The 144,179-nt window shown below is 42.8% G+C and overlaps 1 protein-coding gene across 1 annotated transcript; it reads left to right on the forward strand.

Moving 5' to 3' along the window:
* The first annotated feature begins 18,036 nt into the window (after positions 1-18,036).
* LOC106597204 (pinopsin) lies at positions 18,037-80,441 on the forward strand. The gene is made up of 4 exons (XM_014188425.2): positions 18,037-18,693; positions 32,211-32,539; positions 62,773-63,006; positions 77,718-80,441. The coding sequence occupies exons 1-4, from the start codon at positions 18,321-18,323 to the stop codon at positions 78,069-78,071; spliced, it is 1,290 nt and encodes a 429-aa protein (XP_014043900.1). The 5' UTR covers positions 18,037-18,320; the 3' UTR covers positions 78,072-80,441.
* The last annotated feature ends 63,738 nt before the right edge of the window (positions 80,442-144,179 follow it).

Consider the following 144,179-nt stretch of genomic DNA (forward strand, 5'->3'; position numbering starts at 1 on the left):
CCCCCTTTGTTTAGGCAAGCCTAAATTATTTCAGAAGTAAAATGTGGCTTAACAAATAACATAAGTTCTATGGACTAAGTCTGTGTGAAATAATAGGGGTTGGCATGTTTTTGAATGACTAAACATTCCTCTGTCCCCCATGCATACAACATCTGTAAGGTACCTCAGTCAAGTGTTGAATTTCAAACACAGCTTTTTCAAAACCTCATAAAGTCGGGCAGTGATTGGTAGATGGGTAACAATAACAAATTATACATGGAATATCTCTTTAAGCATGGTCAAGTTAATAATAATTATGCTGTGGATGATGTATTAAACCACCAAGACACATCAAAGATACAGTCGTCCTTCTGAACTGAGCTGTAGGACAGGAAGGAAACTGCTTAGTGATGTCACCATGAGGCCATTGCTGACTTTAAAACAGTTACAGAGTTCAATGGCTGTGATAGGAGAAAACTGAGGATGGATCAACAATACTGTAATGACTCAAATCAAATCAAATGTATTTTTATATAGCCCTTCGTACATCAGCTGATATCTCAAAGTGCTGTACAGAAACCCAGCCTAAAACCCCAAACAGCAAGCAAAGCATGTGAAAGAAGCACGGTGGCTAGGAAAAACTCCCTAGGAAAAACTCCCTAGAAAGGCCAAAAACCTAGGAAGAAACCTAGAGAGGAACCAGGCTATGAGGGGTGGCCAGTCCTCTTCTGGCTGTGCAGGGTGGATATTATAACAGAACATGGTCAAGATGTTAAAATGTTAAAATGTTCATAAATGACCAGCATGGTCAAATAATAATAATCATAGTAGTTGTCGAGGGTGCAACAAGCACGTCCGGTGAACAGGTCAGGGTTCCATAGCCGCAGGCAGAACAGTTGAAACTGGAGCAGCAGCACGGCCAGGTGGACTGGGGACAGCAAGGAGTCATCATACCAGGTAGTCCTGAGGCATGGTCCTAGGGCTCAGGTCCTCCGAGAGAAAGACAGAAAGAGAGAAAGAGAGAATTAGAGAGAGCATATTTAAATTCACACAGGACACCGGATAAGACAAGAGAAATGCTCCAGATGTAACAGACTGACCCTAGCCCCCCGACACATAAACTACTGCAGCATAAATACTGGAGGCTGAGACAGGAGGGATCAGAAGACACTGTGGCCCCATCCGATGATACCCCCGGACAGGGCCAAACAGGCAGGATATAACCCCACCCACTTTGCCAAAGCACAGCCCCCACACCACTAGAGGGATGTCTCCAACCACCAACTTACCGTCCTAAGACAAGGCCGAGTATAGCCCACAACGATCTCCGCCATGGCGCAACCCAAGGGGGGGCGCCACTCCAGACAGGAAGACCACGTCAGTGACTCAACCCACTCAAGTGAAGCACCCCTCCCATGGACGGCATGGAAGAACACCAGTAAGCCAGTGACTCAGCCCCTGTAAAAGGGTTAGAGGCAGAGAATCCCAGTGGAAAGAGGGGAACCGGCAAGGCAGAGACAGCAAGGGCGGTTCGTTGCTCCAGCCTTTCCGTTCACCTTCACACTCCTGGGCCAGACTATACTTAATCATAGGACCTACTGAAGAGATAAGTCTTCAGTAAAGACTTAAAGGTTGAGACTGAGTCTGCGTCTCTCACATTGGTAGGCAGACCATTCCATAAAAATGGAGCTCTATAGGAGAAAGCCCTACCTCCAGCCGTTTGCTTAGAAATTCTAGGGACAATTAGGAGGCCTGCGTCTTGTGACCGTAGCGTACGTGTAGGTATGTACGGCAGGACCAAATCGGAAAGATAGGTAGGAGCAAGCCCATGTAATGCTTTGTAGGTTAGCAGTAAAACCTTGAAATCAGCCCTTGCCTTAACAGGAAGCCAGTGTAGGTAGGCTAGCACTGGAGTAATATGATCAAATTTTTGGGTTCTAGTCAGGATTCTAGCAGCCGTATTTAGCACTAACCGAAGTTTATTTAGTGCTTTATCCGGGTAACCGGAAAGTAGAGCATTGCAGTAGTCCAGCCTAGAAGTAACAAAAGCATGGATTAATTTTTCTGTGTCATTTTTGGACAGAAAGTTTCTGATTTTTGCAATGTTACGTAGATGGAAAAAAGCTGTCCTTGAAACAGTCTTGATATGTTCTTCAAAAGAGAGATCAGGGTCCAGAGTAACGCCGAGGTCCTTCACAGTTTTATTTGAGACGACTGTACAACCATCCAGATTAATTGTCAGATTCAACAGAAGATCTCTTTGTTTCTTGGGACCTAGAACAAACATCTCTGTTTTGTCCGAGTTTAAAAGTAGAAAGTTTGCAGCCATCCACTTCTTTATGTCTGAAACACAGGCTTCTAGCGAGGGCAATTTTGGGGCTTCACCATGTTTCATTGAAATGTACAGCTGTGTGTCGTCCGCATAGCAGTGAAATTTAACATTATGTTTTCGAATGACATCCCCAAGAGGTAAAATATATAGTGAAAACAATAGTGGTCCTAAAACGGAACCTTGAGGAACACCGAAATTTACAATTGATTTGTCAGAGGACAAACCATTCACAGAGACAAACTGATATCTTTCCGACAGATAAGATCTAAACCAGGCCAGAACTTGTCCATGTAGACCAATTTGGGTTTCCAATCTCTCCAAAAGAATGTGGTGATCGATGGTATCAGAAGCGGCACTAAGATCTAGGAGCACGAGGACAGATGCAGAGCCTCGGTCTGACGTCATTAAAAGGTCATTTACCACCTTCACAAGTGCAGTCTCAGTGCTATGATGGGGTCTAAAACCAGACTGAAGCGTTTCGTATACATTGTTTGTCTTCAGGAAGGCAGTGAGTTGCTGTGCAACAGCTTTTTCTAAAATTTTTGAGAGGAATGGAAGATTCGATATAGGCCGATAGTTTTTTTATAATTTCTGGATCAAGATTCGGCTTTTTCAAGAGAGGCTTTATTACTGCCACTTTTAGTGAGCTTGGTACACATCCGGTGGATAGAGAGCCGTTTATTATGTTCAACATAGGAGGGCCAAGCACAGGAAGCAGCTCTTTCAGTAGTTTAGTTGGAATAGGGTCCAGTATGCAGCTTGAGGGTTTGGAGGCCATGATTATTTTCATCATTGTGTCAAGAGATATAGTACTAAAACACTTTAGTATCTCCCTTGATCCTAGGTCCTGGCAGAGTTCTGTAGACTCAGGACAATGGAGCTTTGGAGGAATACCCAGATTTAAAGAGGAGTCTGTAATCTGCTTTCTAATGATCATGATCTTTTCCTCAAAGAAGTTCATAAATGTATTACTGCTGAAGTGAAAGCCATCCTCCATTTGCGAAGGCTGCTTTTTAGTTAGCTTTGCGACAGTATAAAAAATAAATTTCGGATTGTTCTTATTTTCCTCAATTAAGTTGGAAAAATAGGATGATCGAGCAGCAGTGAGGGCTCTTTGATACTGCACGGTACTGTCTTTCCAAGCTAGTCGGAAGACTTCCAGTTTGGTGTGGCGCCATTTCCGTTCCAATTTTCTGGAAGCTTGCTTCAGAGCTCGTGTATTTTCTGTATACCAGGGAGCTAGTTTCTTATGGCAGATGTTTTTAGTTTTTAGGGGTGCACACTCCACAATAATTACCTAAATGACAGAGGAATAAAAATATACAGAATATTCCAAAACATGCAACTTGTATGCAACAAGGCACTAAAGTAATACTGCAAAAAAAAACAGCCAAAAAAAACACAGCAAAGGAATACACTGTTTTGGCCTAAATGCAAAGCCTTACGTTTGGTGCAAACCAAACACAACACATCACTGAGTAACTAACTGCCTCCTTATTTTCAATCATGGTAGTGGCTGCATCATGGTATGAGTATGCTTGACATCGGCAAAGACTGGGGAGTTTTTCAGGATGAAAAGAAATGGGATGGAGCTAAGCACTGGCAAAATCCTAGAGGAAAATGTGCTTTCCACCAGACACTGGGAGATTAATTCACCTTTCAGCAGGACAATAACCTAAAACAGAAGGCCAAATCTACAATGGAGTTGCTTACCAAGAAGACAGTGAATGTTCATGAGTTCCCAAGTTACAGTTTTTACTTAAATCAACTTGAAAATCTATGGCAAAACCTGAGAATGGTTGTCTAGCAATGATCAACAACCAATTTGACAGAGCTTGAAGAATAAATAAAAAAATAAAAATAAAAAAAAGGTAAATATTGAACAATCAAGATGGGGAAAGCTCTTAGAGACTTACCCAGAAAGACACAGCTGTAATGGCTGCCAAAGGTCCTTCTACAAAGTATTGACTTAGGGGTGTGAATACTTATGTAAATTAGATATTTTTTTGTATTTAATTTGCAATACATTTGCAAACATTTCTAAAAACATGTTTTCACTTTGTCATTATGAGGTATTGTGTGTAGATGGATGAGAAAAATAAGAAATGTAATCCATTTTAAATTCAGGCTATAACACAACAAAATGTGGAATAAGTCAAGGGGTATGAATACTTTCTGAAGGCACTGTAGATAAAAAATAGGGATCAATCCATGTTCCTTTCCCAAAATGACATTCAATCATCTGTTGGGTTATCAATCATCAACTCTATCAAAGTTGTAATATTGTCAGACAGCTTCTACACTTCTAGACATCCACAAGAACAGACATGAAGCCACTAGCACTTTTTAAACATTTCATTTCAAATGTCTTACACATGATTGCTTCCAGCGAAAATACTTCTAATACTCTATGTGTTTCCCTTTGTTACTTTATATCCCAGAAATCAGCTGATGTGTAGTCCTCTCAAGTGTTACAAGCCTTTAATACATGAGCTCAGAAAAACATGAGTGTCCAGATAAACTGGGTGCTGTGTTGATCCCATTTATTAGGGGTGTTGACGTTAAATCTATATGCTCCGTGGCACTTTATTTTTGCGTTCTGGCCCCTGACCCCTAGCCCCTGAGGCAAATTAAGTTGCAGCTACTCGCTTGAGTGGTGATGATTTTTAAACAGAGGGAAAGAGGTGAGGAGGTCAGGCAAACTTATTGGAAATGGACTCTCTTGTCTATCGGTCTATCTCCCCATCTAATGTTCATACACAGGATATGCTCTCTTATACATGTTAGTCATTTAGCAGACGCTCTTATCCAGAGAAACCCACAGCAGCAATTAGGGTTAAGTGCCTTGCGCAAAGGCACATTGACAGTGCAAGGGCACATTGACAGGCTCAGGGATTCAAACCTTTCAGTTACTTGCCCAACGCTCTGAACCCCTAGGCTACCATACTAGGCTACCATACACGCATTCTTCTGTTAGTCCATGCTGTTGGAGTGGTAATTGATAACGCACAATTATCTGCATATACTTGCTCATATTGGGTAATGTGTAATGTATGTATTGCGTTGAGTGTATAATGTAATGTGTCTATTTTATATACAGCAGTACTGTGTGTCTAAGACAATTCTCTCCTTGGGACATTAAAGTTCATCCTATCCTACCATTATCACTGAGTTAATCCTACACTGCTGCTATTCACTGTCTGTAATCTATGCATAGTCACTTCACCCCCACCTACATGTACAAATGACCTCTAACCTGTACCCCCGCACATTGACTCAGTACCGGTACCCCCTGTATATAGCCTCATTATTGTTATTTTATTGTGTTACTTTCTATTATTTTTTTACTTTTGTTTATTTGCTAAGTATTTTCTTAACTCTTCTTGAACTGCACTGTTGGTTAAGGGCTTGTAAAAGTAAGCATTTCACGGTAAGGTCTACACTTGTATTCGGCGCATGTTGCAAATAATGTTTGATTTCATTTCATTTGATTACACAACATTCCATCATCCTCCCCGAGCTGATACACACAGAGCCATGTGAAGGCCTGGTTGATGTGAAGGCCCGAGCTGATACACACAGAGCCATGTGAAGGCCTGGTTGCTGTGTTGTTAATGACTAACCTCTATGTGTACTCCTCTCTGTCACTCACAGACTCAATATCTCTGCCTGTTGTACTCTTTACGTGTTCTCTCTCTTCTCTCCTGCTATTTGTTTCCGCTGACCCTCTCTCCTTGCCTCTGTTGTGACATGTTTTTGTCTCTGACAATATGGCAACGGAATGCCCACATGCATACAGAGATCCAGAGATTCTACATGAGAGTAATTTAAATGAAGTGCAACATCAACGGGTAACACTTTACCTTGAGTCTTAAAAGCCTCTACTTCACAATGCAAGTACAAACATGCCACGGCTGCCACAATATTTTCCAGCCATGGCTAAAACAGAATTTTCATTATAATTAAGTAAATAAATGCTAAAGTAAGGTAAGTAAACCAGAAATATATATTTTTTCTTCAAACAACATGAGCTGCCCTGAATGATTGTAAGAGGAATCATATCAAGCACTTATTACGGTATCATGGCACCTAAATATAGCCTAACAGTGTATTTTGTGGTGTATTGGGGTTGTGCCGCAAAGCATCATAGGGGTTCTATGTGTTAAGACTGAGCATAAATGGTTGAGCTGATTCCTATCTGATTCCTGTCTCATGTGTTATCATTATTGAATTGATATAAAGACGTGGTTATGAAACCCACGAGACATAACAAAAGATTGGCGATCAGTAAGTCTGCACCTACAGGAACTATTTTTACAAGTTTAAAACTGTTATTTTCCATGCTACAGTCTAGGCTAATGTTAGCACAGTGTATTGCTAGCTAAGAGAGAAAGAGTTAGCATCGTCATGGACGGCAGAAAAGGATTTGAGAAGGACGTTGGAGCGGGAAAACAACGTGATTAGAAAGGAAAGGACAATTATTCAACTTTGAACTTTGGAATTTAAAACTTCTAAATGAGCGAACTTAAGGATGAAACATCAGTGACTGAAGTGAATGAAGATCACGTGACTGAGGAAAATATTGCCGTGGTTGAGGACAATAGAATCAGTGACAATGTTTGCTGCTGCGTTCAACAAGCTATCAGAGTACTGTGAGTTTAATGACGTTCTAAATGACACAAATTTTGATACAGACTATTACGTGGGCTACGGAGTGAAGCTACAAGAGACTATTGACTGAAAGTAATATGACTTTGGCGAAAGGCCATTGAAGTCAGTGTGTCCACGGAACGAGCTGCTAAAGAGGCTCAGCAGTTGAGTTCATCAGGAAAAGTGTTGCAACTGAAAATCAGAGACAGGCAAATCAAGGCACAAGCTTCCACTGTGGCAAAGAGGGATATCAGGTATCTACATGCTGGTGTAAGGACATGGATGGCCCAGCCTGTGGTAAAGGACATGGATGGCCCAGCCAGTGGTAAAGGACATGGATGGTCCAGCCTGTGATAAAGGACATGGATGGCCCTGCCTGTGATAAAGGACATGGATGGCCCAGCCTGTGATAAAGGACATGGATGGCCCTGTCTGTGATAAAGGACATGGATGGCCCAGCCTGTGGTAAAGGACATGGATGGCCCAGCCTGAGGTTAAGGACACGGATGGCCCAGCCTGTGATAAAGGACACGGATGGCCCAGTCTGTGATAAAGGACATGGATGGCCCTGCCTGTGATAAAGGACATGGATGGCCCAGCCTGTGATAAAGGACATGGATGGCCCAGCCTGTGATAAAGGACATGGATGGCCCTGCCTGTGGTAAAGGACATGGATGGCCCAGCCTGTGGTAAAGGACCTGGACAGTCCAGCCTGTGATAAAGGACATGGATGGCCCAGCCTGTGGTAAAGGAAATGGATGGCCCAGCCTGAGGTTAAGGACATGGATGGCCCAGCCTGTGATAAAGGACATGGATGGTCCAGCCTGTGATAAAGGACATGGATGGCCCAGCCTGTGGTAAAGGACATGGATGGCCCAGCCTGAGGTTAAGGACACGGATGGCCCAGCCTGTGATAAAAAGGGCCACATCGAACGAGCCTGCAGATGAAAAAAATCCTCAGAGAAAACATCAAAGACTGAAAACAAGAAAAGAGTAATTCCAATGAAAGAAAAAGCGACACGTTCACGTTGTTGATCAGAACAGAAGTGAGTGGCTCATCAGATGAGGAAGTCACACTGAATATACTGACTGCTGCTGGGAGGCCACACGGCGACTATGTCTCTCCTTTACTAGAGGGGCAGCCGGTGCCTATGGAGATTGACACAGGGACAGCTGTATCTCTTGTGTCAGACACAGTCTACAAAAAGGCACTGAAACACCTTTTCACTTCAGCCAGCACACATCATGTTAAAGACTTACACAGGTGAATCTGTTGCCGTGAGAGGCATCACTGAGATCAGAGTTCAGTTCAACGGAAACAAATTAAAAAGCTGCCACTTTACATTGTGAAAGAAGACTATCCATCACTACTGGGACGTTCATGGTTGGAGAAAGTCACCTCTGGACTGGCCATCGGTGCGTACAATGATACATGGAGACACAGGTCTAACCTCCATCTTAAAGAAACATGGAGGAGTCTTTCATGAAGAGCAGGGTATCATGAAATACATTACAGTGAAGATTAGCATTAAACCTGCCTGCGGGGCGGCAGGTAGCCTAGTGGTTAGAGTGTTGGACTAGTAACTGAAAGGTTGCAAGATTGAATCCCTGAGCTGACAAGGTAAAAATCTGTTGTTCTGCCCCTGAACAAGACAGTTAACCCACTGTTCCTAGGCTGTAATTGAAAATAAGAATTTGTTCTTAACTGACTTGCCTAGTTAAATAAAGGTACAAAAAAAAGCCTGTCAGCAAACCAACATTTTTGAAAAGCACAACCAGTACCTTATGCTATCAGAATGAAAGTTGAGAATGACTTGTACGCTTTACTCAAGAACAAAGTACCGGAGCCGGTCAGTGTGAGTGAAGGGAAAACACCCAACATACCAGTCCTTATGAAGGATGGTGGAATCAGGATATGTGGACCCTGTGTTGTCCGCTGAGCAGCATCCGCAACCACGCATCAACAACCTTTTTGCAGGCTTAGCTGGGGGTCAAAAGTTCAGCAAAATTGACCTCTGCCACGCCTACTTGCAGATGCACGTGGATGAAAAGTCAAAGGAGCTGCTGATCTTCGTCGTGACACACACGATGCTCTTCAAGTACTGTCGTCTACCATTTGGAATCACAAGTGCGCCAGCGCTGTTCCAGAGGACGATGGAGCAGATCTTGAGTGAATCGCTAGGAGAACAATGTTATCTGGATGACATCCTCGTAACTGGAAAAGACAAAGAAAACCATCTTCGAAACTTGGATGCGACCTTACAGATGTGGAAGGACTACGAACTGTGAGGTCGTAAGGACAAATGTGCGCTAGTGGTTAGAGTGTTGGGCCAGTAACCGAAAGCTCGAATCCCCGAGCTTACAAGGTAATCTGTTGTTCTGCCCCCGAACATTGCAGCTAACCCACTGTTCCCCGGTAGACCGTCATTATAAATAAGAATTTGTTCTTAACTGACATGCCTAGTTAAATAAAACATTAATTTAATCAACGGTTGAATACCTCGGACACGTCATTGACGCCACAGGCCTTCACAAGGCTATCTTGGATACCCCAAGTATCGCAAGTCAGAGTTGCTTCTGCAACAATGATGGACTTTCCAGGTTAACATTACCTGTGGTCAAGCCAGAGTCACGTCAAGTTGACATCTTCTACTTCAGACAAGTGGAAAACCCATCAGTCACTTCAACCCAAGTTCAGAGAAACACCATAAACAACCTGATTGTTATCTGAAGTGATGGACATTATCATTAAAGGTAAAGTCGAAGGAGATGCTCCGGAACTGAAACCTTACCTTTCCAGGAGAACTAAGCTGTCAGTACATTTGTCTGCTGTGGGCGAGGAGAGTTATCATTCCGCCTTCGCTGAGGAAACCAGTGTTGCAACAGCTACACTCAGGTCATTGTGGAATGGTTTGCATAACGGAAATCGCATGAAGCTATTTCTGGTGGCCTGGATTGGATGGAAGCATTGAGGAGAAAGCGAAAACATGTTCCTCATGTCAGAAGGTTTACAACGTACCTCAACTTGCACCTCTTCATCCGTTCGATTGGCTTGAAGAGGCGTGTCAATGCATACACATTGACTTCACAGGCCCATTTAAAGACAATGTTTCTCGAGCTCATAGCAAGTGGCCAGACTTTGTACAGACCATGAAACATGCCTTAAAAGTGTCTCAGGGTCAAGGGTCACTGCAACAAGGCTTGAACAGCTTCCTGCTATCCTACAGCAACACGCCTTACACAACCACCAAGCCTTCACCTGTATCGCTGTTCAGGAAGAGAGAGCTACGCACAAGCTTTGACCTACTCAAACCTCCAACCGCAAAGGAGACAGTGCGACGTCAACAGAGTCAAGTCAAACGTTGTGAACTGAAAAGCACAAGACAGAGCTTTCAATTCTTGACAAACTGTCTTAGCTAGGAACTACACCTCAAAGGACCAAAGTGGGTTCTTGCTATAGCCATTGATCAGACTGGTCCTGTATCCTACATGGTCCAGACTGCAGAGGACGTCATCTGGAGAAGGCACACAAATCAGTTACTGTTGAAAATAGCCAACCGACAGACCCACCAGTCGTGAGTGGTCCAGAACTTTTCCTGGGTGACACCCTGACCCAGCAGTCGACACCTAGGGCCTCACCGTCACCGTCTCAAGACTGTTGTTCATAATGGGGACAATTTAACTTCTTCGGGAGCGGTGTCTCATCCACGCAACGGTTGAGGTAACGTAGGCTAATGCGATTAGCATGAGGTTGTAAGTAACAAGAAAATTTCCCAGTACATAGACATATCTGATATTGTCAGAAAGCTTAAATTCTTGTTAATCTAACTGCACTGTCCAATTTACAGTAGCTATTACAGTGAACGTTTACCATGTTATTGTTTGAGGCGAGTGCACAATTCTGAACATGAAAAGTTATTAATAAACAAATTACGCACATTTGGGCAGTCTTGATACAATTGTTTTTACAGATGTGCAATGGTTCATTGGATCAGCCTAAAACTTTGCACATAAATTGCTGCTATCTAGTGGCCAAAATCTAAATTGCACCTGGGCTGGAATAATACATTATGGCCTTTTTCTTGCATTTCAAAGATGATGGTACAAAAAAAATACAAAAGAACCATTGGTTTTGTCTTTGTATTATCTTTTACCAGAACTAATGTGTTATATTCTCCTACATTCCTTTCACATTTCCACAACCTTCAAAGTGTTTCCTTTCAAATGGTACTAAGAATATGCATATTCTTGCTTCAGGTCCTGAGCTATAGGCAGCTAGATTTGGGTGTGTCATTTTACTCGAAAATTGAAAAAAAGGGGCGGATCCTTAAGAGGTTTTTTAAGTAGGGGGAGGAGATGTGATGTATTGGAGTTGTGCCGCAGAGCATCATGAGGGTTCTATGTACTAAGACTGAGCACGTTCTATATAAATGGTGGAGCAGATTCCTGTTTCCGGTCCCATCGTTATTGAATTGTTTGAAAGACGAGGTTATGAACCCAACGAGACATAACAGTATTCAACAACTTACATCATGGGACTATACATGTTCTTTATGGTCCGTTTCTATATGTGGATACAGTGTACTTTCCATTTCTCATAACCTTCAACACAGCTTTTCTGGATAGACGGCTTTCATCCTTTCACTAGACAGGCACAGAACCTAGGAGAGAAAAGATATCCTCAAGCAGAGTAAAGACAGCCTTGTGTTTTTTTATGCGACCCACACAACTAGACTCAGAGAAATGTTCTTGAATAAACATTTACAATTATGAGACCATGTTCCAAGATTCCAGGAAATTGCCACGTAATCAAAAAACTGAAGATTGGGGACTCAAGTGTTTCTTCTATAATAACAGCTGGTTTTCAGATTACATATCCCCCCCATTTGGCCTCGCCACCGCTTTGGTGTCCTTCCCCTCCCCACTCAGACCATTCCCAGGCAGCCCTAGCAAAATTCTGTCTTGAGGAATAGTTTTTTTGTCTAAAAAGCAAAATGTATTATTTTTTTATATATTTTTTTTACCATTTTAATGGGAAACTATTACAGAAAGGTACTTAATTGTTACCCAGAAATGATTTGATACTGAGATAAAAATGGCTACATTGGGGCCTTTAAAGATCTCACAACTTCATATAGGTAGTGATATAAGAGGCATACAATACTATTTCTAGCCACAAGAATGTAATCTGAACAATTTGAATAGTTGGACTATTGTAGTTTTTTTGTGTGATTAATTATTTTCAATAAGGAACATATGGGAAAAACGTAGTAGTTGGTTTACTGGTCTGCAGTGAGTGTACATGAACATACTGACAATGGTCACACTGATTAGACTAATAATAGGCTAAGGTTTTGTTATTTGGGTTCTCAGTGGACTCACAGACATGACACTGATTAATGGAGCCATCCAACATCCAGTTGAGAATGTCCTGGATAAAGGTTAAAGGTTAAGCCCAACAACCTTGTGACTTTAGTAAGGCCTTCTTGTACAATGATAGCTCTCTAAATTCTATCTACACTATTGACCTGAAAACCTTGTTGAAATACCATGGAAGGCCCACTGAGATTATTCAACGGAAATGATATTCAGCAGAGGACCTATAATGTCTTAATCCAACCCAATTAGGGCTGCATATTTGTCATATTAAATGTCGCCATGCTATTTTCAAGGGTAATTAAGCTTTTTTTATATATATATATATATTTTAAATACAACGGAAGTGTGGATCCAAGGGAAAGCACTTTCCTTAGTGCCAGGGGTAAGAATAGGAAAGAATATGACCATGCATGTGACGATAGAATAGTGTTACATTACATAACTCACAAACCACTCACAAACCACTACATGTGCAACACCAATGCACGAAATCTACTGAAATACATTACGTACATATATGCACGAAGGAGGAGAGGTCTGCCCGCAATGAATTTGTCTTATGCTGGCGACATCTGGAAAACGTCCATGCCATATGATTCGGGAGTACTTATGTCACCATCAGCAGTTTCCAAGTTTATCAAGGAATATAATAGGTTCCTTTGAGTTTATGCAAAGGGTCACGGAAATATCAGAATGTTGGCAAGTAGAAATGGCACGACTCACAGTTCTATTATATAAATATAGTGATACATTCTAATTATATGTGTTCTGCGTATTAGAAAGTGCTTTAGGTGCCATTCTAAATGTTGCATTTCTAAATGCTGTGTTCTAAGCGTTCTGTCATAGGCCCCTTGATGCTAAGTGTTGCTTAATTAACACACCATTACATGCATATTCTTTATATATTGTAGAATATAGTTATTTTTTTTATGAGTGAGTTGTAAATTATGAAAATCATACATTAGTCATCAAGTTGTCATTTCTGCAGTTTTTCATTATGTCATCAAATCAATAGGCTACTAGAGGCTATATTTAATCCGCATCGCGGAAGGTCAGTTTTACAGCATGATTGAATGGTGAGGGATTTAGTGGAGACTGCATTCACAGTAAACGCTGCATATGTCGGCTCAATCGGAAATGACCTTACATTTCTATCGCGGAATCCGCTTCCGCTTTACAGACTGAATAGAGCCCTAAGGCTGTTTTTGTGTGTGTGATATTTTTTATTATTATTGTAATGACCTGACTAGATCATAGAGGAACAATTGTCCAGACAGAGGATTGAGGTGACGAATTGACGGTTTATTAACCCAACTTCACACAGGCTACTGTTTGGCCGTAGCCCACGCCAAATAAATGAAGGATACCCTATAAAACAACCGTGACCTTCTCTTGACCTTCTCTATCCTAACACATAACACACAGCTGTCTGTGAGGGGTCGCTACATTATTAAACATATCAATACAAAATAGGATTTAGACAGACAATAGGCAACATGCTTTTCAAATCTATATACTGACAGAGATAATTCAAACAATTGCAAATAAAGTAGCAAGGAATTCACAGTTCTCTCAGAACAGGTCAATTATAACTGTCCACGACATGAGAGTCGTGCTTCGTGCTCCATGCAGGCTAGCGGGTAATCTTTCAAGAGAGGCCGTTTGTTTTTACATTTCACAAGTCAGTCAGGGAGTCATGCTGTAACGGCCGTCGAAGGGAGTAGACCAAGGCGCAGCGTGTTGAGTGCTGATCATGTATTTATTTTACTGAGAACACAATAAACAAAGAAACAAAACCCGACAGCCAAACAGTTCTGTCAGGTTAGCAACACTAAACAGAAATTAACCACCCACAAAACCCAAAGGAAAACAGGCTGCCTAAGTATGGCTCCCAATCAGAGACAACGATATACAGCTGTCCCTGATTGAAAACCATACCCGGCCAAAACAAAGAAATACAAAACATAGAAAAAAGGACATAGAATGCCCACCCTAGTCACACCCTGGCCTAACCAAAATAGAGAATAAAAACCTCCCTATGGCCAGGGCGTGACACATGCGATTCCATTCAGAAATGCATTATGCCCATTATAGCATCAGTGGCTTTGAGGGAAACAACAAGGAATCCAAAGGAACTGTTTAAATCAAGCCTGAACCACCAAGTGTGCTCTGCCACTGTACTACAGTATATCTCAATAGCATCCTTAGAACTCTACCTGTATGTCAAGTCAGAATGTACACAGAAACAATGGGATGCGACTGTAGAGAAATACAGCTCAAAAGGGAAAACAAAAAGTTCACAAATAATGTAATTGTGCACCACTGTGTGTCCATGAGCTGGAAAAACAGTACGTTGTTAAGACCTGGTTGCCAGACCTGTGCATTCGGAAAGTATTCAGACCCCTTGACTTTGTCAACATTTTGTTACATTACAGTCTTATTCTAAAGTGTATTAATACATTTTTTCCCCTCCTCAATCTACATACAATACCCCATAATGACAAAGCAAAAACATGTTTTTTTTATGTTTTGCAAATTTATTACAAATAAAAAACAGAAATACCTAATTTACATAAGTATTCAGACCCTTTGCTATGGAGACTCGAAATTGAGCTCAGGTTCATCCTGTTTCCACTGATCATCCTTGAGATGTTTCTACAACTTGATTGGAGTCCACGCTGTGGTAAATTCAATTGATTGGACATTATTTGGAAAGGCACACACCTGTCTATATAAGGTCCCACAGTTGACAATGCATGTCAGAGCAAAAACCAAGCCATGGGGTCGAAGGAATTGTCCGTAGAGCTCCGAGACAGCTCTGAACCACCAAGACTCTTCCTAGAGCTGTACGCCCGGCCAAACTGAGCAATCGGGGGAGAAGGGCCTTGGTCAGGGATGTGACCAAGAAGACGATGGTCAAGGACAACCATCTCTGCAGCACTGCAGCACTGCAGCAGGCCTTTATGGTAGAGTGGCCAGACGGAATCCACTCCTCAGTAAAAGGCACATGACAGCGAACTTGGAGTTTGCCAAAAGGCACCTAAAGGACTCTCAGACCATGAGAAACAAGATTTTCTGGTCTGATGAAACCAAAATTGAACACTTTGGCCTGAATGCCAAGTGTCACGTCTGGAGGAAACCAGGCACCACTCATCACCTGGCCAATACCATCCATACGATGAAGCGTGGTGGTGGCAGAATCATGCTGTGGGGATGTTTTTCAGTGGCAGGGACTGGGAGATTAGTGAGGATCGAGGGAAAGATTAACGGAGCAAAGTACAGAGAGATCCTTGATGAAAACCTGCTCCTGAGCCCTCAGGACCTCAGACTGGGGTGAAGGTTCACCTTCCAACAGGACAATGACCCTAAGCACAAAGCCAAGACAATGCAGGAGTGGCTTCTGGACAAGTCTCTGAATGTCCATGAGTGGCCCAGGCAGAGCCCGGACTTGAACCCAATCGAACATCTCTAGAGAGATCTGAAAATAGCTGTGCAGCAACACTCCCCATCCAACCTAACAGAGCATGAGAGGATCTGCAGAGAAGAATGGGAGAAACTCCTCAAATACAGGTGTATTAAATCCAGGTTATTTAACCTTTATTTAACTAGGCAAGTCAGTTAAGAACAAATTCTTAGTTACAATGACGGCCTATCAAAAGGCAAAAGGCCTCCTGCGTGGACGGGGGTTGAGATAAAAATAAAAATAAATTCAATAAAAATGTAGGACAAAACACACGTCACGAAAAGAGAGAACACAACACTGCATAAAGAGAGACCTAAGACAACAACATAGCATGGCAGCAACACATGACAACACAACATCGTAGCAACACAACATAACAACAACATTGTAGCAACACAACATGGTAGCAGCACAAAACATGGTACAAACATTATTGGGCACAGACAACAGCACAAAGGTCAAGAAGGTAGAGACAACAATACATCACGCAAAGCAGCCATCACTGTCAGTAAGAGTGTCCATGATTGAGTCTTTGAATGAAGAGATTGAGATAAAACTGTCCAGTTTGAGTGTTTGTTGCAGTTCGTTCCAGTCGCTAGCTGCAGCGAACTGAAAAGACGAGCGACCCAGGGATGTGTGTGCTTTGGGAACCTTTAACAGAATGCGACTGGCAGGACAGGTGTTGTATGTGGAGGATGAGGCCTGCAGTAGGTATCTCAGACAGGGGGGAGTGAGGCCTAAGAGGGTTTTATAAATAAGCATCAACCAGTGGGTCTTGCGACGGGTATACACAGATTACCAGTTTACAGAAGAGTATAGAGTGCAGGGATGTGGCCTATAAGGAGCATTGGTGGCAAATCTGATGGTCGAATGGTAAAGAACATCTAGCCACTTGAGAGCACCCTTACCTGCCGATCTATAAATTTCATCTCCGTAATCTAGCATGGGTAGGATGGTCATCTGAATCAGGGTTAGTTTGGCAGCTGGGGTGAAAGAGGAGCGATTATGATAGAGGAAACCAAGTCTAGATTTAACGTTAGCCTGCAGCTTTGATATGTGCTGAGAGAAGGACAGTGTAACGTCTATCCATACTCCCAAGTACTTGTATGAGGTGACCACCTCAAGCTCTAAATCCTCAGAGGTAGTAATCACACCTGTGGGGAGAGAGGCATTCTTCTTACCAAAATTCTAAATACCTGCTTTTGCTTTGTCATTATGGGGTATTGCATGTAGATTGATGAGGAAAAAACTATTTAATCAATTTTAGAATAAGGCTGTAACATAACAAAATGTGGAAAAAGTCAAGGGCTCTGAATACTTTCCAAATGCACTGTATATAAAATACTTGCAAATACTTGAGGTTAGTTTGGAGCTTTTCCAGTATACAATGGAACGATTGAAATAGTCTCAAAAAGTATGTGCTAGTGTTTGTGGCAATGTTTTACTTTCACCCATCTATATCCTAAACCACACAGGCTCTGTTAAGATCAAAGCTCTGAACAGGAGCTCTAATCCTAACAAAAAATGGTATGAAATGTCCTATCTTCTCAGTCTGAGATCCTCCATCACCTACTATGACAATAAAACACACCTTACTGATAATGAACCGACTATAGTGGATCTGCAACTTTAACTTTGTTTTACTGATAAATGATTAATGGCCCCTAACAACAAATACAGACTGAATAGTAAGCACAAAACAGGCACAGGCTGTATGTAGCCTATAAGTGATTTACATTTGATTTAACCTTTTAAGAAGTGATTAAGTGCTACCACTGAAAAGGCAAGTAAAACAATAGGAACAGTCTTGGCCTGATACAGAAGACTCTTCTCTCAGGGGATTCTGTAATTGTCCGCACTGTTGTTGATTGTTGGCGATTTCATGAACTTTGACGTCAAATTGGCAGTGACTTCAGGACACACAGGCTGCAGGACCATGGACAGCGCACGCATCCAACAGGAACGTGTGTCGCTTACTACCGCACAGAATAACATGAGCCTATCACTGCACTTAGCCTAAAAGTTGTTTTAGTCAAAATAAATTGAGAGTCGGCAACATATGGAAGGTGTAGCCTATTGTAGCCCACTTGTCCTGTAATGTCCCAAGGATCCCGGATAGCATAGCACAGACCCTGTGAGAACGTGATGTTCACCGGCGCAGACGTCAGCTGTGAAAGTGGTACAGCAATATAAACACTGACTGAGGGAGTCTAGTCCAGCCGTGTGTGTGGATTTTAAATAGACTACCACACGGTGGAGCACAGCTCCGTCAAACTTTGTGCTGGTTTAAACCCTGAACTGGAAAACAAAGTTATATATTCCCAAAGAGCGCGTAGCCTATTTTGATCCACTTTTGGAAAACAAATTCCTCAAAGAAACAAGTGACTCTGCCATCAACTTTAATATATTGTTTGCCAACTCAGAACCCCACATTTTTCAACTTTCCTAAAAATGCCAAGCACAAATTAGCTCTTGTTCAATCCACTGCGCGCACTTGTGTAGCGAAAACGGATTGCGATGATCGTGTCCAACGTGAGCTTCAGCGGCTGCACGAGGGCCAATAGCGCGCTTTGTACGGGTGCTGCAGACAGGCACCTGGAACACAATTTATCCCGCACCACTCTCAGCCCGACCGGGAACCTGATAGTCTCTGTGTGTTTGGGCTTTATTGGTACCTTCGGATTCCTCAACAACCTCCTGGTTCTCGTCCTCTTCTGCCGTTACAAGGTGCTCCGCTCGCCTATCAACTTGCTACTGATTAACATTTCATTCAGCGACCTGCTGGTGTGTGTGGTGGGAACTCCGTTCAGTTTCGCCGCAAGTACACAGGGAAGATGGCTCATAGGAGAAAGTGGGTGTGTATGGTACGGCTTTGCCAATTCATTATTAGGTAAGTCTACTGTAACCTTGCTTCATTAATGTTTGGTTATGTTTAAAAATGTGGTTTTAAAAGAGCTAGTCTACCCTAGATGTGGTGTGCACTTTTGGAATCTGGCCAGCACAATGCGTAAAGAGGGGATAGATAGCCTATGCTTGGTAGTATTATTTTATAATTTCATTTGAATATTACAATTGCACGTCGATAGGCTTCTTACTGTGGTTTGCAGGTCGAGGTTAATGATGGGTCAGAAATCTTGTCGCAAAATCCCTTCTGAAGTCTGTCAATCATTTATTTGTGATAGCTAAAATATTCAAAATAAATGAAATATCATAACTTGTCATACACATTTTTAAAACAGGCTAGTAAAAAAATATCTCTGGTCGATCAATCTGCATTATGTTGTTCATCATTGTAAGTATAGGCTACAGTACATGCAAATGGATCTTCCGTCCACTGGCGTCCATATACATTTAAAGGACTCGTCATATTTGCAAAACGCGTTTAGACATTTTGTTTAGTCATTATAACTGTTTAAAGCGCCCCTCCGAACGTATCGTGAGTCCTATACTGTATGTTATAGTGTGTTCTAGTAGTTTTCAGGGACTGTCAGGAAGGCTACTATCAAAGTTGCCATGAAATATGTTGACTTCAAAGGATAACGAAAAGGTATTTGAGGGCACAGGCAGGTCGCTGTCATGTACTCTCACCGACCTTGTATTTTTGTTGGGTGACTGTGCAAGACATGTTGTAAAGTCGACAATAGACTCACTCACCATAGGCCTCCTCGCCAAGAATCATATATAACATTATAATGCTCAGAAGATACCTAAAGCTTCAGTCACAATCAGCTGTAAGCAATACGACCAGAGGGTGTGTGGGATATGGCCAATGCCTGGACACAGCCCTTAGCCGTGGTATATTGGCCATGGATCACAAACCCCCGAGGTGCCTTATTGCTATTATAAACTGGTAACCAATGTAATTAGAGCATTAAAAATACATGTTTTGTCATACCTGTGGTACAGTATACGGTCTGATATACCACATCTGTCAGCCAAATCAGCATTCAGGGCTCCAACCAGCCAGTTTATAATTACTGATAAACCATGCTGTGTAATATGTTCGCTTTTTACCAGATATTCAGGATACCCTTGACTTAATGTCATGTGATTTCAAGCAAGCTGAATTGTGCAATGTTATCAGTTCTGTGATGCTGTTTCACTCCCTCACAAATGTCTGGAGTTTCCCTTGATTATTTGATTTAGATCTGTGCCATGCTGGCTTAGTCTCATGAGATAAATTGTCTGCTGATGTAAATACTCCATTCTGGCTTATTCAGAGATATCAGTCGACCTCTTTGTGTTGTTGGTTTTTAAAGTTGTGTTTGGAGTTGAGCATCCTCATAACTCTCCCCAAAGCCCAACTCTCTTGCTGCCTTGCACATTAAACTGTCCAAAGTGCATTAGTCCATCCAACCATGCCTCGATAGGCTGTACAGGAAGAATCATCTTTATTCCTGCAATCTGTTTGCCGATATAAACACAAGTTTAATTCAACTGGCCGTATTTGGGGCTACTCAGGTTGTTCTAGATCAGAGCCTGTTCACCTTCTCTTTTAATAACATCTCAGGTTCTCTGTTATCTTAATACAACAGTATTGAGCAGTTATAGCTCTCGTTAATAGTCTCCGTTAAAAAACCCACCAGCATACAAGTTTTCATTTGTCCAGACCTGCATTCATACCAATTGGCACCATTTTGAAAATACATGTCATGTTTCAATCCAGTATGGCACATCTAAACCAGTTTTTAGCTGCCCCAAATCACAGCCAATCCCAGTCCCTTTCGTGATGACCAACGATAAAGGCTGTACTGTCAGTCCGACATGCTGTCACAAAGAGATACACGTGTTGGTTTTCCATCTGTCCCTTGTGCTGAAGCGATGCAGGGCAGGCAGAGACATTCAGGGGGGAAAATGCTCAAAGTCTCAAAATTGCACATTCAACTTTGTATCATGAATCCAGTTTTTGCCATCCAATTTAGATGAAATGTTCCATTAAAAAGTCTTCCCACACTGGTTTGCCTAGAAATGCTTCCCAGGTAGTGGCAGTGAGCCACGGTGAACAACAGAATACAACCATCACTATTGGCCTGTTGAATATACAGATGTGTTTTTCATGAAAATGATTTTGAGTGATACTCCAGCAGGCAGTAATTCATTTGTTATTGGGAAATGAGAAAGAAAGTTGATATAGTTCGAAAAATGATGTTCTCCTGTCTTCAACAGCTTTCTTCTGAAACTCGAAAAAAAAGTGTTTTTCTGTGGCGTTGTGGGCAGTATCAGAACACATTTATAACTTTCTTTGATATAGGAACATTGTTAGTACATCCCTTCAGGCTACATTGGTGGTTTCTTTGTGACATTGTTAAAACGTTTTATACTCGCAGAACAATCTTGACTTTTTCTCTTCTCAAAGAGTTTTATGTCTCCAAATTGAAAGGAAGCCCACACACCATCATACCAGCTCCTCAGAGATGCATTAGTAATTTTGGATGGGATTTGGTATTTCATTGTGATCATTTCAGACACACTGAAGCACGTCTCTTAGTCTCGCTTTATTGCTTTCTAGATTATCAACTATATCTCAGAGATATTCGTGGTTTCGCATCACTTAAATTAGCCTCTGAAATGGTATCTCAGGCAGCGTTTACACAGGCAGCCCAATTCGGATATATTTTGTACAAATTTAGTTTTTGAGCAATCAGATCCGATCTTTTCACATAAGATATTTTTCAGATCTGATTGTTCCAATTAAAAAATACCAATTAGTGAAACAAATATAAATACAGCCACAGTGCGATCCGCAAGGAGCCAATTTACTAAAACTCTTTGACAAGTATTTGGCATCTGAATCTATCACGTCCTGACCAGTAAAGGGGTCTTTTGCCATTGTAGTATGGTCAGGGCGTGGCAGGGGGTGTTTGTTTTGTGTGTTTTGGGGTTTTTGGTCTAGGGGATTTTGGTTCTAGTTTTCATTTTCTATGTTCCGTTTTCCAGGTTTGGCCGAGTGTGGTTTCCAATCAGAGGCAGGTGTCTTTCGTTGTCTCTGATTGGAAGCCATACTTAGGCAGCCTGTTTTCCATTGGGTTTTGTGGGTGGTTGTTTTTCGTATAGTCCTTGTGTCCTTACGGAACTGTTGTTTGGCGTTGGTTTATTTTGTTTAAGTGTTCACTCGTAATAAAAAAGAAGATGAGCACACTAAAGAAGACCAAGCAGCGAGGTAAGGAGCAGGAGAAGCGTGGAGACAAATGGACTTGGGAGGCGGAACGGTGATTCTGGGAGGAGAAGTTAAGGGAGCTACAGGAGCCTGAGAGGCAGCCCCAAACATTTTTTGGGGGGGTCACACGGGGAGTTGGGCAGTGTCAGGGTGGAGTCCTGAGCCAACTCCCCGTGCTTACCATGGGGAGCGGGTGACGAGGAGAGCACCGAGCTACGCAGAAATGCGCACGGTGTCGCCCATACGCCCGCACAGTCCGGTGCGGTCAGTACGGGCTCCGCAGTGTTGCCGGGCGAGAGTTGGCCGGCAGCCAGGGAGAGGTGCGCCGGCGCAGCGCATCTGGCCACCAGTGCATCTCCTCGGTCCAGCTTACCCTGCGCCTGCTCTACGCACGGCAGCCCTCACTCTCCAGCACAGCCCAGTTCGCCCTGTGCCAGCGCTCCGCCCGTGCCGGGCTACAGTGACCACTCAGCCAGGACGGGGTGTGGCAGCCCTGAGTTCTAGACCGCCGATACGCCTCCACGGCCCAGTGTGCCCCGTGCCCGCTCTGCGCACCCAGTCTCCTGCGTGGAACTGGGGAGACCGGTCCCAGCTCCACGCAGGAGGCCTCCAGTGACGCTCCTCAGCCTGGAGCCTCCAGCGACGTTCCTCAGCCAGGAGCCACCAGTGACGCTTCTCAGCCCGGAGTCTCCGGCGACGCCTCTCAGGCCGGGGCCTCCGGCGACGCCTCTCAGGCCGGGGCCTCCGGCGACGCCTCTCAGCCCGGGGCCTCCGGGCGACGCCTCTCAGCCCGGGGCCTCCGGGCGACGCCTCTCAGCCCGGGGCCTCCGGCGACGCCTCTCAGCCCGGGGCCTCCCGGCGACGCCCGCTCAGCCCGGGGCCTCCGGCGACGCCCGCTCAGCCCGGGGCCTCCGGCGACGCCCGCTCAACCCGGGGCCTCCTGCGACGCCTCTCAGCCGGGGGCCTCCTGCGACGCCTCTCAGGCCGGGGCCTCCGGCGACGCCTCTCAGGCCGGGGCCTCCGGCGACGCCTCTCAGCCCGGGGCCTCCGGCGACGCCTCTCAGCCCGGGGCCTCCGGCGACGCCTCTCAGCCCGGGGCCTCCGGCGACGCCTCTCAGCCCGGGGCCTCCGGGCGACGCCGCTCAGCCCGGGGCCTCCGGCGACGCCCGCTCAGCCCGGGGCCTCCGGCGACGCCCGCTCAGCCCGGGGCCTCCGGGCGACGCCTCTCAGCCCGGGGCCTCCGGCGACGCCTCTCAGCCCGGGGCCTCCGGCGACGCCCGCTCAGCCCGGGGCCTCCGGCGACGCCCGCTCAGCCCGGGGCCTCCGGCGACGCCGCTCAACCCGGGGCCTCCTGCGACGCCTCTCAGCCGGGGGCCTCCTGCGACGCCTCTCAGGCCGGGGCCTCCGGCGACGCCTCTCAGCCCGGGGCCTCCGGCGACGCCTCTCAGCCCGGGGCCTCCGGCGACGCCTCTCAGCCCGGGGCCTCCGGCGACGCCTCTCAGCCCGGGGCCTCCGGCGACGCCGCTCAGCCCGGGGCCTCCGGCGACGCCGCTCAGCCCGGGGCCTCCGGCGACGCCGCTCAGCCCGGGGCCTCCGGCGACGCCGCTCAACCCGGGGCCTCCTGCGACGCCTCTCAGCCGGGGGCCTCCTGCGACGCCTCTCAGGCGGGGGCCTCCTGCGACGCCTCTCAGCCGGGGGCCTCCAGCGACGCCTCTCAGCTGGGGGCCTCCAGCGATGCCGCGCAGCCTAGAGTCTTCTGAACGGGAGCTACGCCCAGAGCCAGAGCCACAGCCACCTCCGTAGTGGGAGGATTGGGAAGGGGGGTGTAGCACAGGGACCGTCATTGACGGTGGCCACCCTCCCTTCCCTCCCTTTAGGTTTGGGGTTGTTTTGTGTTTTTTTTTGTTTTGAGGTGCAGTCGGGGTCTGCACCTTTGGGGGGGGGGTACTGTCACGTCCTGACCAGTAAAGGGGTCTTTTGTCATTGTAGTATGGTCAGGGCGTGGCAGGGGGTGTTTGTTTTGTGTGTTTTGGGGTTTTTGGTCTAGGGGATTTTGGTTCTAGTTTTCATTTTCTATGTTCTGTTTTCCAGGTTTGGCCGAGTGTGGTTTCCAATCAGAGGCAGGTGTCTTTCGTTGTCTCTGATTGGAAGCCATACTGGAAGCCCGTTTTCCTTTGGGTTTTGTGGGTGGTTGTTTTTCGTATAGTCCTTGTGTCCTTACAGAACTGTTGTTTGGTGCTGGTTTATTTTGTTTAAGTGTTCACTCGTAATAAAAAAGAAGATGAGCACGATACCCGCTGCGCCTTGGTCTGTCCTTAACGACACTTGTGACAGAATCTGAGGCACGGAGTGTGGCTGCTAAGCACTGTTGCTACCAGACATCAACAAGGCTCCTTATTCCATTAGCTGTGGCTAAGGAATTACTGTACAAGTCACAGAGTCACTGCTGAAGTGATTATTTCTCTGTTTCAGTGTTATGGACTCAGACTGGTCTTATGCAGGCTTGTCAGGAAAATACTCAGAGGAGGAACAATGTGTCATACATTATCAGTATGTGTCATACATCATCTGTATGTGTCATACATCATCAATATGTGTCATACATCATCAATATGTGTCATACATCATCAGTATGTGTCATACATCATCAATATGTGTCATACATCATCAATATGTGTCATACATCATCAGTATGTGTCATACATCATCAATATGTGTCATACATCATCAATATGTGTCATACATCACCAGTATGTGTCATACATCATCAGTATATGTCATATATCATCAGTATGGGTCATACATCATCATTATGTGTCATACATCATCGGTATGTCATACATCATCAGTGTGTGTCATACATCATCAATATGTGTCATACATCATCAGTATGTGTCATACATCATCACTATGTGTCATACATCATCAGTATGTGTCATACATCATCAGTATGTGTCACACATCATCAGTATGTGTCACACATCATCAGTATGTGTCCTACACCATCACTATGTGTCATACATCATCATTATGTGTCCTACATCATCACTATGTGTCATACATCATCAGTATGTGTCATACATCATCACTATGTGTCCTACATCATCACTATGTGTCCTACATCATCAGTATGTGTCATACATCATCACTATGTGTCCTACATCATCACTATGTGTCATACATCATCACTATGTGTCATACATCATCACTATGTGTCATACATCATCAGTATGTGTCATACATCATCACTATGTGTCATACATCATCACTATGTGTCCTACATCATCACTATGTGTCCTACATCATCATTATGTGTCCTACATCATCACTATGTGTCCTACATCATCACTATGTGTCATACATCATCACTATGTGTCCTACATCATCACTATGTGTCCTACATCATCACTATGTGTCCTACATCATCACTATGTGTCATACATCATCACTATGTGTCATACATCATCACTATGTGTCATACATCATCATTATGTGTCCTACATCATCAGTATGTGTCATACATCATCATTATGTGTCCTACATCATCACTATGTGTCATACATCATCACTATGTGTCATACATCATCACTATGTGTCATACATCATCACTATGTGTCATACATCATCACTATGTGTCCTACATCATCACTATGTGTCATACATCATCACTATGTGTCATACATCATCATTATGTGTCCTACATCATCACTATGTGTCCTACATCATCAGTATGTGTCATACATCATCACTATGTGTCCTACATCATCACTATGTGTCATACATCATCACTATGTGTCATACATCATCACTATGTGTCATACATCATCAGTATGTGTCATACATCATCACTATGTGTCATACATCATCACTATGTGTCCTACATCATCACTATGTGTCCTACATCATCATTATGTGTCCTACATCATCACTATGTGTCATACATCATCACTATGTGTCATACATCATCACTATGTGTCCTACATCATCACTATGTGTCCTACATCATCACTATGTGTCATACATCATCACTATGTGTCATACATCATCACTATGTGTCATACATCATCATTATGTGTCCTACATCATCAGTATGTGTCATACATCATCATTATGTGTCCTACATCATCACTATGTGTCATACATCATCACTATGTGTCATACATCATCACAATGTGTCCTACATCATCACTATGTGTCATACATCATCACTATGTGTCATACATCATCATTATGTGTCATACATCATCACTATGTGTCATACATCATCATTATGTGTCATACATCATCACTATGTGTCATACATCATCACTATGTGTCATACATCATTATGTGTCATACATCATCACTATGTGTCATACATCATCATTATGTGTCCTACATCATCACTATGTGTCCTACATCATCACTATGTGTGATACATTGGCTGATAAGAGATAATCACTTTTGGGGACCAAAACATAAAGTATACACATAATGTACAACATTTTTTATATGTTAGGTATCAGAGATAAATATCTTGATATGCGTGATAAAGTGTGAAGCAAAAGTCTGCACTCGTCAGCACCCACACTGTTAGCTGTGTGACAGCAAATACTGACCAGGGATAACCTCTCACATCAGAGCCAATTCAGAGTTGAGGTAAGCGTGCAACACTCAGAATGTTGCATAAATCATTAATTCATGTCAATGGGAGACTTCCGCAGAAATGTGTGTTGAGGCTAGAATCCTTAGTTGCTACATCAATTTTTGGACTTCTAAATTAATTATAATATAACCATTGATTCTTCAAAAATATAACTTCTAAATGACTCATGAGCTTAGTTCAACTGTCACACCCCATCAAAACCTAAAATATAAGCTTGTTTAACTCCAATGTTTGTAAACAATGTAAATGTAAACAAACACCATAGTAGCACCAAAAGATGGTTAAAGCTGCAATATGTCACTTTTTTGGGCGACCCGACCAAATTCACAGAGACATGTGAGTTATAGATCGGTCCCACGGGGGACCAGTACGTAAAAAAAATAATAATGAAATGTATGAAATGTATGCATTCACTACTGTAAGTCGCTCTGGATAAGAGCGTCTGCTAAATGACTAAAATGTAAATGTAAAATGGTCATTCTCATTGAAAGCAAGTCTAAGAAGCGGCAGATCTGTTCTATGTGCTCTATTTCTATGTTTCCCATGCTTTAGTTAATTTTTTTAGTTTACTTTCGGGTTTTGTACACCAGCTTCAAGCAGCTGAAAATGCTATATTTTTGTTAATGGAAAATATATTTCACAGCATGTCTAGAGGGTACAATGATTCTCTATGTCATACTTGCTTGTTTTGTCACATAAACTGAAATTAGGCGAACTACGGAATTAGAATTTTAGCAACCAGGAAATGGCGGAGTGATTTCTGCATAGTGCATCTTTAAAACTATCATTTTTATATCATGGATGGTCAGTCCTCGCATCCATAGCTCTGTCTATGAATTTGAGAGTGGTTACATTTCTCCCGGCCTATCCCTCAGCTTTTTTAGCAAAACTAGCACGACTCAGGAAATTACCCAGATGCAGTCACAGGAGACGGATAGTGCGGTTCTCAGAATATTTATTATAATAAAGGGGCAGTCAAAGTGAAGGTTGAGGGCAGGGAGAGGTTCGTAATCCAAGGCAGAGTCAATAAGGGACAGAACGTCAGCCAGGCTCAAGGTCAGGACAGGCAGAAGGGTCGGAACCGGGAAGACTAGAAAACAACAACTTGAGAAATGGGAAACACGCTGGTAAGACCTGACAAAACAAGTCGAACTGGCAACAGACAAACAGAAAACGCAGGTTTAAATACACAGGGGATAATGGGGAAAAATAGGAGACACCTGGTGGAGGGTGGAGACCAGCACAAGACAGGTGAAACAGATCAGGGACAAAAACATAGGCGGGGTGACGGCTTTATTATAGTTTCAAGTAGAGACTCTAGCTTTAAGCGTGCAGATCTCAAGTCTGAATACCGTCCTTTAGTTGATGTTGTGAGTTGCCCAGCTTTAAGGGTTGGGGTCAATTCCATTTCATTTCCAGACAATTCAGGAAGTACACTGACATTTCAATTCCAATTCTCTTTAATCCTTTTCAATTAGGAAAATGTTGAATTTGGTTTACTTTCTGAATTAGTTGGAATTGAAATGGAATTGACTAACCCTGCTAGCCATAGTAAGATTATTAAAAATATTTTTTGAATCTGTTAAACAGTTGAATGTTGCATACATCAGTCTTGCCCCTGGACCTAAGCTGCCATTATTCTAGATAAGTGACGTCTGTAATGACTTTAGAATCTGCTGCCTCGACGTAATGACTTTAGAACCTGCTGCCTCGACTTAATGGCCTGAGACCACAGCAGGTTAAAGACTGGAAAACATTATTATAGTCACATCTTTCCTGTGTCTTGCTTAGTTAGCAGCCACAAACTCCTATTTAGCCAGTCCAACTCTTCTCCCCCTCCTTAGTTAGCAGCCACGAACTCCCATTTAGCCAGTCCAACTCTTCTCCTCTTGCTTAGTTAGCAGCCACGAACTCCCATTTAGCCAGTCCAACTCTTCTCCCCCTCCTTAGTTAGCAGCCACGAACTCCCATTTAGCCAGTCCAACTCTTCTCCCCCTCCTTAGTTAGCAGCCACGAACTCCCATTTAGCCAGTCCAACTCTTCTCCCCCTCCTTAGTTAGCAGGCTGGCCTCCCATTTAGCCCGTCCAACTCTTCTCCTCTTGCTTAGTTAGCAGGCTGGCCTTTCTTCCTCTTTTTAAACGTTCTTACCTTCATCGGATATCACGTTTGCATGATCACGAAGCATTGCTGAAGGTAGGAACGTCTAAAAAACATGTATTGACTCAGCGTGTTGAATACTTATTGAATCAAGATATATTAGTGTTCAATTTTTCATAAATTGTTTACAAATGTTAGAGTTTTTCTTCCACTTTGACATTACAGAGTACTTTGTGTAGATCGTTACCAAAAAAATTACAATTAAATCAGTTGAAACACAAAATTTGGCAAAAGTCAAGAGGTGTGAATACTTTCTGAAGGCACTGTGCATTTCAGTTCTATGTCCAAAACTTTAACAATGGGCCTCTATTCATTTTCTTCCTGATTATATTTTCCTTATGGTACAATAGATTCTGACGCTAGGTTATGTATTTTGTACAGCCTTAATCTTCAAATATGAACCCATACAGACTTGGGTTAAACTATAGATTTGTATGCATGAAAACCTTTTGCAAAACAGTTGTGGTGAAATGTGGTGAGCTCTCAAGTATCTATTTGATAGGGAAACTTGTCTGAAAACATTGCACTGATTAAAGATCTCCAGATGTTTAGTTATTGGCCAAAATGGATATCAGAAATGACGGCAACAAATATTTGACAAATGTAGGTATCATTCCATCTTGTGTGGGACAAACCGTATAATACCAGAACATTTACTTTATTCAATTTTTTGGGTGAAAAACAAACACAATGCATGAGGAATTACCCCAAGACGGGGGAACTGCTCAAATGAATTTAATCTTATTAAGTTCATTTAAAAACATTTCAGATCACATTTATTTTGAGTTTATTAGATTAAGCTGGCCTCTCTGATTACACCGGGGTCCTAGTTTAAGAAGAAAAGATGTGAAGTCCTACGAGTTGGTGTCCCACTCCATAAGGCCCTATTTTGAATAATCAGTCCCATGTCAATTACATGCTAGCGAGCTGGCCCAATCTTGGGCAGAGGCATCTGCTTTGCCAACCAACATAACCTATTTACAAAAAGTCCAAATTAACCTTAAATAGGATTTGCGTTATGCCCTGAGGGCCAAGGACAGACGCCGGGTTGGTTCCTCCACATAATGACCGGAATATTAGATTTAATATTCACTATTCACTCTGTGTGAGTCATGGATAAAACACAAATTATTTTAGAGTAATTCTATTTGATTTGAGTAATTTGATTGGCTGTATACAGCTCTCCATCAGCAGAGCATCAGCTTGATTAGATGGTTTGTTGTTTGATTAGGTGGTTTGTTGTTTGATTAGATGGGTTGTAGTTTGATTAGATGGGTTGTAGTTTGATTAGATGGGTTGTAGTTTGATTAGATGGTTTGTTGTTTGATTAGAAGGTTTGTTATTTTATTAGATGGGTTGTAGTTTTATTAGATGGTTTGTTGTTTTATTAGATGGTTTGTTGTTTGATTAGAAGGTTTGTTATTTTATTAGATGGGTTGTAGTTTTATTAGATGGTTTGTTGTTTTATTAGATGGTTTGTTGTTTTATTAGATGGTTTGTTGTTTGATGATATGGTTTGTTGTTTGATTAGAAGGTTTGTTGTTTGATTAAAAGGTTTGTTGTTTTATTAGATGGTTTGTTGTTTGATTAGATGGTTTGTTGTTTGATTAGATGTTAGATATCACTGGGGTCCTGGGGTCAGTGCACGGAGAAGATACTGGGCACTTTATTTTTAATGGAGTCTATGTATAGAAACCATGAGATACTGTAAGTATAAATTGGTTTCATATATATATATATATATATTGCAATTTCAGAACTCATCAATCCACAAATCTCACCAGCCCAGATGGATCAAGAGTATCAATGAAAACATACCAAGTTTTAATTGATAGCCTCATTGTAGCAAGCAAACCCACAATGTAGCAAGACAACCCACAATGTAGCAAGCAAACCCACAATGTAGCAAGCAAACCCACAATGTAGCAAGCAAACCCACAATGTAGCAAGAAAACCCACAATGTAACAAGCAAACCCACAATGTAGCAAGCAATCCCACAATGTAGCAAGCAAACCCACAATGTAGCAAGCAAACCCACAATGTAGCAAGCAAACCCACAATGTAGCAAGAAAACCCACAATGTAGCAAGAAAACCCACAATGTAGCAAGCAAACCCACAATGTAGCAAGCAAACCCACAATGTAGCAGCCGTGATCGTACAGTATGAGGTAAACATGTGACTAAAATCTCAGAGCTTTGCCTGCGACTCAGATAGTCAACAGCTGTATATTACACATGTACTCAGGCATGAATGTAATTTATTAATACTGTGAACCAACCTGCGCTGCCACAGCCCAAGTACATTATCCCCCATTGCCTTTATAAGCTGAGGAGAACTATACAGCAAAAATGGTCTAGTCCATATTTTTTAATTAGAGGACTGGTTGTGTCTGCTTCACTGCTATTGGAAATCAATTTCCGTGAAGGACATCCTCATGGATCATTTTCACTTCAAAGTAAATGACAAACAAGATAAAGAAGATGACGGGGGTCAGGTTTCGGGGTGCAGTTGCAGAAAGTATGTGCATTGACAGGTTTTGTGTCATCAATTTGGTGGCTGGTAGCCTAGTGGTTGGAGCGTTGGACCAATAACTGAAAAGTTTCTGGATCGAATCCCCGAGTTGGCAAGGTAAAAATCTGTCGTTCTGCCCCTGAACAAGGCAGTTAACCCACTGTTCCCCGGTAGGCCATCATTATAAATAAGAATTTGTTCTTAATTGACTTGCCGAGTTAAATAAAATAAAATATAAATCATCACGGGTATAATGGGCCCTCATTTTCTATAGTACATTGAAATCTCTCTTTGCAAAGTAATAGCAACCTAAATGAATGCATTACAGTTGGAAGCCAGCATACACTCAAGCGTTATATTGTCTATTACAAACTACAGTAGGTGGTTCGAACCCTGAATGCTGATTGGCTGACAGACCGTATACCACGGTCTGTACAAAACATGTACTTTTTACTGCTCTAATTACATTGGTAACCAGTTTATAATAGCAATAATTTACCTTGGGGGTTTGTGGTGAGATAAGAACAGGCCTTAGCTGTGGGGTGGCAGGTAGCCTAGTGCTTTGAGAGTTGGGCCTGTAACCAAAAGGTTGCTGGATTGAATCCCTGAGCTGACAAGGTAAAAATCTGTCGTTCTGCCCCTGAACAAGGCAGTTAACCCACTGTTCCTAGGCTGTCATTGTAAGTAAGAATTTGTTCTTAACTGACTTGCCTAGTTAAATAAATAAAATATACCACACCACCTTCTGCTTTATTACTTAACTGTATAAGTACTCCCACTGTTTAGTCTGCCTTTTGTTCAAACACCTCAAAGGTAAACCATATGTTTGAAGTCAGGAGTGTTGTCTGTGATGTTGTCTTGACCCCCCTGTATGAACTCCTGTATTGGCCCTGTTCAACATATTCTGAGCACGTGTCTGTGTTTTGGTTCCAAGGAATCGTGTCCCTCATCTCCCTTGCCGTGCTCTCCTACGAGCGTTACACTACCATGATGGGTCCAACCGAGGCCGACTCCACCAACTACCGGAAGGTAGCCTTGGGCATCGCTTTCTCCTGGGTCTACTCACTGATGTGGACCCTGCCACCGCTCTTCGGCTGGAGCCGCTACGGCCCCGAGGGGCCCGGCACCACCTGTTCCGTGGACTGGATGGCCAAGAGCGCCAACAATGTCTCGTACATCATCTCGCTCTTTGTTTTCTGCCTCATCGTCCCCTTCCTGGTCATAGTCTACTGCTATGCTAAACTGATGCATGCAATCAAACAGGTGAGTAGGACAACAACACTTGTTTTCTTAAATTCATGAATTAACTCATAAAACAGTGGCTATTGCACACATAACTGTGTTACAGTGCACACTATTAAATGCATGGACTATTTCTCAGCAGTGCTGAGTTGCAGATACAGAGACATACTGTATGTTATCACCATTGTGGCCCTTTCTAGACCTCCCCCTCCTTACTTAGAACGATACACACTGTGGGGTATTTTTGCAGTGACTTTATTGTTGCAGGAACTTTACCATCTGTCTTAAAATGTCTTAAAAAAAAATTCAACCAAGTTCAGCAGTTAAATACAGTATATGGAATAAACCACAATTGTGTCTAGCCTGCAACCATTACGTATGTTACGATACTTCCAACACGCTAAATCATGATGAACTACAGCAAGTCCTGTTTTCACTTCCACACTCATCTCTGACCGGGGAAATATGAGCAGACAAGCTGTAAAGGCAGCGTTGTCGCTCCCGGGAGGTCTCTCTCACTCAGTGTATCTCGCCCCGCTCTGATTTTTTCCCAGGAGTACATCTTGCTCAACTGTCAGTGCATCATGTCTTAAAATGATAAACACTCAGCGGCTCTTCAACAACCATGAGGAGTGACATGCAGCCATGAATAATAACCACGTTCCATTCTTTTAATAAGCAGATCCCTCCCTCCCTCCTTTCTTTTTTAAATGTTATTTCTTCTCAAAGTATTCCCTGTCAGGCAGGTACTTGACCAATAAAGCAGAGTATCTGACAGCGTTGAATTCCCCAATCTAATAAAGTGCTTGTCTTTGGTCCGAGCCACACGAGGATAGCGAAATCGATTCATCTATTTTAAGCTGTGACAGGCTCCACCATCTCTACCTTATCAATGATAAATAGCCACTCACCGTAGGGGAGGTGAGGGAGGGACATTTGGAATGATGCAGCTTACCCATTGTCGGTGTTATTGTATTTTTTTCCCCGCAACATTGTACATGGAACCTTTGGGTTCCATGTCGAGCCCTTTCCACAGAGGGTTCTACATAGAACCCAAAATAGTTCTACCTGGAACCAAAAAGGGTTCTACTTGAACCAAAAAAGATTATCCTATGGGGACAGCCGAAGAATCCTTTTGGAACCCTTTTTTTCTAAGAGTGTAGTACCCTGAAACCTACACCAAGTCACTCCGTATCATCGATTTAAATCAAATCAAATGTTATTCAAATCAAATCTAATCAAATTTTATATGTCACATACGCCGAATTCAACAGGTGTAGACCTTACAGTGAAATGCTTACGGGCCCTTCCCAACAATGCAGAGAGAATGTGGTATTTGATTGATCAATGCCTATGGATACCATGTAATATCCAGTAGTACCCTTGCTTTTCCTTTTCCAAAGACAGGCTTGTCTGTAGATACTCATGTAGCTAACACTTCGAATGGAGAGCATACCTTGACAATAATCTGTTAAAACACAACACTTTCCGAAAAACGAGTTCCAAAAGGGTTCTTCGGCTGTTCCGTGGGAGAACACCTTGAAGAACCCTATTTGGTTCCAGGTAGAACTATTTTGGGTTCCATGTAGAACCCTCTGTGGAAAGGGCTCGACATGGAACCCAAAGGTTTCTCCAAAGGCAGGGGTTGGAACTAGGGCTGTGGCGGTCACAAAATGTAGTCAGGGTGATTGTCAAGCAATTAACTGTCGGTCTCACAGTAATTGACTGTTAATTAACTTAAACACATTTAGCATCTCCTGGCTTCCACACATTGCCTACAAGCCACTGATGCAGACTTTTGGAACATCTACATTTTAAAAAGTCTAGTAAATCCATGTAATATAGCCTACACCTTCACAATAAATACATAATTTATTTTAGACAGGTCTAAAGAAGCATAATATGAAGAAAATGTTGTTCAGAAGAACAGAATAGCATACTCTGAGTTGCACTTATTTTAGGTCCTGATGGATGTGGGCCACACTAGTTCATTTAGCAGGCAAGATTTGTTTAGAATTCTGTGGCATTATTTTATATATTTTTTTATAGTATGAAGAATACAATTGAGCAAAGCTGAATAAAATAGAAAGGATATTTTCTCCAAACGATTTGAGGGAGTGTGGACATGCGGCTATTCTGTGTTGAGTGATTAACAAAGAAATAGGATTTCCTATATATTTAATTTAGAGTTTAGAGTAATGAATGTAACTTTAGTTGTTCTACAAACGTTGGGCTATATGTTTTGATGTTTAATACATTGTAAGGCTGCATGATGAGACTTTAATGATAATTTGAAATAAGTCACTTGAAAGGCATGAGCTCTGCTTTGTTTTTTTGCGCAGACTGTACACACTTCATCAGTCTCTCAATCACAATTTGACAAGCACTTGATAATGCCTCGAATTTCATGGCGGCATCCCCTTTGTGTGGCCGAAAGGTGCCTTTGGCACGGAGTGCTGTGTTGTTCCCTTCTCCCTGAGGGCTGAGCACTCCAAAGCATCTCTCACTCACATGGCTCTCCATCACGTGATCTGGTCTTTCTCACAGGCTACAAGTGAAGACAGACACATCGAGGACGAAACTGCGAGTTTCCTCATCCAATTCCGAGGTGCATTTTGAAGATATTGGAAGAACTGTCCACATTTACTTTTCGTCAGCCAACAAGATGAGTAGGTCTAACAACAGCAAAGGCATCTAACATATGTCAATTTACTATCCCCCATAGTACAAAAGTTGACCTATTATATTTTGTGCGAGAAATAAATATTACAAACATAGTCTGGGACAGTTCTGGGATGCGATAGATCCCAAATTAATACAACCACTAGCATAAAAAAAAAAACGTTTTCACGCAATGTGGCTGACGCAACAGATCTGAACGTTTAGCTTTAAATGTTGATAAACTATTAGGCTTTTTCTTTACATTTTAAGTGGAGCAGTGCGCACATGCCAGTAGGCTATCAGTGTGAATGTTCCATTAGCGGGAAAACACCATTATCAGAAGTGACCGCAATGTGATTATGCATGTAGTGCTTTTATTATAAAGGTGCATTTTTATGATGAAAATGATCTTCACGTGCTGCTTATGTATACTAGTAAGGCTCAAACCCATTGTAAAGCGGATTAATGTGCTTCATTTCACAAAGTTATTTGGCCGCTTTAGTACAAACCTTATCAAACATATAGGCCTATGGGCAAGGCTACATGAGGTGTGCGACTATGATTAGAAAAAGTCAACAACAAAAAAATGCCATTGTTTCTTGCCTTATGCTGGGCATCGTCCACAAGTGATAATATATCATTTATAAGTGATAGGCTACTATTGTCACCCATCAGACTATTCTTGATTTAATATTGTCTTTACATATACTAAATAATATATGTGTGAAATGTACATGTCATCTATGCACTTAAATAGTGAATGGAGGACGCTTTTCCCATGGTTGTGGTTAATATTAGGAAAGTTGAGAAATAAATATAGCAGCTGATGGGAGCCTCCTCTTTTTAATAGAGGCCATCACTCGCGCAATTGCATAGCCTATAGAAATACATTTACATTTTAGTCATTTAGCAGACGCTCTTATCCAGAGCGACTTACAGTAGTGAATGCATACATTTCATGCATTCTTTTTTGTACTGGCCCCCCGTGGGAATCGAACCCACAACCCTGGCGTTGCACACACCATGCTGGCATTGCAAACACCATGCTCTACCAACTAAGCCACAGGGAAGACATACAATTCATCAAGTACTGAATGAAATCAATTAACCTGTTAGGGCTAGGGGACAGTATTTACACCGCCGGATAAAAAACGTACCCGATTTCATCTGGTTACCACTCCTACCCAGTAACTAGAATATGCATATACTTATTACATATGGATAGAAAACACCCTAAAGTTTCTAAAACTGTTTGAATGGTGTCTGTGAGTATAACAGAACTCATTTGGCAGGCAAAAAACTGAGAAGGTTTCATGCAGGAAGTGGCCTGTCTGACAAGGTGTCGTTCTTCTTGTCTCTGTTTATTGAAGAGTGAGGATCTTAGCTGTCCCGTGACACTTCCTACGGCTGCCATAGGGTCTCAGAAGGCGGTAAAAAGCGGAATCGTGGCTTTGCAGGCTGAAAAAAAGTAGCGCGTTTGGGTAGTGGCTGGTTACAGTACTGTGAGACTCAGGCTCGTGCCTGCGTCGACCGAAAGCTTTGTTTACTTTCCTCTGTTTAGCTAAATGGACATTCCCGGTCGGAATATTATCGCTTTTTTACGAGAAAAATGGCATAAAAATTGATTTTAAACAGCGGATGACATGCTTCGAAGTACGGTAATGGAATATTTAGATTTTTTTTTGTCACGAATTGCGCCATGCGCACGACCCTTCTTTACCATTTCGGATAGTGTCTGGAACGCACAAACAAAACGCCGCTATTCGGATATAACGATGGATTATTTTGGACCAAACCAACATTTGTTATTGAAGTAGCAGTCCTGGGAGTGCATTCTGACGAAGACAACAAAGGTAATGAAACTTTTGTAATAGTAAATCGGAGTTTGATCAGGGCTAAACTTGGTTGGTGTCTAAATGGCTAGCCGTGATGGCTGGGCTATCTACTGAGAATATTGCAAAATGTGCTTTCACCGAAAAGCTATTTTAAAATCGGACATATCGAGTGCATAGAGGAGTTCTGTATCTATAATTCTTAAAATAATTGTTATGCTTTTTGTGAACGTTTATCGTGAGTAATTTAGTAAATTGTTAGCGAATTCCCCGGAAGTTTGCGGGGAATTTGCTAGTTCTGAACGTCACATGCTAATGTAAAAAGCTGGTTTTTGATATAAATATGAACTTGATTGAACAAAACATGCATGTATTGTATAACATAATGTCCTAGGGTTGTCATCTGATGAAGATCATCAAAGGTTAGTGCTGCATTTAGCTGTCTTCTGGGTTTTTGTGACATTATATGCTAGCTTGAAAAATGGGTGTCTGATTATTTCTGGCTTGGTACTCTGCTGACATAATCTAATGTTTTGCTTTCGTTGTAAAGCCTTTTTGAAATCGGACAGTGTGGTTAGATTAACGAGAATCTTGTCTTTAAATAGCGGGAAAATAGTCATATGTTTGAGAAATTGAAGTAATAGCATTTCAAAGGTTTTGAAAATCGCGCCACAGGATTCAACTGGCTGTTACGTAGGTGGGACGAATTCGTCCCGCCGGTCCCATAGAGGTTAAGGGTAAATCTCTGAAATCTTGCCATAGATGAGCAAAATCGCCCATGTTCCTAGGGAAAACTAAGAACATTTGTCTCCCCCTGGTGGACTGTCCCTACATTAACAGTCATGGTGTACATCGCGCTCTAATACCACTTCATACTGTCATTTGTCAATGTAAAAAAATTATGTACTATTCTGTGATCAAACAACAAACTCACACTCATCTTTGATCTGATGATAGAGCTGGGACTCTGGCTCCTTGTGGAAAGAACCAGTAAGGAACAGAGGTTCACTTTGGTCCCAGTTGCTCTTAGCGACAAGGTTCAACACTATGTCATCGTTGTCATCCAGGACAGAGAGCTTCTTGGCCAGGCGATTTACTGAGGCCATCCTCGGCTTACTGCTCCTGGAACACACCAATCAAAAATGTTGCCTATAGAAGTGTTGCACAACATGAGCTCATGGGCTCTCATGAAGTGTTTAATTAGATTTTTGATTACATTTGCATTGATGTCAGAGTGATTAGAGGGACAATAGAGTGCTGAATACAAGGCAGTTAGCAAGTTTGATAGGCTGCTAATGACCATCAGCAGCATCAGAGCTTGGAGAAGCCTAATTACCGTGACTAAACGGTCACGTGTAATTTGACTGCCTTCATGACTTGTGACCGCTGGTGTTGCGGTAATACAGTCACCGCAACAGCCCTAGTTGGAACCAAAATTATTTTATTAGCTAATAAAAAATCTCTCTCCCTATCTTCTTATTAATCAAGCTTTTAACGTCAGTACCGTAGCCTATGCTTTGGAGGGCGGAGCGGCAGGTAGCCTAAACATTTTGTTGTGAGACCTGAAAAAAATGCCTGGAATGTAAAATAACATTATCAACCGGTTCCCATGCTTTTAAAAATAACGGTTCTGTTCCAGAACAGTATGGAACATTTTCGTTCCAGGTTCCGTTTCTGTTCCTTGAAAAATGTTCTTTCTCGGTTTTTGGTTCTGTTCCTTGAACCGGTTTCAACCCCTGCTCAAAGGGTTTTCCCACAGGGACAGCCGGAGTAATCCAAAATGAACCTATATAACACACTGTCGTTGTTAGAACCTTAATATCACAAACAGAATTTGTTTTGTAAGTAGTTTTAAGAGGACATGTTATTTTTTTCGCCCACGTCATTCACTTCCATATCCTTCACTGGCAATTAGCCTGCACAGCTGATGATGGTCCATCGAAACTACAACTAAACTATATCGAAAAAACATTTTCACACATATAATAATAGAGTTTAGCCTAAAGACAAGATTAAATTGACCATAGACTGATGGGTGAGAATATTATCAATTGTTAAATCGTATATGAAGACTCTGATGAACAGAAGAGCTTGGAATTGACGCAGGGAAAAGAAATAGACATTTTTATAGTATCAGAAAGAGCATATTCTGCAATATTCAAATCACCTTGCCAAACACCTCTTACAAATGACCCCTTGAGCTCTATTTCAAAATATAATTACTGCGATTACATAAGCTCACAACACTCAAAGAACAGCAATGTTTCTTAAGACATGCATGTAACAAATTAATAATAAATTATCTTTGTAATGATGTCTATTTAATGGATTTGAATACTTGAATTGTGGTGTTTTAGAGATTTTTTGTTGCAGCTGTGTAGCATGTGAGAGAGATAGAAGGGAGCCAAGTCATGCAGGGATTTGTTGTTTGAGTAGAAGGATTTTAAAGTTGATCTGAATTTTGATTGGAAGCCAGTGGTGGAGGAGTGTGGGTGTAATGTGCTCTCAGGATTTAGGGCAGGTGAGGAGTCTCGCAGCTGAGTTCTTGATATATTTCAGCAATAGTCCATGCATGAGGTAATGAAGGCATATATAAGGGTTTCAGCAGCTGAGTCTGTAAGGGAGGGGTGGAGTCTGGCGATGTTCTTGAGAAAGAAGGCAGATTTAGTGATGGTTTTAGTGTGGGCATAAAAGGAAAGATCCTTCACCTGAGAGGCAGGGCAGCAGTCGATGTTGAGGTCAAATTCCTCAACTCCTCTCCTTCTTCAGGAGAGATCTGGGTGCCAACAACATGGCCTCTGTCTTATTGCCGTTGAACTTCAGAAGGTTTGAGCTCATCCATGATTTTATTTATTTTAGGAGGTTGATGAGTGATGATGGGCGGAGGTCAGTGGTGGGTTTGGAGTGAAAATAGATTTCTGTGTCATCAGCGTAACAGTGCAATTGGAGACCGTGTTGGCGGATGATTTGGCCGAGGGGCAGGATGTAGATAATGAAAAGGAGAGGCCCTAGGACTGAGCCTCGAGGGGACAGGAGCAGACATGAGCATGGGTGGATTTGAAATGCCCCAGGGTCACAAACTGCTGCCGGTCTGACAGGTAGGACATGAACCAGGTCTGTTCCGGTGATTTCCAGAGTCTTTTCCATTATTCAAAGGAGGATAGAATGGTAAACAGTGTCAAAGGAAGCTTATAAGTCCAGTATGATGAGAAAGCTAAGATTGCCAGATTCAGTCGCTAGTAATAGATTGTTGGCCACTTTGACCAGAGTTTCCGTGCTGTGATTGTGACTCTAAAGCCTGATTGAAGACGCTCAAAGAGGTGATGAGAAGTCTCCATTTGCTTTAGAGGGTGAGTTGTGTGTTCAATTTCAAATCTATCCTTTGCACCTACCACCGGACACTTCTTGTAGATCTGAAAGGTATGAGCAATTATTAGGCTGGGTCCAAATGTCCCATCCAGACCTTTTTATATCTATACAAACTGTTACTGACATAAACAAGTTGATTTAAATTTGTTGTCATGATGAAACCAATTTAGTACTACATAGCCAATAGAGAACGTTGAGATACTGCCCTATGTATCTGTCCTATAATACAATTCAAATCTGAAGCTTTGTGACAGCCAGTTGTGCAGACTGACGTCGATGGCCAAATGTGACCAATTGTCAGACAGAGGTAGACCAGAAATGCCACATGTGCCAGTTTTGTCTCTGACAGGTGCACACGACGACTGACATGCACAGCCGTTATCAGTGCTACACCAGAACCAACCAAGCTCTCCACAACGGCTGCTAGAGAGCACCAACCAAGCTCTCCACAACGGCCGCTAGAGAGCACCAACCAAGCTCTCCACAACGGCTGCTAGAGAGCACCAACCAAGCTCTCCACAAAGGCTGCTAGAGAGCACCAACCAAGCTCTCCACAACGGCTGCTAGAGAGCACCAACCAAGCTCTCCACAACGGCTGCTAGAGAGCACCAACCAAGCTCTCCACAACGGCTGCTAGAGAGCACCAACCAAGCTCTCCACAAAGGCTGCTCGAGAGCACCAACCAAGCTCTCCACAACGGCTGCTAGAGAGCACCAACCAAGCTCTCCACAACGGCTGCTAGAGAGCACCAACCAAGCTCTCCACAACGGCTGCTAGAGAGCACCAACCAAGCTCTCCACAACGGCTGCTAGAGAGCACCAACCAAGCTCTCCACAACGGCTGCTAGAGAGCACCAACCAAGCTCTCCACAACGGCTGCTAGAGAGCACCAACCAAGCTCTCCACAACGGCTGCTAGAGAGCACCAACCAAGCTCTCCACAAAGGCTGCTAGAGAGCACCAACCAAGCTCTCCACAAAGGCTGCTAGAGAGCACCAACCAAGCTCTCCACAACGGCTGCTAGAGAGCACCAACCAAGCTCTCCACAACGGCTGCTAGAGAGCACCAACCAAGCTCTCCACAACGGCTGCTAGAGAGCACCAACCAAGCTCTCCACAACGGCTGCTAGAGAAAAAAAAGGGAAATTATCAGGAAGATTGTGGCTGTCTTGTTTTTTTTTTTGTTCTTTGTAATTGGTTTATATCGCAGTTGTGTGGTTTGAGAAAGGGAGTGACAAAAGGCTGCAAGCTTTTTAGATTTTATTAGAGTTAATGTGATTTAGATTTACAGCTGTTATTAAAGTATTCTGCTGTTTCGTAACAGTGACATGGAATGGCGTTCCCAGTGGCCCCCTGCAATTGGGCCCCTTTCCACCCTCCATATTTTTTTGACAGCATCACACTCACTTTGATTGTCTGAAATGCTGTAATTGGTCCCCCACTCACTTTGTGATATGTTGCTGAAGGGTTCGACCCCCTCCTCCACTTCCTCCTCCCTATTGGGTGCAGAGCTTCCAGTTGCTTGATAATATGGCTGTTATAACCAGAACGGGTCCCAGGACACGTGTGTGTGTGTGTGTGTGTGTGTGTGTGTGTGTGTGTGTGTGTGTGTGTGTGTGTGTGTGTGTGGTTTGTGTGAGTGTGTGTGTGTGTGTGTGTGTGTGTGTGTGTTTGTGTGAGTGTGTGTGTGTGTGTGTGTGTGTGTGTGTGTGTGTGTGTGTGTGTCTCAGGAGACTAAACGAAAAGCAGTGAAGCAAAGAGTGTGTCTGTTTTGAAGGTGTGCAAGTGTATGAAATTGTACCTGGTTTGGGGGATTGGGCGAGGTGAACCCTTTGGAGAGCTGTGTGTGTCTTATTGGAAAATCAAACCTACTTTTGGACTATTTTGTATTAGATGAGGCATTAGTAGTGAGGAGATTCTTGATGCCTGATGCCATTTGCAAGCTATGAGAAGAGCTGTCCTAGTGAATGTAATTTATTACTGATGTGAAATGACACACACACACACACACACACACAGTACTCATAAAAACAAATGACTACTTTTCCATGGCAAGGTGCCAGGCCATAATCATAGATGTCATTCCTTTCCATTCAGCCGTGGCCACTTATGACTGACATCAACCACTGAAGATGAATCACTCAGCTATTAGGGATGTCTTTAATAATGTTCCTGAGTGTGGAACCACATAATATTTAATTGTCTGCATCGCCGACCTGACATCTTACATTTCAATTTGGCTGCCCCCGCAACTTGAATTATCCTTTATCTTGGCTCTATATTTTCTCTGACGAAATTGCTAGAATTAAAATTGACAGAGGCCATCGGTTCAGTCATTTTGTCAGAGGTATCTGATTGTTTTTGTGAGGACATAAAAAGAGAGTTGAGGTTGTATCATCTGAAACCTTATACTGTATGTGTAATTCTGTGTTATAATTAATGATTTCATTAGGTGATGTATTTGTCTGGAGGTACTTTCATGGTCACCATGAAACATTCCATTTCCCTTATAATCATGTAATATATAATCCATTTGTGTTTTGATCAATGGAACGTTCTATCTCCGTGACTTCCACTAGAATAAAGTCAGAACTACTCTAAAGCTTATAGTGCCACAAGTTTGACAACAAATAAGCTCGGATTCAATGAATAGTCCACATATTTGGATTGATATTTGCAATGTCCTGTTAGTTTATGAAATTTGATTTATTTGAAGCTGACCTAATAGATTGGGAGAAACTTCAGCGGCCAATTAGAGTTAGGGAATGTGCTAATGATCTACCTTGGAGAAACCTTTAGTAGGTGAAATGATCGACATGAAACTGCAGGTAAAGAACCAGGAACAATTTGATTATCAGACAGTCCATGGCTAGGTTCAAACAGTTAGAAAGCATGCTCAATACATCTACTCATTCTCACTGCTAGAGTGAGCGTTGGAACAGAGCCCATATTCCTGACCCGTAGATTCTTTCTCTGCAATTCCCTTTTGCTATTTTTCTCTTCTATGTTTGGTCATCGCTCTCTGTCTGACTCTTTCTCTGTCTGACTCTTTCTCTGTCTGACTCTTTCTCTGTCTGACTCTTTCTCTGTCTGACTCTCTGTCTGACTCTCTGTCTGACTCTTTCTCTGTCTGACTCTTTCTCTGTCTGACTCTTTCTCTGTCTGACTCTTTCTCTGTCTGACTCTCTGTCTGACTCTTTCTCTGTCTGACTCTTTCTCTGTCTGACTCTTTCTCTGTCTGACTCTCTGTCTGACTCTTTCTCTGTCTGACTCTTTCTCTGTCTGACTCTTTCTCTGTCTGACTTTCTCTGTCTGACTCTTTCTCTGTCTGACTCTTTCTCTGTCTGACTCTTTCTCTGTCTGACTCTCTGTCTGACTCTCTGTCTGACTCTTTCTCTGTCTGACTCTCTGTCTGACTTTCTCTGTCTGACTCTTTCTCTGTCTGACTCTCTGTCTGACTCTTTCTCTGTCTGACTCTTTCACTGTCTGACTCTCTGTCTGACTCTCTGTCTGACTCTTTCTCTGTCTGACTCTCTGTCTGACTCTCTGTCTGACTTTCTCTGTCTGACTCTCTGTCTGACTCTTTCTCTGTCTGACTCTTTCTCTGTCTGACTCTTTCTCTGTCTGACTCTCTGTCTGACTCTCTGTCTGACTCTTTCTCTGTCTGACTCTCTGTCTAATTCTTTCTCTGTCTGACTCTTTCTCTGTCTGACTCTTTCTCTGTCTGACTCTTTCTCTGTCTGACTCTTTCTCTGTCTGACTCTTTCTCTGTCTGACTTTCACTGTCTGACTCTCTCTCTGTCTGACTCTCTGTCTGACTCTTTCTCTGTCTGACTCTTTCACTGTCTGACCCTCTGTCTGACTCTCTGTCTGACTCTTTCTCTGTCTGACTCTCTGTCTGACTCTCTGTCTGACTCTTTCTCTGTCTGACTCTTTCACTGTCTGACTCTCTGTCTGACTCTCTGTCTGACTCTTTCTCTGTCTGACTCTCTGTCTGACTCTTTCTCTGTCTGACTCTTTCTCTGTCTGACTCTTTCACTGTCTGACTCTTTCTCTGTCTGACTCTTTCTCTGTCTGACTCTTTCTCTGTCTGACTCTTTCTCTGTCTGACTCTTTCAATGTCTGACTCTTTCTCTGTCTGACTCTTTCTCTGTCTGACTCTTTCTCTGTCTGACTCTTTCTCTGTCTGACTTTCTCTGTCTGACTCTCTGTCTGACTTTCTCTGTCTGACTCTCTGTCTGACTCTTTCAATGTCTGACTCTTTCTCTGTCTGACTCTTTCTCTGTCTGACTTTCTCTGTCTGACTCTCTGTCTGACTCTTTCAATGTCTGACTCTTTCTCTGTCTGACTCTTTCTCTGTCTGACTCTTTCTCTGTCTGACTTTCTCTGTCTGACTCTCTGTCTGACTCTTTCTCTGTCTGACTCTCTGTCTGACTCTTTCAATGTCTGACTCTTTCAATGTCTGACTCTTTCTCTGTCTGACTCTTTCTCTGTCTGACTCTTTCTCTGTCTGACTCTTTCAATGTCTGACTCTCTGTCTGACTCTTTCTCTGTCTGACTCTTTCTCTGTCTGACTCTTTCTCTGTCTGACTCTTTCTCTGTCTGACTCTCTGTCTGACTCTTTCTCTGTCTGTTTAATTCTCTGTCTGACTCTTTCAATATCCTTCATTCCCAATGAAAGCTTTTCTCCTCTCTGTAATTGCCATTCCACCATGTCTCTTCTCCGGTCCAATTTTTTATGATTTGGGCAACCATTTTCTGTCGATAGGAAGGTGTGAGAGGGATTCACAGCTGTCAAGATGATACCACACACCTATTGCATTAAAATAGAGGAACATTTGGCATGGACACCAGACTGTAGTCTTTCATTAGTTCAGACAAAAATTGCTATTTACCGGGCATGGCTTTGTCATGAAAGTGCTTAGAAGTCTTTATTACAATGACTCCTCTTAATTATACTCTTAAGGTGTCAATGTGCTGTCTGTGTATTTGGTGTATGTCAGTTTGAGTGTCTGTTTGTTTGTTACATGTCCACTGTGTACTGTCATTTGTCAAAGACTTTGGAAAATTACAGGTGTGGTAAGGAGTGGAATGTTAGGTAAGGACACTGGTGCCCAGGCTACTACATTTGGTCATGGTAAAAGCTTTTTTATTAATACAATTAGCTGTAAAATGGGTAAGAGCACCGATTTAGGAATAGAGCGACAGACATTTATCCCTTAACAGTGAATATCCGTTCAGATTTAGTCATTTTTCCTCAATCCCTCAGCTTGAGGTGATTATCATCTCTGCTTTGACACATCTGTGATTTTCACTTAGCGAGGTCTGCCACATCTGTGATTTTCACTTAGCGAGGTCTGCCACATCTGTGATTTTCACTTAGCGAGGTCTGCCAGATCTGTTATTTTCACTTAGTGAGGTCTGCCACATCTGTGATTTTCACTTAGCGAGGTCTGCCACATCTGTGATTTTCACTTAGCGAGGTCCGCCACATCTGTGATTTTGCATAGCAAGGTCTGCCACATCTGTGATTTTGCATAGCGAGGTCTGCCACATCTGTGATTTTCACTTAGCGAGGTCCGCCACATCTGTGATTTTGCATAGCGAAGTCTGCCACATCTGTGATTTTGCATAGCGAGGTCCGCCACATCTGGCCGACCCATAGGGAATACTTCACACTTATTACCACCTGTTGCTTAGTTACCAAAGTGTTTTTGCTTTCATGCTCAGTAACAGAAGTCCCCCTCCCAAAACAAATTATGTTTTATTTTTATTTTCTTCCTGTTTGACCAAGGTTGCAACACAGGACCATTCACTGCATCATGGGTTGATATAATGTAATGGAGAAAAAAAATGAACAAGCTACAGAACGTAAAGTATTGCTGTAGATTTTGTGGGTGTGCTCGTCAGTGCAACATCAAAACGAGTTCTCCCCAAATTCAAAGGATTTTTTTACAGCACAGAAAAAGCTAGGACCACATTGAAGCATCTCAATTAGCTACCTACCCGTCACTATAGAAATCGACAGAGAGCTAAGTTAGCTCTTCATAGTTGGGAGTCGGGAAGCAAGTTCAGGGAGTGACTTTTAATAATAAATAACACAAGGAACAAAACAAGAAACACGGGTAGTGTACAGACATGAAACAACAGAACAGAAACAATAACGCTTAGGGAAGGAACCAAAGGGAGTGACAGATATAGGGATGGTAATCAGGCAGGTGATTGAGTCCAGGTGAGTCTGATGATGCCGCAATGCATGTAACGATGGTGACAGGTGTGCGTAATAATGAGCAGCCTGATGTTCTCGAGCGCCGGAGAGGGACAATAGTTTAGCATCAGGTCCAAACAAAAAGGGGAAAAAGAGGAAGTTCAAAGAAGCTAAAAAAAGCTCTTCATCATTTTGCAAACATTTATGGTCTGCCAAATTAGCTCTTCACCATTTCACACACCTTTGGTGGCAAAAGTCAAATCAACTCTTTGAGAGTGTACAACACAGCGTTGAGGAATGTTAGCTTTGTTGCTAATATCTCCCTCCACTTCATACAAGCTGTCACCGTCCATCTGAGAGGGTTTCCACTTACAGCACATTCAGTGGGGGTAGGTGTTATTTTAAATGTTTTTATTAATCTATGCATCAGATCCTCCTCTGCAATAAACAGTTCCTAGAATGGGCGAGTTGATTCATGTTAATTCACTTCATTTCTTAGTGCAGCGACTACAGCCTCTGACTCAATGACAAGATTGAGCATTGCCAAAACAAACTCATTTTACTTTCTGTCTTTAGCTACAAAAATATAAAATTTGGTGCCTCACACCGAAGCTCCTTCACCATCTGTCCATACAAAGTGTAGCAGCTCATCGAGTGTTGAGGCCCTGACATTCATTCAACTATTGCGAGTGATGAACGGTTTGCCCCCCTCGTAAAATATCACTGTCATACTTTGGCATATTCAGGAAAGCCACTGCGAATCTTACTCCTGTCTCCACGTCTGTCTTGTGAGAGTAGACATCTTTATTCCCCAGAGAATTCTACATCGGAATTGAAGCACTGGCCTGGCTGATTATCAGATTTTTCTTGCCAACCTATTTCCATCTGTACACTAATTTTGAGTTTTAACCATGTTTAGAGGCTATGCAGCGTTTGTTTACAATTACTTTGTTTACAAACAAAGGAGAAAACAAGGGGTTCGACAGGGATGCTGGCCCTTGTTGACTCAGATGCTTCCCACAGTTGTGTCAAGTTGGCTAGATGTCCTTTGGGTGGTGAACCATTCTTGATACACCCAGCAGAGTTGCCCATTCACCCTCTGAATGGCACATATACACGATCCATGTTCCTTCTTTATTTAACCTGTCTCCTCCCCTTCATCTGCACTGATGGAAGTGGATTTAACAAGTGACATCGATAAGGGATCATAGTTTTCACCTGGATTCACCTGGTCAGCCTATGTCAGGGAAAGAGCAGGTGTTCTTACTGTTTTGTATACTCAGTGTATAAGTTGTATTCTTCATGAATCAATGGGTAAATAGCATGAATTAAAAGTTAAAAAAAAGCGGATGTAGCAATTTCAGATTGCCCCTTAAAATGTTCCGTTTAACAGTGAAGCCATGTCACTTGCTTGTTTCTGGTTTGGAAAACTGAGGGTCTTTGCTAAATCAAAGAAGGATTCTAGAAGAAAATAACTTTACAGATTTTAGGATGGCTTAGCCTCCGGGAGATTGTATTATTTTACAGTCTTCCCTGTCCTGAGTCCACAGTGAATAAATAAAGTGTCATTAATAAAAATAACGATAGCATGAAACATTCCATGAAAACTAAATAAACATTTCTATGGACACAATCCTAAAGATGTGCATATCTCCCATTGACATCAGGCGATATACACCAATATGGAAACGATGCGCAACTCGAACGTGGTTTAGTACACTCACTGGCTCTTTGGATGGGATTCATTCGTACTGCACTACTGTAACGCTAGGGCGTAGTGGGTGCAGAGTCAGGAGCAGGAGGCAGAGAATGCAGGGTAGTGTTATTTATTCAACACACAACGGCAAAACACAAGCCGCCCCAACAGCGAACTAGAGCGCACACAAAAAACCAAAGTGCCCAAACACATGGGACAAAACAGGTCGGCGCAACATACGCACTCGCACCTCAAAATACAAATGAGCGTGCATACACAAGCAATACAGCAAAACAAATAATCCCGCACACAGAGCAGGCGGGCCGACTGGGTAAAATAGCCCAGCTAATCAGCCCAAACCAAAAACAGGTGCACACAATAAACTAAAAGGGGGAAAAGGAAATCAGTGGCAGCTAGTAGGCCGGCGACGACGACCGCCGAGCGCCACCCGAACAGGAGGGGGAGCCACCTACGGTAGGAGTCGTGACAACTACCAACAAAGCGCCTTTTATTAAAGGCAATTTCCAATGTTTGCAAAGATCGCTTTCATGGTAAACACTGTGGTAAACTCTGTGGGATGCGTGAATGACATTTAAAAGGCACATGATAAAGCAGTACACATAATGTGGTAATTGTTCAATAGTTAAATACACTGTAGCTGCAAAGTGTGAAAGCCTCAATAACAACCTGAGATATTTAGATAGCTACAGATATTTTGTGTTCTGCAGCAATCCAATGTCTATGATAAATACTTCCAAAAACAACTGACATCGCCAATCTGTTATTTTGTTCTAAAAAAACACACCTCTAATGGTTTGCTCTCTGTGTTATTTGAAATAAAATATTCATGAATACAATTAATTTGCTGTTAGAATGTAGCATCCCTACAATGCATTAAAACTGGAGCCATACTGGGACAATGAATAAGAATGATGGCATACTGAATGGGTTTAAAGCCGAAAGGAGGAGATTCTCTCTCTGTTCTGAGGTTGGGAGCTGTGTGTGTGTGTGTGTGCATGTGCATGTGCACATGTGTAAATTAATCTCTGTCTGGTAATGGGTGTCCTGGTGTTTGCTAAACCTGCCTATATTTAGTTTTTACACCATGTTTGTCAAGAGTAAAATTATTATATTATACTATATATTATATGATATATGATATATTATACTATATATTATATGATATATTATATGATATATGATATATTATATTATGTATTATATATTACATATCATATTACATATTATACTATATATTATATTATATTACATATTATATTATATTACATATTATATTATATAGTTGACCAATCTAGATCTAGTGAAGATTTTTTTCATATCCACTTCTAAATCCATTGTCAGAACATGCTCTACCAGCCAGTTGAGAATAGGTTTAAAGGGTTAAGAAAGACCAGAAAGCCTTGGCTTTTGTCACGCTCGTGTTCACTGCAGCTCAAAACAACCACATGAGTAATATTGGTTAATTGAATACTAAGGGGTGTGACAGGCTTTTTGTCCTTGAGTACAACAGCTGAAGCATGTAGACTCTGATGCTCCTCAGGACCATTGTACTCGTGCATTATCTCAGTACATTTATCTAAATAGCTCATCTCCTTAACAACACAAGTAGTACCTAATTGGCCTTTGACCACGAGTTCTTGTTCTTCAAACATATTACTCTGTTCCTGGTTGGAATGAAGGCATGCAGACAGGCAGACACTTTGGCTCTCTGGAAGCTCTCCAGACGGTTGGGTTTGGTGGCAGCAGTGTAGCTGATTCAATATGAACTCATCAACCAGGACAACACTCACGTATAGTTAAACAAGACCCTTTAAGTTTTCAAGGCAGTTCATGAAAGAGTTGGTGGAATCTAAAGATTTTCCTTTCCTTTTTTGTTTTTCCACGGGTGTTTGCTGGAGCGATCTCGGATGCTCCATGTGTCCAATATTTTATTTATTTAACTAGGTAAGTCAGTTAAGAAAAAATCTGTATTTACAATGACGCCCTACCCTGGTCAAACCCTCCCCAAACCCAGACGATGCTGGGCCAATTGTGCGCCGCCATATGGGACTCCCAACCACGGCTGGTTGTGATACAGTCTGGAATCAAACCAGGGTCTGTAGTGACGCCTCAAGCACTGAGATGCAGTGCCTTAGACTACTGTGCCACTCGGGAGCTCCAATATGTCACTTCGGCTTTTTCATTGTCTATATTTTTATTTGCATAGAGCTGGCGCTCATGGTGCCGGAATGTATCTAAGCACTCCTCCAAGCTGGAATATATCTCAGCACTCCTCCAAGCCGGAATATATCTCAGCACTCCTCCAAGCCGGAGCAGGATATCATCCAGTTCTACAGAGACTTCAAAATCCATCATCAAGTGATAAAACCATCTCACATTTGACCTGTTTGCCTCAGCATAGAGCCTCTTTGAGATTCTGAAAGGTGAAACTAACCGTTGCCTTCTGATTTCAAATCACTGCACCCTCCTGAACTTCCAACACCTCCAATTGACTCTAAACTTCTAACCTCAACCTGCTTTAATAACACCTGGTGTTGCTTTGCCTCAACATAATGCTTTAATAACACCTGACGTTGCTTTGCCTCAACATAATGCTTTAATAACACCTGACGTTGCTTTGCCTCAACATAATGCTTTAATAGTTCCTGGCTGTACTTTGCCTCAACATAATGCTTTAATTATAAGGAATGACGCTGGAGAATAGAAGCAGGTACGGGGAGTTGACATTTAATTAGGAATGGACAGGCAACAGGACAGGAACAGCGTCAGAACTGTGAAACACAAAGACAGATGACAAACAATGCAGCAGCGGGGAACAGAGCTGGGGAACTGACAAATATAGGGGAGGTAATAAACAGGTGATTGAGTCCAGGTGAGTCCAATATCGCTGAAGTGCGTGACAAGGGAAGCCAGGTGTGCATAAATGATGGTGGCAGGAGTGCGTAATGCAGGGCAGCCTGGCGCCCTCGAGCGCCAGGGGGGAAGAGCAGGAGCTCGGCGGCCCACCTGGGCGAGCCGGCCGAGACATGGGTGGTGGGCAAGCCGGCTGGGGGTAAACTCCCCACGAACCGACAGGGGTGTGGGAGCCTGGCACGCCGGCTGAGGCATAGGAGCCTGACAATCCGACTGAGGTATGAACGCCTGTCGATCCCGCTGCGGCGTGGAAGCCCGATGATCCAGCGGAGCATGACGTGGGATGGGAACCTGCTGAGCCAACCGAGGCAAGGAAACCTCTCGAGCCAGCTAGGACGTGGAAGCCCGACGAGCTGGCTTAGGCACCCCCGGTTCCATCGGTGGCGGAATCCAAGCCCGACATCACTAACAAAACAAGAACTCATGGGCCGGCTGGGCGAACAAGACCTGACGATCCGGCTGAGGCCCGATGTGGGATGGCGCCTTCCGAGCCAACCGGGGCAAGGGAACCTCTCGAGCCAGCTAGGGCGTGGAAGCTCGACGAGCTAGCTAGACACCCCCGGTTCCATCAGTGGTGACCCAGAGCCGATGCCACCACCAACTGGAACGCCAGTACTCCCTGATGCTTCGTGTGATGGCTGCTGAATTCTGTAAGGAATGACGCTGGAGAATAGAAGCAGGTACAGGGAGTTGACATTTAATTAGGAATGGACAAGGCAACAGGACAGGAACAGCGTCAGAACTGGGAAACACAAAGACAGATGACAAACAATGCAGCAGTGGGGAACAGAGCTGGGGACCTGACAAATATAGGGGAGGTAATAAACAGGTGATTGAGTGAGTCCAGGTGAGTCCAAAATTGCTGAAGCACGTGACGAGGGAAGGCAGGTGTGCGTAAATGATGGTGGCAGGAGTGCGTAATGCAGGGCACCCTGGCGCCCTCGACCGCCAGGGGGGAAGAGCGGGAGCAGGTGTGATATTAATAACACCTGGCGGTGCTTTACCTCAACATAATGCTTTAATAACACCTGACGTTGCTTTGCCTCAACATAATGCTTTAATAACACCTGACGTTGCTTTGCCTCAACGTAATGCTTTAATAACACCTGGCTGTGCTTTGCCTCAACGTAATGCTTTAATAACACCTGACGTTGCTTTGCCTCAACATAATGCTTTAATAACCTCTGGCGGTGCTTTGCCTCAACATAATGCTTTAATAACCTCTGGCGGTGCTTTGCCTCAACATAAGGCTTTAATAACACCTGGCGGTGCTTTGCCTCAATGTAATGCTTTAATAACACAGTTTTTTATTTTTCCTTCAGTTAAAGCAATGATCATTCCCTGTGTCTGACCTCTCGCACAGAAGGGAAACACCTTGATGGTGTGACACAAAGGGTAGGAGGGTTTGGTGGGGTCCCGTGCGGCTCTGTTGGTAGAGCATGGCGCTTGCAATGACAGGGTTTTGGGTTAGATTCATCACGGGGGAACCATTACGGGGGTGGGGGGATATGAAAATGTATGGCATCACTACTGTACGTCTCTCTGGATAAGAGTGTCACCTAAAATGTCAAACGATTGTGAGCGTTTGTTGCTGAGCGCAGTTGAGTGTTTAGTCTTCTTACTGAGAGAGCACTTTACAAGGGAGTCTCAGCAGGCCACTATAGCCTCGTGTAGACTAATGTGGGAGACCCAAAGTGTACGATCTATCACATTTAACAGGCTACAGCAGGACTGGCAGGGACTCCATGTGGACTCAGGAATTGGAATGCTGAAGCGAAACAGACAGTCAAAAGTGCTGCGTGTGTGTCTTTCTGGGGTTGGTGTGTGTCTGATGTGTGTTTGGGAACATGTCATTGTGTGGCTGTTTGAGTCTGATTTGAAATACCAATGAATGTGCCTGTGTGTCTTTATTTGTTTTGTTGGGAGGTGTATGACCCTTCACCCCCTCTAATACTGGACAACATAGAAAGACCCTTAGATAAATATATTTTCAGGTGTGAAGAAGGAAACACAAAGCGTATTTAACTTCTTAGGAAAACAGACCTAAAGTTGTAAACCAACATCATTACTTGGTCATCCAAAGTCAAACATTTTTATTTTCCAATAGCACACAATATTTTACATACAGCAGGTTTTTAAAGGACTATAATGAATGAACAGATAATGTTGTGTGTCAATCATTAGAACTTCAAGATGGCCTGATTGATTCCCATCCACATATTCTTCCTCATTATACAGAATTCTGGGAAAGGAAACCTATCCAGAGGTCAGAATAAGCATCGCTATAACGCTTGATTGCGGCCTTGCCTTGGTTTCAGGCCTTGCCTTGGTTTCAGGCCTTGCCATGGTTTCAGGCCTTGCCATGGTTTCAGGCCTTGCCTTGGTTTCAGGCCTTGCCTTGGTTTCAGGCCTTGCCTTGGTTTCAGGCCTTGCCTTGGTTTCAGGCCTTGCCTTGGTTTCAGGCCTTGCCTTGGTTTCAGGCCTTGCCATGGTTTCAGGCCTTGCCATGGTTTCAGGCCTTGCCTTGGTTTCAGGCCTTGCCTTGGTTTCAGGCCTTGCCTTGGTTTCAGGCCTTGCCTTGGTTTCAGGCCTTGCCTTGGATTCAGGCCTTGCCTTGGTTTCAGGCCTTGCCTTGGTTTCAGGCCTTGGTTTTAAAAGCCCCTGAGAGGAACTGGTGTAGTTCTGGTCACAGGATTATGAAATCCAGTCTTCACTCAGAAAGTTTTAATCTTTTGTTAACCATTCCGTTCCTGCTCATCTCTCCCGAGATTGTGAGGCGTAGACGATACATAATGGCAGACCTCTTTTGTTTGGCAGATGCTAACCCACATTGATCTGCCCTCTGCTTTATAAGAGTCTTCCGAGGGAAGCCATGCGGTGGTGCGGGTGGCAGGTTTGTGGGTTGTTGCTTGAGGCATGCAGCCCTAAAGGTGGAATAGGCCTGTTTGTTTTTCTGGGGTTGGTGAGTGAGGCATGCAGCCCTAAAGGTGGAATAAGCCTGTTTGTTTTTCTGGGGTTGGTGAGTGAGGCATGCAGCACTAAAGGTGAAAGAGGCCTGTTTGTCTTTCCTCAGCTAACAGTACATGGTCATTTTGCTTTCGCTTCACTGCCCAGTCGACATAGAGGCTCACCTATTCCAAGGCTGGCGTGCCACCGATGCTAATCACCTCCATCTAAAATATAGAGAAGGTGGGGAGGGGGCATATGAACATGTCATTTATCACCAAACTCCTCGGTGATACGACACACGCTGGAAATAGATTGGACATTACATGGGCATGAGAGGCCACAGGTTTCTTGCTCTCCCAGCACTTCCCGCACCTTAAGGGTAATTCATTACAGTAACCTGAGCATTACACTCAAATCAGAGGCCCCAGTTTTCACCTTCCACAAGGACATTCAGGCAACCTTCCACTAATCCAGTATAATTACCTGCAGGTCCATGTTGTCCCTGGCGCTGAAGGAAGCAGACAGCACGGGGGACGCGAGGTATCGACTCACTCCAGCATTAGGGGATTTTCACCGACCGGTGCAAAGTCGGTTGCACACGTTTAATCCATTTAGGTTGTCTACTGCTTTAAATTGACTGATTATGTGGATTAATTAAGCCCATTAAGGCACTCTAATTTGTGGGCTGGTGCCGGCGCTGTGTCTGCAAAGAAAGTGTCTTCTCGCAGTTGTTGGCTTGCTTTAAGGAGACACTGGTGTGGGGCAGTATAGACTTCCAGATTGATTGCTGGCAGGAGTTGTAAGGATGTCGCATTAAATGTACTGTAAACATTGCTAATGTTCAAATACATTTCAGGCAAAAAAAAAGTTGACCATATGGTATTCTCCCCTGCCTTTCACTGACATTACATTGTTTGACAGCGCATGTAATTCCACTTTAACACCCGGAACAACCTGCCATGTTCTGTTCACAGCGCTATATGTAGTCTAGCTGGTCAGTCAGACTACGGAGACATGGCATGGAGACAGGGCTCTGGAATGACCCGTGGCTCTTAATACGTTTATGCAGGCCACAGTTTAAGTTGATTTTACATACAATTAAGCACATATAGAAGTGCATTTGTGAGGTGGTGTCCACCAGTGTTTCCCCTCGCCTATGTTTATACCACAAGTCCTCATAAACATAGTGTTTTTTGTTTGTTTTGTGTGTAGCTTGTGAGGGCAACGGAGGTAAAAGGCAATCACATTCAGACCTTCTGAGGGTCCGTCATAGTCTTAACACGGGCCATGCTGTTATTAAAATGAAACTTCCAATGTGACCAGATTTCAGACTGTTTTGTCCCCAGGGAGGGACACTCATTTGACACTTGCTAATTATTCTAGTTTATTGCCATTACAGTGTCAGCCAGAGTAAAACTGGCACACACTGACACAGCACCTTGATTATATTTAATACCACAAAACTATTTTTCTAAATCTAAAATCGAAACAATTTTTTTGCAACTACATAAAATAAATGGACTGCAGTAGCTGCCGAGGAAATTCAAAAGACAATGGGTTCTTTGTTCACACTACAGAGAGGTGGAATACTCATTGAAGGTTAGGGTTATGCTGTGAAGTTACCAACTCAGTGGTCTTGTGGTACTTGTACATCTAGCTGTCTCAGCTACAGAAACAGGAGATGCTACTACTACTACGACTGCTGCTGCTGCTACTACTGCTGCTACTGCTACTGCTACTACTGCTACTACTGCTACTACTACTACTACTACTACTACTGCTACTACTGCTGCTACTACTACTACTACTACTACTACTGCTACTACTACTACTGCTGCTGCTACTACTGCTACTGCTGCTGCTGCTGCTACTGCTACAGTTGCTGCTCCTACTGCTGCTACTGTTGCTGCTGCTGCTGCTGTTGCTACTACTACTGCTGCTGCTGCTGCTGCTGCTGCTACTGCTGCTGCTACTGCTACTGCTACTGCTGCTACTGCCGCTGCTATTGCTGCTGCTACTGCTACTACTACTGCCACTACTGCTGCTGCTGCTGCCGCTGCTGCTGCTACTGCTGCTACTGCTACTGCTGCTGCTGCTGCTACTGCTGCTGCAACAACAACTGCTACTGCTGCTACTGCTGCTGCTGCTGCTACTACGCTGCTGCTGCTGCTGCTACTACTGCTACTACTGCTACTACTGCTGCTGCTGCTGCTGCTGCTACTACTGCTACTGCTGCTGCTGCTGCTACTACTGCTGCTACTGCTGCTACTGCTACTGCTGCTACTGCTGCTGCTGCTACTGCTGCTGCTGCTGCTACTGCTACTGCTACTGCTGCTACTGCTACTGCTACTGCTGCTACTGCTACTGCTGCTACTGCTGCTGCTGCCACTGCTGCTGCTGCACTGCTGCTGCTGCCTGCTGCTGCCACTGCTGCTGTTGCTGCTGCTGCACTACTACTGCTGCTGCTGCTGCTGCTACCGCTGCTGCTGCTACTGCTGCAGCTGCTACTACTACTAAAATTACTGCTGCTGCTACTACTACCGCTGCTACTATTACTGCTACTGCTATTTCTGCTGCTGCTGCTGCTACTACTGCTGCTACTGCTGCTGCTGCTGCCAACACCACTGCTGCTGCTGCTACAACCACTACCGCTGCTGCTGCTGCTACTGCTGCTGCTACCGCTGCTGCTGCTGCTGCTGCTGCTGCCACCAACACCACTGCTGCTGCTGCTACTGCTGCTGGTGCTGCTGCTGGTGCTGCTGCTACTACCACCGCTGCTGCTACTACTGCTACTGGTGCTGCTACTAGCACACGCTACTGGTGCTGCTACCAGCACCACCGCTGCTGCTGCTACTACTACTACTACTACTGCTACTACTACTGTTACTACTACTACTACTACTACTACTACTGCTGCTGCTACTACTATTACTACTACTGCTGCTGCTCCTAACTCAGTTGTCGGAGAGGAAGGAAACTGCTCAGGGATTTCAACATGAGGTCAATGTTGACTTTAAAACAGTTAAAGAGTGTAATGGCTGTGATCATGTTGTGGGTATGCTTATAATCGTTAAGGACTGGAGAATTTTTCAGGAAAAACAAAAAACTGAATGGAGCTACACACTAGCTACACAAAATACCCCATAATGACAAAGTGAAAACATGTTTTTAGAAATGTTAGCAACTTATTGAAAATTTAATTTACATAAGTATTCACACACCCGAGTCAATACTTGGAGAAGCTCATTTGGCAGTGATTACAGCTGTGAGTCTTTCTGGGTAAGTCTCTAAGAGCTTTCCACACCTGGATTGTGCAACATTTGCCCATTTTTATTTAGCAAAATTCTTCAAATTCTGCCAAATTGGTTGTTGATCATTGCTAGACACCCATTTTCAGGTCTTTCCATACATTTTTAAGTAGATTTAAGTCAAAATTGTAATTTCGCCGCTCAGGAACATTCACTGTATTATTGGTAAGAAATTCCAGTGTAGATTTGGCCTTGTGTTTTAGGTTATTGTCCTGCTAAAAGGGGAATTCATCTCCCAGTGTCTGGTGAAAAGCAGAGTGAACCAGGTTTTCCTCTAGGATTTTGCCTGTGTTTAGCTCCATTCTGTTTCTTTTTTATCCTGAAAAACTCCCCAGTCCTTAACAATTACAAGCATACTCTCAACATGATGCAGCCACCACTATGCTTGAAAATATGGAGAGTGGCAGTCAGTAATGTGTTGTATTGGATTTGCCACAAACATAATCCTTTGTATTCATGGTAAAAAAGTGAATTGCTTTGACACATTTTTTGCAGTGTTACTTTAGCGCCTTGTTGTAAACAGGATGCATGTTTTGGAATATTTTTATTCTGTACAGGCTTCCTTAATTTCTCTCTGTCAATTAGGTTAGTATTGGGAAATATCTACAATGTTGTTGATCCATCCTCAGTTTTCTCCTATCACAGTCATTAAACTCTGTAACTGTTTTAAAGTCACCAAATCCCTGAGTGGTTACCTTCCTCTCCGGTAACTGAGTTAGGAAGGACGCCTGTATCTTTGTAGTGACTGGGTGTATTGATACACCATCCAAAGTGTAATTAATAACTTTACCATGCTCAAAGGGATATTCAATGTCTGCTTTTTTTTTACCCTTCTATCAATAGGTGCCCTTGCGAGGCATTGGAAAACCTCCCTGGTCTTTGTGTTTGAATATGTGTTTGAAATTCACTGCTCAACTTAGGGATCTTACAGATAATTGTATGTGTGGGGTACAGAGATGAAGTAGTCATTAAAAAATCATGTTAAACACTATTATTCCACACAGAGTGAGTCCATGCAACTTATTATGTGACTTATTAAGCACATTTTTACACCTGAATTTATTTAGGCTTGCCATAACAAAGGGGTTGAATACTTAATGACTCAAGACATTTCAGCTTTTCATTTTTTATTCATTAGTACAAAATTTGAAAAACATCATTATACTTTGTGTGTAGGCCAAATTAATCTTTTTAAAATTTTGTCTGTAACACAAAATGTGGAAAATGTCAAGGGGTGTGAATACCTTTTGAAGGCACTGTGTAAGCACAGGCAAAATCCTAGAGGAAAAGAGGTTCAGTCTGCTTCGAGGTTCAGTCTGCTTCGAGGTTCAGTCTGCTTCGAGGTTCAGTCTGCTTTCCACCAGACACTGGGAGATGAATTCACCTTTCAGCAGGACAATAACCTAAAACACGAGGCCAAATCTACACTGGAATTTCTTACCAATAAGACAGTGAATGTTCCTGAGCGGCCGAGTTACAGTTTTGACTTAAATCTTCTTGGAAATGTATTGCAAGACCTGAAAATGGGTGTCTAGCAATGATTTTAACAACCAATTTCACAGAGCTTAAAGAATTTTTTATTTAATAATGGGCAAATATTGTACAATCCAGGTGTGCAAAGCTCTCAAAGACTTACCCAGAAAGACTCACAGCTGTAATTAGGTAAATGAGCTATTTATGTTTCAATGTTCAATATATGTACAAAAATGTCTAAAAACATGTTTTCACTTTGTCATTATGATTTATGGTGTGTAAATGGTGACTTTTTTTTTAAATTTAATCCATTTTGAATTCATGCTGTAACACCACAAAATGTGGACTAAGTCAAGGGGTATGAATACTTTTCTGAAGGCACTATACAGGGTAAATAATTCAATTACTGAGCTATACTGTATGCAATTAAATTTTTTATATTTTTAAACTTTTGAGTCATTTAGCACAGTGGTTCCAAAATAGTTGGGCGAGGGGTCGGCAAATAAACTCAGTCCGGCTTTCAACTTTGCACAAGGTGCATTTTCTAAATTGGGTTGTGCATCATCAGTTCCTCTTGTCATGCCAGTCATTGCATACCTTAGAGAGCTATTTATAATTTGTCAGAAATGTCCAGATCAACATGTCAGCTGTTTTTTAGTTAGGTTTTTTTAGTCCATAGATTGTATTGTAATGAATGAGTCACTCAAATATTACATGAATACACATTAGACATGGCAAAGTGTATAGAATTGCAAGAAATAAGCTTTAAAACCTGTTCTCTCCACAAATAAGCGGGGCGTAAACAGTAAACAGTGCTTTTGCCCATATAAATAGACATGGCGGGGTGCGGGTGGGTGATGTTCCCCAATGCTGGAAGAGGGGCCTGTGGGAAAAAAATTGGGAACCCCTGACACTCTTATCCAGATCGACTTACAGTTAGTGCATTCATCTTAAGATAGATAGGTGGGTCATCCACATATTACAGTCATAGTAAGTACAATTTCTCCAAATAAAGTAACTATCAGCAAAGTCAGAGCTAGTGAGGTGGTGGTGGTGGTGGTGGTGGGGGGGGTCCCCTGTTATTGGTAATGGTGAGAGGTTAGCATGTCTTGGGATTATGATCTTTGACCCTCTGTAACTTTCTCACTCATGCATTATTTACCATTAATTTCTCTTGGGCACAAAATAATCTGAAACACAACCAAAACTAACTGCAAATGCATCCAGCAAGTTTGTAGTCACCAGCTTGATGTAGTCATTGTGTGGTATGAATATGGGACCAAATACAAAACTTTACGTTACTTTATTTCTAAGAACCTTTAGGGATGTCAATAATGTTGTCCTCTTCTTGGCTACAACACAATGCTCCTCGAAGGACATTTTGTTTTCTGTGTTTGTATCTACTCTTTCCAAGGCTTTTAAAGTCACTGAGCAGAGTCATGATTTACCCAATGGGTCTTTTAGTCGAATGTTTTGGGGGAAATCAAAGGATGCTAATGGATTCAATCTAAAGCTCTTTGAACCCATTTAGTGCCCTTTCTTTCCCCAGATGAACAGTTATTTTATGGACCAAAGCATTGTTTAGAGCCAAAATGGAGAGTGGATGAAAAGCCTTGCATCCATTGAAGATTTGACATTTCCTCTCCAATTCTGACCTTTTCCTGCTTAAAATGCTTTTGGTTAAATTGGTCTCTGCCTCTAGGCCAAACTGAAAAAAGTTGCTTATGACGCAGAGACCTGAACAGCAGCATGAATACAGAGTCCCAAGCAGTCCAAACTTTAACCAATTTACTGGTAATTCCCACTGTAAACATAATAATTAGGGTAATGTTTGGGAATAATTTATATCAATATACTTTGAAATGTGATAATACTCCCTTGTTCGCTAGTGCCTAGTTAACCCTAACCCACAATACATAGGGGAGTGGGAAGAGACCTCCAACATTTATCAAATCATTACAGGGTTGTCTTTGGAGAGACAAAGGCAGAGATGGATTGAGTGAATCTTGCTGTCATGATTAGCTGCCATGAGATTAGTGATTGATGGCTGAAACCTGGAAGTTGTTTTAGGCTTCAGTAATGTTTTTTTTCTGATGTTGTTTGCGTGCGTCACACTGTCATAAATGATTCAGGAGACAGGCGCAGGAATGCGTAATAGGGTTTTTTATTAAGCCCAAATTACGGCGTGCCGTGTAAAGTCACGGGGACGAAGACCAAACAAACACATAACAAAACACAGGGTAGAAACCCAAACAAAAGAGCGAGGAGTACCTTGAATAAATAACACACGCGCACGATGATTAACACATGGGACGAGACCCCGTAATCATCTGGCAATCCACAATGGCACGAAAGCCAAAACACACAGCACAGGTACTCACATGCACCAATGGACATTGTAACAATAATGGACAGCCCAATGGAAACCAAAGGGCACACTTATACAAGTACTAATCAGTGGGAATAGGGGACAGGTGTGCGTAATGAATGTTCCGGAGGGATCCGTGACAGAGTGGCTGAAAACACTCCGATCCCCTAAATCATGTCAGCACTGAGGCCTTTTGAACCCGTGTTTCTGTCGAAGTGGAAACTTGTTTGTTTGGTCCACGTGTTATTCTTTAAAAATATATATATTTTACTATTATTTATCTTTTTTTTCCTCTGAATTGTTGGGAAGGGCCGTAAGTATGCATTTCACTGTTAGTCTACACCTGTTTACGAAGCATGTGACAAATAACATTTGATTTGATATGACGGGTGGCCATTGGGAAACAACGCAGACAGTGAAATAAAAACAGCTCATGTTTGTGCAGAGCAAGAAGCCCAGCGGGTACTGTGTGTGTGTGTGTGTGTGTGTTTCTATGGTGTGTGTGTTTCTATAGTGTGTGTGTTTCTATGGTGTGTGTGTGTTTATATAGTGTGTGTGTGTTTATATAGTGTGTGTTGTGTTTCTATTGTGTGTGTGTGTGTGTGTGTGTGTGTGTGTGTGTGTGTGTGTGTCTGTCAATGCATGAGTGTGTTCCTTAGAATCCAGCCATGTCAGGACATGTTACATGTATCCCTGATGTCGCATTGTGCCTAACAGAGGAGGCTGGTGGCAGGAGCTATAGGAGTACAGCTCATTGTAATGTCTGAAATGGAATTCATAATGGAATGAGTCAAACGTGGTTTCCAGGGTTTCCATATATGATGTGTTTGATGGAACGGGGCTCCTGAGTGGTGCAGCGGTCTAAGGCACTGCATCTCAGTGGTAGAGGCGTCACTACAGACCCTGGTTCATTTCCAGGCTGTATCACAGCCGGCCGTGATTGGGAGTCCCATAAGGCGGCGCACAATTGGCCCAATGTCGTCCGGGTTTGGCCGGGGTAGGGTGTCACTATAAATAAGAATTTGTTCTTAACTGATTTGCCTAGTTAAATAAAGGTAAATATATATATATATATTACATTCAAGCCATTATAATGAGCACGTCCTCCTATAGCTCCTCCCACCATCCTCCTCTGGTGCCGACCAACTGTTTACAATTGGGGAAAAATCTATAAAATGAGGACTCCTAAACAGTAGCTAAGCACTTTCTGTGTGTTTGTCAGAACATGCCTGTCTGGGAAAAGCCACTCCATCTCATTCCCTTCATTGTCTTTCTCTGATTCCACTCTAATGCCAGTGTGTTCCCCGTGTCTGAGGTGCAAGAATGACATTCTTAAGGTTGTTCTCTCTCGCTTCCTGTCTTTCTATGCCCCCCCTTTGTTACCTCTTTGTCCTCTGGTATCTTTCTCTTTCATCGACTGCACACGTCGTCTCTCCTTCCCTGCTTATTGCCTCGGCAGGTTACCGCCATCAACACAGCTATGAGCAGGAAGAGGGAGCAGCGAGTTCTCGTCATGGTGGTCGTCATGGTGATGGTGTATCTGATGTGCTGGTTGCCGTATGGGGTCATGGCCTTGCTGGCCACCTTTGGACGCCCGGGCCTGGTCACCCCCGAGGCCAGCATCGTCCCCGCGATCATGGCCAAGACCAGCACGGTCTTCAACCCTGTTATCTATATCTTCATGAACAAGCAGGTGAGATAGATAATCATGCTCATCACTGTTAGAACGGAATGGTCATACTTGCAAAATTCTCAGGTTTTCCAGAAACCAAGGTTGGAGGATTCTGGGAATTTTTGGAAAACCTGCGAATTAGGGGAAAGGTTACATCCTTTTGCAACCTCTAGCAATACTGTGGTTTACATCCTGACATAATTGTAACACAACACCATGGGTTCACCTACATGACTGTCATAACATAACATTACACCATGGGGTCACCTACATCTTCATAACATAACATTACACCATGGGTTCACCTACATCTTCATAACATTATACCATGGGGTCACCTACATCTTCATAACATCACATTACACCATGGGGTCACCTACATCTTCATAACATAACATAACACCATGGGTTCACCTACATCTTCATAACACAACACCATGGGGTCACCTACATCTTCATAACATAACACAACACCATGGGGTCACCTACATCTTCATAACATAACATTATACCATGGGGTCATCTACATCTTCATAACATAACATTATACCATGGGGTCACCTACATCTTCATAACATAACATTATACCATGGGGTCACCTACATCTTCATAACATAACATTATACCATGGGTTCACCTACATCTTCATAACATAACATTATACCATCTTCATAACTAGTTGAGACGCTCGTAATCATCCACATGAATACAAAGTGAAAGAAATAGGGTTATTAGTACACCTTCAGTAGACCTTCAGTACACTTTCAGTACACCTTCAGTACATCTTCAGTAGACCTTCAGTAGACCTTCAGTAGACTTTCAGTACACCTTCAGTACACCTTCAGTAGACCTTCAGTACACCTTCAGTAGACCTTCAGTAGACCTTCAGTAGACCTTCAGTACACCTTCAGTACACCTTCAGTGGACCTTCAGTGGACCTTCAGTACACCTTAAGTACACCTTCAGTACACCTTCAGTAGACCTTCAGTACACCTTCAGTATTCCTTTAGTACACCTTCAGTACACCTTCAGTCGACCGTCATTACACCTTCAGTATTCCTTTAGTACACCTCAGTACACCTTCACCAGTAAACAGCTGTGAGACACGGTCGCAGAACAGTCCCCGTAATATCAAAGATCCACCACCATATTTTACAGTAGGTACTCTTTTCTGCTGATGCATTCTCAGTTCGATGCCAAACCCAGCACTGGTGTGCGTGCCCAAAAAATACCAATATTTTCATGTCATCTGACCAAAGCACCGGTTCCAATCCAAGTGCCAATGCCGTTTAGCAAACTCTGTGTTTACATTTCTTTGGCCACCCACACCAGTGGTGGGTTTGGTGTCCAAATGAAGGCAAGGAAAGGAGCGCATGCTTCCTGTGACTTGTTCAATCGCATGCAGCTCAGATAATTTCTTATAGACAAAGATATAGTAGAGTTTTTTTCAGACAGGTTTAAAAAGGCAGCTGTGTGTGTGTGTGCGCGGACAAAGGATTTCGCTCGATCTGCAGCATCTGCTGTATAATATAATGCTTTGCTCTAGTGCTTCTATTGAAAACGGGTGTGAATAATTTTTACCCTTACCTTTTTGAGAAAAACGACATTAAACAAAATCTCTCTAAGTATTTGTTATAGTATAAAATAATATAACTTCCTTTTTTTATATAAAATATAGCGCAGTATTTCAATTTAATTTATCAAGGGTGTCAATCATTTTGGACCTCATTGTATATTCCCTGCGGATCCATTTTGTCTACGATGTTCAACCCTTCATCAGAGCGTAACAGTCAGTTTCTGTATTTCCTCATAAGCAAAAAAACAATCAATCGGAGACAATTAACATAATTAAAGGTAATCAGTTGTTGTTTTGCCATTGAGGCAGGATTTTTCTCTCTCAATACGACCAACTGTCGAAACAAATTGGCTGATCTTGTATGTATAACAACTTGTGAAGCATCCTTGTCACCCACTTCACTTTAGTTTATTTCTGATAAGATCGTTCTAATCAAATTGATTGTTATCACTTAGGCTATACATTCATGTGATGCTATCCTAGTGTTGTTCCCTTATCAGTCAGTAAAACGGACTGATGTTAACCTGGTGTTGTTCCCTTATCAATCAGTAAAACGGACTGATGTTATCCTAGTGTTGTTCCCTTATCAATCAGTAAAACGGACTGATGTTATCCGAGTGTTGTTCCCTTATCAATCAGTAAAACGGACTGATGTTATTCACTGGTCGTGTTGTTCCCTTATCAATCAGTAAAACGGACTGATGTTATCCTGGTGTTGTTCCCTTATCAATCAGTAAAACGGACTGATGTTATCCTAGTGTTGTTCCCTTATCAATCAGTAAAACGGACTGATGTTATCCTGGTGTTGTTCCCTTATCAATCAGTAAAACGGACTGATGTTATCCTGGTGTTGTTCCCTTATCAATCAGTAAAACGGACTGATGTTATCCGAGTGTTGTTCCCTTATCAATCAGTAAAACGGACTGATGTTATCCGAGTGTTGTTCCCTTATCAATCAGTAAAACGGACTGATGTTATCCGAGTGTTGTTCCCTTATCAATCAGTAAAACGGACTGATGTTATCCGAGTGTTGTTCCCTTATCAATCAGTAAAACGGACTGATGTTATCCGAGTGTTGTTCCCTTATCAATCAGTAAAACGGACTGATGTTATCCGAGTGTTGTTCCCTTATCAATCAGTAAAACGGACTGATGTTATCCTAGTGTTGTTCCCTTATCAATCAGTAAAACGGACTGATGTTATCCGAGTGTTGTTCCCTTATCAATCAGTAAAATGGACTGATGTTATCCGAGTGTTGTTCCCTTATCAATCAGTAAAACGGACTGATGTTATCCGAGTGTTGTTCCCTTATCAATCAGTAAAACGGACTGATGTTATCCTGGTGTTGTTCCCTTATCAATCAGTAAAACGGACTGATGTTATCCTGGTGTTGTTCCCTTATCAATCAGTAAAACGGACTGATGTTATCCGAGTGTTGTTCCCTTATCAATCAGTAAAACGGACTGATGTTATCCGAGTGTTGTTCCCTTATCAATCAGTAAAACGGACTGATGTTATCCGAGTGTTGTTCCCTTATCAATCAGTAAAACGGACTGATGTTATCCGAGTGTTGTTCCCTTATCAATCAGTAAAACGGACTGATGTTATCCTGGTGTTGTTCCCTTATCAATCAGTAAAACGGACTGATGTTATCCTAGTGTTGTTCCCTTATCAATCAGTAAAACGGACTGATGTTATCCGAGTGTTGTTCCCTTATCAATCAGTAAAACGGACTGATGTTATCCTGGTGTTGTTCCCTTATCAATCAGTAAAACGGACTGATGTTATCCGAGTGTTGTTCCCTTATCAATCAGTAAAACTGACTGATGTTATCCTGGTGTTGTTCCCTTATCAATCAGTAAAACGGACTGATGTTATCCTGGTGTTGTTCCCTTATCAATCAGTAAAATGGACTGATGTTATCCTAGTGTTGTTCCCTTATCAATCAGTAAAACGGACTGATGTTATCCGAGTGTTGTTCCCTTATCAATCAGTAAAACGGACTGATGTTATCCTAGTGTTGTTCCCTTATCAATCAGTAAAACGGACTGATGTTATCCTAGTGTTGTTCCCTTATCAATCAGTAAAACGGACTGATGTTATCCTGGTGTTGTTCCCTTATCAATCAGTAAAACGGACTGATGTTAACCTGGTGTTGTTCCCTTATCAATCAGTAAAACGGACTGATGTTATCCGAGTGTTGTTCCCTTATCAATCAGTAAAACGGACTGATGTTATCCGAGTGTTGTTCCCTTATCAATCAGTAAAACGGACTGATGTTATCCGGGTGTTGTTCCCTTATCAATCAGTAAAACGGACTGATGTTATCCTGGTGTTGTTCCCTTATCAATCAGTAAAACGGACTGATGTTATCCTAGTGTTGTTCCCTTATCAATCAGTAAAACGGACTGATGTTATCCGAGTGTTGTTCCCTTATCAATCAGTAAAACGGACTGATGTTATCCGAGTGTTGTTCCCTTATCAATCAGTAAAACGGACTGATGTTATCCTGGTGTTGTTCCCTTATCAATCAGTAAAACGGACTGATGTTATCCTGGTGTTGTTCCCTTATCAATCAGTAAAACGGACTGATGTTATCCTGGTGTTGTTCCCTTATCAATCAGTAAAACGGACTGATGTTATCCTAGTGTTGTTCCCTTATCAATCAGTAAAACGGACTGATGTTATCCTGGTGTTGTTCCCTTATCAATCAGTAAAACGGACTGATGTTATCCTAGTGTTGTTCCCTTATCAATCAGTAAAACGGACTGATGTTATCCGAGTGTTGTTCCCTTATCAATCAGTAAAACTGACTGATGTTATCCTGGTGTTGTTCCCTTGTCATGTGGGCAGAGTGGATGACTATTGCTCTGTATGCAGTTGTTGTTAGGGACATTTAATTTATTCCCAGAAACATCAAGGCCGTGCCAACTAAGAGGCGGGAAATGTCTGTAACTCAATCGAAAGTACTGCCACATTGCAAAGGGTTGGAACCCAAATTATTTTCCAATCATTTGGTTGTGAACAGAACCGTTATTTGTTTTGTTCCATTCCACTGTTCCGACCAGCAAAATGAAGTCCTAAACCGGTTTGAACCCCAACAAAAAGTTACAGTTCATATCAAATCATATCGTTCCTTTCTGTTCCTTTTTAAACCTCTGAAATCAAATATATATATTTTAAACATTTAGATTGACATTAAATGACTTCACCAATGGATTGAGCAGCTTGCTATGGAGCGTGCAAGCTATGTACATGCATTAGACAGACAAGTGTAGTGTAGGGTGTGGCGTAGGACTGACATTTTCCGGGTAAGGAGAGCGCTGGGCTTGAAGCGCTAGGCATCTTTTTGTTATGACGTGCATTATCTGAATTAGGCCCACAGAATTATACCTACGGAGGAGCGGCTTCTATGAAGGAACTTTGAATGTCTTTGAACTTCAGAGAGTTGACTTAACTAGCGTTGGACCAGAGCTAGCCCCTGATCATGACTCTCAGTTCCATTACATTACACAGCCCATCTGTAAATAGCCCATCCAACTACCTACCTCATCCCCATATTGTTTTATTTACTTTTTTGCACACCTGTATTTCCAGTATTTCTACTTGCACATCATCATCTGCACATCTATCACTCCAGTGTTAATTTGCTAAATTGTAATTACTTTGCTACTGTCACGGTTGTCGTTGGAAATTGAGGACCAAAACGCAGCAGGTATGTGTATCTTGTTTATTAACTTCCAAAAAACGAACGTACAAAAATAACAAAAAAAAACACGAACGATTGACAAACTGGTAAGGCACTCGGCTAAACACAGAACAATCACCCACAAATAACAAACAAACACACCCTCATATATGGGACTCTCAATCAAAGGCAGATAGACAACACCTGCCTTCAACTGAGAGTCCCAACCCCAATTAACCAAACATAGAAACAGACATACTAGACTAAACAGAAATACCTAAACATAAACCAAAACCCGGAAATACTAAATCAAACACCCTTTTAACAAACACACCACCCCGAACCACATAAAACGAATACCCTCTGCCACGTCCTGACCAAACTACAATACTAATTAACCCTTATACTGGACAGGACGTGACAGTACCCCCCCCCCTTAAAGGTGCTAACCCCGGAAGCACCTTAAAAAACCAAAAACAACAAAAAAAAACAACCCCCAAACAACAAAACCAAAATTCCCCCCCTACTAAAGGGAGGGAAGGGAGGGTGGCTGCCGTCAACGACGGCACTGTGCTACACCCCCCCTCCCCAACCCACCTATATCTGGAGGTGGCTCTGGTTCCGGCCGTTCCAGGCTGTCGGGCCACTCTGGCATCGCCGAGGGGCAGTCGGGCCAGTCTGGCATCGCCGGGGGGCAGTCGGGGCAGTCTGGCCACTCGGGACAGTCTGGGCAGTCTGGCCACTCGGGACAGTCTGGGCAGTCTGGCCACTCGGGACAGTCTGGGCAGTCTGGCCACTCGGGACAGTCTGGGCAGTCTGGCCACTCGGGACTGTCTGGGCAGTCGGGACAGTCTGGCCACTCGGGACAGTCAGGGCAGTCTGGCCACTCCGGCAGTTCAGCGCAGTCTGGCCACTCCGGCAGTTCAGCGCAGTCTGGCCACTCCGGCAGTTCAGCGCAGTCTGGCCACTCCGGCAGTTCAGCGCAGTCTGTTGACGACTGTTGACTGGCGGGCAGCTCTGACGACTGTTGACTGGCGGGCAGCGATGACGACTGTTGACTGGCGGGCAGCGATGACGACTGTTGACTGGCGGGCAGCTCTGATGACGACTGTTGACTGGCGGGCAGCTCTGATGACGACTGTTGACTGGCGGGCAGCTCTGATGACGACTGTTGACTGGCGGGCAGCTCTGATGACGACTGTTGACTGGCGGGCAGCTCTGATGACGACTGTTGACTGGCGGGCAGCTCTGATGACGACTGTTGACTGGCGGGCAGCTCTGATGACGACTGTTGACTGGCCTGATGACGACTGTTGACTGGCCTGATGACGACTGTTGACTGGCCTGATGACGACTGTTGACTGGCCTGATGACGACTGTTGACTGGCCTGATGACGACTGTTGACTGGCGGGCAGCTCTGATGACGACTGTTGACTGGCGGGCAGCTCTGATGACGACTGTTGACTGGCCTGATGACGACTGTTGACTGGCGGGCAGCTCTGATGACGACTGTTGACTGGCGGGCAGCTCTGATGACGACTGTTGACTGGCGGGCAGCTCTGATGACGACTGTTGACTGGCCTGATGACGACTGTTGACTGGCGGGCAGCTCTGATGACGACTGTTGACTGGCGGGCAGCTCTGATGACGACTGTTGACTGGCGGGCAGCTCTGATGACGACTGTTGACTGGCGGGCAGCTCTGATTACTGTTGACTGGCGGGCAGCTCTGATGACTGTTGACTGGCGGGCAGCTCTGATGACTGTTGACTGGCGTGGCTGGGTTTACGCACTTGTAGCCTGGTGCGTGGTGCTGGTACTGGGCTTACCAGATTATGAACACGCACCTCCAGGCTAGTGCGGGGAGCGGGAACAGGACGAGTCGGACTGGGTTGACGCACTTCCGGGTCCGCACGAGAGACAGGAGCTGGAAACCCAGGGCTATGGAGGCGCACAGTCGGTCTAGATCTTACTGCACAACCCGCCTTGGCTGGATGGAACTAGTAGCCCTGTACGAGCAGGGTGCTCGTACAGGGCAGACTGGGCTGTGCAGGGGCCTGATGGTAGCCGTGCGTAGAGCGGGAGTTGGGTAGCCTGGTCCTCGGAGGCGTACCGGCGACCAGATGCGCTGCGCAGGCATCCTCCTACCAGGCTGGATGCCCGCTCTAGCACGGCACCTGCGAGGGGCTGGAATAACGCGCACCGGACTGTGCGTGCGTATGGGTGAGATAGTGCGCTCCTCAGCGCAACATAGCGCTCTCCACCCCATACACTCCTCCATATAACCACGGGTAGCTGGCTTCCGGCTCTTCTTACGCCTAGCCAAACTACCCGTGTGCCCCCCCAAAAAATGTATTGGGGGTGCCTCTCGTGCTTCTCCCTCAGCGCGTCCATGGCCTCGTACCTACGCCTCTCTGCCTTGGCTGCCTCAATTTCCCACTGCGGGCGGCGATACTCCCCAGCCTGGTGCCAAGGTCCGGCCCCGTCCAGAACTTCGTCCCAGGTCCACTTCTCCCGCCAGTCCAACTCGAATTCCCTCTGCTCCTTCTTCTGCTGCTTGGTCCATAGTTGGTGGGTGATTCTGTCACGGTTGTCGTTGGAAATTGAGGACCAAAACGCAGCAGGTATGTGAATGCTCATCTTGTTTATTAACTTCCAAAAAACGAACGTACAAAAATAACAACAAAAAAACACGAACGATTGACAAACTGACAGTCTGGTAAGGCACTCGGCTAAACACAGAACAATCACCCACAAATAACAAACAAACACACCCTCATATATGGGACTCTCAATCAAAGGCAGATAGACAACACCTGCCTTCAACTGAGAGTCCCAACCCCAATTAACCAAACATAGAAACAGACATACTAGACTAAACATAGAAATACCTAAACATAAACCAACACCCGGAAATACTAAATCAAACACCCTTTTAACAAACACACCACCCCGAACCACATAAAACGAATACCCTCTGCCACGTCCTGACCAAACTACAATACTAATTAACCCTTATACTGGCCAGGACGTGACAGCTACTGTGACCTATTTATTGCCTTACCTCCTTACGCCATGTGCACACACTGTATATAGACTTTTTTTATTGTGTTATTGACTGTACGTTTGTATATTCCATGTGTAACTCTGTGTTGTTGTTTGTGTCACACTGCTTTGCTTTATCTTGACCAGGTTGCAGTTGTAAATGAGAACCTGTTCTCAACTGGCCTACCTGGTTAAATAAAGGTGAAATAAATATAAAATAATTTTATTTTACACATAGTGCCGCTTTGAGTTTTCAAGAGCTCGACCAGAGCTAGCTAACAAGCTGGCTAGCTAACACACTGGAAAAGGCAGGCAGACACTGGAATACGTTTCTGAGTGACACAGGGATTTGTGTAGAGGCTTTGTTATGTTTTTTTTTTGTGGAACTGAAGAAATAAAGTCCCAGAACATAAAAGATCGTCATTAACTGATTCCCGTGCTTTTAAAGGAATGCTTCCCGGAAACAGTGTAGATCACTATCGTTCTCAGTTATGGTTCTATTCCATGGAAAATGTGGTTATTCTCTGGTTTTTGGTTCTGTTCCCTGAACCGGTTCCAACCCTTGTATTGTGTGTGTCGATTTTTGTTATTATGCTCTTTGGACCAGTGAGTCAAATAAAGGGGGTTTGAACAGTGGTCAGGGCAAGGAAGTGAACTGTCATACAGAGAGTTGTTTCAGTATAGCTAAACTCCTGGAGTTGCCTCGAGGGGAGATCCCATTGTTGCATACCTATCAAAAAGGTGATTAATAAAATATCCAGAAACACCCAAATAATTGATCAGTACAAATTGTGATATACTGTATTTTCCCCCCCTGTATTGTTATCAAATGTATTCCACTCACGGACAAATAAAGCAGAGTGTATTTCTGTTGAGTTATTCTGTTAGGAGGTTTTATTTTTGAGGAATACGAGGAATAAATACACAGTGAATAATGAATAACAATGATGAGTAAAAATAATATGGCTACTGTATATACAGGGAGTACCAGGTAATAACATGGCTACTGTATATACAGGGAGTACCAGGTAATAACATGGCTATATACAGGGAGTACCAGGTAATAACATGGCTATATACAGGGAGTACCAGGTAATAACATGGCTATATACAGGGAGTACCAGGTAATAACATGGCTACTGTAAATACAGGGAGTACCAGGTAATAACATGGCTATATACAGGGAGTACCAGGTAATAACATGGCTATATACAGGGAGTACCAGGTAATAACATGGCTACTGTATATACAGGGAGTACCAGGTAATAACATGGCTATATACAGGGAGTACCAGGTAATAACATGGCTACTGTAAATACAGGGAGTCCCAGTACCGAGTCGATGTGCCGGGGTATGAGGTAATTGAAGTAGTTATGTACATACAGCTCCATGAACTTTTTCCTATGAGTCCAGTGCTGTGTGTATCAAGTGCAACTTTTACTCAACAGTAAAACACTGGTGTTCAGAGTCTAAAGCCCTCTATGTCTTAAATGTAGGTTTATTGCTCACAAGCTCGCTATTAATGATATAATGCTATGTAATGACAGTATGAATGCTCCAATGTCTCATCGTGCCTCTTTCAAATCATACATCCCAACAATGGCTGACCTTACAGAATGTTTTGAGCCATCGGAGACCGGAATGTCCTGTATGTCATTTTCAGTCTTCAATTCCTCCCAGCCCGTAACAATGGAAACTGTGAGTTGAGGCGAGTTGAAGACTAAAAATGCTGTACAGATACAAGTAGCGGTATGTGTTTGTCTCACTGAAGACCGTCGAAGACAACAGTATGGCACTGTGTATATGGTGAGTACAATTAGCTACTTCTCTCCCTCTTATTACAGTGAAGGTGGCCATGGATGTTGCAGATGGAGGATTGTTAAAATTGCTATAAAAACGAGCATACAGATGCAGGATCTTCATTTGATCACCCTGTTTTTGCAGGAAATGTCCTGCACAGCAGAAAATGCAAACATGTAGTATATTTGAGGTTTCTAAAGTTTGAAATTTCCACTTTAAAATGTCAGACTTCAATTGTCCTGACTAAACAATTATCAACCCCTACAAAAATACCCATTAATTATAATCCAAACAATAATTCACATTTCCTGTTGCTTATGAGGTAAGGAAACAAATATCCAAATTATTTTGCAGAACTAGAGCATTTTGTTTATAAAGGCCCAGTAAAGGTGCTGCCAAACAAAGTGAAAATTATCTGCGGGTAAAAGAATGAAGCGTTTTAAAGTTTATACATCTGACATTTCTACTGGCAAATCAAACATGTAACATTTCTACCTCAATCACATATCAGTAGTAATGGAGGAGAACAACTGTTGTCCAGCTGTGTAGGTTACGTCTCCCTGCTTTATGATCAGTTCATGTCAGCCAGATTCACATTACAACTCTTGAGGGGTTTAGGTTAAATGCGGAAGACACATTTCAGTTGAAGGCATTCAGTTGTACAACTGACTAGTATCCCCATTCCCTTTTCCATTCCCTTTCTTCCTCAAGTCCTTTCAACAGTTGTTTCACAACAGTTTTTGTGAATAAAATCATCTATATACACTGGCTATACCAAACATTAGGATCACCGTTTTGCCTTAAGAACAGCCTCAAATTTGTCTGGGCATGGACTCTACATGTCCTTTGGGTGGTGGACCATTCTTGATACACATGGGAAACTGTTGAGTGTGAAAAACCCAGCAGCGTTGCAGTTCTTGATACAAACCGGTGTGCCTGGCACCTACTACCATACCCCGTTCAAAGGCACTTAAATATTTTGTCTTGCCTATTCACCCTCTGAATGGCACACACACAATCCATGTCTCAATTGTCTCAAGGCTTAAAAATCCTTCTTTAACCTGTTTCCTCCCCTTAATCTACACTGATTGAAGTGGATTTAGCAAGTGACATCAATAAGGGATCATAGCTTTCACCTGGATTCACCTGGTCAGTCTATGTCATGGAAAGAGCAGGTGTTCTTAATGTTTTGTATACTTCGTGTATTTCCTTTAAAATTAGTGTGCAAAGCTGTCATCAAGGCAAAGTGTGACTACTTTGAAGAATATCAAATATAAATATAGATTTTGATTTGTTTAACACTTTTTTGGTTACTATATGATTCCATATGTGTTATTTCATAGTTTTGATGTCTTCACTATTATTCTACAATGTAGAAAATAGTAATAATGAAGAATGAGTAGGTGTGGCCACAATTCTGACTGGTACTGTATATGTACCCATTGATGTAACTTATAAATGGCTCATGAGCTTAGTTCAACGTCGTATGCCATCAAAACCCATAATATAAGCTGTTTTACTCCAATGTTTGTAAACAATGTAAGTATAAAGAAACACTGTATAGCCTCAAAACATTACAAATATAACTTTGACATCATGGATGGTCAGTCATTTTGGGGCAGTAAGTAGTGGTTAAAGTGTTGGGCCTGTAACTGAAAGGTTGCTGGATCGAATCCCTGAGCTGACAAGGTAAAAATATGTAGTTCAGCCCCTGAACAAGGCAGTTAACCCACTGTTCCCCAGTAGTCCATCATTGTAAAATAAAAATGTGTTCTTAACTGACTTGCCTGGTTAAATTAAAAAGTGGGAGTACGCTTTGTTATTGTTTCAATTACTGATTGCCGCTTTAAAGGTAGTTTTCAATTGAGCCGACATCTGCAGCGTTTACCTTCAATTTACCTTGAATCTCCGTTGTTAACTAGAAGGTTCGGATTGACTCCCGGCCTTATAGAAACTGCTGTGTTTGCGGAGCTAGCCTTGGAGCTAACCAACTCCTCCACCCCTATTCGTTACATACCCCTCGGGTGTTTTTCATCCAGTGCCAATGAGACATCTAGATCTATAGCTTCAATGCACTGAACCAGACCAGAACAAAGTTCATTACAAACTGTCTCACAACTTCTCTCATTCCACCTACATATCTCAGTTCTTTCCATCCTGGTCTTAGACCCGCTATTTGATGTTTCCCTCCTATATCACCCATACAGTATATGGCTTTTTGCTGTCTCTTGCTCTGCTTTCCACCTCTCACTCATCTATCCTATCCTCTCCCCAGTAGGGTTTGTGTTTTGACAGCTGACAAAAACCAGGGGATGCTCAACAACAAGATCATAGAGGTTCTGTCCACCTCATGCCAGTCTCTAGCCTCTCCAATATGACATCATGAGATGGGGATTGTCTACTTTTGCCAACATACTGTGGATCTGTGTTACTGTATCTTGGTTTTGTCTGGATTATATTTTGTGTGTGTGTGTGTGTGTGTGTGTGTGTGTGTGTGTGTGTCTCTGTTTTTGTGTATTCCGTCTGAAGAGGCAACAGTGCCGTAGGGCTCTCTACTTTTTGACTTCTTTTGAGGAAATGTAGTAGACTATAAGTATACATGAAATATGCTGAGTATACTAAGTACACTACGTTTTCTCAAGGGAGGTGACGTCAGTGCCCTTAAGATGGCGGTACAGGACGGGAGGTTTGTGAAAGTTCGGCCTGGGCCATAGGCTTTTTCTACTAAGGGTCTCTGTCTCCATCTGTATGTGTGCATGCCTGGAATAAAAACAATCCAATGGCCTAATTGTTATGCTTTCAAAACGGGATCTGGAGTTTTTTTTAATAATTCAGTCTATCTGCTTTCAATAAATTAAATATCTGAGCTTTGAGTTTTTGACTTTGGAGTAAAACGTGAGATAGATCATCTGTAGTTTCCTGATCACTTTGTGGGTTTTAAATATAGATGGCGTGTTCATGCAGAATCCAATCTATTTCTGTTGATAGGCAGAAGCATATGCAGAAAAGTACCTTATACCTACGGTAGAACATGGTGGTGGATCTTTGATGTTATGGGTCTATATTGCTTCCACTGGTCCAGGGGCTCTTATTAAGGTCAACAGCATGAACTTTACCCAGTACCAGGACATTTTTGCCCAAAAACTTGGTTGTCTTTGTCAGGAGGCTGAAACTTGGCCGGAGGTGGATCTTCCAGCAAGATAATAACCCCAAGCACACATTCAAATCCACAAAGATATGATTAATTGACTACAAAATCAACATTTTGCAATGGCCAACTCAGTCTCCGGACTTGAACCCTATTGAAAACCTGTGGTTTGAATTAAAGAGGGAAGTTCATAAGAACAGACAAAGGATATCAAGGATCTGGAAAGATTCTGTATGGAGGAATGGTCTAAGATCCCTCCCCAACATGTTTTCCAATGTCATAAAACATTTTAGAATAAGGCTCAGTGTTGTTACCCTCACAAGGGGAGGGTGCTGCAAACAGGGGTGCCAATCATTTTTACCCTTATTTAAAAAATACAATTAAAAAATGATTACTTGTTAAACAAAATCTCTTTCTCTGAGCAACATTTCCACATTTTTTGAGAATACAATATTTGTATTTGTATTATTTATTGTATACAATCTTTTTTGCTAATCTTTATCAAGAGTGCCAATAATTATAGACCTGACTCCATCTAGTCCCTTATTGTAATCATTGCTCATCTCTCTGGGACGGGACTATGATGTAGTGGTTAGGGTACGGTTGAGAAAATAAGTCTCTGTTGTCCTCTTACCTCAGCAGGCTTTTTCCATTTAAGGTTACCAGCACCTCACATTAGAAAACACTTATCCAATTGAAAAAGCTGAAATTGTTCCATTCTTGATTGAGAATGTAATTAATTCAGCATTTAATTCCATTTGGGAAATGCACATATAATTAGTGTCTCTCAGCTTTGTTCCACATGAAAAGGAAAAGGAGGTCTCCAATCAGACGGCTCCGAATTGCTCGTAATTATCGACCATTGCACTTCTCAAGAGAAAGAGAGCGGGAGTCATGTGTCACGGAGCGAATTAATTTCCCTGGTGAGAAAGGCTCAACTTGTATGGACCCCTTGTTTGTCAGTAGGAAGTTGGAGAGTTTATGTGATTGTGCCTGCGGAGATGGGATTTTGTAGCTCACTTTGTTGGGCATGGCGCTTGTAACCACAGGGTAGTGGGTTCGATTGCCGGGACCACCCATACGTAAAATGTATGCACGCATGACTGTATGCTAAATGGCATATATTAACCTCAAGCAGGTACACAAGTATCTCTAAGTAGTCTTTGTGGAGTTGGGTTGGGTAACAACTTGAAGTAGGTACATTAGTAAATGGTCCTTAAACCTTAACACTGCTGTTTGCAACGAATAAAGACTAATGACAGTACATACTCACATAATTTGTTTTCCCCATTTTAAGAAAGGCCATGACTGGATGTGTTTTCTAGCCTGACCATTCCTTCGTGGATCAATCTGATAATATACAGCCAACAGATGATCTACTGTCTCCGTATCTTCCCTTCTGTTTGTCCGTCTGCATGTTGGGTGTGTGTTTGAACGTGGGCATGTGTGTGTGTGTGTGTACACTGGTATGCCAGTTCCACAGGTGCTTCCGAGCGCTGCTGAGGTGCCAAGAGCCTCAGAGGGGTTCCAGCCTCAGGAACTCCTCCAAGGCACCGCCCAAAGCCGTCCGAGGCAGTGCCCGCAAAACCAACCACCACAACTTAACTTTCATGGTTGCCTCCCTTGGGCAGCCCACCAGCGTCGTCCCCCAGCTGGGGAATGAAACCCTGGACTCAGCCGCCCCTGCTTACTCTGACATGTTCAGGCCCACCATTGTGTCGCTAGTGGCCCATTACAACGGCGGCCTGGGGCCGTCAGGGGTTACAACCCCTAGGAACCAATTACAGGGAGGGGAGGAGGATCCAGAGGGGCCGTCAAAGTGGATTTAGTGATGCCAGTATGATGGACAGCAGGCTATAAAATCTGAATGCCTCCGGACTCGTTGGAAGTGGAGCCGCAGGAGCTGCTAGTGCATCTTGAGGAAGGACATCAATCTGTCTGGGTCTGCACAAGCTTATACATTCTGTCGCCGTTAACGAGCTCAAATACGCCTATGGACCGAGAGTGGGGAGAGAATGGTGCGAAGAACCCCTATTTATTTTGTGCAATTTCTAATGTTTTGTAAAATATATTAGTTCCATGACATGTCGATGTGATTTCACCCTCTGTCAGTGTACCTTTATAGTGCAAAAAACAGAGAGAGATGAAGAGTGTATTTTTGTATTGAGCGGAGATTGGAGTCACAGATTGAGGGAACTCAAGTATTGTATTTCAAGTATTTTCAGGAGACACATTTCAAAGGTGTGAAGATGACAAAGCGCTCAGAAAAAAATAAAAACACTAAAGGTAACGAGGAAATTGAACTGTTAATGAATTTTGAGCATTGATCTATTGCTGAATTCCATTTTCTATCAAATATTTTTAATTGGTTTCATCACTCGACACTTAAAACGTATTCAAGTGTAGCTAGTCACACGTTACTTGTTGTATATCATTTGTCATAAACATAGGTAGCATGTCTGGCATGTATATTTCTTCATTTTATGTAAATATGCAAAAAAGTACAAAAAACTACTTAAAACGTATCACCAGGTGATAAAATGTGGAGACTGGAGGTCCAGGGTACTCTTAGAAAAAAGGGTTCCAAAAAGGTTCTTTGGTTGTCCCCATAGCAGAACCCTTTTTGGTTCCAGGTAGAACCCTTTTGATTTCCATGTAGAACCCTCTGTCTGAAATTTCAGGCTGTCTTTTCAAACAGCTCTTACACCAAACTTGGCATTATCATCAATTTCACAGTATTATTCCAACCTCATAGTGTGAAAATCATGTTTTTGATTGCACTGGGCCTTTAAACATCTTTACAGCATTATGATACAATAGTTTGTTGCTTTTCATGTGAAATATGATTGCAGCTTTTATGATTTAGGCCTAGGATTAGCTAGGTGTCGAGACAGAATGTGTCTTACTGTAGACATGGTTAGATATCAACCCACTAAATTAGAATTGCTAACGTTAACATGGGTGTTATTCGCCACCCATCATCTTGATTGGCGATCAGAAATTACCCTTTTTATCACTACCACTGCATCCCTGGTTACATTTTTTTTGCCAGTTTGTGTTACCCACATTTGGTCAAAACAAGGGACCTACAATGACGTGAAATGATTGTATTACACTTCTGTCGCATTGTATAATGCTTCAAACAGCGCAGGCCTCATCTATTTAAAAAGGACTTTGAAGTTATCAATAAAAAGGTCAGAGTAATTACCTGGAAATTATACAGTTATAATCTATGAATTACTGCTAGCTACTTCTACTGCTAGCTAGTTTGTTTACTTTGACTAATTGGTCTAATTTGAATGTCAGTTAAGTTCTTTGGCACATCAAACTATGAAAATAATCACGTTTACATCATACCCAATTGGGTCTGAAGAATGTCAAAGTGCATGGCTTGTTATGACATGATGGTACAAAGAGAAAGTAGAGGAGTCGTAAGTGCATGTGATCATATGAGTTTGTATTACTAGCCTTGAGTCTTACATCATTTACTGTAGGTGTTGGACCCCAACTTTTGAGGTTATACCCAGTGCTTCTGGTGGAAATTAAAATGTGGATTGGTGCAGCAGTAAGCAGTAAGGAAGCCCAATGGCCCACTTCATGTATAGTGAGTGCTGTATGAACAAAGCACACTTTCTGAATTATTTTCATTTTAACTGGAGCACATTCTTGTTCAAATCTGAAAAACCACCCGGTAAACATATATATATATATATATATATATATATATATATATATTTATATTTTTTTTCATTTTTTTTTCAATTGAATCTTTATTTAACTAGGCAAGTCATTTAAGAACAAATTCTTATTTACAATGAGCTGACAGGAGTCACACTTTTGCATATTGTTTGAAATGTGTTTGTTTGCTTTGTGTTGAGGTTTATATTAAAATCAGAGAAGTTGATGTTACATGATTTTTTTTATTAACAATAGAATGGTTATGTAGGAGTTATTAAATGCTGGAATTGACCACGGTGAATATGTGTAACCATTTGTAGTGGAATGTTATCTCACTGGGAAAAAAATACATTCAACACTGTACATATATATATGTGTCTTTAACTAACTGACCACAGAGACTGTTAACTATGGACAGACCAATTACAGTACCGTAAATTCCGGACTATAAGCCGCAACTTTTTTCCCCACGCTTTGAACCCCTCGGCTTAAACAATGACGCGGCTAATATATGGATTTTTCCCGCTTTCCATTTTTTTTTTCTAAAAAAAAAAACACATTCTGTGACGTGCTCAGTTTTTTGGCGGCATGAAGCTTTCATTAGACCAATGAAATTGCCGAACAGGTTAAGGTCAAACAAACTTTTTTGTTTACTGTTTAGATTAAATCGAGCGCTCTCAAACTTCCCATCATTCTGATTACGGTAGTCATTTTGACTCAGTGCAAAAATGACAACTAAAGCTTACTGCTCATTTTTTATTTTTTGTTACAAGCCGTGTTTCGTTAAAGCCTATTTATTTTTGTTACAAGCCGTGTTTCGTTAAAGCCTATTTATTTTTGTTACAAGCTGTGTTTCGTTAAAGCCTGTGTAAAGTTCATTTGTTTCAATGTACCGGTAGGCACCTGCGGCTTATAGACATGTGTGGCTTATTTATGTTCAAAATATATATATTTTTTAAATTCAATGGGTGCGGCTTATATTCAGGTGCGCTTAATAGTCCGGAAATTACCGTACGTAAATAATGTTACACCAAAGTGAGAGGAATTTCATACTGTTTTGACGGTTGTGGTTTAATAAAGACTTTTTTTTTAAACAATGTCTTCTGTTATTGATGTATTCTGTAGAGAGCTGCTGTACACACTGGGCCCTTTGAAAGTACAAACAAGTATCTGGTAACTGTAAAATAAAGTGATATAGAGGTGTTACACAATATGCAGACTAATGATAATAAGGTAGCCTTATCTGAGCTGGAACGACCCATAGGGCAGAAGCTTATCTCTGTAGTGTGAGGTATCTTGATGAAAAGTGACACCCCCCTGGACAGATCTAGTCTATCACAAGGCCTGACCCCCCACAATCTATCTCCTTAGTGCCAAGTAGAGAGGCATCAGGTCCTTTAGAGTCTTCGGAATGACTTGACCAGGGATCAAACCCCCAACCTTCCAATCTCAGGGCAGACACTCTAACCACAAGGTCGCTGAGTAGTGTCAACTTACATTTAAATTACACTGTTACGGTAGTAGAGGATAGATATGAAATTCAGACACCTTTTTTCACTTATCCTCCCTTCCATGTATGACCACCTGGTCAAGAAGGCCATATGAATAGCTTTATGTAAAGGCTAGGTTACAGGCAATGAACGGTCTGGCTCTACGTAGTTGCTGACCCTAGATCCACTTAACAGCCCGGCTCTACGTAGTTGCTGACCTTGGGCCCACTGACACCGCCCGGCTCTACGTAGTTGCTGACCTTGGGCCCACTGACACTGCCCGGCTCTACGTAGTTGCTGACCTTGGGCCCACTGACACCGCCCGGCTCTACGTAGTTGCTGACCTTGGGCCCACTGACACCGCCCGGCTCTACGTAGTTGCTGACCTTGGGCCCACTGACACCGCCCCCAGTTAGAGGGGGCTAAGGCAGCTCAAGAGTTAACACACACAGTAAACTTTATTTAAACACACTGAGGAAGACGAACATAGGGATGAAAAGTGGGAATGGTAGTGGTATTGTAACAGAAGTAATGAATAAACACATACCCAATGAATACACCCGGGCACAAATGCACAGATACAGAATCTTACAGAATAAATGGCTGGGGAATGTATAGAATGCATATGTCACCTGCAGCGTATTACATCCCACAGTAAACTCAGAGGGACAACAGTAGTAACTAACTACGAAGAACAATATACTAATGTCACACAACTCCCTTTGGGCATGCACACCATTCCGCCATATTGAGTTGCACCCTCTTTCGCCCTCAGAACAGCCTGAATTCATCGGGGCATGAACTCCACAAGGTGTCGAAAGCCTTCCACAGGGATGCTAGTCCATGTGGACTCCTATGCTTCCCACAGTTGTGTCAAGTTGGCTGGATGTCCTTTGGGTGATGGACCATTCTTGATACACATGGGAAACTGTCGAGTGTGGGAAAAAACAGCAGCATTGCAGTTCATGACACATTCAAACCGGTGCGCCTGGCATCTACTGTGTTCAAAGGCACTTCAATCTTTTGTCTTGCCCATTCACCCTCTGAATGGCACACATTCACAATCCATGTCTCAATTGTCTCAAGGATTAAAAATCCTTCTTTAACCTGTCTCCTGCCCTTCACCTTCACTGATTGAAGTGTATTTAACAAGTGACATCAATAAGGGATCATCGCTTTCACCTGGATTCACCTGGTATTTCTATATCATGGAAAGAGCAGGTGTCCTTAATATTTTGTCCACTTAATGTACATTAGTTTCGTTGTTGATGGGCAGAGATAGAGATGTTGCTCTCTGCAACTGCTTGAGGGAGACATCAACACCTCACAACCCTGAGCTGTGGAGTCAAGAGTAAGGGCAGATGTCCGGCCCCCTAGTAACCCTAGCAACCTATCAGGGCACAGGTCACGCAGGTCAGAGAGAGTTTGAGAGGCAGGTTTATGGTTCCCCCTTGACTCTCAGGTTCCGGTTGTGGGGGATGGGGAGTGGATCGAAAGCTCAGGGTTGTGTGGTGCTGATAACAGTAGGGAATCCGTAAACAGACAATATAATGTACCCTATACTGTATGTGGCCTTCAAAGCTTAAACCACGAGTTTAAACCACATGCTTAAACCACAAGTTTAAACCACATGCTTAAACCACACGCTTAAACCACGCGCTTAAACCACGCGCTTAAACCACGCGCTTAAACCACGAGTTTAAACCACGAGCTTAACCACACGCTTAACCACGAGCTTAAACCACACGCTTAAACCACAAGCTTAAACAACATGCTTAAACCACGAGTTTAAACCACGAGTTTAAACCACGAGTTTAAACCACGAGTTTAAACCACGAGCTTAAACCACAAGCTTCAACCACACGCTTCAACCACACGCTTCAACCACACGTTTAAACCACAACCTTAACCACAAGCTTAAACCACATGCTTAAACCACAAGCTTAAACCACAAGCTTAAACCACAAGCTTAAACCACAAGCTTAACCACAAGTTTAAATCACAAGCTCAAATCACAAGCTCAAATCACAAGCTCAAACCACAAGTTTAAACCACAAGCTTAACCACAAGCTTTTCTGGCAAAATGTTACATATTGATGTAACCCTCAAGCTATCAACATACAGGTAACTGCCAAAATAAAGGAAACACCAACATAAAGTGTCTTAATAGGGCGTTGGGCCACCACAAGCCACCAGAACAGCTTCAATGCACCCTGGCATAGATTCTACAACTGTCTGGAACTCTATTGGACGGATGCAACACCATACTTGGTGTTTTGTTGATGGTGGATTGGTGTCGCTCCAGAATGTGTTCAATTGGGTTAAGATATGATGACTGAGACGGCATATGGTTTATATCGTTTTCATGCTCATCAAACCGTTCATTGACCACTTATACCCTGTGGATGGGGGCATTGTCATCCTGGAAGAGACCACTCCCAACAGGATAGAAATTATTCTCCATAGGTTGAAGGCGATCACTCAGAATGGCTGTGTATTTACTGGTATGTTTGTGTTTTGTTTCGGCTTGCATCTTCTATTTGTTTTGTTCTGTGTGTATTTCTGTAATTTCTGTAATTCAGGTATCATCTGTAAAAGAGACTTTGGTCTCAGCATGACTCCCTACAAAAAAAATGAATAAAAAAATTATATAATCTAGCCCCCAGTAGATCTAATATAATCTAGCTCCCAGTAGATCTAATATAATATATTCCCCAGTAGATCTAATATAATCTAGCCCCCAGTAGATCTAATATAATCTAGCCCCCAGTAGATCTAATATAATCTAGCTCCCAGTAGATCTAATATAATATATTCCCCAGTAGATCTAATATCATCTAGCCCCCAGTAGATCTGATAGAATCTAGTCCCCAGTAGGTCTGATAGAATCTAGCCCCCAGTAGATCTGATATAATCTAGCCCCCAGTAGATCTGATAGAATTGAACCCCCAGTAGATCTAATAGAATCTAGCCCCCAGTAGATCTGATATAATCTAGCCCCCAGTAGATCTGATAGATTTGAACCCCCAGTAGATCTAATAGAATCTAGCCCCCAGTAGATCTGATATAATCTAGCCCCAGTAGATCTAATAGAATCTAGCCCCCAGTAGGACTGATATAATCTAGCCCCCAGTAGATCTAATAGAATCTAACCCCCTGTAAATTGGATAGAATCTAGCCCCCAGTAGATCTGATACAATCTAGCATGACTCCCTGATAAAATAAATGTTAAATAAAAATGTATAAAAAAAATGGCACATTAACAAAGGGAGGCAGAAGAGTATGCCAGCCAGACTCTTGAGAAGAGGGATTTATCCTCCTTGGGGCACTGTGGCCAGGGCCTCTGTAGATTGTACTCCTTGTAATATACCTTGGGGTTGATGGAATCAGGACCCAAACTGATGCTATCAGCCTGGAGTGAAATACACATTTGGAGTTTGCAGCGTGGGGCTATAATTTGGACACTAGTGTTCAGAGAGGCCTTAGCGGAGTAGCGATAAGAGCCACTTTAATAATCCACATGGCTGGCCCGCATTGTCTTAGGTCTTGTGATTTCCCCCAGAAGGCTGCAGGTACTTGCTTATTAACCTTGTGGACAGCCTGATGGTGTCCTCACATCCTGAATGGGCAAAGAAAATTATGAATTCAGTTGTTTTGATAAATAACTGCTCTGTAATGACACAGGTCCTGCGTCATATCTTTACCTTCCCGCAGTTGTAGAACATCAAGGACTCCTCGATGTGGTTAAAGAGGAAAACAAATACAGAAGGAGGAAATTAAAAGGTGATTTTGCCTTTCATTTTGGGGCAATTATGTCCAAAATGCATGTTCTTATCCTTAAACACAGGTTAGACCACTGATAAATATTCTGTGAGATTTGAAATTGCATTTAAATCACAGCACATGGCTAGGAGGCTGTTGATGTTTTCTGTATTCTGCTCCTGTAAATGAATAGGGTCTGACACCAGTAGTGCTCCAAATCTGTCTTGAAGCACTCCAAACAGGTGGAATTTGTCTTCTGCTCATGCCAAATAACTCACTGCCATGGCGATTGGCTGTGTGCCCAGCTATCAGTGGATGGCCAGCAGCAAAATGATGAACCACTGAGTAAATAGAGATGGGGCAGGAAGTTCAATAGCTAATTGATTCATTGTATGTACCACTACAAGAAGTTGCTTCGTTTGGATTTTTTGAAGACAATTATTCCATCTGACCGCTCAGGATATTGCAGCAGCTCTCATGTCCCCCCTTAGATTACTCTTGAAATCAGTTCCAGAACACCTTATTTGTTGGCAATTCAAAGGAGTCCACCAATGTGGCAATCATTATTGCATTGCAGAAATGACATGGGTAAGGGTTTGTCAAACGGGTTAAATTAACATACTGCTTACTTGACCTTTCTCTTTATCAGTTCTGTAGTGATACAGAATACATATGACGACATGGGTGCACAAATCCAATTTCACCTCTAAGGGGGTAGTCTGAACACAAGCAAATAGCCATGGTTATTGGTATCATTGTTGTAGTCATTTAATTAATAAGCTCATCGTTTGGGCATTGTAAAGATACACAATTGTATTCTCTCATGACACAAGGCGAGACCCAGATGCAGATGGTTGGAGTCTTAATGTTAATTAATCGAAAGGGTTAGGCAACAGAATGTCGTGGACAGGCAAAAGGGTCAAAACCAGTTCAGAGTCCAAACGGTACTGAAGGACAGGCAAAAATCAAGGCCAGGGCAGGCAGGATGATCAGCCAGACAGGAAAGTAGTCCAGAGTCAGGCAGGGGTCAAGACTACCAAAAAGAGAATGGCAAAAGGAGTACAGAAAATAACGATGGTTGACTTGACTAAACATACAAGACGAACTGGCACAGAGAGACAGGATACATAGGGATAAATACACTGGGGAAAATAAGTGACACCTGGAGGGGGTGTAGCCAATCACAGGAACAGGTGAAACAGATCAGGGTGTTACGCATGCCTCTAGTAAGAGGGAACGCAACACCCTGCTACAACTCAACTCTCCGTGGTGTGAAAGAGGTATGGACTGTAGGTGCGAGTAAGGATGACAAGAGGCAGATTTACTGTTTACAGGGAATTTATTCCATCGCACGGTAATTTTGGGTAAAAGGGGCTGGATGGAACCAAAGCCAAGAAAGTAAATATCAAAGCCCCCTCCTACCCTCTACTTACCTAACTAGCACCATCTGGTGCACTAACCAAAATACAGGGGATGGTCCACCCAGGTCTTTCCTAGTGTGCATAGACAAACTATTACGGGTAATGTATGCCCACAGGCCTCTTGCCTAAGCACTCCCTAGGTGCCTTCCCCTTCCCCCCTGGGAACAAAGGAAACAGAATAAACAATTTCACAACAAAATTAAGAAAAGAAAAAAACTCAGGACATTAAAGCTCTGAGCAACAAACAGAACATTACAATCAGCTCTCTTAGCATGCTATAACCCTCAGCAAATATCTCTCTCTTCTGAGGAACAGAACACTGTCTTATAAAGCTTCAGAAGGAGTTGTTAATGGGAGACAGCTGCATCCTGACGAGGGGGCGGGGTCAGCTCTCCAATCAGCAATGGGGCCGACCAATCAGCTGCTTAGGGAATTTCAGGGAACGCCATTTCCTGAAATACACACATGAAAATACACAAACCACAACACAGAAACTGGGGAACGTAACACAGGGCGTGACATATTACAAGAAATATATGTGATTATTTATTGACAAATTGAGTACAAAAAAACTATTGTATTTGTGAAATTGTATTATGTTTATAATAAAGAGTGTGTAGTGAGCAGCAAGAAATGGAAGCTAAATGTCACAGCAAAATGGCCCGATGTGTTTCCAGGGCTGATTTCTGGTCCCAGTCCATCCATTTTGAAACCCCACACACTATCCCGGGCCTAAATTCAATACATTCAAGCTTTAACAAGTGATACCCAACACCCGCAGAACTGTTTTTTTGGCAGTGTCGGAGATGTAACTGCGTTAAAGCTGTCAAATTGGTGAGCGGCAGCTCGTGTGGTCATTGCCACAAAGCCCCACCCGTCCCACTCGCATTAAAACTTCAGAACAAGAAAGTGAAGGCTATATAGAAATAATGACACCCAAATGGAAAATCATTCAACAAAATAATTAGTATTTCTATCAGCCTAATCGAGGTGTTGATAATCTCACATTCCAGTGTTCGAACTTGTTAACAAGGCTGCATGGGATTCCTACTAATGCGACTCCATGCAGCCAATGGCTATGTCCGCTTAGCAATGTCCTCTTAAGAGCGTTTGCTAAATGACTAAAATGTAAATGTACAGTGCTGAGAGCCACTGGTGGATCTGACAGCTCTAACACAGTTCCAGCTCCAACACTGCCAAAACAACCGCTATGTGAGTGTCGGCTAGTAGATCTGATAGAATTGAACCCCCAGTAGAATTGAACCCCCATCTAGCCCCCTGTAGATCTAATAGAATCTAGCCCCCTGTAGATCTAATAGAATCTAGCCCCCAGTAGATCTGATAGAATCTAGCCCCCTGTAGATCTAATAGAATCTAGCCCCCAGTAGATCTGATAGAATCTAGCCCCCTGTAGATCTAATAGAATCTAGCCGCCAGTGGATCTGATAGAATCTAGCCCCCTGTAGATCTAATAGAATCTAGCCCCCAGTAGATCTGATAGAATCTAGCCCCCAGTAGATCTGATAGAATCTAGCCCCCTGTAGATCTAATAGAATCTAGCCCCCAGTAGATCTGATAGAATCTAGCCCCCAGTAGATCTGATAGAATCTAGCCCCCAGTAGATCTAATAGAATCTAGCCCCCAGTAGATCTAATATAATCTAGCCCCCAGTAGATCTGATAGAACCTAGCCCCCAGTAGATCTAATATAATCTAGCCCCCAGTAGATATAATATAATCTAGCCCCCAGTAGATCTAATATAATCTAGCCCCCAGTAGATCTGATAGAATATAGCTCCCAGTAGGCTATACAGCCTTTTTGTTAAGCAACATTGCAGACTTGGGATCAGAACAAAAATGTATAAACAGCCCTGCTAGAAAACCTTCCAGAACCTTGGAGCCAATTACCACTGGAGTCTGGAACAGATGTAAGCTTCCTCTCCCCCTTTCACGACTTCCTAAATTGGTACTGGAGATGAGGGCTCCCCACTGAGGATGATAATGAGAAATTTAAAAATAGATAAGCCTAGTTGCCCAATATCCTTGCTTTCAATCAATTAATTTTGGCTGGTTTTCATATATATCTTCTTTTTTTTCAAATGCACTGGGAAGTATCCTATACAAACAGACAGACAAACTATTTCTTCTAGTTTTGTTATCAGTCCAGGATTTTTTTTTAACCTTTATTTAATATTTAACTAGGCAAGTCAGTTAATTAAGAACAAATTCTCATTTACAATGACGGCCTAGTTGTTGTCGAGAGGGACTCAAACACTTGGGATCTTGTTTGACCCACTCATATAACTACTGTTGTTGTGTTGACAACACTGCAGACTACAGCCATACCTCCAATTTTGTATTGGCAGTTGAATGTTTTCCATCTTTCTTTAGCATAGCGTTAGCTAGCTACCTCAGATTGCATGAAGAGTACCAGAGTTTAGGCTTTTGATGGCGATAGGTGATAGATAATGGTAACATAGCCATCTAAAGTAAACCTGATGATGTCATAATAATGACAAACGGATGATTTACTTTAGAAACGCCATTGTAGTTCCAAGACCCGTTCTGGCATCAGTCGGTTATCTTAACAAGCATAAAACTGGAGTGACAGGCTGTGAAATCCATGACTAGAAAGCTCTACAGGGGGAGTGACAAACATGGTCAGGATTAGAATTCCAGGTGAATTAACTCTGAAGTGCTGATCTAGGATCAGTTTGGCCATTTAGATCATAGTAAATATAATTATATGGACACGGGGAGACCTGATCCTAGATCAGCACTCCTCCTCTGAGACGCTTTGTGAAAACAGACTAAACATAACCCAAAACACAGTCAAAACAAACCGCAAATGCATCTAACACGTTTGTAGAGTCACAAACTGTATGTAGTCATTGCTTGCAAGGAATATCGGACCAATTATAAAACTTTTGACTATTTTAATATACTAAAATAAACCTAGTGAAAATGTCTTGACTACTTATGACTTCTTCAAATGAGGGGACTAGATGCCTAAAGTGCTTTTATTTCGAAACAGTAATGATATGTATGAAAATACACAAAAAATGTAAGGTGACATTCTATACTCAAATCTAAGAGGGGAGTGTACAGTATTTTACATTTTACATTTAAGTCATTTAGCAGACGCTCTTATCCAGAGCGACTTACAAATTGGTGCATTCACCTTATGATATCCAGTGGAACAACCACTTTACAATAGTGCATCTAAATCTTTTAGGGGGGGGGGGATTACTTTATCCTATCCGAGGTATTCCTTAAAGAGGTGGGGTTTCAGGTGTCTCCGGAAGGTGGTGATTGACTCTGCTGTCCTGGCGTCGTGAGGGAGCTTGTTCCACCATAGGGGTGCCAGAGCAGCGAACAGTTTTCACTGGGCTGAGCGGGAACTGTGCTTCCTCAGAGGTAGGGGGGCCAGCAGGCCAGAGGTGGATGAGCGCAATGCCCTCGTTTGGGTGTAGGAACTGATCAGAGCCTGAAGGTACGGAGGTGCCGTTCCCCTCACGGCTCCGTAGGCAAGCACCATGGTCTTGTAGCGGATGCGAGCTTCAACTGGAAGCCAGTGGAGAGAGCGGAGGAGCGGGGTGACGTGAGAGAACTTGGGAAGGTTGAACACCAGACGGGCTGCGGCGTTCTGGATGAGTTGTAGGGGTTTAATGGCACAGGCAGGGAGCCCAGCCAACAGCGAGTTTCAGTAATCCAGACGGGAGATGACAAGTGCCTGGATTAGGACCTGCGCCGCTTCCTGTGTGAGGCAGGGTCGTACTCTGCGAATGTTGTAGAGCATGAACCTACAGGATCGGGTCACCGCCTTGATGTTAGTGGAGAACGACAGGGTGTTGTCCAGGGTCACGCCAAGGTTCTTAGCACTCTGGGAGGAGGACACAATGGAGTTGTCAACCGTGATGGCGAGATCATGGAACGGGCAGTCCTTCCCCGGGAGGAAAAGCAGCTCCGTCTTGCCGAGGTTCAGCTTGAGGTGGTGATCCGTCATCCACACTGATATGTCTGCCAGACATGCAGAGATGCGATTCGCCACCTGGTTATCAGAAGGGGGAAAGGAGAAGATTAATTGTGTGTCGTCTGCATAGCAATGATAGGAGAGACCATGTGAGGATATGACAGAGCCAAGTGACTTGGTGTATAGCGAGAATAGGAGAGGGCCTAGAACAGAGCCCTGGGGGACACCAGTGGTGAGAGCACGTGGTGCGGAGACAGATTCTCGCCACGCCACCTGGTAGAAGCGACCTGTCAGGTAGGACGCAATCCAAGCGTGGGCCGTGCCGGAGATGCCCAACTCGGAGAGAGAAAAAAAGTGACAAGTTTCTCAAAGATCTCAAAATAGTGGACACGAAAGAACTTATTAGCTAATAATGATCCATTAAGGAAAGCGTCATCCAATTCAACAACACAGATGAAGCGCCTTATGACTGACATGATCACATAGCCTATTCCTATACTTTAACATTTCTACACACTGTGGATATGCCTTATCACCACAGAAGACAAAAGTCTGTGTCGCAAATGGCACTCTATTATCTTCTGGTCAAAAGTAGTGCATTATAAAGGACGCACACTAGGTCACGGTTGGAAGACGGAAGCCATGGTGACACAAAAGCTCGTAAAATCATACAATGTGGCCCGTCATTGTGACAGAGTGATTTATATTAAGGTCACACTTTGTCTCTGTAATGTTCCACAGTGCAGAGTGGGTTGATTATAGAATTGAATTACATAGACAGTGGTTGATAGGAATTAGCCGAATAATAGACAGAAAAGGGAGATGATTATGCACGGACATGTTAATTGCCACATCTAATATTATGAGACCCTCTCTCTAAACCAGGCCTGGGCATTTTCCAGTCCTCGGATTGGTGTTACACTTTCCCCCCATCCCTAGCAAAAACACCTGATTTAAACTAATTGCATTCTAAACTGAAGATCATGATTAGTTGATTACTGGAGTCAGGTGTGTTATCTGGTGCTGGGGCAAAAGTCTAAATCTGATGGAGGGACAAATTAAATTGTCAGAGAATCATATATATGTATATATATATATATATATTTAGTTTGTTTATTGTTGTAGCATGAGAGCTTTTTCAGATAGCAATGAGCTTTTCAGTGGTATCATACCTTCAGGTAATGATTGATACAGAGGGAAGAGAGGGATGAAATAGCTCTGTTTTTAAACTTCTTTGGGTTGGAGTCTGTCTGGTGGTGAAATGAGCTGAGTGTCTCGGTCAAGAGAATCAGAGTAGGAGGAGACTTGCACTAGAGGGTGGACAGAGGTTAGAAAGATGGGACGTTACAGAAGATATTTGGCAACACTTGAAGGTAAGTTCAATAAAAGGTATATTTTGTATTATTTAAAACTATATATTTTATTAAACTTCCAATTTCCTTAGAGTGGCAAACCACCCTCTGTAGATCCAGGTTGTTACTCATGTCATGCACCTTGGTTGAACTGAGAGCTAGCAAACAGGGTTAGGCTTTGCCTGAAGAGGTCATGCCCCAAGCATGTCAATCTTTACTGTTGGATTTATTATGGCTATTTGAAAATATTAAAAAGTTATTTTTAGAATGAGTTTTATATGTATGTATATTCTATGTACATTTGTCTTAGATGCATGTAAATGTTAGATATGAGCATTTCTAAGGCTGCTGAATTTCAGAAAATGAGTGTGATTGATTGGTTGTGAGATCAAGTTGTTTTTGAAGGTTAGAAATGGTTACATAATCTAAGTTCTAGTAGGCCATTAGTAAGCGTGCTGACATTCGCTTCTTGATCACAACAATCCTCACTAATTTGACTTGTAAAAGCACAGGCAGGTAGATGGTATATGGACATCTGCATTGCAAAACCACTTTAGCTGAAACAAGGGAGCGCATTGATGATTTTAGCAGCATTTGGTTTTAAACATCTATTCACTCAGTGTTCAAGGTACATAATTTTAATTCTAATTATTCATAAGTGTACTTTCCTCGAACTATCACTGGTTGGATATTGACAATGCACCACTTTTATGGCATTGCATAGGTTTATTATTAAATGCACTTTCCTATTCACCTCCTAGACAGAAACCTCGACTCAAATCATTCCAGTTGTCATACTATTAAATTCACTTCACACAACATTGTCAATCTTCACAAAAGCAAACAATTAGAAACAAAACAATTTAATGCATCATGAAATTCAATTTTTAAGTTTATGGGAGTTCAACAAAGTAATGTATGTTTTGTAAGTATTTTTTCAAATTTTATTTTATTTAACCTTTATTTAACTAGGCAAGTCAGTTAAGGACAAATTCTTATTTACAATGACGGCCTACTCCGGCCAAACCCCGACGACACTGGGCCAATTGTGCGCCGCCCTATGGGACTCCCAAACAAGGCCGGATGTGATACAGCCTGGATGCAATGGTGTTAAGAAACAACGTGGGGACAATGTGGATATTTCCTCTTTCATAACTCAAAACACCTCTTCACAGTTCAATGCCAGTGTGAAAGAACTGGCTTTACGTTTTGCTACCACAAAAAGTACCACATAAAGAATGCTGAAATGTTAAAGGGTCGGTAAACCATGGCAGATGTAGTTCTGTAATTAGGTTTTAAGCGCAACATGCTTCAACATTATCTACCTCTGTCCTAACTCTGCTCATTTATTTTATTTCTGTGATTGAACCTAACGTCATTACAAACACACTCTTCCTTTCTCTTCTACTCGGGAGAGGAAAAGGTTGAGAGCCGTGCGTCCTCCGAAACACAACCCAACCAACTGCTTCTTGACACAATGCCCACTTAACCCAGAAGCCAGCCGCATCAATGTGTTGGAGGAAACACCGTACACCTGTGTCAGGTGACCGTGTCAGCGTGCGCTGGGCCAATTGTGCATGGGTCTCCCTGTCACGGCCAGCTGCAACAGAGCCTGGACCAAGAATCTCTAGTGGCACAGCTTTAGACCACTGCACTATTTGGGAGGCAGCACATATCACATTTAACTGATGATTGTCTTCATCGAGCCAATTTAGTTTCTATCCCATTCACGGAGGTTAGGAGCTCTGCTGCTGATTCAGGCTTCGCTGTCTGGACGGGACAGATGCCTGCAGACACTGCAGCTCTCCAAGGGCTGGGACTACAAAACTTCCGGGGTGAACCTGTTTTATCCATGTCAATAGTAAAATTATCGTAGTGAAATACTGGCACTTTTTAGCCGCCCACAGAAAGTATCGTTCCGGTCAAAAGGTCAACAAAGAGGTCTTTAATCGCTCACTTGATTTTCATTGTTTAGCCTGCCAACATGGACATGCTTTCCAAAATCCTTGTTTATTCCATTTCCCCTTTTCTTCTGTAATGTGGTCCCATGTGGCTCAATTGGTAGAGCATGGTGTTTGCAACGCCAGGGTTGTGGGTTCGATTCCCACGGGGGACCAGTACGGAGAAAAGCATTTATGAAATGTATGAATTCACTACTGTAAGTCGCTCAGGATAAGAGTGTCTGCTAAATGACTAAAATGTAAATGTAATAGCAACTGACCATATTGTCAATCAGTACAGTAGGATAATCTTCTTGGGCTCTACACTCCACAGCTCCTTGGCACAATTGCTCAATTATTGTCTCCTTTGTCTAAAATTAACAGTGCAATTTGTGTCAGCTTTTCCACTCAAGTGTTATAAGGGCTCCATCAATTATTTTAAACAAAAGTTATATAAAAGCAACAACAAAAAAATGTCTACTCATACCAACCAAAATGACGGAAAATTATCCAAATGATTAATTTTATCTACGTTGTTTGTATGTTTCTGTACAATGCATTCAGAAAGTATTCAGACCCCTGGACTTTTTCCACATTTTGTTACGTTACAGCCTTATTCTAAAATGGATTAAATAGTTAAATCTATACACAATACCCCATAATGACAAAGAAGAAAACGTTTTTTATAAATGTTTGCAGATGTGATATCAGTTTTTAATTTGTAATACATTTACATAAGTATTCAGAACCTTTATTCAGTACTTTGTTGAAGAAACTTTGGCAGCGATTACAGCTTCGAGTCTTCTTTGGTGTGACACTACAAGCTTGGCACACCTGTATTTGGGTTGTTGCTCTCATTCTTCTCTGCAGATGCTTTCAAGCTCTGTCAGGTTGGATGGGGAGTGTTGCTGCACAGCTATTTTCAGTCTTTCCAGAGATGTTCGATCTGGTTCAAGTCAGAATCTGTCTGGGCCACTCAAGGACATTCAGAGACTTGTCCCGAGGCCACTCCTGCATTGTCTTGGATGTGTGCTTAGGGTTGTTGTCCTGTTGGAAGGTGAACCTTCACCCCAGTCAGGTCCTGAGCGCTCTGGAGCAGGTTTTCATCAAGGATCTCTCTGTAATTTGCTCCGTTCATCTTTGCCTCGATCCTGACTAGTCTCCCTGTCCTTGCCACTGAAAAACATCCCCACAGCATGATGCTGCCCCCACCATGCTTCACCTTAGGGATGGTGCCAGGTTTCCTCCAGATGTGACACTTGGCATTCAGGTCAAAGAGTTCAATCTTGGTTTCATCAGACCAGAGAATCTTGTTTCTCATGGTCTGAGAGTCTTTAGGCGCCTTTTGGCAAATTCCAAGCAGGCTGTCTTGTGCCTTTTACTGAGAAGTCACTTCCGTCTGGCCACTCTACCATAAAGGTCTGATTGGTGGAGTGCTGCAATGATGGTTGTCCATCTTGAAGGTTTTCCCATCTCCACAGAGGAACTCTGGATCTCTGTCAGTGACCATCGGGTTCTTTTTCACATCCATGACCAAGGCCCTTCTCCCCCCTGTTCGCTCAGGTTGGCCAGGTGGTCAGCTCTAGGAAGAGTTTTGGTGGTTACAAACTTATTTCATTTAAGAATGGAGGCCACTGTGTTCTTGGGAAACTTCAATGCTGCAGAAATGTTTTAGTACCCTTCTCCAGATCTGTCTCTCGACTCAGACTTGTCTCGCAGCTCTACGGACAATTGCTTCAACCTCATGGCTTAGTTTTTGCTCTGACATGCACTGTCAACTGTGGGACCTTATATAGACAGGTGTGTGCCTTTCCAAATCATGTCCAATCAAGTTAATTTACAACAGGTGGACTCCAATCCAATTGTAGAAACATCTCAAGGATGATCAATGGAAACAGAATGCAATTTCTCAATTTCGAGTCTCATAGCAAAGGGTCTGAATAGTTATGCAAATAAGGTATTTCTGTTTAGAATATAATACATTTGCAAACATTTTCGCTTTGTCATTATGGGGTATTGTGTGTAGATTTGATGAGGACTTTTTTAAAATCCATTTTAGAATAAGGCTGTAACGTAAAAAATGTGGAGGAAGTCAAGGGGTCTGAATACTTTCTAAATGCACTGTAACTAACGCATGTGTCTACGTATATAATTTGTTTATGGAGCGAATATGTCTAAGTTGTTACGCCTGGAAAAATAAATCAATAAAAATCACCTCTGGTGCTGTCTTGGTTGGACCAGGGCTCTCTTGAAAAATAGATTTGATCTCAATAAGACTAACCTGGATAAATAAAGAATACATTAACAATATAAAAGTATATACTTTGAGTTTTTCAAATAGTCTCTTGTTCATTTTGTTACCACAATCTTTTCTAACTACCCTTCATGGGTTTCCCCAACTGAAATTGGATTCCTATTGCAGAGATAAATGAAACCCCCTTTTGCCCCAGTTTGCTCATTTTAGTCACAGATATCTCTCCTTCAAAAAGTCCCTTTGGATTTTGCCAGTGACATTTACGATAACTAATTTCAGCGTATTCTCCCTTGTGCCCCTTGACCCTGACACTAAGGTTTCATCAAGACTCGCTCTCTCCTCTATGGTCGTCATCCCCCCTCTCTTCCTTTCCTCTTTCCCCCCACATTTGTCACTAAGCACCACTGCCGGGCTCCTGCCCAGCAAGTGGAATGGAACGATGGAACAATCTTAAATCATTCCAGGGCCTCGTAGGAGTGGGGAAAAACTGGAACGAGTGAGAATATCAGGAGTTGGAGAGGGATACAGTGGGGATATCAGCAGTTGGATACAGTGGAGATATCAGCAGTTGGATACAGTGGAGATATCAGCAGTTGGATAGAGTGAGGATATTAGAAGTTGGATCACTTTCCACTGGGCAAAAACTGGTTGAATCAACGTTTCAATTAGGTCTGTGACATGGTGAAAGTAGACGACGAGGAGGCACAACGGTAAGTTTAGGCTATTTACTCCATGGTGCAGGCAATGAACATGAATGACGTGTCTGCAGGTTGACTGAACTTTAACACCAATGGGTGCCCACTACCACTATATCCAAACCTCCCCCCCCCCCCTCCCCCAGTCACATAGTGGGTTCCCCATAACGTTGTGAAGGTGGCACCCTAATTGCGTCCGGAAAGGACTCAGCTGCAAGTTGGTGCTGAGTATCAGGGTTTAACTTTGGAGTTGGCACTCCGCTTGGTATCCAGGCCAGGGAGGAAGGAGGTGGCAGCAAAGGGGTGCTGCTGCTTCGTAGCACCGCAGCTGATCCACTTGGTAGAGGTGTAACTGACCATCAGGAGTCCTGTAAGAGACAGGTCCAGAGGCTTCTTCCTCGACTGCAGGGACCCACTTAAGGCCTCCAAAGGAGTTTTGAGGAGTACATCACATCAGTCACTGGCTTCATAAATAACTTAGGGCCTCCAGTGTAGCTCCTCCAAGTGCATAAACTTGTTGTATACATCGTCCTCCTGCCTAAGACTCATGTCACTTGTGAAGTCTGGCTGCAGCCGGTCTTGACAGTTGTCAATCGCCTGTTCATTAACAGCTTGGCTGGACTCTTCTCAGTAGAGATCGTGGGCGTAACATGCATGAACCTTGACAGTTGGGTCTGCCAGTCACCCACTGAGATACTAGACAGAGCCTCCTTGGTTGTCTGAACCATACGTTCAGCTTGGCCATTGGAGGAATGATGTTATGGGGATGTGGTGACGAGTCTGATTCCGTTCCGCCCAGTGAGCTCCTTAAACTCAGCAGACGTGAAGGCAGCTTGGCATGACTCCTGACAGATGACGCAGCTGTGCACCACCGCCTCAACTTCCATGTCCATCCCAGACCACCACGCATAGCTTTGTGCCAGTGCCTTCATCCTCACTATTCCAGGATGCATATCATGCAGCATGGAAACGACCCCCACTCTCGCCAGGAACCACCACCCGGTTGCCCCTCAACACAAAGTTCTTCCAACGAGACCAGTATGGCCCAAACTGTCTGCTAGGAACCTCCCAGAGGCCCATCCATACAGGATCCTTCAAGGTCAGTGCGGCTATCCTAGAAGCATGGAGAGGGGCATCAGGCACCACCCCTCCAACAGCATTACTTCCCAGGGAGGTGGTGGCTCAGACATAGGTGTGGCGAGTGGCAGTAGACTAGCCAGCTGCTTTTGTTGGATGATAGCAGAGCTCATAACTATGGGGTCCCAGTATCAAGCTCTATCTGACTTCATAGGATGGAACAGGCCCAATAAGGGCTTGTGGTTGGTGTAGACCACAAAATGGCGACCTGACAAATACTGATGGAACTTCTTGACCGAAAAAATTGTCACCAGGGCCTCTTTTATCCAGCTGCTCATAGATCCTTTCAGTGGCAGTTAGAGTCCTAGATGCGTAGCACAGAGGTGCCTCCCGACCATTATATTCCACATGACTCAACAAGGCACAGAGACCATATGGAAACGCATCACAGACCAGTAACATCGGTTTTCTATCATCATAGTGGGCTAGCAGCCCATCTGCTAGCAGCATCCTCTTAGCCCCTTTATAGGCTTCCTGTTCCAATAGGCCAGGGTTTCCAAAACTCGCCCCCCCCAGGCACAATGGATGTAACCCACTTAGAGTGCTTCACTGGCTTGAAAACCCCCTGAGTCAGCAGTTTATCCAGAGCCTCATCTACCTTCAGCCGGAGAGTGAAGGGTACTGGGTGACCTTTAAGGACTTAGGGGGCTACTTAGGCTTGATGGCTATGGACAAAAGGGGCCCCTCTGCAAAGCCCAAGCCTCTGGAAAGCTTCTTCATGCTGCTTGATAATCCAATCCGGAGAGTTTTGAATGTGATTAAACCCCCGTGACCTCGATGGCCAAAGGCACAAACGTAGCCCAGTTATCTGGCTCCAGTGGCCTGAATGAGGATCAGGGGTAACCTGCTGTGGTCGCATCTATAGCTTACGTCCACAACATCTTACCCGGAACTCTAACTGGACCTGGGACCATTGCCTTAAAACACCATTGCCTTGCAAGAGCTCTGTGTACACAACACATGGAAAGTTTCCTCGCTAATCAGTGAGCATCCAGAGCCAGAGTCCAGTTCCGGTTCTGTATGGCCCAGTTGATAGAGCATGGCGCTTGCAATGCCAGGGTTGTGGGTTTGGTTCCCAGGCCACCCATAAGTGAAATTGTATTGACTGCATGTCACTTTGGATAAAATCGTCTGCTAAATGGCATTTACTGTATATATTTCCATGACATGCTTTTGGCCATTTTGTAGCACTGTGGCCATACAGGCCTTCTTCCTCTCGGGCTGTGGCCCTCCGTGGGTACTATAGACAACATATTCCTCAGGGTCTGGTTCACAGTTTATCAAATGTGTCTGCTGTGTGGCCCTAGTGGGCATGGGTCAGCTGCCAGAGACTGGGACTTTTTCAAACATACTCGAGCTATATGTCCCCTGAGTTTATGATAGTGACAGGTTGCAGCACTAAACCTACAGCTGTTGGAATTATGGGCACTCCCCCCCACTTCTGAAATAGGCCCCCTCCGCGCGCACAAGCCGACTACGTACAGTGAGATGAATGTCAGACAGTCGGAGAATCTGGTCTCACAGTGTAAAGCAGTCAGCATTATTTGCATCAGTCTAAGTCACCAAGGATTTTTCCCTCAGCCACTCTAAATGTCAGATTGGGTTTAGCCAATAGGTGCCGTTGGAGAGACTCATCTGATACCCTACAAACAATTCTGTCACGCAACATCGGCTCCTGCTGATCTCCAAAATCCAGTGCACCGAAAATCTACGCAGACCAGCAATGAAACTGGAGAGTTTGATTTGCCTTGTGTTTACAGTTATGCAAATAAAATCTCTGCACTATGTCTGACGGAGATGGTCTGAAATGCCACTTCACATGCCACTGTATCATCATAACCCTTTGCAGAAAGCAGGGCCGGAGACGAGCACAAACTCAGCCACACAGCGCATTTCTTTTTCGGCATTATCAATGTCATTAGCAACTAAATAATATTAGAGCTCTTCAACGTACTCCTCCCAGGAGCCATCCTTTTTCATCACGAACCCAATGAACATGAACTGAAAATCCTGAAGTATCCCTTGAACCACTATACTTAATACACAACAGTTTCATTTCAACAGAACAAATCTATGTGATGTTGAATCAACATGGAAAACTGATTGGATTTGCAAAAAGTCATCACCCACTGCACACAGACTGGTTGAATAAACGTTGTAACCACGTCATTTCAATTCAATTACATTGAACAAACGTGGAATAGACGTTTAATTGATGTCTGTGCCCAATGGGCAACGTAAGGGCATTTCCTATTTCAACTTTTAATCTAAATCCAATGATATGGTAAAATGTTTTGTTGAATTCACGTTATTGCAAACTCAACCAAATGTAAATCAAAACGAGACATTAAACTAACGTCTGTGCCCAGTGGGTTGGGCCGGAGGGGAAAAACTGGAGATAGAGTGAGGATATCAGGAGTTGAATCACTCAAGCCAGAGGAGAACATTTCCAGGGAAAACCGATAGTGTTCCACTCTCCATTAATCTCTCACTGGCTGACGGCTGGTCTAAATTGTTGAAGCAGAGGCAGTGATTTACCTTCCTCCTACTCCTCTCCTCCACTGCTCCCTGATCTTCATCAGTCTCATCCTACCCCCATCTCCCTGTATAGACACACCCATCAACATGTGATTACACCCCTCTCGTGATGGATTAAGTAAGAGTTGCCATGAGTTTTGGGGGACCCCCTGAAACCCAAGCCCCTTAATCATCCATCAGTGGAATAATCCATTCCCTGGGCAGGAATCAAGTCCGGACTATAGTGATGTGGTTTCATCTATCATGGGGAACAAGATATTGTCATATGATATCAATCCAGACATGTTTCTTTTATACACCGAGCGTACAAAACATTATGAACACCTGCTCTTTCCATGACCTGGACTGACCTGATGAATCCAGGCGAAAGCGATGATCCTTTATTGATGTCACTTGTTAAATCCACTTCAATCAGTGTAGATTAAGGGGAGGAGACGGGTTAATTAAAGAAGGATTTTTAAGCCTTAAAACAATTGAGATCATGGATTGTGTATGTGTGCCATTCAGAGGGTGAATGGGCAAGACAAAATATTGAGGTGCCTTTGAACAGTATTGGAAAAAGAACGTAATTGTTATACTTCAATAAAAGTAAAGATATCTTCATAGTCACTTTTAATTGAGTCATTTTCTATCTTTTTTTTCTTCTTTTTTTCGTATTGCCAGGGGAACACTCCACATAATTTATATGCAAAGCATTTGTGTTTAGTGAGTACCAGATCAGAGGCAGTAGGATCACCAGGGATGTTCTCTTGATAAGTGTGTGAATTGGACCATTTTAATGTCCTGTCAAGCATTTTTAAATATAACCAGTACTTTTGGGTGTCAGGGAAAATGTATGGAGTAGAAAGTACATTATTTTCATCAGGAATGTAGTAAAGTAAAAGTTGTAAAAAATATAAATAGTAAAGCAATGTACAAATACTCCAAAAACAACTTAAGTATTTTTACTTAAATATTTTACATCACCACCTTTGAAAGGGTTATGGTAGTAGGTGCCAGGTATGGTGGTGGTAGTTGCCAATTAATATATCTGTACCCCACACATGCAATCATCTGTAAGGACCCTCAATCGAGCAGTGAATTTCAAACACAGATTCAACCACAAATACCAGGGAGGTTTTTTCAATACCTTGCAAAGAAGGGCACCTATTCGTAGATGGTTAAAAATGTAAAAAGCAGACACTGAATATCCCTTTGAGCATGGTGAAGTTATTAATTACACTTTGGATGGTGTATCATTACAAAGATACAGGTGTCATTCCTAACTCAGTTGCCACAGAGGAAGGAAACTGCTCAGGGATTTCACCATTAGGCCAATTGCGACTTTATAACAGTTAGAGTTTAATGGCTGTTATAGGAGAAAACTGAGGATGAATCAACATTGTAGTTACTCCACAATACTAACCTAATTGACATAGTGAAAAGATGGAAGTTTGTAAAGAACACAAATATTTAAATGCATGCATCCTGTTTGCAACAAGGCACTAAAGTAATACTGCAAAAGATATGGCAAAGCCGTTAACTATTTGTCCTGCATACGAAACGTTACATTTGGGGCAAAACAAATATTACATATTACTGAGTACCACTCTCCATATTTTCAAGCATTCTGATGACTGTATCATGTTATGGGTATGCTTGTAATCATTAAGGACTGGGGAGTTTTTCAGGATAAAAAAAGAAACGGAATGGAGCTATGCACAGGCAAAATCCTAGAGGAAAACCTGGTTCAGTCTGCTTTCTAAGAGACACTGGGAGATTAATTCACCTTTCAGCAGGACAATAACCTGAAACACAAGGCCAAATATACACTGGAGTTACTTACCAAGAACACAGAGAATGTTCTTGAGTGGCCGAGTTAGTTTTCACTTAAATCTACTTGAAAATCTATGGCAAGACCTGAAAATAGTTGTCTAGCAATGATCACGAACCACTGACAGAGCTTTAAACATTTTGAAAAGGATAAGAGGCCAGTGTTGCAAAATCCAGGATTGTGGAAAGCTCTTAGACTTGCCCAGGAAGATTCACAGCTGTAAACGCTGCCAAAGATGCTTCTACAAAGTATTGACTCAGGAAAGTGTGAATACTTACAGTACCAGCCAAAAGTTTGGACACACCTGCTCATTCAAGGGTTTTTCTTTATTTTTACTATTTTCCACATTATAGAATAATAGTGAAGACATCAACACTATGAAATAACACCTACGGAATCATGTAGTAACCAAAAAAGTGTTAAACAAATCAAAATATATTTTACACAGCCTGGAGGTGTTGGGTCATTGTCCTGTTGAAAAGGCGAGGCGAAGGTCAAGAGCTGTACGTCCTCCAAAACACGACCCCTCCAAGCCGCACTGATTCTTGACACACTGCTTGCTTTACCTGAAAGCCAGCTGCACCAATGTGTCGTAGGAAACACCGTACAGCTGGCGACAGAAGTCAGCGTACATGCACCCAGCCGGCACAAGGAGTCGCTAGAGTGCGATGGGACAAGGACATCCCGGCCCGGGACAAACTCTCCCCTAACCCAGACGACACTGGGTCAATTGTGCACCGCCCCATGGGTCTCCTGGTCACGGCCGTCTGTGACACAGCCCGGGATCTAACCTGGATCTGTCGTGACGCCTCTAGCACTGCAATGCAGTGCCTTAGACTGTTGCAACACTTGGGAGGCCCCGACCTGAACTTCTTGACACACCTGTCAATGCCATGAATCCCAAGGCATCATCTGTCATACTGGAACAATGGTATTTGTCACAGACATTGTTATTCATGTCGGTTTAGGGTTAGACATTAGGATTAGCAGTGTGGTTAAGGTTCCCGAGTGGCACAGCGGTCTAAGGCACTGCATCTCAGTGCAAGAGGTGTGATTACAGTCCCTGGTTTGAATCCAGGCTGTATCACATCTAGCTGTCCCATAGGGCGGCGCACAATTGGCGCACAATTGGCCCAGCATCGGCCGGTTTTAGCTGGGGTAGACTGTCATTGTAAATAAGAATTTGTTCTTAACTGACTTGCCTAGTTAAATGAAAAAACGTTAAGGGTAGGTTTAAAATCAGATTGTATGACTGTGGCTGTGCCAGCTAGTGACCACTCTGCAGAGCTGCCTCCAGAATGGGATTCCTGACGGAAAAACGCTAACCTACTTTTAATCAGTACTTTTGCAATTCTGGCTTGAAGGGCAGCACACCTAAGGTTTGAAAAAAAGAATAACTATTATCCTCTCTATCATTGGCTGACAAAGCCTTGACGTATTTAATGGTGGCTTGCTCCCTCAAACAGACTAGTCACTGATGTATTTGTATATTTATGTATTTATGTAAGTACAGCTAGAAGAACAGCTGGCAAGGCAAGATGGATGTTTTTTTATTTAAAAAAAATAAATATATATATATATATATATATATATATATATATATATATATATATTGTTTGAGCTCTGAGTCGAGAAATTGAAATATTCCCAGTATAAATATCTGTAAGGACTCTTTACCGTAAATTAAAAACACAGTACCATTATATTTATTTCACAACAATTATTAACAGTTAATCACTATTCTGATCAACTGAATATATTTGTGGTTTGCGCATCAGACAAACCCACATGAAGTCCCTCCTATACTGCAGCCTATTACAAGTAAGCTACGCAGCAAGACAGCATCTTAATTGCGGCCACTACAGGAGTCCTTCCTTTGTTGGGTGACCTTCCTCCATGAGCCAGGGAAAAAAAAGATGTAAAAAAAAGGGAGGGTACGCCTAGGGAACGGCGCTGTGGGTTATTGAAGGGCCTTCACTGACAGTGACTGTTTGTGTGTTCCCTCCTATCCGCCCCCTCACTCTTCCCTCTCTCTCTATCCAACCCCCTCAAGCTAAAAAAACTTCCCCTGGAAGACATGGCTTGAGAAAATTAGACAGCGGGGAAATCAATGTGTCGTCCCTGGGGCCTGAGGGAAAAGGACAGTTGCTGGGGCGAGTTTGGAGAAAGAGAGCCTGTCATTTTCCGTTGTTTAATTAATTTCCTGGGTCCCTGAGGCTGAAGGCTAGAGGGAGGGAGGGAGGGAGGGGAAAGACTGATAACAGAATGAGAGTTAAAGTACGAAGGTGAAGTGAGTTATAGTGGTTTATATGGTTTGTTGCAATTAAAAAAATCCCAAATACATTTTCACAGCTGAGAAACTATTTGCATAACTGTCTGTATTTCCAACTGAAAGCTAACTTAAGTCAAATTATTAAAGTTTTGTAAGTGTACCTTATAGAAATTCACGGATTCTAAATGTTATGCTTCCACCCGTCCTTCCGAGTGTTAAACTTCTGAATCAGTTAGGAAACTCTCCTCCTGAACTAGGGAGGGACCTGCCATTGGTTTACTTTAACCAATCAGTTAGGGATCTCTCCTCCTGAACTAGGGCGGGACCTGTCATTGGTTTACTTTAACCAATTACATTCTACGTTCTGTGTCTATCACCATAAAATGAAAGGACATTCTGGAAATTCTGGTTTTGGAAGGAAGCAGGCTAGCTGATGTTGTACAGATCAACTGAAAGTACTATAACATGCTATACCAATCGAGAAATAGTGCAATAAAGATGTCCATCACAGTATCCATACCATCAAATCATCACCCCTCTTAGGCTGTTGTGCATTGCTTTAGACAAGCCGGTCCTTGTCTAAAGGGTTGTGTTGTGTTCATTAGGCATGAAAATGAAGGAAACAGTCAAACAGAGTGAAACGGGATGTCGTTATCTGAACATGTCCACTAAAAAACAGTAATTTCTATTTTCCATTGTGTTGTGCCCTAATGAACACGACATTACCCTCTTTGCTTTAGACCTGAGAGAGCAGATAGGTGGAATTCAACTAATCATTGAGATAGATAAATGTGTTAAGTTGGTGCGATAGGTCAATTAGTTAAATTGGTGTGGTGATTAGCAGTCAGGAATGGTCGCCTGGTTGGAACTGAACTCTGCACTATATCACTGAAACTCCAGGACCACAATATGTTACTTTAGAATCGAGGTAAGACTGCCCACAACTCTCAATTCAATTCAGTGGGCTTTATTGGCATGGGAAATATATGTTAACATTGTCAAAGAAAATGGAATAGACAATAAACAAAATATTCCCTCTGTGAACGTCTCAAGAGCTTCTGCAATTACTTTGTGTGAGATCCTTTTGCTATGATTATTGGAGGTCTCTCTTATCGACAGAAATGTTCTGAAAGTTTTCTTTGTGAAATGTATTGGACATCCAACTTAATTTCTCTCAGTGAGATAATAGACTGAGTATTTTTTTTTCTAAGGGAGACAATTCTGATCTTCAGTGCACTACTGGAAAGTGCTATGAATGCTGGAACCCTTCTCTACTTACCCAGTTCCCTCCTCTTCATGATAGCTCTAAAGAGGATCGTATATGCTACAATGGGCTACTTATAACAGACATCATCAAAGGGATGCATAATTTCATTTATTGGCCCAAGATACTCTAACTCGTGTGCATAACCCAACTCTAGAACCAAATGACTGCAGTGTAAACTTGATTTAGTCAGGGGCGAAAATCTGATATCAACTTTGGAGGGGACAATTACATGAAATTTTCTCAAGAGCAATTCCTGAGGGGGACACCAAAAGTAGTGCTGTAACACATAGCCTACATTGTAATATGGTAAATGTATATTGAGGAACCAAAGAAATAAGGTGTTTGCCGTACTCCTAACTACCGGTACCCAAAACTACACAACTAATCACAACAGCAATACCATTGCCTTTAACAAATCTTAGTTCAGTCACCAGTTTAAGTTGAGAGTGGGGGTATCCATGGCATTTTCCAATTATGTTCCTATTTTACAAGTCAAAAAAATGGAGAACCTTTCATAATGTTGCCAAACAAAGACTCAACAAACTTACCTGAGACTCTCTGCCAGTCTGTCCCTGCATATCTGTCCCCAGCTCTGCTGTCTGTGTGCCATCTGTTGCCTGCTCTGCTTAATGACATCATTGTGAAACATTTCCATTAGAATTTCATTTCTTTCTTATGAACATTTTATCAACTAGTCTTTGAGATATTAGGCTACTAGGGTTCTTACTATGCATTTTGGTGTATTGAAAAATACTCTGATGTCCGTCTTTTATTTTCTGCCATTTTTCTACCTGGCTGGCTGGCTGGCTACACACAGTGTGTATGTTATTTACAGTAGGAGATGGGCTTCTATCATCTTCAATCATTCTATTTGGGATTCGATCTAAAAGGTAGCTAGCAAATGTGAAACGGATTAAAATGACAAGAGTTGACAGCTGTATGAGTTCACCATTTACACAACATATGCTGCAACCTTTTGTAATTTTAATAGTTTGTTTCATATTGGCTGGCTTCCAACAATAGCTGAATTTGCAAAGCTAGCGAGCACCAATTCAGTTTCAGTGGTGTTTGCTATAATCTTTGCTACCCGGGTTAAATAAAGGTGAAATAAAATAAATAAAAGTTCCCTTGCGACAATTTAGCTTTTGCAACGAGACCATTAAATATATTTAAGACAATGGTAGAAGAGAGTGTAGTTTGGATTTCAGTTTATCGCTAACCTTATCACAGGGACTTTGAAGCACTAACTTACATCATCTGCATGCTGATCTTGGAATAAATTGACGATAGCAAAGATTCCATCTTTGATGACGCCACATAAATGGAATAGGTACTAGCTAGCTTAATAGTTAATATTTGTGCGCTAGCTCTGCATATTCAACTAGTGTGTGTGCGCGATTGACTGGATTAACCTCACGTCAGTTACGTGCATTGAGTGCCTTTCAGACAGTAGATACGACCTCTCTGTTTCCTAGCAAGCTAAGGAACTGGCAGTGGATCAAACCATTGTGAGGGAAAGGGTGGGGGGGTCGCAATCTTTTGAAACTTAAAAACGCGCTATTAAGTGTCTATAATCAGCACAATTGCTTTCATTGCGTATTATTAATATTATTTAAATTACATAGTTATGTTTCAGTGATATATTGGGGGGGACAAATCATATTTTTCCCAGGATGGGGGGGGTCCCCCCCGGGATTTCCGCCCCTGGATTTAGTGGAAAAACATTTAATTGACTTGGTGTTAGGTCTTCCTTTCCTAGGATGTACCATTTTGATAGTCAGTTTAGTCACCAAAAGGTAATTATTTTTAAGCAAGTAGCAGAGAGTACCAGTTGTACCATATAATTTCTGAGCAAAGAATGCATCTGTTTTAGGACAGATCATGATCTTCAATGGAGAAATTATAGGGCCATCTCAATATGACCCTATTTTCACTGCATTTCATAGCGTTCCAACTGACCTTTGCACTTTGTTGTACTGGTCTTTTTTTGTCACAGTACATGGATGTTGACTATTCTTGTTTGGGAAAATTACCTCACCTAAACCAGGTTAAAGATATTATTATGTATTTATTTGACCTTTTTATTTTATCAGGGAGTCATACTGAGACCAAGGTTTCTTTTTAATAGATGAGCCCTAAATTACAGAAAATACACACGTCAATATAAATCCAAAATGCAAGCAGAAAGGAAAACACAGTCATAAAAAAAAAACACATTCATCAGTAATACGGTCCTCAATCAGCCTTCTGAATTACCCTAGAGGAGATATTCCCAACCTGGGGTACGCGTACCCCTGCCGTCAAATAAAAGGTGATTCACGTTTTTAAAAATGTAACACTTTTATTCACATTTTCAAACAGTCCATTTATATTTTCCAACTGGGCTATACATTGGGCGAGTTTTTTTCTCTTGCCTGAGTAGCCTCGTTTCACTGCCAAAAATAAAATTAAACCATCTAGTGTTCAGCGAAATAACAACACAATGTCAAATACAGGTAGCCTAGTCAAATAATTAACATCCAATCACATTAACCGTTACTCTCTCACGGGAATTCCACTAACGGTCCGTATGTAGCCAAACGTAGCTGTTGCTTGTGTTGGTATCTGTACTGATGGCGCAAAAGCTATGACAGGGAGACATAGTAGAGTGGTAACGCGCGTGCAAGCAGTTGCTCCCAATGCCACTTGGGTACACTGCAGCATCCACAAAGAGGCTCTTGCTGCCAAGGGAATGCCTGACAGCTTGAAAGACGTTTTGGACACTACAGTTTAAATGGTTAACTTTGTTAAAGCAAGGCCCCTGAACTCTCGTGTATTTTCTGCACTATGCAATGATATGGGCAGCGACCATGTAACACTTTTACAACATACAGAAGTGCGCTGGTTATCAAGGGGCAAAGTATTGACAAGTTTTTTTTAATTGAGAGACAAGCTTAAAGTTTACTGACCATAATTTTCACGTGTCTGACCACTTGCATGAAGATGACGTTTGTCACATGACTGGCCTATCTGGGTGATGTTTCTTGTCACCAGAATGATCTGAATCTACGATTACAGGGACTCTCCACAACTATATTCAATGTGCAGGACAAAATTGAGGCTATGATTAAGAAGTTGGAGCTCTTCTGAGTCTGCATTAACAAGGACAACACACAGGTCTTTCCATCATTGTATGGTTTTTTTGTGTGCAAATGAACTCAAGCTTACGTACAATGTCAAATGTGAAATAGCAAAGTACCTGAGTGAGTTGGGTGCGCAATTACGCAGGTACTTTCCCGAAACGGATGACACAAACAACTGGATTCGTTATCCCTTTCATGTCCTGCCTCCAGTCCACTTATTGATATCTGAACAAGAGAGCCTCATCGAAATTGCAACAAGCGGTTCTGTGAAAATTTAATTTAACCAGAAGCGTCTGCCAGATTTCTGGATTGGGCTGCGCTCAGAGTATCCTGCCTTGGCAAATCGCGCTGTTAAGACACTGATGCCCTTTGCAACCACGTACCTATGTGAGAGTGGATTCTCGGTCCTCACTAGCATGAAAACTAAATACAGGCACAGACTGTGTGTGGGAAAACGATTTAAGACTGACACTCTCTCCAATACAACCCCCTTTCAAGCACACCCTTCTCATTAACCTGTGGTGAGTTATTCACAATTTTCAATGAACAAATAAGGTTTTATTTGTAAGATGGTTAAATAAAAAAATATTGACTATTATTATTTGTGCCCTGGTCCTATAAGAGCTCATTGTCACTTCCCACAAGCCGGGTTGTGACAAACTCACACTCATTCTTATGTTTAATAAATGTAGTGTGTGTGTGTGTGTGTGTGTGTGTGTGGCAGGCTTGCTATGATGGCAAAAAACAACATTTGAGAGTGCGCTGACCCTGGTGCTAGAGGGGGTACTCAGCTGGAAGCTGAGTGTTTTGAAGGAGTACTGGACTATAAAAAGTTTGGGAACCACTGCCCTAGAGGCACCACAACATTACATTTAAGAATATTTGGAAGATTGTTCCACAAATAAGGTGCAAGAATACTAAACTTTAGACATGAGTTAAGATGTTCGGTACAGTGGGATGTCTAAAGTTTTCAGTGAAGATTTTAGGTACAGTGGGACTTTTTTGTAGAAGGGTTTTATAAATGAAAACATACATTGCTATCAACCTACGTGACATTGAAGAGGGCCAACCAACTTTCTGGTAGAGAATGCAGTGATGAGTACTAATATTGTCACCCGTAATAAGGGCAGTGCGCTATGATAAACAGCATCTAACGGCTTTAATGAAGTGGCAGTTGTGTTCATATAGACGATGTTGCCATAGTCTAGGACCGATAGGAACGTCGACTGAATAATCTGCTTTCTACAATTTATTGAGAGGCAGGACCTATTTCTATAGAAGCACATTTTTTTTCTTCTCAGCTTCTTAACTAATTCATCAATATGCTTTTTAAAAGACAGCTTTTCATCTATCCAGATGCCCAGAAATTTGTAAGCAGGGACACGATCAATATGGACACCATCATACATATGTTGAAATCAGAATTATTTTTAAGTGCTCTAGAGAACAACATATACTTAGTTTTACCTGTGTTCGGGTCAATAAAGTTTTTCTGTAATACAATGAAGGAAGACTATAGTTAGAGCCTGGTCAACCGTGGGGGCAATGGCATACACAACACTATCATCGGCATACAAGTGCAGGTTAGAGTATTTTACAGACATGTCGATATTGTTCATGTTAACAGTAAAAAGAACAGGACCCAGAATTGACCCCTGCGGGTCACCTTTCGTAATATCCAGGAAACCTGATTTAACACCATCAGTAGATACACATTGAGTTCTATCTGTCAAGTCCTTTTTAATGAAATGAGTGGTAGCGGATAACAGTCCTTTACAGTAATGTCATTGAGGCCCCGGTAGTCAATGCATGGGAACAGGGTCTTGTCTTTTTTCTCCACGAAGAAGAACCCTGCGCCAGCGGGAGAGGAAGAAGAATGGATAAATCCAGCAGTTAGGGAGTCCCCAATGTAGGTCTCCATAGCCTAGGTCTCTGGTTCCGACAGAGAGTACAGATGTCCCCGGGGCGGCGTGGTGCTAGGGAGAAGGTCAATCCCGCAGTCATAGGGGTGGTTCGGCGAAAGAAGTGGCACGGGACTTGCTGAACACCTCCCGGAGGTCCTGGTACTCAGTGGGAATGGAGGAGAGGTCTGGAGCAACTTCCAAGGTGCCAGGAAGACAACCCGGGGCAGTTGCGCCGACTTCAGACAATGGGCTTGACAGAACGGACTCCAGCCCATGATAGCACCCGTAGACCAGTTGATGAGGATTTGTCACTGGAGCCAGGAGAATCCCAAAACCACGACAATCTGGGGAGACTTGATGAGCAGGAATTGAATGGTCTTGCTGTGATTCCCTGACACACATAGGTTGATGGGAGTGGTGTTATGGGTTACCTAACCTATAGAGCGCCCATCCATTGCTCTAACATACATGGGAATAGAGAGGGGCTGAGTGGGGATGTTCAGCTCGGAAGCCAGTGTGGCGTCCAAAAAGCTCTCATCGGCCCCAGATTCAATGAGGACCCAAAGAGATTTGGACTGGTTTCCCCACAGCAGAATGACATGAAAAGGGGTGCGAGGAAGGGAAGCAGAAAAGTTCTCCATATGGCCGATCAAAGTACTTGCTCCTACTGGTGAGCCTGGTCTTTTACCGGGTAAGAGGACACAAAATTACCAAAAGTCCCGCAATACAGACAGCTCCTTGTGTTGATCCTGTGTTGCCGTTCCGCTGGTGACAGCCCAGCTCTGCCTAGTTGCATAGGCTCGGGAAACAGTGCCTCGGCTGTCTAAGGTGACTCTCGAAGGTCGGGAACCCTCGGGTGCTCTCGGCAACGGGACCGTCGAGGACTTCCCGGGATGTCTCGGAAGCGAGGTGGAATACCTGGATGTGCAAGGGAAATCGAATTTCCTCTCCATCTGTCATTCCCGCAATTGTCCATCGATGTGGATGGTCAAATCGATGAGGGAGTCAAGATCCGTGGGTAACTCCCGAGCAGCAAGCTCGTTCTTAACCACCTCCGAAACGCAGTGCAGGAACATGTTGAAAAGTGCTTCCTGGTTCCATGCACTCTCCACTGCCAATGTGCAGAAATCCACCGCATAGTCGGTCCCTCTGCCGGAGCGGGATTAGCTTCCGGGCAGCTTCTCTCCCAGAGAACAGGGCACCAAAAACCTTCCTCACCTCTCCCACAAACCCCTCCAGGCTCACGCAAATGGCCAGCTGTTGTTCCCAAACAGTGGTAGCCCAGGTGAGAGCCCTCCCAGACATCAGTGTGATGAGGTAAGCTGTCTTGGAGTGATCTGAGGGGAAAGAGGAGGGCTGAAGCTCAAAAATGAGGGCACACTGAGCTAAAAATGCCTGACAGGAGCTCGGCTAGCCATTAAAGCTTTCCGGGTGGAGGTAAACGGGGCTCCCGGGAAAGTGGAGTTGGCGGTGGGGCGGCGCTGCTAACTGCCGATTTACTGAGGGGTGGTGGGGCTACCACCATGGCAGACTGCCCCTCAGACAACCTGTGGAATTGTTCCAGCAGCATGTCCAACGCCTGGTCATGGCGCTCAACCAATGTTTGGACCCCCTCCATAAGACCACGAAGCAATTTCTCATGCCTACCAATGGAGGCTCCTTGGGAGGAGATGGCGTTGCGCAGTTGGCCCGGGTCTGCTGGGTCAGTCGGGCCAGTTCGTACTATCAGGTATGAAGGTAAGACCCAGATGCAGACAACGTCAAATTAACAAAGGTTTAATAATCCAACAGGGGCAGGCAATAGACAGGTCAAGGCAGGCAGGGGTCAGTAAACTGGAGGTGGGGCAATGGCACTGGATGCCAGGCAGGCTCAGGGTCAGGGTAGGCAGAGGTCAATTATCCAGAGGTGGGGCAAAGGTACATGTCGGCAAGCAGGGTCAGGGGCAAGCAGAGTGGTCAGGCAGGTGGGTTCAGAGTCAGGACAGGCAAGGGTCAAAACCAGGAGGGTGAGAAAGAGACTGGGCAAAGCAGGAGCTGAGAAACACTGCTGGTTGACTTGACAAACAAGACAAAGTGCAACAGATGAACACAGGTATAAATACACAGGGGATAATGGGGAAGATGGACGACACCTGGAGGGGGGTGGAGACAATCACAAAGACAGGTGAAACAAATCAGGGTATGACAGATTGCCAGTCTACTACAGAGTCAGTTTTTCTTGCTTTGGGCCAGGCCTGATTTTTTTCATCTTAATGAGCTCCGATATCTCAGAAGAAATATAATTCGAACCCTTGGTTTTCTGCCAGGAATAAATATGGAGGAGAAATGTTCTAGAGCAAACACATGTCATGTACAAACCCTTGAGGAGAAAGATTTTTACATTTTCTCTTTTTTAATTAAACGAGGATGCTATTTCGTATCTAATACATACTATGGGACAATGATCACTGAGATGCAAATACTCCACTCAACAAAAATGTATGTTTTTTTTTAGTAAGAATTTAATCAATCAATGAGGAGTTAAAAGGGTTTAACTCCTCATTGAGGAGGGGGGGGGTAAATCCTAGCAACAAATAAACTCATTTCTTGGGAACAGAAATATTTAAAGATTGGGATGCCATGAAATTAGATTTTAAATGTATGGCCACTCCTCCCCCTTAATGTAATATTTCACATCTAAATACATTATAATCATTTACTTCAATATCTTTATTAGATACAAAACCATTTAACCATGTTTCTGAGAGAACCAGCATGTCAGGACATGAGTCCTGTACCCAAATGTCAATTTTGTCCATTTTTTAAAAAATCATATTTTGCATGTTTAGGTGCACTAGCCCAAGCCCCCTACGAGCCCCCTACGAGATTTAAAGTCAGAGGGTATTCAGCTCATTCACATAAGAGCTAACAGCCACAGGGTCATCTGCAGCTATTTGTTGAGTGAGGTGAGACTTTGCCAAGGCCCCTGGTCAACCATGTGAGAGCAGAGTAGACTGAGCATTTGACAGACTTCCCTCAAGTTGCTGGATGCTGGGGCGGGAAGAGCAGTGTTGGCAGAGCTCAGTCCACTCTGATGAAGCTCCAGCCAAGCAGTGGAGCTGCTGCAGGGGATCGGAGGGGCTGCCAATGCTCCATTCTGGGTGTGCACAGGAGGCCTTGGTGTGGCTCCTTTTGCAGGGTTGGGCCTGCCATGGGGGGCAGGAGTTTCCCAGGCCTGTCCAGGGAATGGGAGTAGGGAGGGTAACCAAAACTAGAGGGAGGTTGTGGGGGGAATTGAGGAGGGTGGTGTGGAGGGCAGTGTGGCGGGCAGTGTGGCTAACGAAGCTCCAAAATCTCAGCATATGAGGGCTGATGATATGAATGATACATGGTGTTTACTGCATCATGTGGTGCACTACCGTCGTTGGGCCATAGCACACAGTCCTGAGAGAGGCTGGCATTTACCCTCTGGATGGTGTCAGGGTGGAAGAATGATGATATGGCTTGAGGAGCCAAGCTGTGCTGGAGACTACATATTGGGGAGCAGAGGGAGTGGAGACTGTAGTAGATAGTGACAGTGGAGAGGTTTTAAGTTCAGCAACAAGAGGTATTACTTGGTCGAAGTAGTGGACAAATTGATCCAGACTGGCCCCCTGAACCTTGAACCATCACAATGTTGTTGTTATAAATATTCATGTTAAATTTGGGGGTGGAACCAATGTACAGTTGCCTCATTGTTCTCTTTTCTGACATTTTAAGTTAATTGTTGGGTGTATGGAGAAGCATTAGGATCATCCATGAAGAACAGAAGGACTCCTTTTATTTCCTTGTTCACTTTTACAGCAGGATTAATTATTATTAAAAAAAATCCCTACTCACTTGTAACATTTTCAGGATACGCGATGTCAAGGTCAATGCTTAAAAACTGCATCCGTCTTCATCTCCATGGTGACCTCTTTAAACAATGCACTCTGTTCTGGAATGATGTGCATGTGCCTCTTGATTAAAGCACTTGTTTAAATAATGCATCTATAGATAAATGCACTTTTTAAACAATGCACTTTTATGTATAATAGAAATAAAGATATTAAAGGTGCATTTGTAAATTCGCTCTGGCTATCTAATCTGAATTCAGAGCATTCTTGTCTGAGTGTTTTATTTTTATTAATTTTACTTCACCTTTATTTAACCAGGTAGGCTAGTTGAGAACAAGTTCTCATTTACAACTGCGACCTGGCCAAGATAAAGCAAAGCAGTGCGACACAAACAACACAGAGTTACACATGGAATAAACAAACATACAGTCAATAACACAATAGAGAAAAAAGTCTATATACAGTGTGTGCAAATGAGGTAAGATAATGTGCCAGAGTGCAGAATAACTGATGCATTTAGGAATGCTCAATACCAGTTGGATATGGCCGGTGTAAATGTCGTCAGAAAAGCGTAAATAAATTGTTGCCAGCAGCACAGTTACAGACACCAACGCTCCGAGAGTGAAACGCTCAGAATTTATGAACAGACAATCTGACAACGCTCTGAATTTACGAACGCCCAGAGCGCACTCTGAACGGCACTCCAGAGTGAATTTACGAACCCACCCTAAATGTGTTTTTCAACAAAAAAACACATTACAGATACTCTCTCAATGTTCAGAATGTTTCTACCTCCTTTCTAGTGTCACTTTTGGTATTTTTATTAGGATCCCCATTAGCTGTTGCAAAAGCAGCAGCTACTCTTCCTGGGGCCCACACAAAACATGAAACATGACATAATACAGAACATTGATAGACAAGAACTGCTCAAGGACAGAACTACAGTTGAAGTCGGAAGTTTACATGCACTTAGGTTGGAGTCATTAAAAGTCGTTTTTCAACCACTCCACAAATTTCTTGTGAACAAACTATAGTTTTGGAAAGTCGGTTAGGACATCTACTTTGTGCATGACACAAGTAATTTTTCCAACAATTGTATACAGACAGATTATTTCACTTATACTTCACTGCATCACAATTCCAGTGGGTCAGAAGTTTACATACACTAAGTTGACTGTGCCTTTAAACAACTTGGAAAATTCCAGAAAATTATGCCATGGCTTTAGAAGCTTCTGATAGGCTAATTGACATCATTTGAGTCAATTGGAGGTGTTCCTGTGGATGTATTTCAAGGCCTACCTTCAAACTCAGTGCCTTTTTGCTTGACATCATGGGAAAATCAAAAGAAATCAGCCAAGACCTCAGAAAATAAAATGTAGACCTCCACAAGTCTGGTTTATCCTTGAGAGCAATTTCCAAACGCCTGAAGGTACCAGGTTCATCTATACAAACAATAGTACTCAGGTTTAAACACCATGGGACCACGCAGCCGTCATACGGCTCATGAAGGAGACTCGTTCTGTCTCCTAGAGAAGAAACGTACTTTGGTGCGAAAAGTGCAAATCAATCCCAGAACAACAGCAAAGGACCTTGTGAAGATGCTGGAGGAAACGGGTACAAAAGTATCTATATCCACAGTAAAACAAGTCCTATATCGACATAACCTGAAAGGCCGCACAGCAAGGAAGAAGCCACTGCTCCAAAACCAGACTACGGTTTGTAACTGCACATGGGGACAAAGATTGTACTTTTTGGAGAAATGTCCTCTGGTCTGATGAAACAGAAATAGAGGTGTTTGGCCATAATGACCATTGTTATGTTTGGAGGAAAAAGGGGGAGGCTTGCATGACGAAGAACACCATCCCAACCGTGAAGCACAGGGGGTGTTTTGCTGCAGGAGGGACTGGTGCACTTCACAAAATAGATTGCATCATGAGGATGGAAAATTATGTGGATATATTGAAGCAACATCTCAAGACATCAGTCAGAAAGTTAAAGCTTGGTCACAAATGGTCTTCCAAATGGACAATGACCCCAAGCATACTTCTAAAGTTGTGGCAAAATGGCTTAAGGACATCAAAGTCAAGCTATTGGAGTGGCCATCACAAAGCCCTGACCTCAATCCTATAGAAAATTTGTGGGCAGAACTGAAAAAGCATGTGCGAGCAAGGAGGCCTACAAACCTGACTCAGTTACATCAGCTCTGTCAGGAGGAATGGGCCAAAATTCACCCAACTTATTGTGGGAAGCTTGTGGAAGGATACCCGAAACGTTTGACCAAAGTTAAACAATGTAAAGGCAATGCTACCAAATACCAATTGACTGTATGTAAACTTCTGACTCACTGGGAATGTGATGGAAGAAATAAAAGCTGAAATAAATCATTCTCTCTACTGTTATTCTGACATTTCACATTCTTAAAATAAAGTGGTGATTCTAACTGACCTAAGACAGGGCATTTTTACTAGGATTAAATGTCAGGAATTGTGAAAAACTGAGTTAAAATGTATTTGGTTAAGGTGTATGTAAACTTCTGACTTCAACTGTACATACATTTTTTTTAAAGGCACACGTTTTCCTTGTTTGTCTGTTCGTCTGAAAGCTTGTTTCCCTCAAGGCCTGAACTATCCTCCAGAAATCCATGAGAAATCCTCCTTCTTACTCCCTCTGTTGATTTTGTGTTTGTTTATCTAAACTCAGCAAAAAAAGAAATGTCCCTTTATCAGGACCCTGTCTTTCAAAGATAATTCGTAAAAATCCTAATAACTTCACATATCTTCATTGTAAAGGGTTTAAACACTGTTTCCCATGCTTGTTCAATGAACCATAAACAATTAATGAACATGCACCTGTGGAACAGCTTACAGGCATTAGGCAATTAAGGTCACAGTTATGATAACTTAGGACACTAAAGAGGCCTTTCTACTGACTCTGAAAAACACCAAAAGAAAGATGCCCAGGGTCCCTGCTTATCTGCATGAATGTGCCTTAGGCATGCTGCAAGGAGGCATGAGGACTGCAGATGTGGCCAGGGCAATAAATTGCAATGTGAGACAGCGCTACAGGGAGACAGGATGGACACAAACTCACTTTCGCTGGACCAGACAGGACTGGCAAAAAGTGCTCTTCACTGACGAGTTACGGTTTTGTCTCACCAGGGGTGATGGTTAGATTCACGTTTATTGTCAAAGAAATGAGCGTTACACTGAGGCCTGCACTCTGGAGCAGGATTGATTTGGAGGTGGAGGGTCCATCATGGTCTGGGGCGGTGTGTCACAGCATCATCGGACTGAACTTGTTGTCATTGCAGGCAATCTCAATGCTGTGCGTTACAGGGAAGACATCCTCCTACCTCATGTGGTACCCTTCCTGCAGGCTCATCCTGACATGACCCTCCAGCATGACAATGCCACGAGCCATACTGCTCGTTCTGTGCATGATTTCCTGCAAGACAGGAATGTCAGTGTTCTGCCATGGCCAGCGAAGAGCCCGGATCTCAATCCCATTGAGCACGTCTGGGACCTGTTGGATCGGAGGGTGAGGGCTAGGGCCATTCCCCCCAAGGCCACTTGCAGGTGCCTTGGTGGAAGAGTGGGGTAACATCTCACAGCAAGAACTGGCAAATCTGGTGCAGTCCATGAGGAGGAGATGCACTGCACAATACTTAATGCAGCTGTGGTCACACCAGATACTGACTGTTACTTTTTATTCCATGTCTGTTAGTCACATGTCTGTGGAACTTGTTCAGCTTATATCTCAGTTGTTGAATCTTATTATGTTCATACAAATATTTACACATGTTAACCTGTTTAGGATAGGGGGCAGTATTTTCACTGCCGGATAAAAAACGTACCAGATTTAATCTGGTTATTACTCCTGCCCAGAAACTAGAATATGCATATAATTGTTTGATTTGGATAGAAAACACCCTAAAGTTTCTAAAACTGTTTGAATGGTGTCTGTGAGTATAACAGAACTCATATGGCAGGCCAAAACCTGAGAAGATTCTAAACAGGAAGTGCCCTCTCTGGCCATTTCTTGGCCTTCTATAGCCTCTTTATCGAATACAGAGGATCTCTGCTGTAACGTGACATTTTCTAAGACTCCCATAGGCTCTCGGAATGCGCCAGAACGGGGAATGATGACTCTGCAGTCCCTGGCTGAAAAACAGTAGCGCATTTGGATAGTGGTCGATCTGAGAACAATGAAACGGGTGCGCGCGTGCACGTGAAGAGTCCATTTTACATTTTCAGTCTTTGAACGAAAACAACGTCTCCCGGTCGGAATATTATCGCTATTTTACGAGAAAAGTTGCATAAAAATTGATTTTAAACAGCGTTTGATGTGGTTAGATAAATGAGAGTCTTGTCCTTAAAATGGTGTAAAATAGTCATATGTTTGAAAAATGGAAGTTTGGGGATTTTTGAGGACTTTGTAATTCGCGCCACGCCCTATCATTGGATATTGGAGCGGTGTTCCGCTAGCGGAACATCTAGATGTAAGATTAACCTCTTACATCAAGACGTTCCGCTAGCGGAACACCTGCTCCAATATCCAATGATGGGCGTGCGCGAAATACAAACTCCTCTAAAATCCGAAAACTTCCATTTTTCAAACATATGACTATTTTACAGCATTTTAAAGACAAGACTCTCGTTAATCTAACCACACTGTCCGATTTCAAAAAGGCTTTACAGCGAAAGCAAAACATTAGATTATGTCAGCAGAGTACCCAGCCAGAAATAATCAGACACCCATTTTTCAAGCTAGCATATAATGTCACAAAAAACAAAACCACAGCTAAATGCAGCACTAACCTTTGCTGATCTTCATCAGATGACAACCCTAGGATATTATGTTATACAATGCATGCATGTTTTGTTCAATCAAGTTCATATTTATATCAAAAACCAGCTTTTTTACATTAGCATGTGACGTTCAGAACTAGCATACCCCCGCAAACATCCGGTGAATTTACTAAATTACTCACGATAAACGTTCACAAAAACATAACAATTATTTTAAGAATTATAGATACAGAACTCCTCTATGCACTCGATATGTCCGATTTTAAAATAGCTTTTCGGTGAAAGCACATTTTGCAATATTCTCAGTAGATAGCCCAGCCATCACGGCTAGCCATTTAGACACCGACCAAGTTTAGCCCTGACCAAACTCCGATTTACTATTACAAAAGTTTGATTACCTTTGTTGTCTTCGTCAGAATGCACTCCCAGGACTGCTACTTCAATAACAAATGTTGGTTTGGTCCAAAATAATCCATCGTTATATCCAAATAGCGGCGTTTTGTTCGTGCGTTCAAGACACTATCCGAAGTGTAAATAAGGGTCACGAGCATGGCGCAATTCGTGACAAAAGATTTCTAAATATTCCATTACCGTACTTCGAAGCATGTCAACCGCTGTTTAAAATCAATTTTTATGCCATTTTTCTCGTAAAAAAGCGATAATATTCTGACCGGGAATCTGTGTTTAGGTAAACAGACGAAAGAAAACAAAGCATTCTGTCGACGCGGGCACGAGCCTGAGTCTCACAGTACTGTAACCAGCCACTACCCAAACGCGCTACTTTTTTTCAACCAGAGCCTGCAAAGCCACGATTCAGCTTTTTGCCGCCTTCTGAGAGGCCATGGGAGCCGTAGGAAGTGTCACGTAACAGCAGAGATCCTCTGTAATGGATAGAGATAATCAAGAAGGGCAAGAAATTGTCAGACAGGCCACTTCCTGCATGGAATCTTCTCAGGTTTTGGCCTGCCAAATGAGTTCTGTTATTCTCACAGACACCATTCAAACAGTTTTAGAAACTTTGGAGTGTTTTCTATCCAAAGCTAATAATTATATGCATATTCTAGTTTCTGGGCAGGAGTAATAATCAGATTAAATCGGGTATGTTTTTTATCCGGCTGTGAAAATACTGCCCCCTAGCCATAACAGGTTAACCTCCCTGGGCTAGTCAACAGCCAGTGGAATCGTGTGGCGCGAAATACAAATACCTCATAAATGCTATAACTTCAATTTCTCAAACATATGACTATTTTACATCATTTTAAAGACAAGAATCTTGTTAATCTAACCACACTGTCCGATTTCAAAAAGGCTTTACAGCGAAAGCAAAACATTAGATTATGTCAGGAGAGTACCCTGCCAAAAATAATCACACAGCCATTTTCAAAGCATGCATATATGTCACAAAAACCAAGATCACAGCTAAATGCAGCACTAACCTTTGATGATCTTCATCAGATGACACTCCTAGGACATTATGTTATACAATACATGCATGTTTTGTTCAATCAAGTTCATATTTATATCAAAAACCAGCTTTTTACATTAGCATGTGATGTTCAGAACTAGCATACCCACCGCAAACTTCTGATGAACTTACTTAATTACTCACGATTAACATTCACAAAATACATAACAATTATTTTAAGAATTATAGATACAGAACTCCTTTATGCAATCGCGGTGTCAGATTTTAAAATAGCTTTTCGGCGAAAGCACATTTTGCAATATTCTGAGTAGATAGCCCGGCCACCACGGCTAGCTAATTTGACACCCACTAAGTTTCGCCCTCACCAAACTCAGATTTACTATAAGAAAAATTGGATTACCTTTGCTGTTCCTCGTCAGAATGCACTCCCAGGACTTCTAATTCAACAACAAATGTTGTTTTGGTTCGAAATAATCCATAGTTATATTGAAATGGCTCCGTTTTGTTCGTGCGTTGAGGTCAGTATCTGAAGGGTGACGTGCGGGCGCATTTCGTGACAAAACATTTCAAAATATTCCATTACCGTACTTCGAAGCATGTCAAACGCTGTTTAAAATCAATTTTTATGCGATTTTTCTCGTAAAATAGCGATAATATTCCAACCGGGCGACGTTGTATTCGTTCAAAGAGAGAAAGAAAAACATGGAGTCCTCTCGTGCATGCGCATTCCAGTGTTAGTGTTCCCTACCTGACCACTCACAAAATCTCCTGCTGTTCTTCGCCCAGAGACAGCAGACATCTCATTCCACTTTCTGGCGCCTTCTGAGAGCCAATGGAAGCCTTAGAAAATGTCACGTTACAGCAGAGATGCTGTATTTTTGATAGAGATGCCCTAGAAGGACAGCAAATTGTCAGACAGGGCACTTCCTGCATGTAATCTTCTCAGGTTTTGGCCTGCCATATGAGTTCTGTTATACTCACAGACACCATTCAAACAGTTTTAGAAACTTTACAGAGTTTTCTATCCAAATCTATTAATTATATGCATATTCTCGTTTCTGGGTAAGAGTAGTAACCAGTTTAAATCGGGCACATTTTTTATCCGGACGTGAAAATACTGCCCCCTAGCCCCAACAGGTTGGTTGATAGTGAAAAATCCTGATTCATCTGAATCAGGGTTAGTTTGGCAGCTGGGGTGTAAGAGGAGCGATTACGATAGAGGAAACCAAGTCTAGATTTAACTTTAGCCTGCAGCTTTGATATGTGCTGAGATGATGACACACCAAATGCGTTTGATGGATTGCGGGAAAAGAGCCGGAATAAACTTTTGTAGGCTGCAATCCAAGCTATGTCTTCCAGTTCGACAACTGCTGTCGGCATCCAAAGAGTATCCAATTTGAATAAATGCTTTTGGGTAAGGACGACAGCATTAGTGTAGTCAACAGGCGATAGGGATATCACTTATTATTGATATCTAGGCTAATCAAATTCTACTGGTCACATTCACATATTTAGAAGATGTTATTGCGGTTATAGCGAAATGCTTGTAATGCTATATGCGCATTGATGAGAATCACACTGCTGCTCTCTCGTTTAGTATATGTTTATTTTAACCCAATAATGGTTCAATTGAAGGAGTTTAAGCTGCCTATCAATCATGGTTTTGCGATCATGAGTGTATTCATTAAGGAAACCGTTTACTGTTTAAGAACCAAACTGAAGCAAACAGAGCAAAAGGAGAGTTTCTATTGGGCAAATGCAGGTAGGTCTCTCCCCGTTTCGTTCCGTTTAATTAAGAAACGTTTTGCAACAGAATTGGCATAATGAGTGGACCCCAGTGCCACAGCTGCATAATGCAGATCCCAGCCTATGGAATAAAAGTCTGAGTTCCTCCTAAACTCACCTGTGATATTGTGCTCCATACTGTCAAAAACAAGTTTAATTTAAGAAGACCACGAGTGGGGCTTTTATTGCTCAATCTAATTTCTGTTTATTCAAAGAAATGTCCATAGGCCTAATGGACACATGCCGAAACTCGCACACTTTTGATAGACTTAAACAGCTGCAAATTATGGAGATATCGAAGTGTAACCAAAAATAAATAAATAAATAGGCCTTTAGCAAATGCAGCATATGGAACTAATTTTTAAAATGCCAATAGCACGATCAAGGGATATTACATTAATTGGAATGACTGGAAATCTGACAGACTCATTTTTTTTTAATGTAGAGATATAGCCTAATTGTATTATTATCTGTAGTAGAAAGCAATGGGTTAGAAGAAGCCTACATTACCCCATAAAGTAAAATACAACATCCTTTTATGGCCAGCTTTGTAAACTCTAACATTGATTTATCCTGCAATGGACGTTGTTCAATTGGTAATAATTTGTGTCTTCTTCCAATGACTCTTAAGCAGGTTGACATTCATTGGGATGAGTCTTGTCCTTGAGGCAGAACTGAGCGAGCGATTTCTGCTAGATGTGCCAGCTTCAAATTCAAAATTGGCTATTTAATTGAAGGTTAGGTTTAGGCATTAGTATTAGCAGTGTGGTTAAGATTAGGGTTAGGCTTAAAATAAGATTTTATGACTTTTTGGCGGTGCCAGCTAGTGACCACTCTGCAGAGCTGCCTCCAGAACAAGATTCATTACAAAAAACGCTAACCTGCACCTCTTAAGGGGAACGTAATCTAAAAGTAACTGAAAGTAATCCGATTACCTTACTGAGTTTGGGTAATCCAAAAGTTACCTTACTGATTAAAAGTTTGGACAGGTAACTGTAATGAATTACATTTAGAAAGTAACCTACCCAACCCTGGTTATTCGTGCTTCACCATTCTGGCCATGTAGTACACTCTTCCCCATTACATATTATGGGCCAAGATGGCTGTCAGTCAGTCATTGTTCAAACTCACCCAAGATGGTCGGTCTCTGATGTCACCATGTCTAGGCCTCTACCATTATGGCCGTTTGTTGCTAGCACCAGTAGCTACTCCTAGCCACTAACTGCTTATCCCTTGTATACAGTCCCTTATGCTGGCCTTTAGCCTGAGGCCTGCTAGCCAGTAGCCTAGCATGCTAACCCACTGTATTGTTTATACTGTATGCTACTACACACTGTGTAGTCTAGCATGCTAGCTTCTATTGTTTACATTGAGTGCTACATTTAGCCCATTAGCCTGGGTTGCTTTTAGCTGCTGTACAAGCCCTTTCCATAATGTCTATGCTTTGCTAGCCTCATCACCGTTGTTACTGCTGTGTGCTATGTTAGCTTACCACTATTAGCTACCTAGTCTGGTACTACTGCTCTGTAATACTGCTCTGTAATACTGCTCTGTATTTCTCTCTGTTCTTCTAAACCACTGTCACTTTCACTGGTCCACTTCCTGTTTGCTGTGTTTGTGTGTGCCAGTGTTCTGTACACCTGTCTCCTACTAGTCATTTGATCTAAACCGACACCTGATCTAAACCGACACCTGATCTAAACCGACAACTTTTCGAGACCACCATAACATGGTGGCGCTCTTTTTCAGTCATGTTAGCTCATTGGATAAGCTATCCAATCAGCAGTCTACACACCTTAATATTTTTAATGACCGGTATATGCCCACACCACACTGTGGAAATGCTGCTTATTAATATACTTCATTAAAATGTTTTGGAAGGAAAACTATTTCACTGATATTGTAATTAATTAAAGGTCATATTTCATAGAAATACTGGACAGTTACTTTATTTATTTTTCCTTGATTTAACTAGGCAAGTCAGTTAAGAACAAATTCTTATTTTCAATGACGGCCTAGGAACAGTGGGTTAACTGCCTTGTTCAGCGGCAGAACAACAGATTTGTACCTTGTCAGCCCGGGGATTCAAACTTGCAACCTTTCGGTTACTAGCCTAACGCTCTAATCACTAGGCTACCCTGCCAACCACAGAGTATATTAATATTGCCGGTAATGTCATGCACTGGTGCTTTAAAGGGATTTCTTTGAGGGACCTATAGAAGAAGGTTAAATGGATGTTGAGCGGTGCACCTTAAGTGTGTTTAATTCATGTACTAATCAGAGTAATGGCTTTATCATCAAGCTGCTGAAATCAAGTAAAGCAATGGTCCTCTCCACAGCTCCTGGAAGAGGGATTAATCAAAGCTGAGCTCCAATGATTCATGAGTGTGTGTGTGACGAAGAGAGAGAGATTCTGTGTTTGTGTGTGTGTCTTAGGCGGGGGTGGGGGGTGCTGAGAGATGCAATCACACAAATTAGCTATCCAAAATACACCCACAAAGCATTTATTTTATTTTATTTATTAACCCCTCCACCACCCCCCTCTTCAGAGGACATATATATATATATATATATATATATATATATATATATTTACAGCTTTTCTGCTACATATACATACATTTTGCATACACATTTTACATACGTGGTACTTTTATATAAAGCAGTCACAAAACAATAATACATTACCAAACATAAGCTCTTTAATCCCAACCCTCAGCCACTCTCAGCCCATCCCACCTATCACCATACACCACCCTCGTTTGGTTTCCATGTGCCATATATTTTTAAATTGTGCTGTGATGTTTTACACAAATTTTTTACTTTTCTAATCGTATAGTATCCACAGATTGTGTGCTAAAGACCTTTCCTACGAGTATTATTATTATATTATTTATTGACTGACTATGGCTTTCCAAATTGCCCAACACTGCAATTTGTAAGGTTAATTTGAAGTTTATGTTGTGATTTTTTTAACCATTCCTGAACCTTTGACCAGAAACAAGCTACATAGGAGCGCTACCAGAATAAATAATCTATTGATTCTGTCTCTTCGCAGCAAAATCTACAGAGCGGAGTTTGTTGTATGCCCCATTCTGTTGGTGGCAAGAATTGTATATAATCATTTAAATAGAAAAACTCTAGGTGTTGATTAAAGTGTAGTTTTTTTGTACCAGTTCATAAACCATGTGCCATGGAATTGGTACATCGAAAATCTCTTCCCATTTATTTTGCAACCTGTATGGTGCAGCTGTCAACGTTTTTGTCCTCAAATGAAACTGGTATATTCTATTTTTGCCAGTTCCTTTCAACCAATTTGTATCTTTAATATATGGCAGGCAAACAAGTACCCTTTTCCACTTGCCTCCTCCATTTTTGTGGTAATGCTGCAATCAGTTGGTTGTAAGTTTGGATTGAGCAGATAGCTGCATATGTGACATAACTCCTCCGTTTCAGTTCATAATATCATTAATAAATATAATACCATTTAAAAAAATATGCATAAAGAATATTTGTTTTTATGAATCAGTATATTTGAGTTTAACCATAACATTTGCTGTAATATTTGTTATATTATTTTCTGGAGGATAAAACTGATGACTTGTTTAAGAAAGGTTGACACTTTAAACAACATTTATTTTTCAATTATTCGGAAATGAGAAGTTGTAATCTGTATAAAGGCAAAAAGGCCATTTTTGAACAAAGGATGAGCCTTTCTTTATAATCTACTGGAGAACCATTTTGGGTTTAAGTATAACTTATTTATGAGTGAAGCTTTTAGTGAGAGTTTTAAAGATTGAATATTTAATCATTTCAGTCCCCAAAACTCATATTCAGTATATAAATAGGCACGTTTAATTTTTTCTGGCTTAGCATTCCAAATAAAATGAAATATTTTTTTGCTCATATGATTTAAAAAATGAGTAATCTAGAGTAGGCAGTGCCGTAAGTAAGTAAACTGTGATAGGACCAAAGAGCTAATCAATGTGATTTTTCCATAAGTAGACAAGTATTTACCTCTCCATTGTTGCAGAATATTATCTATTTTTGCTAACTTTCTATTGAAATTGATTGTTAATTTATATTTTGAATACCAAGTATATCTACTTCACCATCAGCCTATTTTATTGGTAAACTTCAAATTAGTGTAAACACTGTATTTTTTTAACGATCCAATACGTAATATGGTATCAAGGCACAAGGCGAGACCCAGATGCAGACACAGGAGGCAGATGGTTGGAGTCTTACAATGTTTAATAATCCAAAGGGGTAGGCAAGATAATGGTCGTGGACAGGCAAAAAGGTCAAAACCAGATCAGAGTCCAGGAGGTACAGAGTGGCAGACAGGCTTATGGTCAAGGCAGGCAGAATGGTCAGGCAGGCAGCTACAAAGTGCAGAAACAGACAAGGGTCAAAACCGGGAAGACTAGGAAAAGAGAAAAGCAAAAGGAGTACGGGAAAGACACGCAGGTTGACTTGACTTAAACATACAAGATGAACTGGCACAGAGAGACAGGAAACACAGGGATAAATACACTGGGGAAAATAAGTGACACCTGGAGGGGGTGGAGACAATCACAGGAACAGGTGAAACAGATCAGGGCGTGACAATATAGTACACTTATCATAATTAGGTTTTAATCCAGAGAGGCTAGAAAAGTGATCAAGATCTTCAGTGAGACTATGCAGGGATCCAGATTGCGGACTTAAGAAAAAACTAGAGTCATCGGCATACATTGACACTTTTGTTTTTATCCCCTGGATTTCAAACCTCTTGATGTTCTTGTTGGATCTAATTTTAATAGCTAGCATTTTAATGGCCATAATAAATAGATATGGAGACAACGGACAGCCTTGTTTTACTCCTCTTAAAACTCAATACTTTCTGAGAAGTAACCATTATTTACTATTTTACATCTGGGGTTGCTGTACATAACTTTAACCCGTTGTATTTGAGATTCACCAAAATTAAAGTAATCCAGACATTTATAAATTATTGTCATACTTTATCGAAAGCCTTTTCAAAATCTGCTATGAAAACCAGGCCTGGTATCTTTGATGTTTCATAATGTTCAATTATTTCAAGTAATTGTTGTATATTGTCTCCAATATATCGTCCATGTAAAAAAAAACGTGTTCTACTGTATGCATTTCGTCAGGATTTTCGCACCACAGCAATGAAGTGTTAAGAGGCCTCCAGTTTTTTAAATGGATTGGATCTTTATACTTAACACCTGGGTCCTGTTTTAGTAGTAATGAAATCAGACCTTCTTGTTGAGTACCTGAAAGTCTACCATTTTGTATAAGAGTAATTAAAACATGCTAATAATGGATCTTTGAGTACATAAAATAAAGGTCTGATATCCCTCTACTGGTATACCATCAAGCCCTGGTGTTTTTCCAGACTGAAAAGATTTTATTGCCTCAAAAAGTTCCTCTAATGTAATTTGGCCTTCACACAGGTCTTTCTGTAAATTTGTTAATTTTACATTATTGTTATTATTATTAGGAAAGAAATCCTTACAGTTAACATAATTCAGTAGTTGGATTAACGAGAGTCGTATCTTTCAAATGGTGTAAAATAGTCATATGTTTGAGAAATTGAAGTTATAACATTTTTAAGGTTTTTGTATTTCGCGCCACGCTCTACCATTGGATATTGGTGAGGCGTTCCGCTAGCGGAACGTCTAGATGCAAGATTAAGTACCTCAATGGATCGTAAAGGAAATCACTCTACAAACGAATTTGTTTCTTGTGAGCTCAATAGATTAATATATATATTTTCGAAGAAGTGTGGATCTGACTGGTTGCATCACTGCCTGGTATGGCAACTGCTCGGCCTCTGACCGCAAGGCGGGTAGAGGGTAGTGAGTACGGCCTAGTACATTACTGGGGCCAAGCTTCCTGCCATCCAGGACCTCTATACCAGGCGGTGTCAGAGGAAGGCCCTAAAAATTGTCAAAGACTCCAGCCACCCTAGTCATAGACTGTTCTCTCTGCTACCGCATGGCAAGCGGTATCGGAGTGCCAAGTCTAGATCAAAGAGGCCTCTAAACAGCTTCTACCCCCAAGCCATAAGACTCCTAGACATCTAATCAAATGGCTACCCCACCCTCTCTTTTACACTGCTGCTACTCTCTGTTATTATCTATGCATAGTCACTTTAATAACACTACCTACATATACATATTACCTCAATTACCTTGACTAACCGGTGCCCCTGCACATTGACACTGCACTGGTACCCCCTGTATATAGCCTCATTACAGTTATTTTACTGCTGCTCGTTAAACTTGTTCCTTTTATTTCTTATTCGTATTTTTTAAACTGCATTGTTGGTTAGGGGCTTGTAAGGTCTACACCTGTTGTATTCGGCGCATTTGACTAATAAAATTTGATTAGATTTGGTTTGATCATCATTATTTGGCCCATATAGATGAATTAGCCAGATCTGTTTTTGGTCAAATAGCATTGTTTAAATTAATACATCTTCCTCACGAAGCATAGTTACCTATCGCTCCACAAATCCGTGGGAAAAAACTACGTCAAGGTCTTAGAGCAAGTGACATCAACGCTACTAGCGTGCACCGCTAACTAGCTGGCAAGAAAAAGAATGTGAACCCTTTGGAATTACCTGGATTTCTGCATAAATTGGTCATCAAATTTGATCTGATCTTCATCTAAGTCACAACAATAGACAAACATAGTGTGCTTAAACTAATAACACACAAATTGTGTTTTTCTTGTCTATATTGAATACATCATTTAAACATTCACAGTGTAGGTTGTAAAAAGTATGTGAACACCTCAGCTAATGACTTCTCCAAAAGTCAGGAGTCAGCTAAACTGGAGTCCAATCAATGAGACAAGATTGGCGATGTTGGTTAGAGCTGCCTTGACCTATCAACAACACTCACAAAATTTGAGTTTGCTATTCACAAGAAGCATTGCCTGATGTGAACCATGCCTTGAACAAAAGAGATCTCAGAAGACCTCAGATTAAGAATTATTGACTTGCATAAAGCTGTAAAGGGTTACAAAAATATCAGTCCATGCTAAGACAAATTTCTATAAATGGACAAAATTCAGCACTGTTGCTACTCTCCCTAGGAGTGGCCGTCCTGCAAAGATGACTGCAAGAGCACAGCGCATAATGCTCAATGAGGTTAAGAAGAATCTTAGTGTCAGCTAAATACTTGAACCTGCTAACATCTCTGTTGACGAGTCTACGATATGTAAAACACTAAACAAGAATGATGTTCATGGGAGGACAACACGGAAGAAGTCACTGCTGTCCATAAAAAACATTACTGCACATCTGAAGTTTGCAAAAGTGCACCTGGATCTTCCACAGCGCTACTGGTAAAATATTCTGTGTACAGATGAAACTACAGTTGAGTTGTTTGGAAGGAACACACAACTCTTATGTGTGGAGAAAAAATGCACAGCACACCAACATCAAAACCTCATCCCAACTGTAAAGTATGGTGGAGGGAGCATCATGGTTTGGGGCTGCTTTGCTGCTTCAGGGCCTGGACAGTTGCTATCATCGACAGAAAATTAATTCCCAAGTTTATCAAGACATTTTGCAGGAGAATGTTAGGCTATCTGTCCGCCAATTGAAGCTCAACAGAAGTTGGGTGATGCAACAGGACAATGACCCAAAACACAGAAGTAAATCAACAACAGAATGGCTTCAACAGATGAAAATACACCTTCTGGAGTGGCCAAGCCAGAGTCCTGACCTCAACCCGATTGAGATGCTGTGGCATGACCTCAAGAGAGCGGTTCACACCAGACATCCCAAGAATATTGCTGAACTGAAACAGTTTTGTAAAGAGGAATGGTCCAAAATTCCTCCTGACCGTTGTACAGGTCTGATCCACAACTACAGAAAATGTTTGGTTGAGGTTATTGCTGCCGAAGGATGGTCAACCAGTTATTAAATTCAAGGGTTCACATACTTTCCCCACCCTGCACTGGGAATGTTTTCACGGTGTGTTCAATAAAGACAGGAAAACGTATAATTGTTTGTGTGTTATAGTTAAGCAGACTGTGTTTGTCTGTTGTTGTGACCTAGATGAAGATCAGATCAAATTTTATGACCAATTTATGTATTTGGCTAAGGCGAATGTAAACTTCCGACTTCAACTGTATACAGTGTGTATGTACTGTATGTATGTATAGTATTTTACTGATCTAGGGATGTAGTTTACTATTATGTATTGATTTTTACCTTACTTTTTTTCACTCTTTATGCGATGTGCAATGCAGAGAACACCGGAAGAACAATTATAATTTAATTACCACAGTGAATTATTGTAATGTTTGTTTGTGTCATTTAATCCCATAAGAAATGGGTTGCCAATTGGCGATTTGACACCAATTCTTTTTTTCATTCATTCATTAATTTCATTCATTCATGTGGGTTTGATAAACATGCCTGCTTCAATCCACACAAGGATACTTGTATTGTACTGTGACAGTGTGCCAGGATGTTGTTGTCTGTTATTTAAGCAATAAGGCCTGAGGGGGTTCAGTATATGCCAGTATACCATGGCTAAGGGATGTTGTTTATTTATTTATTTATTTATTTTATTTCACCTTTATTTAACCAGGTAGGCTAGTTGAGAACAAGTTCTCATTTGCAACTGCGACCTGGCCAAGATAAAGCAAAGCAGCTCAACACATACAACAACACAGAGTTACACATGGAATAAACAAACATACAATCAATAATACAGTAGTAAAATCTATATACAGCATGTACAAATGAGGTAGGATAAGAGAGGTAAGGCAATAAATAGGCTATGGTGGCAAAGTAAATTACAATATAGCAATTAAACACTGGAATGGTAGGATGTGCGGAAGATGAATGTGCAAGTTGAGATACTGGGGTGCAAAGGAGCAAGATAAATAAATAAATACAGTATGGTGATGAGGTAGATTGGATGGGCTATTTACAGATGAGATATGTACAGGTGCAGAGATCTGTGAGCTGCTCTGACAGCTGGTGCTTAAAGCTAGTGAGGGAGGTAAGAGTCTCCAGCTTCAGAAATGTTTGCAGTTAGTTCCAGTCATTGGCAGCAGAGAACTGGAAGGAGAGGCGGCCAAAGGAAGAATTGGCTTTGGGGGTGACCAGTGAGATATACCTGCTGGAGTGCGTGCTACGGGTGGGTGCTGCTATGGTGACCAGTGAGCTGAGATAAGGCGGGGCTTTACCTAGCAGAGACTTGTAGATGACCTGGAGCCAGTGGGTTTGGCGACGAGTATGAAGCGAGGGCCAGCCAACGAGATCATACAGGTCGCTGTCACGTCCTGACCAGCAGAGGGAGTAAGTGTATAAGTTTTGGTCAGGGCGTGGCAGAAGGAGTTGTGTTTTGTATGTTCTGTCTAGGTTGGGTTGTTCTATGTATAGTTAATTGGGGTGGACTTCCAATTGAAGGCAGGTGTGTGGTGTTGCCTTTGATTGGGAGTCCAATATTAGTAGGGTGTGTTTGTCTGTGTGTTTGTGGGTAATTGTTTGTGAGCACTGCGTTGATTGAGCCTGCTACACTGTCTAGCCGTGAGTACTGTTTATTGTTTTGTTTTTCCTGTGGAGGCCTTTCGTTTTATCATTAAAAGAATGAGTATCCACATACCCGCTGCATTTTGGTCTTCCCTTCAACACCACGACGAAATCCGTGATAGAATTACCCACCAAACCAGGACCAAGCAGCAGAGGAACGAGGAGGAAGGATGGACATGGGCAGAATTAAGGATGAGCGTTTCCAGGGCTATGGAGGAGTTTAGTAAACTCGAGAGGCAGCCCCAAGATTTTTTTTTGGGGGGGGCACAAGGGCAGTTTTGCGGGGCAAGAATGGAGCCCCAGGCCAGCTCCCCGCACTAGCCCTGAGGTGTGTGTCTCCCGGCTGGCACGTCCAGTACCAGCCCCACGCACAAGGCTTCTAGTGCGTCAGTCCAGCCCCGCCAGTCAAGAGTCGCCAGAGCTGTCCGTCAGTCAAGAGTCGCCAGAGCCGCCCGTCAGTCAAGAGTCGCCAGAGCCGCCCGTCAGTCAAGAGTCGCCAGAGCCGCCCGTCAGTTAAGAGTCGCCAGAGCCACCCGTCAGTCAAGAGTCGCCAGAGCCGCCCGTCAGTCAAGAGTCGCCAGAGCCACCCACTAGTCAGGAGCTGCCAGAGCCGGCCAATCTGCCCGGAGCTGCCAGAGTGGCCCGACTGCCCGGAGCTGCCAGAGTGGCCCGACTGCCCGGAGCTGCCAGAGTGGCCCGACTGCCCGGAGCAGCCAGAGTGGCCCGACTGCCAGGATCAGCCAGAGTGGCCCGCCGGCCAGGATCAGCCAGAGTGGCCCGCCGGCCAGGATCAGCCAGAGTGGCCCGCCGGCCAGGATCAGCCAGAGTGGCCCGCCGGCCGGTCACGGCAAGAGTCGCCGGCCAGTCGGGCGAGGTCAGGTGCGCCTACTAGTATTCCGGAGCCGCCAGGGGCGCTAACGAAGTGGGCGACGACGAGGGTGGAACGGTGTCCACATCCCGCACCTGAGCCGCCTCCAACATAGGTGGGTTGGGGAGGGGGGGTGTAGCACAGTGCCGTCATTGACGGCAGCCACGCTCCCTTCCCTCCCTGTAGTTAGGGGGATTTTTCGGTTTGTTTTGGGTTTTCTGTGTTTTTCTTTTGAAGGTGCATTCGGGGTCTGCACCTTTAGGGGGGGTAATGTCACGTCCTGACCAGCAGAGGGAGTAAGTGTATACGTTTTGGTCAGGGCGTGACAGAAGGAGTTGTGTTTTGTATGTTCTGTCTAGGTTGGGTTGTTCTATGTATAGTTAATTGGGGTGGACTTCCAATTGAAGGCAGGTGTGTGGTGTTGCCTTTGATTGGGAGTCCTATATTAGTAGGGTGTGTTTGTCTGTGTGTTTGTGGGTAATTGTTTGTGAGCACTGCGTTGATTGAGCCTGCTACACTGTCTAGTCGTGAGTACTGTTTATTGTTTTGTTTTTCCTGTGGATGCCTTTCGTTTTATCATTAAAAGAATGAGTATCCACATACCCGCTGCATTTTGGTCTTCCCTTCAACACCACGATGAAATCCGTGACAGTCGCAGTGGTGGGTAGTATATGGGGCTTTGGTGACAAAACGGATGGCAATGTGAAAGACTGCATCCAATTTGTTGAGTAGAGTGTTGAAGGCTATTTTGTAAATGAAATCGCCGAAGTCGAGGATTGGTAGGATGGTCAGTTTTACGAGGGTATGTTTGGCAGCATGAGTGAAGGATGCTTTGTTGCGAAATAGAAATCCAATTCTAGATTTCATTTTGGACTGGAAATGTTTATTAATGTGAGTCTGGAAGGAGAGTTTACAGTCTAACCAGACACCTAGGTATTTGTAGTAACCAAGCGAGGCAATCAGTTGAGAAACCAAGGCTGTTGAGTCTGCCAATAAGACTGTTGTGATTGACAGAGTCGAAAGCCTTAGCCAGGTCGATGAATATGGCTGCACAGTAATGTCTCTTAACGATGGCGGTTATGATATCATTTAGGACCTTGAGCGTGGCTGAGGTGCACCCATGACCAGCTCTGAAACCAGATTGCATAGCGGAGAAGATACAGTGAGATTCGAAATGGTCGGTAAACTGTTTGTTAACTTGGCTTTCAAAGACCTTAGACAGGCAGGGTAGAATAGATATAGGTCTGTAGCAGTTTGGGTCTAGAGTGTCTCCCCCTTTGAAGAGGGGGATGACCGCGGCAGCTTTCCAATCTATCCGAATCTCAGATAATACGAAAGAGAGGTTGAATAGGCTAGTAATCGGGGTTGCAATATTTTCAACATATAATTTTAGAAAGACAGGGTCCAGATTGTCTAGCCCTGCTGATTTGTAGGGGTCCAGATTTTGCAGCTCTTTCAGAACATCAGCTATCTGGATTTGGGTGAAGGAGAAGTGGGGGAGATTTGGGCGAGTTGCTGTGGGGAGCGCAGGGCTGTTGACCGGGGTAGGGGTAACCAGGTGGAAGGCATGGCCAGCCGTAGAAAAATGCTTATTGAAATTCTCAATTATTGTAGATTTATCGGTGGTGACAGTTTTTCAGGACTTTACAGTGTCCCAGAACTTTTTTGAGTTTGTACTACAGGATGCAAATTTCTGTTTGAGGAAGCTATCCTTAGCCTTCCTAACTGCCTGTGTATATTGGTTCCTAACTTCCCTAAATAGTTGCATATTATGGGGGCTATTCGATGCTAATGAAAACGCCACAGGATGTTTTTGTGGGCAGACAGGTCTGGAGTGAACCAAGAGCTATATCTATTCCTAGTTCAATTTTCTTTGAATGGAGCATGCTTATTTAAGATGGTGAGGAAGGCACTTTTAAAGAATAACCAGGCATCCTCTACTGACGGGATGAGGTCAATGTCATTCCAGGATACCCCGGCCAGGTCAATTAGAAAGGCCTGTTTGCAGAAGTGTTTTAGGGAGCGTTTGACAGTGATGAGGGGTGGTTGTTTGACCGCAGACTCATTAAGGATGCAGGCAATGAGGCAGTGATCGCTGAGATCTTGGTTGAAAACAGCAGAGGTGTATTTGGAGGGTGAGTTAGTTAGGATGATATCTATGAGGGTGCCCGTGTTTACAGGTTTTGGGGTTGTACCTGGTATGTTCATTGATCATTTGTGTGAGATTGAGGGCATCAAGCTTAGATTGTAGGATGGCCGGGGTGTTAAGCATGTCCTAGCAGTTCAGAAGATAGATGGGGGGCAATCAATTCACATATGGTGTCCAGGGCACAGCTGGGGGCAGAGGGTGGTCTATAGCAAGCGGCAAAGGTGGGAGACTTGTTTCTGGCAAGGTGAATTTTTAGAAGTAGAAGCTCGAGTTGTTTTGATACAGACCTGGATAGTAAGATAGCCTGCAGAGTTCTATCTCTGCAGTAGATTGCAACACCGCCCCCTTTGGCAGTTCTATCTTGGCAGAAAATGTTATAGTTAGGGATGGAAATTTCAGGGTTTTTGGTGGTTTTCCTAAGCCAGGATTCAGACACGGCTAAGACATCCGGGTTGGCAGAATGTGCTAAAGCAGTGAATAAAGCAAACTTAGGGAGTAAGCTTCTAATGTTAACATGCATGAAACCAAGGCTTTTACGGTTACAGAAGTCAACAAATGAGAGCACCTGGGGAGTAGAAGTGGAGCTAGGCACCGCAGGTCCTTGATTAACCTCTACATCTCCAGAGGAGAAGTAGGATAAGGGTACGGCTAAAGGCTATAAGAGCTGGCCGTTTAGCACGTTGGGAACAGAGAGTAAAGGGAGCAGGTTTCTGGTCACGATAGCATAGATTCGAGGCATAATGTACAGACAAAGGTATGGTAGGAAGAGAGTACATTGGAGGTAAACCTAGGCATTGAGTAATGAAGAGAGAGATATAGTCTCTGGAGACGTTTAAACCAGGTGATGTCATCACATATGTGGGAGGTGGAACAACATGATTGGTTAAGGCATATTGAGCAGGGCTATAGGCTCTACAGTGAAATAAGATGGTAATCACTAACCAGGACAGTAATGGACAAGGCATATTGATATTAGGGAGAGGCATGCGTAGCCAAGTGATCGTATGGGTCCAGTGAGTGGTTGGGCTGGCTGGGGACACGGCGATTCAAACAGTTAGCAAGCCGGGACTAGCAAGCTAGCAGTTAGCAGGCCGGGGCTAGCAAGCTAGCATAAGGGCCTTAGAGGGACGTCGCGATGGGGGAAAAGTCTGTTTTTGTCTCCTCGTGCGGCGACGTCGATAGACCAGTCGTGGAATTAGTAGGGTTCCAAGTAGTAGAGGGGTCCAAGTCCAATTGGCAAAATGGGTATAGTGGTCCAAGAAACTGGCCGGTGGATCACCTAACAGTCCAATGTGCTATAGATAGCTAGCAGAATGGCCTTCAGGGGACGTTGCACCTGAGGGGCCTGTTGGGATCCTCGGGCAGATTATGTCGGTATTCCAGTCGTGAAAGATCAGCGGGGTTCCGTGCCCCGTACAGGCAGTCGAAGGGGTCCAGATATTGTAGCTGAGGAGTCGGCTTCAGGAGTAGCCCAGGAGCCCTAGCTGGGAGATGGGTCTAGCATGGGCTAGCCCCAGGCTAGTTGGTGCTTGCTCCGGCACGGAAACGTTAGCCAGGAGCAGTCAACCCAGGTTGCGGTTAGCTAGCTACCATGATCCAGATGAAAGGGTTCAGAGTTTGCGGTAGGAATCCGGGGATATGGAGAGAAAAATAAGTCCGGTATGCTCTGGTTTGAAACGCGTTGTACGAACTCGCGAGGTGACCAGGCACGACGTGAAGCAACTGCACTCCGCTGTGTGTCTTGGTCACATCATACCCGCACATCATGAGTTAAATACACAGCAGTGGAGGCCGCTGAGGGGAGGACAGCTCATGATAATGGCTGGAACAGAGCGAATGGAATGGCATCAAACCAAAATATGAAACCCAATGTTTTTAAAAACCCAAGCAGATTTGTTAAAGTTTGTGCTGGCTTATAAGCACTTTAGTTGTTTTTCACAGCCCTGGTACTAAAAATATTTATTTGGATCTACTTCCATTTTGGACACAGTTCCATATAATGGAAACAGATTATTGCATTACATTGTTACTTAAATCACTGGTGTTATTCACACTATCGAATTAAGAAATAATAATTGGAAATTGTAAAAAACGTATCTTATTCAATTATTCATACCTCTGTTCCAAATTGTCCTACTGTTTCCCTTACAGCTTGAGTTCAGTGAGTACCACTCACTTTCACTGGCGGCTTATCTATGGGTCCACAGGAAGCTTATCTTTAACCCAAACACCAGATTGCAGCCTCTAATTTAATATAAGTCCCGAGGCTCAATCCCTCTGATCGTCATGGGACCTTGTATTGAAACCTTAGCTCCTTCAAATTATCAAGATATGGCATTATAGGAGTGCTGTTTGCATTTTAGTCTACCCTAACAATGTTACTCTATATATGTATTACCAATTTCCGTTGGATATTCACTTTCTGCTTCACGCTCATTAAATGTCTATTATTTTGAGATTAATATGTAATGCGCCGAAATTATAAAATACATTGGGCAATTCAGAATGGGAGAGATAAACCTTGGAAGGAATTTCCTTTTAGAGGTAGCTCTCAAGACTAGAGTTTGTTTCTGGAATCAACATGTATTATAACTAGGCTAGCACTGCCTATCAGTCCACTGTCATTGGAGTGCTCTGTCCATACTGAGTCTGGCACCTGAGACAGGACAGACTGAGAGACAGAGACAGTTTCCCACTCCATCTCGGGGAGTGGTTACATTTTTTTGGGGGGGGGGGGGGGGGACCATTCTTGAAAGGGCTGCAAACCAGTTTGTGACTGCATGTGAAAGGTGGAATGCTACGTTGTCCCATGCAATCATAAATGTCCTCATGTTTCCTCCCACCTGTTCCCTTTCTGCTTCTGGCACCAGTTGTTGGTGGAGGTCATCTAAAAACAGGGACCAATATGGAATTTCAAATCAAATTTATTTATAAAGCCCTTCTTACATCAGCTGATATCTCAAAGTGCTGTACAGAAACCTAGCCTAAAACCCCAAACAGCAAGCAATGCAGGTGTAGAAGCACGGTGGATACGGTAGTCCTGAGGCATGGTCCTAGGGCTCAGGTCCTCCGAGAGAGAGAAAGAGAGAAAGAAAGAGAGAGAGCATACTTAAATTCACATAGGACACCCGAGAAATACTCCAGATATAACAGACTGACCCCAGCCCCCCGACACATAAACTACTGCAGCATAAATACTGGAGGCTGAGACAGGAGGGGTCGGTCGACACTGTGGCCCCTTCTGACGATACCCCCGGACAGGGCCAAACAGGCAGGATATAGCCTCACCCACTTTGCCAAAGCACTGCCCCTACACCACTAGAGGGATACCTTCAACCACCAACTTACCATCCTGAGACAAGGCTGAGTATAGCCCACCACATTTCTGCAGGACCAAACCAGCACTCGAGATTGCAGCACACGTTGTGATATTTGCTCCTCCTCTGACCCGGCACATCAATGGTGGCCCTTTTCCCGATTACGTTTCTTCCCCGCCAACGTGTTTCTGCCAGGTTAAACCCTGCCTCGTCTACATAAATTATTTAATGTGGGGTCTGATTAGCCTCCAACTCCATGACTCTCTGAAAGAAATCAAACACAGTATGTGTAAATGCTTTTCAGTATGTCCTACTGTGTGTACTGTAACCCATGTTTACATGTTGAGTAGCATTGTGTAAAACTCACTATAGAACAAGACATATTGGATAGACACTATACCTGGACGTATTGGTACCAGAGTTCCCTGACCCCATAGTGTAAAACTCACTATAGAACAAGACATATTGGATAGACACCATACCTGGACGTATTGGTGCCGGAGTTCCCTGACCCCATAGTGTAAAACTCACTATAGAACAAGACATATTGGATAGACACCATACCTGGACGTATTGGTGCCGGAGTTCCCTGACCCCATAGTGTAAAACTCACTATAGAACAAGACATATTGGATAGACACCATACCTGGACGTATTGGTGCCGGAGTTCCTTGACCCGCTCACTGTTCCTTTCAAAAGGAACTGTGTACAACTGTTTCATTCCAACTCTGTGTTTGGTCAGAGTCCGAGCCAATGGTAGTCAGACTGATGCTTTCCACACTGTGAAATACCAGGTTGTCCTCTACAGTTCTAGTTTGAATTTCTCTCAGTTTTACTACATTGTCAGCAATGACCAATCCTATAATGGCATGCTATTGGTCTTCACTGAGGAGCTTTCCTCTTCCCTCAGAGGGAGGAAGATGTTGTGCCCTTTATAGGAACAAAAATACAACATATGTATTTGCATTGGGACTGGTGGACTACAGTTACTGGGGGACATAGCAACAGTAATGATAGAAGAAGCCCTTGTGAAATGCATTACTTACCTGTTGGTTTGTTGAAAATTCCGGATAATTGAAGCCACGGTTGACCGTCTGAGATTAGGCTGGACTCTTTCACCAGCCTCTCTCAGTGATAGACCATGGTTTTAGGCTGGACTCTTTCACCAGCCTCTCTCAGTGATAGACCATGGTATTAGGCTGGACTCTTTCACCAGCCTCTCTCAGTGATAGACCATGGTTTTAGGCTGGACTCTTTCACCAGCCTCTCTCAGTGATAGACCATGGTTTTAGGCTGGACTCTTTCACCAGCCTCTCTCAGTGATAGACCATGGTTTATCACATGGACTATGATGGTGGCTCTTATTTCATCAGTAACAGCTCTTACTCTCCTTTGAACACGACCATGCATTCTTACTGCTCTCCCCCTACCTCTCCTTCTCCCTTGTCCTGGTCCAACTACTCCTCTGCCTGGTCCAGCTACTCCTCTGCCTGGTCCAGCTACTCCTCTGCCTGGTCCAGCTACTCCTCTGCCTGGTCCAGCTACTCCTCTGCCTGGTCCAGCTACTCCTCTGCCTGGTCCAGCTACTCCTCTGCCTGGTCCAGCTACTCCTCTGCCTGGTCCAGCTACTCCTCTGCCTGGTCCAACTACTCCTCTGCCTGGTCCAGACATATTTGTTTCTCTCTGCTCCTCTGTACTGTTCTGTATCCACATTGAACAAAATCAATCCAAAGAGTCCCCTTTGTACTGTGTATGTCCATGTAATTGAAAGAACTTCAACACCTGGCTATGTCTCCGATTGAGATTGTAATCAGCTGTGGTTGGTCTATTTTACACAACTTACAGTAAATCAGCTATTTGTCAATGTTTCAATGATCTGTTCATTCAAAAATGCTTATCAGGTTTTGAACATCAGGTCTTAATTTATGTCATGCTGTGTGCAAGCATTTGTAAATAAGACAAGAAAGATCCATAATTTTGGTATTGGGTAAGCTTGTATGTAAAGAAAATGTAAGAAATTTAGAAACCTGTTAATTGACTGCATATTCTGTGAAAACATGAATTCTGTTAATGGTATTGTCCACAACAGACGGATGTTGTGCTAATTGCGTTTAGAGTTTTGAAAATGTGACTACAGATTGGACAAAAGGATGTTAGCGATTGTAAAAAGAAATGTGGCGATGATATTTTTTGTTGAAAGCTGTTTTGAAAGCACAGAAAATGCGCCAATCTTTGTCTGAGACTTTATTTCCCCGACCCTTTAGACAGTCACAGTGCTTTAACCTTATCAAATGATCTGTAACGGAGCCACTGAACATTTCTTCAAATATTTTTACACCCCTTAAGTACGTCTATGTGTGGGTAATCAAGTTGTATATATTTTTGTATTGTTTTCTCCGTTTTTTTTTTAAATTGTTACTTTATCAAATCTCTAGTTAACCCATTATACACACACATACAATTTCCTCTCTCTTTATCCAGGCTGTCATTGTAAATAATAATTTGTTCTTAACTGACTTGCCTAGTTAAATAAAGGTTAAATTAAAAATAAATCCAAATACGCCTCTCAACCGACACAATTCTACCAACTTCATTAACCGTACCTTCAATGCAGGCCAACCGATTCCTTCTGTAAAGAAGTCTAAACTATATATATTCAATGTAGCCTATCCAATTCCTACTATAGTTGTTTGCGACTGCTTACACACTTGTTGCGGAATTTGGCTCATTGGGTCAAAACTCTGCACACAAGCCAAATAAGACACAATACTTGGAGATAAACATCTCACTTCTATGTCAAAATGAAACTCTGCAATCAAAACCTAACAGTCCTTCTTCAAAATGGCATTTTTGCAACAAAATGATACACGCATGCACCATTTGAATTACTCTTTCAAAGCAGCAACACACTGATGTACTTTGTAATTTTCTCATACAGGCTTCTGTGAAAGATTGTTCCAGTACAGTACATCGATTCACATTTCAATGAACACAAAAATAGAAAAGCTTCAGGAAAAAAATATCCAGCTTATTGTTTTGCCATAGCAGGTTTTTATAACAACAAAAACACAAAGAAAAGTAGAATTACAGTACAGTATTTGGGGCATCAGGTAGCCTAGTGGTTAAAGCGTTGGACTAGTAACTGAAAGGTTGCAAGATCGAATCCCTGAGCCGACAAGGTAAAAGTCTGTTGTTCTGCCCCTGAACAAGGCAGTTAACCCACTGTTCCTAGGCTGTCATTGTAAATAAGAATTTGTTCTTAACTGACTTGCCTAGTTAAATAAATACAATTAAAAAAATACTATGTTACTGTAAACTCCCAGAAACAAAAAGAATTACATCGCAATGGTAAACAAAAAATAGTATTGGGTGGATGGTTTATGGATCCTGTCTTCTGTTAGAGTCTGGCCACATGACAAGCAATGCCATCCCTGGCTAGGCAACGGGGGAAAAAAATAACAATCGCCTTGTGTGCCGTATCCAATTCTGGACTGACCCCACCTCCATGCCTCTTCAATTGCTTGCAGAAGGGGCATGTGGTTGGCGGTCATACACTTTCCAATGCCAAGTCGAAAGTAATTCCTCAATTGGATTGAGAAATTGGGAGTAAGGGGGCAAGTATACAACTGAAGTTATTGTGGTTGGTGAACCAGTCCCTGACCAGAGCAGCCCGGTGTAAACTAACATTATCCCAGATGACCACAAACCTGGGCTGCTCTGGTCTGTCCTGTACAACTGCATTATGTAGTGCATCCAGAAATATGATTATGTGTGCAGTATTGTAGGGACCTAGTGTGGCATGGTGATGGAGAACTTCTTGCAGACTAATGGCGGTACACAAGGTGATATTTCCACGACGCTGCCCAGGGACATTCACAACGGCTCTTTGTCCTATAACATGTCGGCCCTGACGCCTGGTTTTAGATAGATTGAATCCAGCTTCATCAATGAAAATGAACTCATGAGGCTGTGCAGCTGCATCAAAGTCCAGGACTCTCTGCAACAGAAAATGCATACACTGAATATGGTGTAACTCAAAACACAGGACTACAATGTCTACATTTTCACACAAGAATGGGGTGGGGGGTGGGTTGGGTCAAACACATTTGGTCAAAACTACAAGCTACAGGCAAGGCATGTGCCCCCACAGACAACCCCCCTCCCACCCCCAGAATGGGGGTACCTGCCTAGGTCACATACTGCTTTGTCTGAATGTATCTATACAGTGCCAATAAGACACAATCTACTGCCATTACTGTATTACAGTATAGTACAGTGACACTTACTTGCACGTTATCATAGCGAAGGTCGTTGACTCTAACGCTGTTCCTCTCAAATGGAACCCTGTACAGCTGCTTCATCGTAAGTTGGTGTTGACTCAAGATGCGGCAGAGTGTCGACATACTGACACGGTTGATATTATGGAAGGTTGTGTGATCTGCGATGATTTGCTCTCCTAGTTGATGTAGGCGGATGGTGTTGTTTGCCAACACTGGATTGACAATGGCCAGTTCCTGTTCATGGGTGAACAGACGTTGTCTTCCACCCTCAGGAGGTTGTCTGGAAGTTCTGTAGAAAATGCAAGAATATGATGTCATTGGCTCGTAATCATTCACGACTCAGATGACTCAGTAGAAATCATTCACAACTCAGTAGAAATAATTCACGCCTCAGACAACAGTAGAAATCATTCACGACTCAGACGACTCAGTAGTAATCATTCACGACTCAGACGACTCAGTAGAAATCATTCACGACTCAGACGACGCGGTAGAAATCAACCACGACTCAGACGACTCAGTAGAAATCATTCATGCCTCGCAGTTTCTGCTGGATCGACAGACGCTACAACATCATCCATCACCCTATGACAGCCCTTTGCTGGTTCATCTATCTCATGCGGAAGGGTTTTCACAAAATTCTACCCCTTCAGCCATTTACCCAGCAGTCTGTGAGGTTGCACATATAGGGCTCTAAGGGTGCTCGAGCACCTACCATTTTGCCCTCCCAAGAGACATTTTGCCTTCATATAAGAAAAGTGCCCTTGCAGATTGTTGATGTTTTTATTTTATTCTCTCTTGTAACTGTAAATGTAACGAATTGCCCATCAAACTAGCCAATTTCACAAGCTTTTGAATCTTAGAAAATGTCTGTACTGCTTCTGTAGCAGTTCCCCAAAGGTCTGTCCACGGCCCTGGCAATGTTGCTGTGAAGAGAGCCCCTAAACAAGATCTTGCTTAAGGCCCCCAAAAAGCTAGAACCGGCCCTGAGTGAGGCTGTGGGAGTGAGGGGGCGGTGGGTTGTGGTGGCTAAAGGACAGCTAGCTAACTGTGAGGATAATCTCCATTAATGTGCTGATGAATAGGTTAAGGCACTGGATTCTCCATCTGTGCTGATTGGAGAGGACACGTGGAAGCTCCCTCTCGGTTGGCTGCAACCCAGCTGCCCTATCTAGGTGGCAGCAGTAGCTACAACTCAGTCGAGACTTTAAGTAGAACTCCTGCTGTCTTTCTTTATGTGGTCCATCTCTCATTCTCTCTCTGTT

The sequence above is a fragment of the Salmo salar genome, chromosome ssa03, assembly GCF_905237065.1.
Source record: "Salmo salar chromosome ssa03, Ssal_v3.1, whole genome shotgun sequence".
Lineage (NCBI taxonomy): Eukaryota > Metazoa > Chordata > Actinopteri > Salmoniformes > Salmonidae > Salmo > Salmo salar.

Bases quoted from the DNA above. Each gene is read 5' to 3' on its own strand.
- LOC106597204 (XM_014188425.2), top strand. From the start codon at position 18,321: ATGATCGTGTCCAACGTGAGCTTCAGCGGCTGCACGAGGGCCAATAGC. The intron at 18,694-32,210 runs GTAAGTCTACTG...TTTGGTTCCAAG, and splicing joins CTTTGCCAATTCATTATTAG to GAATCGTGTCCCTCATCTCC. The intron at 32,540-62,772 runs GTGAGTAGGACA...TTGCCTCGGCAG, and splicing joins TGATGCATGCAATCAAACAG to GTTACCGCCATCAACACAGC.